This window comes from Pezoporus wallicus, unplaced genomic scaffold (assembly GCF_028554395.1).
Source record: "Pezoporus wallicus isolate ANWC-B61680 ecotype Strahan unplaced genomic scaffold, APGP_CSIRO_Pwel_v1 contig_6732, whole genome shotgun sequence".
Taxonomy (NCBI): domain Eukaryota; kingdom Metazoa; phylum Chordata; class Aves; order Psittaciformes; family Psittacidae; genus Pezoporus; species Pezoporus wallicus.
Window position 1 is genome coordinate 1,715,147 of NW_026638638.1, and position 142,598 is coordinate 1,857,744.

The 142,598-nt window shown below is 40.4% G+C and overlaps 4 protein-coding genes across 10 annotated transcripts; 2 read left to right on the forward strand and 2 right to left on the reverse strand.

Moving 5' to 3' along the window:
* Positions 1-1,431: 1,431 nt before the first annotated feature.
* On the forward strand, positions 1,432-10,107 carry LOC130600411 (shugoshin 2-like). Its single transcript, XM_057411703.1, has 9 exons — positions 1,432-1,481; positions 1,749-1,889; positions 2,763-2,938; positions 3,209-3,271; positions 3,890-3,984; positions 4,790-5,046; positions 5,692-7,620; positions 8,847-8,973; positions 9,869-10,107. The coding sequence occupies exons 2-9, from the start codon at positions 1,751-1,753 to the stop codon at positions 9,993-9,995; spliced, it is 2,913 nt and encodes a 970-aa protein (XP_057267686.1). The 5' UTR covers positions 1,432-1,481; positions 1,749-1,750; the 3' UTR covers positions 9,996-10,107.
* A 1,208-nt stretch (positions 10,108-11,315) lies between these two features.
* IDH1 (isocitrate dehydrogenase (NADP(+)) 1) lies at positions 11,316-22,129 on the reverse strand. The gene is made up of 8 exons (XM_057411681.1): positions 21,972-22,129; positions 20,026-20,317; positions 18,230-18,335; positions 15,555-15,732; positions 14,920-15,071; positions 13,749-13,889; positions 12,814-12,976; positions 11,316-12,309 (listed from the first exon to the last, which is right to left on the reverse strand). The coding sequence occupies exons 1-8, from the start codon at positions 22,091-22,093 to the stop codon at positions 12,216-12,218; spliced, it is 1,248 nt and encodes a 415-aa protein (XP_057267664.1). The 5' UTR covers positions 22,094-22,129; the 3' UTR covers positions 11,316-12,215.
* A 2,849-nt stretch (positions 22,130-24,978) lies between these two features.
* On the forward strand, positions 24,979-87,936 carry PIKFYVE (phosphoinositide kinase, FYVE-type zinc finger containing). 7 transcript variants are annotated; one of them, XM_057411794.1, is made up of 42 exons: positions 24,979-25,122; positions 28,517-28,698; positions 30,725-30,901; positions 35,239-35,357; positions 37,996-38,167; positions 38,878-39,085; positions 40,517-40,606; positions 43,846-43,984; positions 46,596-46,753; positions 47,560-47,671; positions 49,439-49,586; positions 50,080-50,247; positions 55,416-55,478; positions 57,536-57,665; positions 58,008-58,188; positions 59,508-59,582; positions 60,232-60,339; positions 62,123-62,263; positions 62,873-62,999; positions 63,999-65,185; positions 66,601-66,701; positions 67,835-67,906; positions 69,521-69,692; positions 71,039-71,217; positions 71,693-71,806; positions 72,189-72,297; positions 72,409-72,563; positions 73,175-73,265; positions 74,274-74,334; positions 74,928-75,071; positions 75,242-75,362; positions 76,477-76,572; positions 77,337-77,420; positions 77,896-77,987; positions 78,596-78,760; positions 79,336-79,395; positions 79,784-79,960; positions 80,678-80,781; positions 80,963-81,091; positions 82,370-82,631; positions 83,315-83,389; positions 84,318-87,936. In XM_057411794.1, the coding sequence occupies exons 2-42, from the start codon at positions 28,527-28,529 to the stop codon at positions 84,431-84,433; spliced, it is 6,354 nt and encodes a 2,117-aa protein (XP_057267777.1). In that variant the 5' UTR covers positions 24,979-25,122; positions 28,517-28,526; the 3' UTR covers positions 84,434-87,936. The 7 variants fall into 7 exon arrangements, with proteins under 7 accessions (XP_057267777.1, XP_057267780.1, XP_057267784.1 ...); XM_057411796.1 differs by lacking the exon at positions 24,979-25,122 and adding an exon at positions 25,716-25,837; XM_057411799.1 differs by lacking the exon at positions 24,979-25,122 and adding an exon at positions 25,853-25,961.
* Positions 87,937-94,783: 6,847 nt separating this feature from the next.
* DNAJC10 (DnaJ heat shock protein family (Hsp40) member C10) lies at positions 94,784-118,137 on the reverse strand. Its single transcript, XM_057411666.1, has 23 exons — positions 117,888-118,137; positions 117,245-117,605; positions 115,439-115,604; positions 113,620-113,670; positions 112,159-112,241; positions 111,837-111,968; positions 110,925-111,018; positions 110,627-110,704; positions 109,229-109,272; positions 108,720-108,857; positions 107,261-107,350; positions 106,383-106,496; positions 105,564-105,678; positions 103,694-103,821; positions 103,312-103,428; positions 102,009-102,110; positions 100,840-100,995; positions 99,643-99,776; positions 98,089-98,142; positions 97,578-97,725; positions 97,034-97,153; positions 95,848-95,964; positions 94,784-95,344 (listed from the first exon to the last, which is right to left on the reverse strand). The coding sequence occupies exons 2-23, from the start codon at positions 117,443-117,445 to the stop codon at positions 95,333-95,335; spliced, it is 2,394 nt and encodes a 797-aa protein (XP_057267649.1). The 5' UTR covers positions 117,446-117,605; positions 117,888-118,137; the 3' UTR covers positions 94,784-95,332.
* Positions 118,138-142,598: the final 24,461 nt, after the last annotated feature.

Consider the following 142,598-nt stretch of genomic DNA (forward strand, 5'->3'; position numbering starts at 1 on the left):
TAAGCAAAAAGTATTGTCTCAGTAGTCAATGGCCCTTCATTGTTTTTTACTTCCACAAACCTGCCCAATCACTTTTTAAAACCCAAGTAATTGACATCTGTAAAGATCTCCAGTGTTAAATAGGGCTGTGTGGGAAAGTCCCTGGTTTTAAGCAGTTCAACTGTCAATTTAATTTGCTGACCAGTGTGTTTCATATACTTAGTAAAATTAGCAAGTTTAGGCCCCTCAAACTGTGGAATTTGTCATTCACAGAGCACAGAATACATATTAGAGAAGGATACTTAAGTCTTCCCCCACACCATAGCACATTTAAGGAGTCACAGGTTCCCCAGAGCAAGAAATAAAGCAACACACAGGTCTACATGTCCACTGCATTGTTATCCACTGCAGGCCCAATCTTCAGGGCTGGTACGGGGAGTGTTTTGTCAATCTGCTATTAAATTGGAAGGAATACATTTAATTATTTGCATTATTTAATGCTCATCACCAAATGTATTAATAAATACCACATAAAATAGGATTATAACTTAAGACTCTTGAAAAGGGCTACCATCCACATGCCTGTGGCAGAAGTTAGAAGTGCTTTTACCACCCTTATTCGTACTGCAAAATCCCACTGCACCTCTATTGTAAATTACTGTTCTCCAAACTATTGGGCTTTTTCCTCACATGTAATTTCCTTAACATGGTTAACATCATCCCATCTGCACATGCAATGTCAACTTCCTGAGGACAAATTCAAAGATGTCTGGAAAGCAAAGCATTAACTTGGGCTGAAAGGTAAATTACTTAAGAAAAAATAATCCTTTTAATAGACTGTAAAATACCACCTTCCCACAGGTGAAAGCTGCAAGCCAGCTGAATTCTGCGGGCGAACAAACTCTAACTTTTGAGTGAGATTTGTCCATCTCAACAACTCTAGGGCTTTTCAGAGGAGTTTCAGCTCTGCGCGCTTGGGCTAAGGCGGCGGCAGCAGCGCCTCACGAGTACGGCATCGAAGTCAGGCGCTTTCTGCCAGCCCGGAGCTGGGCGTAGGCAGCGCAGGCGGCATTTCACAGCCCTCTCTGTCAGGGCGGAGCGCTCCCCCATCGGCGGCCGCGGCCCGGCCCAAAATGGCGGCAGGGCCTTACCCGGAAGCGCGAGCTTCACGGGCTCTCTGCACACGCCGGCCAGCCCGCGCCCCGAGGGAGGGGGTTTAGCATCTTTCCCCGCTCCGCCGCAACCGACTCTAGGGACGGAGAGCGTGTGCACAGCAGATCCCATCCCTCCCTTCCCCGGCGGGACAGCCGGCACACACAAACACCAACCACCCCGCCGCCATGCCGCAGGGCGGGGCGAAGCGCGGGGCGGGCCGCCGGCCATAGCGGTTGCATTCAAAAGTCGCCTGGCGGGCAGATCGGTTTCTTCCCTCTTTCCGCTGCTCCGGCTGCGAGAGGGGCAGCCGCCCGCCGCCCGGCGGGGCTCGCCGCGGCAGCCCGCAGGTGAGTCGGGGAGTCCGCTCGTCCCGTTTCGCTCCCAGCCGGTGCTGAGGGGCCTCTGGGCGAAGGGAGCGGCTGCCGTGCCCGGGAACGGCTGGTTTGGGGCGAGGTGCGGCACGGTGCCGTGTGGCTTTGGCCTTGGTCCGCCCTGCAGCGGAACGAGGGGCGAGGCCGTAGGTGCTTCTCGGGGACAGTGTGAGTCGCGGCCGGTAAGTGCTTGCTGAAGAGGAGAATGCGGGTGCTAACCTTGCTCGGTGTCGCTCTCTGCAGCTATGGCATCGCGGGAGGCTTCCGAAACGTTCTTCAGCCTGAGTGGTGTAAGAGGGCGCATGCGGGAGAAGAAAAAGGGTGCCTTGAAGACGGCGAAGTTGAACGCCTCTATTGCATCAAAAATCAAAACCAAAATCATTAGTGAGTGTATTTTACCTTGCTGGCAGCTATGTCAGCTTATAACTATGTCTTTGGCTGTGGCTTTTATCCAGAGTTTAACAGCTGCTTCTCTGCCTGTGGGTTTCTAGTGAATTGGGTACCCTACAAATGAGTGTCAGGTACTACTTGAAGTGCCCAAAGGTGTCTGAAATATTTCTGACTGGTATGTTTAACACAAAATCTTCGGAGCAGCTGCTGGGGCCATTACAGGCTGCTCAGCAGCATCTCAGATGGCACTGGGCAGCTGTGCTTGGGTAACAGTTCTCAGGATCCAAACAGCAAAAATAAGAAGTGTGGAAGGTATTTTAGAATATCTGCAATCCTGTATAGAGCCCAGCCCAACTTTGATTTAGTTTTAGGGGGAAACGATGCAATGACAGTGAAGGAGATAATTTGGACTACCTCGAAGAAGCTAGGCATTTCTGTTACTTATTTTGAAATTAGGAAGCATGGATCTAAACCTGCTTACGGGCTGCTGTGAAGGAAAGTGGTTTTTTTTTATCCCTCTTTTTGGATGGAGATGAGGACTCAGAACTACAGGGACTTGTTCAAAGTCAAAAGCACATGAACCACACCGTCTTTTATTAAGAATTGAAGCAGTAGCTTGCTGAGCATGGCCCACTCAAAATGGAGTGCCTGTCTGAAGTGTTGCAGGTTATTATTAAGCTTTTCCTGCTGTTATCTGGGGGCTTCTGTTGCTGGAAGGAATTATATTGCTGACTTCCATGTGCAGTTGAGTTGTAGGGATCTGAGCCTGACAAGCTCTTCTCGGAAGAGGAAGAAGTGTGGTAACAGATGAGGCAGGGATGAGACCTTGGATGCTGATTTTGTGTGATGTTTCTCTGTCTCTCACAGACAACTCCTCCACTATTAAAGTCTCCTTAAAGCACAACAATAAAGCACTGGCCCTAGCCCTCAATGGGATGAAAGCCAATGTACAACAGCTCACCCAGGAGAAGACCATCTTACAGAAGGAGGTAGAGGAGTGCCACTTCCAGAATGCCGTGCTGCGGCACAAGCTCTCCTTCATGGTATGGCACTAACAGTGTGGCTGGCATTGGGAGGGGTGGTAGGCAAAGTATGCAGTACTGTCATCTCAACCTTGGGAGGAGTGAGCTGTCACTGGTTGTTCATGCTCTGCATATGAAAAATGTCGCCATTTATTTGCTTACTTTTTCTTCTAAGCTGTGTCCTCTCTCCAGAACATGGCTTGCTCTGGTTGCCAGCATCCTTGTTGTAATAGATTTTTTGATTTAATGTCTTTATGTTTTTTTTTTTCACTCTTTATTACCTCAACATAGGATAATGCCATGAAAGAACTTGAAAACATTATGGCTGCAGTTAAGACAGCCCAGCTATCCGAGGTAAACCATGGGACATGTGAGCACTCTGCTCTGGGAAGGGATCTGGGTTTGTCTCTGGCTTTTGCTTTATCTTGCCTGCTTACTTCAGTGTTTGATGCTTCAGCTGTTTTTTTTGCTTGCTTGAATTGTGCTGGTTACATCCTTGCTTTTAGCTTGGTGTTAATGATTTCCAGAGTAACTTTTGTAGGAAAGACTACAGCACATTCCTATCCCAAGTTGCCTTCCTTGAGGTCATTGGCTGTATTTGGCTAGTAGGCTCTTCTGCTATGACAGATTGTGACTTCTGTTTTATTTTTTAAGTGTTGCCATGGCAACTCAGGATAGGGAATAGGACACTTTCCATATGTCCTGTCTCATGGGTGGGTGGGAGGGAACATATTCCTGCTTCCTAGTCTTGGATTATCTGAACTAGTTTAACTTCATCCTTAAGCCTGCAGAGACAGAATCTGACTCTGCTGCAATTTATTCTGTAATTTGTGTCATTTTAGATGGGAGAGGGTCGCCAGCAATATTTGACATACATTCCAGGGTGAAACTGAGCTCCTGCTGGCTCTGTGGTAGAGCTTGCATGGGGAATTGCAAGAGCTTTAAACCATTTTTCTGTTTCTCATTTTTCAGTTCCACACAAGTTCTGCACCCTTGTGGAATGGCCAGAAGAGCAGCATAACTGAAGATAGCTGGGCCAATGATATTGCAGATGTTCATCTTGTGAGGTGGGCCTTAAAATGATATCACCAAATTTGTCTTGAATTTCAAAATGCTAAACTTCCCGTTGTGTTTTACGTGCCCAGTTGTGTGTTTTACGTGCCCAGTTCTCTGTTTTACATGAGAGGTCTTCTCTACCACCATTGCTTGATCTTTTCCCTTACTTTGTGCCTTTCTGTTGTCACTCCTTGTCTTATTTGTCCTAATGCCAGGTCTGGGCATAAACTGGTCCTTTTTCACTCCTTTTTTTGAAAGCACATTGCCTTAGATGGTTTTTCCTTTGTAGCTGGTGAGCACTGCAAGATCTCCTCGAGTGAGTGCTGGCTGCTTTGGTCTTTGTTACATACAAAAGATTAATAGTCTTCTGCTTGTATGATATAAACTTGTGTTTTGGAAAGGATGTCAGAGCAGGATGTCTTAAAATATATTTGAAATTCCATTGCTCCTCTGTCTTGTCCCCCTTCTGAACACCGGGGAGCCCTTGGAGCTGCCCACATACACATATCTCCAAGCAGCCTTGTTGATGTCCCGCAGTGAGCTGAACCTGTGGTTGCAACCTGTGCACTGAAAGGCCTTCCTTGTTGCCTCAGTGTACTTTTCTCCTGCTTCTGGGTCTGCAGCAGTGTGCCTTCCTTATGAGCTGTGTGTACACAAAAATGGGAAATCTGTCCTGGCTGGGCAGTGCGTGTTCTGCGGCACTTGAAGCTTTCAGAAATGTATTTCAGTAACTCTTGAAAGCTGTAGCTATGCTGCTGGATTCTGGGGCGTCATGGGTATGGAACATCTCTGTTTACTGTTCTTCCTTCTTATCAGGGCTACAGGGATGCCAATGAGGGTGCCCATTTCCAAGCCGTGTGATGGTTGCACTTCCACAGCAGCACAGACATGCTCACTAGATTTTCTGAGTCATGCTTCTAATGAGCCCCTGGAAGTTGTGCCTATTGCCTCCAAAAACACTTTGCCACCACAGGCTGCTGAGAAGCCTCAGTTCCCCCAGGAAAAGAATGAGAAGAAGATCACTAAAGCAATGGAAGCACAAGAGGTTTTTCTTGGCTCTTGCATCTTTGGAGGTAAACCTTCATCTTCTGCTGTTCTTCTGATATGACTTTGTGTGTTTGTGTTTAGAAATGAACATGGTGCCATAGCTCCAGTTAACTCCTATCACTCCAGCAGCTCCTAATGACTGTTATGAATGACATACTTCAGTGATGGTGCTATCACTATAATTACATGTATCCCAGAATAGGATGTCTTGCTTGGTGGGGATATTTTGCCATATTTGCAGTTGCTCGAGATCGCTCATAGCATAGCATCAGCCAGGTTGGAAAAGACCTTCAGGCCTATTTCTGAGTAATAGGCACTGAGCTTACATAAGATTTTCAGAAATCTCTGAAGGTACAGTCTTAACTAGATGCACATCTTCTGTTCCTTGTGGATTTGCCATATAAATAACTGTTGTACAGATGACAAGCATTCCTAAATATTAGGGCTGGTTCAGGGGTCTTGCTTACAGCTGCCTTTCTGTTCTGAGGGGAGCCAGCTGAGCAATTCTGTTACACAGTAAGTTTGGGAAGTCCCTGTAGACACAAAATCATGCTTTTTCTATGCTCTGGGTTTGTGGCAAGGTATGGGGCATGGCATTTAGTGGTATGGGAAAGATGGTATTTGCCTGCTGCATTACTTAGTTTTAGCAATGAATTTTGTCTTTCCAACAGAGGCCTTTTGCACCACCAAAAAAAATCCCAACAGTTTGCCAGCACTTCCCTTGGAAAGTCATTCTCTTTCACATGAGGGCGATGAGATAGCAAGACATTTGTTGGATCGTCTCTCACAAGGATACGTTACTCAGAGAAGGAAGAATCACAGCCTGATTGCAAGCAGCACTCCATCTTCTGGTGTGGATGTCTTCTCACCTGTCAGTTCCACTCAGGCAACTGAATGCTGTATCACAAAGGACAGCAGCAGCTCCAGGAAGAGTGACACACAGCCACAGCTGAAATCTCTCAGCTCTGTGGTTTCACCTGCTCAAACCACTGTTACTCCTGATAGAAAGTCTTCGGGCAAAGAGATTTTTTGTGATCAGCCACAGGATAAAGAAACTGGGTGTGGTGTTGAAATGGACCCCACATATAGCAGAGTCCTTGAGTTTGTTCCTGTGAAGGCAAAAAGCAAAGGTAATTGTAAAACTGGTGAGAAAAAACCTGGAAACAAAGCAAGTATGGGAAAAAAGAAAACAAATGTAATTAAAAAGAATGGAGAAAGTAGTCCTGATAGACCTCAAGGCGAAGGGAGTACTCAAAATACTAAGAAGCTTCTTCAGCCAGAAGTTGCAACATGTCCTAGTGAGTCTGAAGTTTCTGAGATGAGGCAAAAGGGTTGCATGGAGGCTTTTGACAGGAACAACACAGGCTGTGGTACAGAGCAACATTCCTGTTTTCCTGCTGAAGGCTTCCCTTCCAGAAGAACATATGTGGTGAATCCAGCACAGCTGCACAGTCCTGAAAGTAGTGACTTACTCAAACAGGTTAAGGACACTACCTTTGAAATCCAGCATATGGAGAGCTTGCCAGGAAGCCCAGTTTGTACCTTCTCAAGTCTTGAAGTTCTCCCAGATGATTCCAGTCTACAAAATTCACTTTTCTTGAGGAAGGAGACCTCAAGGACCTGTGCTTTGCAAGAGGATTCAAGTGTGAGCACAAAGAGCATCAGACAGAAAACCAACCGAAAAACTAGAATTATTAGGCAAAGAGGTGACTCTGAGGAAGAGAATCTGCCAAACTGTGTGAAAACAGCAGGGGCCAAAGCTGAAGAACAGCCTAAAAGAAGCCAGACAAGCAGGAGGAAGACTGTCAGGAAAGGCAGTTGTCATGATCAGAGAAATGAAGTTGATGTTTTTGGCCTGTGTATAGATGTTCAAGGAGTAACTGAGGAGAGCGAAAAGGATTTACAAGGTAATCTTAAATGTAGCAGGAAAACTTACATTGTCAGTCCTTTGGATCTTGCAGAAAACTTGGGTTGTGTCCAGACAAATTTTGAAGACAGTGACATTGTACCTCCCAGGTCTGTTCCTGGGAGCAAAGCTAGCAAAATCCCCAGAGCTCAGAGGATGGTAGCTGCTCAGAAGAAGACAAAGGGCCTTCAAGAAAAGGGGCAGGCTAAAGTTGACAACAACATGAACACTTCAGAAAAAGAGTCCTGTCCCAGACCAAAGCTTCAGAAGGAGAACACCACCTCTAGATCTCCAGAGGGTGATTCCCTGGCCAGACAAAGTGATGGTGCCCAAGGGCTCATTGGAAGTTCAGCAGAACTTGCATCCAAGCAAACTGTCCTGACAGGGATGATTTCCTGCATTGCAGATCTGCCTGATCCAGATATCTATCTGGAGGAGCAGGTGGCAAATACAGACCTTTCACAGAGTCTTAAATCGTCCCATGTGACCTATTCTGCAGCTTTGTCTGTCAGCTCCTGGCTTACAGATGCACCAGTTTCCACGAGCTTAAGTACTGAGGGCAACAGAATGCCAGAGAAATCCCCTGTTTGGCTGGAAAGCTTCCCGATACCTAAAGAAAAGACTGCAGAGGAAATACCTGAGGAAAAAAGCCAGGTGAAGCCAAGTTCTCAGAACTCGCCTTCACAAGAACTTGGTAGGTATCAGGCTTGGGAGGGGACCTGTGTTTGAGATGAGTGCCAAAAATCCATGCAGCAAGTGCTTGTATTTTTCTTCCCCTCCACTTTTTTGAGAGTTAAGGATCCATGACCAATATATTCCCACTTGTGCTGATGAGTCATTTCTGTGGCTGCATTTGCCTTTAGTTTATCAGCATTCCCATAAGAATTTCTGGTCATTTATTCATGTGTGGATATTGGGGAAAAAACTAGGAGCACATGCTGCAAGTTGTTTCACCGCTCTTGTTATTTACAGGGCATGCCTGTCAAGTTAGAAAATCAGTTACTCAAGCAGTTGAAAAGTATAATTTGATAACTGTCCCTGCCTGACTGTGTTACTGTGGCACGGAACATGATGAATATGGCAGGTTTTCCATCCAGAATGGTTAGTGCTGCAAAGTTTCAGTCTGTATACCTCTGGGTGGTATTTTTAAATAGAAATTCATTATCAGAAGTTACCTAAATTCTCTTGGTGTTGGGTTTTTTTTTTTGTGTGTTGGTTTGGAGATTGTTTTTTTGTTTTTCCCTTGTTGTTTTGGTTTTGTGTTGTGTGGCTTGGTGCTTCTTTATTTAAAAAGAAAGGATTTGGAAGGTGTCCCCCTTGGCTGGTAATACAGCAGTTAAGCTGAGCCTTTCTGGGAGATTGCTGTTATTGGGTACTCTGTATAGAGTTGCTCTGTGGGGTTTTTCCTTCATGTAACTGTTGACAAACAGGCCTAGCTATAGCTAGAGTGAGCTGCACTTTGTAGTGAGGGAGGAAGTTTATTCTCCTGCCCTCCCCTTTTGCAAACTTCACTTTGAAAGTTGCAGGAAACACTGGTATGGCCCTGTGTCTTGATGGAAGTCTCACTGTTTGGGTGCCATAAGCTTGCTTTCTCCTCCAGGTTGTAAACTTCTGTGCATTAGAACTATCATTTCTGTATATTTTTAAGACTATGCCAGGACACAATGACACTAACAGTATTAGTGACCTGTATTTTTACAGTGAGGAACCTAATCTGACTTTTGAGGAGCAGGTCTGGGATTTCTAGACAAAAATGGTCTCCCGGGTTTAGAGGGAACATGACCAGATTCAGGATTGCATAGTGTTCAGAGAAGTGTTGTAATGCACCACTTCTCTGTGTGACAGCTGTATGTCTTAGGATATCTGGAGATTATTTGGAAACATTTTGATCCACACCTGTGTGAATGTCTTCCCTTGCAGTGACCAGGCCACTGCAGGACTTGACCAATGCCAGCGCTTTGTCTTCCTCTAGCTCGGAAGGAGTGACAGGGCGCTTATCCAAGCGGAAATGGGAACCAGGCTGCTACAAAGAGCCAAAACTGAACAGGTTGGGCTTTAAAGTATTCCTTCCCATGACTGTTCCCATACTACAACGCCTGCTCTGCTGTCATGTGCTTGCTGTCTAGGGCTGGACCATCTATCTCTTTAGGTTCTTCTTCCCTTCATTTTCTGTGATCCTCCTCTTCTAGCACAGTGTGGTTAAGCCAAAATTCAACACTAGCACACATGCATGTGCAGGCTTCTGGTATCAAGCTATCAAAGATGCTGTTTCCTTCACTGAAATAAGCATGTGTTTTGGCATACTGCATCTGTGATATTCCAGTAGTAATGAGGGGTAAGCATGAGGATAAAATAAATAAAGACAAAATAAATAAAGCCTAAATAAAGACAGCTAAACAAAAGCCCTGTTTCACTTGCTATTCTATGATATCTAATGTTTTATACAACTAAGTAATATTTATATTTTAATGTTTGGATTGCTTTTCAGTGAAGGAAATGCTAGGCTTTGAGGAGGGTTTTCCCCTGTGAGCAGGCTGTATCTCTGCTTTTTCTGGCAGATACAAGTACCTAAACAAGCAGCTACATCTCTTCCTTAAGAAACTGTGGATTCAGTACATCCAATGGCTACTGTACAGAATCATTTAACTCCTAAAATGCTGATGTTAAATTGCATTGATGCAACAATGCAAATATTGGGTAACACCATGTTTTTTCACTGAAAAGTGGCACAGTTTGAACTTGCTATGAGGAGCTGGTTATACTGGGTGAGAAGATACTCTATACTGGTACAACTGTTCCTGTACATGACAGTGAACAAACTGTACTGCTCAGTCATCTTGTAGTGGAAGCATTTTGTTAAAATTGGGAGCTTTAGAGACCAAAATCATACACTTGTTCAAGAAATATGGTGATGGTTCATTCTAACTCTTTTGGTTCTGCAGCAAACTGAGGCAGGGTGACCCCTTTACAAACACAGAGTTCCTCAACAACCTTCCCAGCAAAACCAAAAAGAAAAGAACTGGAAAAGCTAAGGAAATTATCAAGAAGATCAAAAAAGAAAAAGAATAGTTTCTTGAAGGAATGCCAAGGCAGCCAAGCTAATAACAATGGGAGGATACATGGAGCCAGAAGTAAAAGTTTTGGTTGGACAGGCAGCCCCCAAGCTCCTAGGTGTGCTGCATGTCTTTGCTATTGTATATTGTTTTTTATTCTAATTAATACTACTAATAAAGTATAAATAAAGTGTCCTGTCTTATCTGGGTAGTATAAAAACTTTGTGATGTTTATTCCCCATCCTCCACCTTTAAATGCTTGGATGCTTGTCAGCAAAGTCTTTGTGTGCAAGTGCTTGTGCCACCACAGCCAGCTACCATGCTCTGCACAAGCCTGTGGCAAGTACATCTTGAAGGGCTGATCTTCCAGCACTGTGGGTACCTACAAGGGCTTCTTAAAGGGTATGAAAGGGTTGCAGCAGCCCAGGCTTGGATGGCCTAGGTTCCAGGTAGAGCAGTCCACTGGAAAGTCAGGTTTAGGGTTGACTACTGAAGCCCTGGACAGCCCTGTATTAGTAGTAAAGAGAAAGGGAACGTGCCTCCTTGGAAGCAGGAAAGGTGTTCCTTCTTTTTCCATGGAAGAGCAGAGAGAGGGGTGCTCTGTTCTTATGACTAACTACTTCTCCCAGTATAGAGACAAGTGTTCCTTTCCTCAGCACTTCAGAAACATCCATCAGGATAAATTGGGTCTTGCTGTGCACTGTAGGTAGAGTCCTCCAGAAAATGGAAACTTTGTTAGTACAGAAGGAGAATAGTGGCATCTGCAGTCAGGTAAATGCTACTACATTGTTTACACTTCAGCTGTCTTGTTAAGTCATTAAAACAAACAAGAAGTATAAATGTAAAAATGCCCTCCTTTGTTAATTACTGAAATGTACTAAGCTTTCTCTAGTATTCCTGGTAAATAGATTTACTTTTGGTAAATAACAGAATTTGTCAGTATGACAGAATTTGTTCTAGTATGACCTGTCTGAGTATGGCACAAAAAGTAATAGCTCAGACCTTTGAACTACTGCTGTCAGAAGCCAGACATGGAAACATAGATCTCCACCTATTCCTGCTGCTTGTTTCCATTGCTGTTATGAGTCAGCAATGGGACTTTTTTCACCTGCGCTTCTTATACTCTTTTGTTAAGAACAGAACAGCAAAGTACTGTGCTCATTCATACTGAAGGCACAGTGACAGCTGCTACTCTAAGAAGGGAAAAATGATTTTGTATTGATATTGCATCCCAACCCTCTGTCCCAGCATGTGCTGAACTGTGCTGAAAGGTACTGGAATCTCTGAGGCAGAATTTTCCCGTATCTGCTAATTGCACAAAGGAAGAAGAGACACAGAGTGTTAGCTGGCTTTTATTTTAGTCTCAACTAAAATAATCTTAAAAAAAAACCCAAAACAAAACAAACCCCAAATAAAACCATGGATGGAATAGTTTTTCACAGTCATAATCTGACATGCTGTATCACAACAGAAAGGACAAGTAGTAGCTGGAGAAAAGTTTTGCACCTTTATGAGTTGTGGGGTGGGGGAAGGGGTAAAAATTCCTATGCTTCACGTCCAGTCAGTTGGAGTATAACTAAATGCATGGCCTGCATTTAGACACTGCAGCATGGAGTTATTAGGCCTTTAGCCTACAGGGCTCTTTTCCAGCATGTTTAAGTGCTTCTTTCTCAAATGTTACAGTCCTGGCTGTAGCAATAGGATGAAATCCCTTAGTATCAGGATACAATGTTCTGATTGGCACAAAAAAATAAGTAAAAGAGGGGCTGCAGTAGGCCTTGCAGAGCCCTGTGAACTCACTTCATACTCAGCAGACAGGACTGGAGAGATCAGGATAGTTCTGATTTCTGAGGTCTGTTGGACAGTAAGCCACCACTGGTTTGACCAGAGCTGTGACACAGACTGGCTTTCAGTCTGAGAGACGAGGGAAAAGAAACACAGATCAGTAACGTCACGGAGAGAAACCTCAGGTCTGCTATAAATGACACTAGGAATCCAGACCCACACTGAGCTTGAATACTATCACATTTAGCTGCTTAGCAAAAGTAAGGCCTAGCCCAGCAGCTCCTCAAGGGGTTTAAGAAAACATGAGCTTTTAAACATTTAAAAAATTGTACATTTTTTTTCATCTAGTATTTGAAATGTTACAGAACAGAGTGTGATACACTGCCACTTACTTACACTCTGGTATAAATGGGAGATGCTTTGTTAGAAGAGCTTGAATAGAACCTGTGCCTTAAAGTTTAGGCAGAGAGGCCAGCTTTCCCTTCAGGTTTTCAGCAAGCTTGTCCATGAACTCAAAGGTGTTCAGGTAATCAGAGCGTGTGACACTGAGGGGGAGAAACAAAACAAAACCAGGCAGACATTAGTTGTAAAGCCACTCAAATGCTCCAAGCACAAGTCTTGCCTCTAAAAACAAGAGCTCTACTCAACAGGCTGATGGATGGTTGTTGGTGGGGTTGTCCCCCAGAAGGCTCCAGAGAGAGGTAGCCAGGTGGTATTTTACAGTTAAGGAGGTCTCCATCCTAATAAATAGACAGGGCAGGATCTGGCAAATATAACCATCCTGTCATAAGAGAAGTCTTCACAGTTCCTTTATTTCCTCTTCCCCCCATGCATTTGGTACAATAGCAAGGACAGAGCAACCAACACTGAGCTGCTTGGGGCAGGGAGTGTCTCGTTTTCTGTTTGTACAGCACTGGTCACAGACAAGCCCTGTTCTGTGCCAGACTTCAGCAATTCTTCACCATATTAAAATAATGTTCCAGTAAATGCTGTTCAGAAACACTAAGTAAAACATCCTCTATGCACAGCCGATTACTTCATACACTTACTTAGGGAGACCTTTGATACAGGCAGCAAGGTCCTTTGTCATGAAGCCAGATTCAATGGTCTCAATGCAGACTTCTTCCAAGGCAACTGCAAAGTTCTTGAGGCTAGTGTTGTTGTCCAGCTTAGCCCTGTGAGCGAGTCCTCTTGTCCATGCAAAGATGGAGGCTGGGAGAGAACACAATAGATTACTTTGTCTGTCTAGAACTCCCTGGACATTGTTCTAAGTTGTCATGTAGAATGGTAGTAATTTTTTAATAATAAAACTGAAAACTGATATAAAATCTGGTATGGGAAGAAGAACACTTACCTTCCTCCAGGCATCCTTTGTATTGTGCAGCAATAAAGGAAACCCCCAAACCTACATACTGCCTCAGCAATCTGTGTGTGTGTGTGTGCCATTTTACCTTATTTTGTTCCTGCCCAAATCAGAAAGAATGACTGGTGGTAGGACTCCAGTTACACATAAAGTTGCCCATATGAAAGGAGGGTGTAGTGTTCTTCCTGGTACTACAATTACACTCTGGTCCCTGTGCAATTGTACAAGATTCTTTTCCTCATGTCCCATTTGAGGTGCACTTACACTTCAAATATATACATGGTTTTGGAGGTGGCTGGGTCTTTTGAAGAATCAGAAAGGGGAGTAAAATAAAAAATGACCAACCTAAACCTTAAGGCTGTTGTGGCTACAAACCCATCATTTGCTGAAAAGTGAGAGTATGTCTCAAAGGCTAGGTTAGGTGTAGCTTATTGCTCACACTCCATTCCAGCCTGGTTTTGCTCCAGGCTGCAGATGTCTTCATGGAAGAGAAGCGCGTTATGAACTACCAGTTTCACCACTCAGTGGTGCAATTCTCTGCAGAAAAGATACAGATGCGCATGCTCCAGACCTGTTCTTTCAGGTGTGGAGATTGCTGAGGGGCAGTGAAAAGCAGCTCACCAATAGGGTTAGTGGAGGTTTCCTGGCCTTTCTGGTGCATGCGGTAGTGACGAGTAACCGTGCCATGAGCAGCTTCTGCTTCAACAGTCTTGCCATCAGGGCAGATCAGCACACTGGTCATCATCCCCAGAGAGCCATAGCCTACAGAATACAAGTTTAAAAAGTTCAGTGTCTCCTTTGGATAGCCCCCTTAAATCTCCCTTAATTCTCCCATCCGATAATCTTTTTACATCCTCCCAACCTTGATGCGAGTATTCCCGAAAAAACAGTGATGCTGCTGCTGCAACTAACTGGCTAGTCCTGACGTCAAAATAGCATCTCGTTGGAACAGAAAGTGCTGCTGAACCATGAAATACAGACACTTTGCACTATTTCAAGAAAGTTAGTATTCTCACCTAACTTGCTGGACATATTTTTACTGTAAAGATGTACGAGAACAAAAAAATCCTAAATAACTAGTGTTGGGCTGCAAATCAATATCTTGCACATAGAATGATAGGGAACAAACCTACTTCATATCCAGAGCTTCTGCTCTAGTGAAAGGAACCATAAGCTGGAAAAACTGGACCTTCATATAAATTCTAACCCTGTATGTTTCAGAGATCTATGTCTTTGAAAGCTTCTTTGTTCAGCAGTCCAACACACATCCTTGTTCTGTGGGAGGCACTGATTTAGAAAGAGCACATTACATAAAGTCATACTTCTTGTCCTGAATCCATATTTGTTTCGGCACCATGCAGCGTGGTTAGGATTTTGATCAAGCACTACAAGTCTGTAAAGTTACCCGTATCAATCTCTCTCTTTGCATCTGATAGGTAGCTTTAGGTCCTGGAGGTTTCCTTACTTAGCTACAGGGCACCTGCCAGTATGCTCACCACTAGTCAACTTAAACTGTCTACATAGGCTTTCCATTTTCATGGAAGATATCAGCTATGACACTGGTAGGAGCTGCCATCTGTTAAAGAACTACACAGTTTACATTCAATGGATTTATTGAAAAAGTGAAATCAGAAATTCTTTGCCTGCCTGATATCTCCATGACTGGCCACAGGTTTAAAAATGTATGTTCTGAACCCTCCTGGGCCATTACATCAGATATGATATGTGGTCACAAGAGACTGCTACTGAGCCTAGCAGTAGCGATCGGTATACAACAGGGAACATCTCATACCTTGTGCAACAGAGTCAGACTGCACGTCCCCATCGTAGTTCTTGCAGGCCCAGACAAAGCCTCCTTCAGATTTCAGGGCCTGAGCAACCATGTCATCAATGAGCCTGTGCTCATACCAGATCTTTTTGGCTTCAAACTGGGACTTGTATTCTCTGGAAAACAAAAACCAGAACACCTTGTCATATAAACAGGGATTGCACAATTTGTGCAAGTAGTTCTGCACAGTGAGATGCAGAATTCTGCATAGAGATAAGAGTAAAAAGGAAATAAAAAACACAACCCAGATAACTCCAAACAAAAGCCTTAAAAGAAATGTACTCATTTGTTTTTCCTTGCTTGCTTTGCTAGGCCACTCCAAGTCTGCTTCAAAAACACAGAGGAGGCACATAGAGAATCTGTGGCTCTTTGTTAGGAGAGATACACACCACAGACACATTTAGCTGAGCTTTAAACATCGAGTATACTGTGTCCTGCAGGACAAGGGAGACTGTGACACAGAAGGTGCACAGCCTATCCAAAGTGCTGCTGAGTGCCTGAAAATGCTGAATTAACTGTAGCAGCTCACAAAGCTGGGGAGGATGTTCCTGCTGCAGACTTGTGCACTGCAGCAGGAAGTACAGAACTACCCTAGATACCTGTCATAGATCTCTTGGAAGATGTCTTTAAAGCGGCCATCGTATCTCTTCAAGATGGTGTTCTTGGTGCTCATGTAGAGGGGCCAGCCTTTAGACAGTGCCATTTGGAAGGAACTGTGAGCAAAATCCTTGATAGACTGGTCAAGATTGTACATTCCCATGGCTACACCACCACAGCCTGTTAGTGGAGAAAGAAGATAGGAATCAACTAATTTGGTTTTGGTTAAGGATTTGACAGTCTCCCCATAGCATATTCTGGCAGGCAGGCAGGCTTGAGTTATCCCCAGGTGTCTTGATACAGTTCTCAGTTTAAGGCTGGTTCTTTCAGCTGATTCATTTTGCACTATCTGCTCAAAGCTCCAGCAGTCCTGTGGCACATGGACAGGAGGGTGGATTTTTTTCACACCTAGGTACATCTTAATACTGTGATCTACTACCCATAAGTAGCTTCTTCCTAACCCAGCTGTCAAAACTAGCACACCAGACTAAGCAGCAAAGCTATGATGAGAGTCAGTGTGCTTGAGCCCTTACCAGCCATAGGTAATAGAGAGTATTTTCTATCAAATCAGCAGGCAGCAGTTTGGATCAGGAGTTTCAGTCAAGCTAGAAATGGGTTTGCTTCCACATTAAAGTAGCTTGTATCTTCAGGCTTTGACTGCACCGCAGAACTAACTCCAGCAGGCAGAGGCTGCTTTGCCTAGCTCAGATAAAGAAGTTGCCACATGCATTCCTGCATTTTCTCAGCACATCTGGCCTACCCTGCAGCATTGTTTCACCTGCTCAGGCTAACTTCCAGCAAGCTGTCAAAAGAATAGGCCAGTCATCTGGGTGCAATGGAAAGTCCTAAGGCAGCTCTGAGAAACTAACAACACTCACATGACTTGGACTGTGTAATGCAGGTGTGTCAGCAGCCTGAATGGAAGTGCCTTAAAATTACAGCCCAGCTCACAAAGAGCTTTGTTATCTTTAAAGCCCAGCTTCTTGGGTTTTGTGTGAAAAGTAGATACCGTGTACTTAATTTTAAGCACCTCATTACCACCACCTCCTCTCTCTAGTTTGTTGTACAGTGCCTTTATCATGGACCTGTGTTCTACCCCAGATTTTTTAATTATTGTTATTTTCATTTTTCCTGACCTACAGATGTTGGTTGCATGGACGTACATGTAGAATGAAGTGGACAAGCCACAGGAGGTTTATCTGCTTGTCAAGATAGCAAGGTCATTTAAAGTTAACATTGGCAGGGAATGAAATTCCTGTTGTTACCAGTGAAAATACGTGTTGTCCCCTCTGCCTCCATTATGAGTCAAGGACAGAACAGGTTCTAATCAGCTGACTGTGCCATCTGAAGCCATGATTTTGTTGTTACTGGATGACAACTGTTACATTTCATTCAAATACTTATTTGCATATAGGTAAAAAAACCCCAAAACAATCCTCATGGCAATCATATAATCCTACTGCCTACTCTCTTGATTCAGTGTCAAGACTGAATATATTAGTACAGCAATAGGACAAGCTTCCCTTATGCATGGTGGAGAAAACTGTTGTGCCAGTATATCTATGGGGAGGGGAGTTCCCCCAGAACAGCAGCAGTAATCTGCCATCTTTGCACTTCCGTGCTTTCTTCTTGCTGATGCAATGCAGAGCAGTGAATCAGACAGGCAGCTGGAACTGCCAGACATCTCCACTACAGGTTCACCAGTCCCCTATCAAATGAAAACAGATTAAGACTGGCAGTGAAGCAGGTAAACTCCAGATGAAAGGCTGTGCAACAAGAGACAGAGATTTATTAGGCTTCTGTGAGCAAGAGTGCCAGTGAAATATAAGTATTACAGAAGAGAGGGTCATATGACAGTCTCTGTACTTGTTTGCCAAGCCAACTGCATTCAAACAAGGATTCTGTGGTTTACATGGTTTTATAACCAGAAACAAAACATTGCACACTCACATACATAGGTTACCAGACATGTTCAAATCCTGAACCCTTTTGACCAAGGGAGAGGACTTGTATGATGTTTTCCTGAATCCTGCCCTTAGAGAAATACCCTGGCTTCTAGCAATGTGTGTGTAATTGTTTCCACACAACAAAGCCCAGCAATGTCAGGACTCTTCCTCCTGGGCCTAGCAATATCTACAACCAGCACAGCAGTATTGCTAGGACGGACACCAATACCTTTGGGACTGCACCTGTTTAAAAAGCTCGAGCCTACAAAGTCAGGAGCATCCTTGTCGTAGCTCCTTTCCAACTTGCAGAGTAAGTGTCAGTTCTCATTTCTATTGAAAGAAAAAACTGTTTAATAAAGAAGGCTACAAGCCTACATAAGACAAACTAAAACCTGCAAGTTTCAAGTCTATCTCCCCTTAGGTCAAGCCCTGTATACATAGCCAGTCCCCCTCTGATCAGAGAGAAAAACTTACATACCTCCACCAGAGTCATCATACAAGAAGCATGACAGGCGGCCAGTTTAGTACAATTGTGTGGTTGATATGCCTCTTCAATCCCAGGGAGATCTCAAGTAACTTTCAGTACTTCCCAGATCAATGAAGAAGTCCCAGACCTTCTCTCCACTCTACCTCAAAGTCATATTTTACCATCAAACAGATCTGACCAATACTTCAAGGTTGAATTAAACCAAAAATCCCAGTTTTAATCACAACTTAGAGATAATACCTACTTTCAAAGTTATGGACAAGATATGTGACCGGTTTGCCTCCACCTTCTGGAGTGTAGATCATCTCTACTTTTCCAGGCCCAGGTACCACAAAATCAGTTGCTCTGTACTGTTAAAAACAAAAGTAGCCATGATGATTTTATCTATCAGAAAGACAGAAGCCTAAAAAACAACCCGCATTTGGAAGGGCATAAACAATTGTACCAAATATCCCCACACTGAACAGGCTCCCTTTACTCAGCCGTGTGGTCATCAGATTATTTTATCTGATATTAGAAGGACAAGTCTGCCTGCTTCAGAAACAATCTTCCTCTTTAAGGGAAAAAGCTTACAGATTCTTGGGACCCATCAATTGGCAGGGTGTATGTGCCCTACCAGGTGTACAAGTTTTAAAGTGCAAGTATCCAGTGTTGTGTGGTCTGTGAGTAGAATGGATTCCCTCCCTGCCTCAAAAAAAGCCATTCATATCACAACTACTGATCTTACGAATACAGTGGCATCATATAGCACCTTAATAAATGCCATTATTTCTATCCATCGTATGATATTTGACAGGCCAGTATGTAGTAAGAGGTCTTTGAATTCTTTAAATGACACACATTTTGCTCTTCTGAGCTACAGACTCAGAAGAACCAACATGTACTTTTGTTTTTTTAAATGGTGTTTTTTAAAGTTTAAATGTTGCCTCATCTTCACAGCTGTTTGAACAGTACTATTTAAGGTTACATTTCCTTTAAATTCATCATCTTTCTTCACAGTTTCCCTCCTATTGATGGAATTGCTTCCCTGAGCTGTTCTGAAGTTACAGAAGCATCTTGCTCATATGTCCTTTGCATGCTCTTATATTACTCCTTTCACTTTAATCTCATGCTTTGGCAGGGTTTCAATCCTGCCTCCTTAATCCACTGTTTCCTAGAATGATTTTGACCTTCTTGATTATTCAGTACTGTTAAGGATGTTGAACCCCATTCTCTTCTACCATCAGGGCACTTCAATTATTTACTCTTGGTAATTATTTTACCTTCCCATCCTGGCCAGTCTTGTGACTTATCTTCAGTTTGTGTGCTTACCTGTCTACTTAAGCACTTTGCTTCTCTAGAAGACTTTTGTCATGTCTGGCTGCTTTACAGTATGTCATTACCCATGGAGAACATTACGGTTGATTCTTGTCCTCTGGGCTGCTCAAAGACCACTACACTAAGACCCATGCTAAGGTTTGCCATGGTCTTGTACTACTTCTCTCAGGAAAGCTCTGATAAAAGATGTTTCCTTACTTTGGATGTGCCCAGTATGAATACCAATCCTGCAGGAGTGCTGTGCAAGTTTAAGCCTATCACATTTAAAAAACGAAGCCAAGAAAAGAATACAGCCAACCAAAAAACCACAATGGCAACTCTTGACCACTTCTAAAAATCACTCAGATCCAGTTTTGCTGTGAGCAATATTTGCCACCAGAAAGTCCCTCTGAGAAGTAAGATGGACAGTGTAAAGGATATTTTCTAAAGACATCAATATATAGGGAGGAGGGTTCTGCAGAGGCAAAGGATAACTTAGAGGAGTTATATCCTGTGTATACAGCAACGCTGCCCAAGGAAAATATAAGAATCGGGCTCTCCCACACTTCACCAGGTGCTCACACTTCACCAGGTGCTGTACAAAGTGCTAGCAATGACCCACTCCTGAGCAGAGTGCAAGGGATAAAGCAGCAGCACAGGGATGTCTAAGTCTTTGTAACTCTACATCAGTCAGGACTAAGCCTGACTTATGTAAAATAAGGGGTAAGCACTGAAGTGACTCACTTGATCCCCATAAGCATGACGGCCAATGACAATGGGTTTCACCCATCCAGACACCAGCCGGGGAATGTTCTTGCAGATAATAGCTTCCCTGAAGACAGTGCCACCTAAGATGTTTCTAATTGTCCCATTGGGAGACTTCCACATCTGCTTCAAATTGAACTCTTCCACTCTCTTCTCATCAGGAGTGATGGTTGCACACTTTATGCCAACATTGTATTTCTTTATGGCTTCAGCAGCTTCCACAGTTACTTTATCATTTGTAGCATCACGATGCTCAATGCCCAAATCATAGCTGTAATAAACCCACAAAGATGGTCAGAACTGCACAGGCCATTTATCCATACCTAAGAGGAAAGAAACCAGACTGTTTATGTGCCTTTGGGTGTAGTTCCAGCACTGCCATAACTGAAGTTATCTCTCTTCCAGTGTAAATGCTGCTGGACTGGAAGAAAACATAGGCTCATATACTGACACTTCTGCAGTTAGTGGAAGGTTGGAAAAAGGGCAGCTTCAATTTACGGCTGAGGCTCTTTGCCAGCATGGGACATAGCCAGTATCTCCTTTGCTTTTCCTTCTAAGCTTCCTGCAATAGAAGCTTTTGGTCTGGGATTCTAACTGTAGGGAGCAGCACAATCCTCAGATGATCATGGGCCTTTATTTCAAGCCTCTTGTGCTGAAGAGTTCTGACTTCCTTCATGTACTGAGCATATCAAGCTAGGCTTAAAAATTGCTTTGACAATGGACCCACAATCCTGCTCTGGCAGCAAAACTGCCAATATTGCCCTCAACCAGTCAGAGGAAGCACATTTCCCACATTTACTGTTTTAATAGTTTTGAAGAACAATAGCTACCCAGTGTGGGATAGCCCTGAAGCACAGCCAACTGTACATGAATCTAGCTATTGTGCTGCCCCAGCCAGGGGTCTGCTCTACCTCCTCCCACCCCCCTTTGAAAAGGGATGTTCTCCAGACTCCATGCATGTATTATGCTGCTGGGTTCCTGTTCAATTCGTTCTCGACACCAGCAAGAACCAAGCCTGATGTAGGTGGCATACAAATGACTCCACAAGCAGGGGAAGAGGTCAGACTTGTGGATTTAGCAGCGGCAAATATCACTGAAAGCCTCTGTCTACATGGCTAGGAGCAATGCAACTGGATACTTCTCTAATAATTATAGGTCAGTGGCTAGCAACAGAAGAGATTTGCTCTCTTTGACCAGATGCAGTAGATAGCATGTCCCTTTTGCCTTACCAGCTGGCAGTATTGGTTTTGGGTTTTCTTTTTTTTTTTCCCCCAGAAGTGAGTATAGGAGCACAGCCTAGGCTCAGGGAATAATTGCAACACTTAGCTTTCACCATCAGCAGCAAAGCTCAAGCCTACAAACATGAGGGCAGACTCTGTGCCCTATTGCCACCCTTTTGCCCTCTGGGCAGATCTTCAAATAGATATGGCAAGAAGCCATAAATCTGCTCTGAGTCCACACAGGCTAGGCTTTAAGTCAGGGAGTAGCTAAACCACCCCATGTTTCTAATTGTTTAGGCTGCAGAAAGCCATGAAGGCTGCTCAGGTGCAGGAAAGCTAAGACATTGGAGATAAAAAACACAGTCCCTGTCTGTGAGAGACCTTCTTAGAGGCACAGTACAGAGAAAAAGCTAACTCGCAATTAAACATTCACTGCTTACTACTGTGAGGAACTCCAAAGGGGCTGCCAGACTGACAAAATAGTTTCACCATGCTTTCCAGAGTACTTACTGAGGCTGGCCCTTAGTTAAGTTAACCAGAGAACTCTGCTGGGAACTTCACCAGTATCAAAAGGGCTACTTAGTCTCTCTGCACTTATGCAGGAGGAGCTTTTTTGGCTCTCAGTGCTAAGCGAAACACAATCAATGCCTAATGACACATGCAAATTGCAGTACAAAGTGGCTGTGTGTCATTAAAAGCCATTACCTGTGCAAATCCAGATCTACATAAGGAAAAATCAGCTTTTCTTTAATCAGTTCCCAGATGACCCGTGTCATTTCATCTCCTTGCATCTCCACAACAGAGCCTCCATGGATTTTTTTAGACATCTTGAGCTGTAATAGACAAAGAAAACCAACTTAAGTTAAAAACTGACAACACTCATGAGTGATACACATATTCTGCATTTTTACAACACAACTAGGAGAGGTACCAACATAGCATACAGGATCCCTCCTGGAAGTCTTGAAAATAACTACAGTTTATCCCTAGTTTCATGCTAAGTGGTATTTTTCTGAAAGCCCCAGCTCCTAGGGAGATCTATCTGAAGGTAAAAATAAAGATTAATATCTGAAATTTACGGGTATGTGTTCAAAGGGCATGAGCTTTAATTATGGTTGTACAAAAGAACTTGAAAGCATGACTAAACTCTTTCTCCAAATTCCACAGAATTAACAAGCACTGTTCATTTTTAGAGTTCCTCAGTTTAAGTTCAGTTGCCTGTTTCTGCCCCTTTTTCTGAAAAAGATGCATTAACAGACACAATTTTAATGAAGGCTCATATTGCTGGCACTATTAAGATTAACACATTGTCATCTTCTTCATTAGCTTCCTTCCCCAGGAAATCCAAGGGCCACATCAAGAGTACTTTCTAATAGCAAAGCTTTATTTCTGCTGTTAAAATAAATACTGGACAAGCTTGTTTTCTGTATGGAAAAGAGATTTCCCCAAGGTATTTGTTCACAAAGCCTCAAAAAATAAACCTGAACTCTGCCTGTGTATTTGTACTTTGTTCCTTGACAAAACCCAACCCCACAAACCACTGAACTGCCGTAACACAGTGCCCTGCTTTCTAACAGCCACTGTTCCTCACTTCTCAGCTCTGATTACGCAAGAGCTATGACTTGGCAAGTTCTTCCTCTAAGACAGTCCATTCTTGCATGCAGCTGTTGAGGATACTACAGTGAAATACCAAGTCTTTGTGCCTGAGGTTACAGACTCACAGATACCAAAGTCCATGAATGGCTTTATCCAAAATCAGGAGTCCTACTGTACAATCTATTCATTGAGATGAAGTTATTCAAAGGTGTGAGGTTTGCAATGCAAAGCCCTGAGGTCACCAGCATATGTAGAGATTGCTTCTGGTTCATTTAAAAACCCCTGACTTGTGCTGTGTTTCCAAAATCCAATCCATTAAACATTTTTAGTCTGCGAAGAGAGCAAACTTTCCAAGCTATGTTCTAGCTACTGCATCAAACTTTTCCAAAGCTTTTAAAGTGAAAAATTAAAACCAAAACAAAATAAAAAAAGGCAAAATGAGATTGTAACTGGTCCTCTATTTACTATGAGCACATAAATTTGAAAAAAATACCCACTCCAAGACATTCCTATCCCAAAGAAAGACAATATCTTGGCTCATGTTAGACTTCTCTAGTCCTCATGGAAAACTTTAACTTCACACAACCATACTCTGTCTGATGTCAGTTTATTTATGCAAGTATTTTGGGCCAATTTTCAATTGACTATCTAAACAAGACTGTATCACATTCCCATGGCCTAGGCACAGGATTACTACTCAGGAGACTTCAGGGTTGCTTTTGGCACTTACACAGTCTGAGAAACAAATGATTCATTTAAGCCAAAATGTACACAGACACCCACCCACTATCCCTTGTTTTGTTGATTGGCCCCTATTTAAATAAGTAAAATCAGACTGCCAGTCATGGCAATAGGTTTCGAAAAGCTGTTTCAGATTTGTACAGTGCTGCTATCACAAGGAAAACACAGAGGTACACAAGACACACCTCCACTGACATACATCTCCACCAATATGTGGAAACTGCAGCTTCTTAAACAACTTTGACAATCCTACATGTTTACCCAATCAAGGCCCCTGTGCATTCCCCCTTAAAACATCGATATCCCCAGTTTCTTTATGTACAAGAGCAGCACTGCAGCAGCACCCCTCTTCTGCAGAGTGCACACATTCCCTAGAGTTCAACTCTTCCTGTTGATTTTATACTCTCCAGAACTGCCAAATGTCAGCAAGATCTTTCTCTCACAGCAGCCCTTCTTCAAGTACACTTAACCCAGGCATTTAGCCAAGGCAGCTTAGCAGAAAACTCGTGAATTTCCAAATACTCCTCGGTCCTCAGGAAGGACTCAGGGCCTAGGCAATAATTAACTATTGCAACAACTCATTAGTTCAGGTTTACAAACTATCTCTTCAGATCAGGCATGCTCGCAGGTAGCAGTGCAGATCCTTGCTGCTCACCGGGATTTTGCCCACGTTAGTTTTACAGCCGCACTGCCCTCCATCTACCGCGGGCAGGCTGGCTCGCTCTTCGGGCACTGCTCGACCAGGCCGCGGGCGGCAGCTTGTGTTACAAGCGACACGGAAACTCAGGCACCAGCACCACCAGAACAAGGTGCTGCCAGGCCCAGCCAACGCGGCAGTGACCGGGGACGCTCCCCTAGGATACGCGCGGAGCGCTGAACACAACCGGCAGTAGGTGACACCACCCACCATTGAGAGATATCAGGACTGAGAAGCGAGAAAGCCCAGCCCCGAGCTGGGGAGGCCAAGCACCCCCTCAGAGCCCAGGGCGCCTCTCAGCGACGCCCGCCGCGGGAAGGGGCGTTTGGAATACAGCCCGCCGCGGAGCTCCCACCAGAAATCCCCCCTTGAAACACAGCACCACTGCTGCGGCCTCTCTGGAGGGCGGTAAGCGCTGAACCCAGCAGAAAGAGAAGGACAAAGGGTGCTGTACGGGGCGCCCAGACCCACTACCTGCCCTCCACGCCCGCCTGTCCGTCCCGCAAAAGCGATGCAGAACCCAGCCCCGCTCGGGGCCTTTTATGGGGCCGAGCCCCCGCCCCCGTCCGGCCCCTCCGCCGCGGCGCCCCCTGCCGGCCCCGCCCCTCCTCCTGGCGGTGGGGCTCAGTGGCGGCTGCTTGGTTCCAGCTTACGGGCCCGGTCGTGCCGTGCCCCGCTGGGTTTTTCCCGCCGATGTCTCCTCCTGAGGAGGCCGCGGCAGCACGTAACGCGCCGTGGCGCTTTCGCTGGGCCAGGTACCCCGTAGCGCGGCGGCCTGCCAGCCGAGCCGGGCCTTTTCCGCCCTCTCCCGAGACAGCCGCAGTAAGTGGCCTGCGTCTCCACAGGGAAGCTGAAGGCACTGGCGGGCACGGAGGCCTGGGCGCCGAGGGGCCGCGGGCGTGCCCGGGCTGCTGGAGCGGGCCCCTGGGAGAGCGCGGGAAGCCAAGCTGCCCTTAGCGCTGTACTGGCCGGCCTCGGCGGAACCGCCCCGCAGTGCAGCCCGGGGGATACGCGTACACACAGGCGGGCACGGACACGTTTATCAGCCCGGAGGTGGTCCTGTCGGCAGTATAGCCCCCCTGAGCAGTGGATCGAGGCGGGGAGTGCGAACCGGTAGGAAGCCCAGCGCGAAACACCCGCGTCCCCGCGGCTCCCGCTGTGGCAGCCCGGAGCTGCCGCCCCCGGGAGGAGCCTGCCCCCACCACCGAGCAGGAGCAGCGCCCCAGAGCGCTGGGGCGGAGCTCAGTGATGGGGCGATGCGGCCGCAGGGCGGGCTGTGCGGGGGACACCGCCCCAGCGGCACCACCCCAACGGCTGCCGCCGGCGGGTGGATTGGCGCGGAGCCTCGATTGGCCGTGTCTCGGCAAGGACCGGCGCCGTCGGCGGGCGATTAGGCAGGGCTGGCGGCAGCGCGGCGCGTTGCTAGGGGCGGGGCGGGGCAGCGGGCAGGCCCGGAGGTGCGCGGGAGGGGGTGAAAAGAGGCGGTGCTGCGCTGGGCCTAAGCGCCGGCAGCCTGCACCGGCACCCGTGGGAGCAGGTGAGCACAGCCTCCGGGTTCCGGAGGTCCTGCCTGGGCTCGCGGTGGTGGTTGTTGCGGTGTGTGAGCTCTCTGTGTGGGGCCCGGCCTTGTCCCTGGTAGTGGTGGGTGGCAGCGCTCCTAGGTTGGTGTGGGAGTCTCTGTGCGGTAGCTGGCTGTGGGCAGTGGTCTGCCGCTTCCTTCCCTCCCCGTCGCAGGTGATCTTCCGGTCTGCCATCCCTGGTGGGTGGCACCGCGTGTGCGTGGCGGGAGGTGTGTCCCCTTTGCATGGTGGGAAGCGATGCAGTCAGCGTGGCTCCGGCGCGGAGGTTGGAAGTAAAGTGTGTGTGTGTGTGTGTGTGTGTGTGTGTGTGTGTGTGTGTGTGTGTGTGTGTGTGTGTGTACGTGTACACAACGTAGTTATGTTTAAGTTACGGTCGTTTAGCTTTTATTCCCAGGGTGCGTTAAGCAGGTGCCTGGGGATTAGATCCAGGTAACAAGGAGTGCATGGACCCTTCTGGCTCTGAGCAGCTGTGGTCAGTTTTGTGGAGTGCAGGATGTCACGGAGCCATTCTGGATGTAGCCGAGGAAGATGTAATCTAGTTTTGTGTCTTGATTGTTATGTGCACTTTATTTTCTGATTTCCAATAATATATAAAGAAGTGAGTCTTTCCCTGTTTTCTGGAGGGGGGAGGGAAGAAGTGTTTTCCTTTCAGTGGGAGAACTAAAGCACTTTAAGAAAGGATGGTACACATCATACCTGATGTGTTGTGTGGCACAGAAAATCTAGGTATTTTTGAAGCTAATACCAAGTACAGTGTTTTTTTTTTTCAGTCTGTTTTAATTAGACTAGTATTGCTGTCACAGAAGCAATTACTGTGTGTTTTTTTCCCTTGAAGCCCAACTTTATTTTTCCAGAATCCTATGTCTGATATATGCAAGTTCAGAGACTTCCTTGGTTCTTGTTATCTTGCCAGGCTATAGCTGGTTGCTGAGAGATGAACACAATTTCCTACAAGACTTCTGATAGACTTCATAAGGGCATTTTAAATGTGGTAGTGTGTGTGTGAGAGCATAACCCCGTTGTACATTAAACATTAAAAAAAAAAGTTATCATTGCATCAAGTCTTAAGGAAACAAGTCCAAATTTACCTGAAGATAAGATTTGAAGGCATTTTCCATGCACTCTGGTGCCCAAACATGTTCAAATCGGCTGTTGTTTGAATAATACAGCTGAAATGACCAACAGCAAAAAATACTATGACTTACAGGGGAAAGGGATGCGGAAACATTTCGGACTAAGACTCAAGAACCTGACTGAAGTTCCTCTTGAAATGATTGATGTCTTTTTGCTTTTTTTCTTAAAGATATGTGAATGTCTGGAGAAACTCAGAGCTGAAGGTGCTTACTATATAGAGCAACAAGCAGAAGTCCACTGACAAGTCATATGATAGACTTGCAAATACCATCTTTTGTGCATTTGTCATGGGAGTGGTCAAACGTTGCTGTATGCAGCTTGTTAGCACTTCCAGTGTCACTTGTCAACCATGTGGATTTTCTCTGGACTTCATAGATTTTTAGCATGGCTTCTTAAGACTTGGAAGAAAGTGTTCTAGTCAGTAAAATATTCCTGTAGGTTCCAGGGAGTTGTGAAAACTGGGAACTAGTATTTCATGAAGGAGCATGTATTAGCTACTAAGCAGGAAGTAGATTTCATACAGGATTCTGATGCTTGGTATGGGTAAGCCATTTGTCAGTCAGGTTCCATCGCTCCCGGTGTTGCAGCTCTGTCAAACATTTCACTAAGTCTTGCTTAAGCAAAGGTGATGGTAGTAAGCACCTTAGCAGGCTAGAAGTGCAGACTTAGTGAGGTGGAGTGAAAGAAATCAGGTGCATATTGAGGTTAAAGAATATGGGCTGTAGGGATATATGACTGTTGGCCATATGAAAGCTTTGGTACACAGCAAATAAGGCTTAACAAGTATGGCTTCCTCTAATGTAGAATGTGGTTTGACTTTGTTTTTCTTTATGTAGCTACTCTTGAAAACAAGGAAGTTTGCAGGTATAAGATATGACAACAAATAAACCACAGTTTAGGTTGCTTCCCTGCTAACTTACACAAAGCCCTGTATTGTAGTGCAGAGGGAAAGGAAGGGGAAGGAAACAGTGTGCCATGAAACTTAATCTTTAAGTCCTGCTTTTGTTTGCAATTCATTCTTTCTCATTCTGGAGTTAACCTGGCCAAACAGTGAGTGTGTCTTGTGCTTGCTCAGGCCTGTCTTCAGTTGTCTTATTAAAAGGGCTGCAGAAGTCACACCATTGACAGATCTATTAAAGTTAAAACTTCTTTGTGATAGGGGTGCAGAGTCTCCATTTGAAAACTTCAAGTATCCATAAAACAGCAACCAGAGTGTGTTGTCAGACAGTGTAGTAGCTGTTTACTTTGATTGGTCTGGATGTTTAAGTAGGAGCTCTGAATTGCTTGCTGCAGAGATGCTGATCTCTTGACAGTGAGTAAGGCGGGGGACATGGGCTTCTAACTCTGGCACTCTTGGCATGTGCTAATAACAGATATCTGCGGTAGGTGGGATGAATACTCCCCCTTCCCCTTGCATCTAATGAGACACCTTCTCTTCAGTTGACTGAAGATGTTCCATTTCACCGCTCTGTGTATAATGGATGTTGCTGAATTCTTTCCAGGGCACGTGAAATGGCCGCAGATGACAAACGGTCTCCAACATTGGACTCTTCCAGTGATCTACCTCACACTCCTAGTAGTCCATCTCAGCTCACTCACTTCAAACCCCTGACTCCTGACCAGGATGAGCCTCCTTTTAAATCAGCTTACAGCTCTTTTGTAAATCTCTTCCGTTTCAGCAAAGGTAAGTTGGGAATATATGTGCGTGGCTTGTGTGTGCTGTTTTATTGATGCCCTCTGCTGCCACGTAAACTTGTAAAAATGCCTCTGAATATTAGAGCATAATGTCAGATGGCTGGCCAGATGGATTGTGAGTCAGTCCTTTTTGTGAAGGGTGTTGCATCTTGCTTTTGGGTAACAGTAGTAGAGATTTGCTGTGGGAGAAGAAAGCCAGCATGTTGCAGCTAGAAATCTGCGTCTGCCCATAAAGGTCACAGACAAGCCAGTTAACAGTTAGTATTGTATAGCTTCTTAGCTGGGCATCTGCATTTCCTTTGCCTGTATGAAGTTTTTGAGGCTAAAAGCAGGATTAACCTTCTGCCAGCCTATATGAGCAAAATGCATGCTTGTCCTTCCAATGTAAGTTCTTACTGCAGTCTTCTTCCATTCCTCACCTTCCTGTGCATCTTGTACCTTCAGGTGGGTGGCAGCTGAGCTGCAATGAAGCAGTGCATGTACAGTAAATCTACCCTTAATTTGCATGGCTTAAGTATCAAGAGGCCTGAAGTGTGTGTATTAAAAGTACTACTTGATTTTTGCCTTTGTGCTACATGTATTACAAAGCACTAAAAGTCTCAGTAGGCAAGCTCTTAGACAGCTGTGAATTTTTTGTTTCAAAGGAATATACTGCAAAGAGTGGTGAATGTGTGCACCTTGGTTGTGTACAAAAACTGTATCTCTTTGCTGGAGATGGCAAACTGTTCAGCCGCTTTTGTTTAGTCTGTTCATTATCCAGCTCTGCTAAGCATGCTTCTGCCATGTTTTGCCTAGGGAAAAAGGGTCAAGGTAGCTTTTTGTTTAAGTAAACTGATCTGTGTAGCTTCTTGTGCAGAATGAAAAATAATTACTTGGTATGACTGCTGTTAGTTTGCATAGTACAATATCACCTGTCATTATTAATTCATTGAAAGCATCATAAGATACTGTCGATATTGGCTTCACTTTTTTGTTTCTGAAAAATGTAGCTGGAGTCAGCAAAGTATTGTGTTGAAAGAATGGGAAAATAACTTTGAAACAGCCGTCAAATGGGGATGTTATTGGAATCAATGATAACCTGTCCATGCTTGATCCTCTGATGGAAAAGCATGGTGTATGAAGGCTGCGGTAACTTTAACGACCTCAGTGCTGTCTTTTAACAAACCTGAAAAGCTTTTCAGGGCAGAAGCTGATAATCAAGCATAGCTATTCGATATAGCAAGAATAATTCGTGCTTACCCATTTGTTTCTTATACACTTTTCATGTTAGGGGTATTTCTGAAATAGCCTGAGCCTTGACAGACAAGTTTTAATGTATAAACATGATGCAAATAAGCTATTTATTGGGGTTGTTTACCCATAGTTTCCCTCAGCATCTCCTCTCTCCTTCTCTTTCTTGGAGCAGGAAGGCTGAGCAGGAAGCACTCTTCCATTCTCCAAAAAGAATTGGAGGAGAGAAAAGGAAGCCGAGCAGCACACAGAAATATTTTTATAGTTATTGTATTTTTGCAGCTAATGTGGTTGCACATATTGGCTTCACATCATGTATGCTCAGTTTACTGGCTGTTACAATTAATGAGATGGAGAAGGGTCACCAGAGAACACCATCAGTATCAGTCAAAAACTAGGAACTCCCACACAAGCTAAAAAGAAGGAGAAAGGGGGGTTAGGGGCAGAGTGGCATTAAGGAATCACAGAATCACACAGTATCACTGAAACACTGAGGCTGGAAGGGACCTCTGGAGGTCATCTGGTCCAACCTCCCTGCTCAAACAGGGTCACCTAGAACCAATTGCCAAGGTTCATGTCCAGTCAAGTTTTGAATATCTCCAGCGATGGAGACTCCATAACCTGTGACAGTGTTCAGTCACCTCACCATAAACAAAGAGGAATCTGAGACCATCTCTCTTTTCCTATGCCTTGGGGAAATCAAAGTGCCATGGCCCATAGTTTTGCATGCACTACTGGTTTTATCATGTCTAAGCAGTTGGTTTCTTTCTTTTTGTCAACTCCAGATGATGGCAGACCTTCATCCACAGCAGAGAGAGCAGAGGCAGGACAGAGTGATCCACAAGCATTGAGTGGTGGCTGGTCCAGACCTCAGCATCCCAGGACTCAGTCTCAGAGCTCACCGGTTCCTTACAAAAAACAGCTGACTGGTGAGCTACAGAGAAGATCTTCTACAACTCTGGGTAATTTCAGATCTTTATTCTACAAGGAAATGTTGGACTAGCCAGTCTAAGATGCTTCAGAGTGAGTTGGAAGGAGATGAAGAAAGGTTTGTCCTAGGTTGAAAGCAGAATTTGATATCAGGCTGCACTGCTTCTGTTGGTGAGGCTGCACTTTGACCTCAGAAGTATGTTCCCTTCACCCTTCTAGTGTTCTAGCAAGACACTGTTGCTGGGGCTCTGCTATTTCAATTACAAAACAGTCTGGAACAAAAGAGGCTGCCAAAACACGGCCAGTGTCTTAAAGTTACTTGAACCTTGATCCTGAAAATTTCTGCTTTGTCTTGAGAGACTTCAGTTTCTTAACTTCAGTTTCTTAACAGCCACATACAAGCTATAACTTCAGGCTCAGTTTGAATGGGGTTGATGTGTGTGTTTTCAAGGCAGTTATAAATGCAGGTTTTTTGCTTGTAGCTGTTTTGAGGAGAATTGAATAGAAACTTGTGTCTAAACCTTTTTTATTCTTAACCTTGGAGCTATTGCCAGATGCCATACTGAATCCCTCTTAGCTGGAATGAGAACTGAATGTGATTTCAAAGCTGCCACTGTGTAATGGCTTTATGAAGATGTGGAAGAGCTAGTAAGTAGGTTGCAGGGGTTCCTCTTGAGAGCTGTCTGGTTAGCATTGGCTGCTTGTGATAGCCTTGAGAAAACTGCTCAGCTGGGTAAAAATCCTATTCAAGATAGTATTTCCAAGAGTATGGTATCTAGTGTAAACAAATTGGATCTTAAATGTTGTTAATGTGTATGGGAGTTTTAGAAAGATGCCTAGTTTTGGTGACTAGGCAAAAGTACAGAGATAACTAGCATTTTCATCTCTGTGAGTCATTTGCATGCTGCTTTAGTGGAACAAATTCACTGTCTTCCTTTTGCTCTCTAGTACTGTTTGTGCTCTTCAGTTGTACTTGTCACAACAAATCAGTTAAGTTTTGTTTTGCTTTTTAAAGGTTTTTCTCGAATGCCCCAAGTACAGCAGTGTGCTCTTGGCTGACTTGTCAATTTACTTCATTCTTGGTTACCACTTGGAAATTATCTGGGGATTACAGGTTAGAAACCTTTAAGTAAGGTAGGTTGACTGGTGCTCAGAATGCAGAAGTAATCTTGCTGTTTGACTTCCACTGGGATTAGGCAGCCAGAGAAATGAGACTTGGTGTACTGAGTAGGTAATCACAGCTGGAATAGTATTACAGGTTCCTCCTCAGTGATCAGAGTTCAGGTGGGGAGAAGAGGAAAAAGAGGAGAAAAACATGTAGTATTTCAGAGGATGTACAGGTTTTTCCAAGGATCAGCAGCCATAAATACATATAGGAAGGATGAGGGTTACCGTTGAAAGTGAGAACTTTTTTCTTTAGCTGCAGGAGTTAATTTTTAGCGTAAGAAGGATAAATAGGTTAAACTGGAAATCTAGATGGGGCTCCTTTGGTATATTGAGGTTTTGTTTAGTGAACATGTAGATTGGAAAGTAATGCATAGGAAAACCACAGTTACTGTATAAACTGGTAGTCCTGAAAAGATAAAGGGCTGAGATCTAGTTGGCTTTTGATTGTTAAATGCGAGATGGTATCAAGTAAAAAATGACTGTGTTGTATGAGTGTTTGGCTAGGGAAGAAGAGTAAATGGATGAAGATATAGTGAAGCTGTGGACTGAGGAAGTGTAAGGACTCTATAGAGGAAGCTGTCTTCACTTCCTGCAGGTGTTTTTGTGCTGGGTAGAGAATGTCAAAAGTTTGTGGAGCTAATCTGGTTGCCAAACAGATGAAATAACACTTAAATAAAATTTAATTTTATTTTAAAAACCTAATTTATTGTGTGAAATTTTAATTGTCTGGTGGTGTGGGAGTTGTGGGGTGTTTTGGGGGGTGTGTGAATTTGTGTGCTTTTTGTTTTGGGTTGGTTTGTTTTGGTAGTATATACTGAGTCTGATGCTTCAGGAACACTGAAAAAATGTGACCACTCCTTAGATGTGTAAGTGTGGTCAAATCAAAAGAAGATATGAAAACTCTTCAGAAGTGCAACTGATAGCAATTGGGATGATACTGTGGCAAACAAAGCAAGAAGGTTCTGTGTTTGTGGAAAGGAACATGAGTTTTGCAGGTTTAATGGTGAAATAAATATAGTACAATGCTGAAAGCATACTTCTGTAAATCATGTGTGCATTGATTGAGAAAATGATCAGTATTTATAGTAACAGAATTTGGACCGAGAGTAAGAGTTAACCAGAGATTGATACATATGAATTCTTTTATAGGGATGGTGTGTTAGACACAGTGTGCCCTGTACTGCAGGAATGATAACTTCTTGCATTCTTGCTATACAATGTAAAGGGAGAATCACATGATTGCAAAGGAAAAAAGCCAATTGAATCAGTCAGCTTCTCTAGCATAAGTAGGTTAGCCATGTGCTCCAACTGCTGATGGCATGCTTTTCCTAATGTAGATCACATCCTTTTGACTTTTTTTTCTTATGTAACACACAAAAGGCCATTTAACTAGCAAGAGAACCAGTGTGGAGTTATCTATGGCATTTCCTCAGTGCTATGTATGTTCATACTTTGGGAATCACTTGCCTCAGATTTGTAGCTAGTTAGTCAGGAGGCCTGGTAGTGGCTTTTTTTGTTTGTGTGTGGTTTGGTTTTTTTGTTTGTTTTTTTCAATTGGAAGCAACATTCCTGGAAAGAAGATATTCTAGAATTCTAAAGTTACAGCAGGAAAGTCCAGGCAGTAAGCGCAACATAAATCTTTTGATAGAAGTAAGGAGGAGCCATAGTTTTCTGTGGTATTAGCAATGTTTTCTTGAGATGTTACGCTGAAAGGATACATCTGTAAATCATGTTGGGGGTTGGAACTAGATGATCTTAAGATCCTTGCCAACCCTAATTATTCTATGATTCTTTGTGTGCATTGACTGAGAAAAATGACTCTGATATTTATAGTAATGGAATTTGGATTAGGAAGAGTTAGCCTAAGACTGATAAATGTGATTTTTATTTTTTTTTATTTATTTTTTTTTCTTTTTAGTAGGGGTGGTGTCTTTAATCACCCTAAAATACTCAGCCTGGTGCTGTCCAAGAGTATTTTTGTTGCTGTTTTTTGTTCTGTTTTAATAAATAAATTCCGAGTGGCTGGCCACTTAAGTGGGTTTAAGCACCCCAGAATCTCTTTAAAAAGATCTGTTGTGGCTTCTTTGTTGTACACAGGTTATTAAGCAGATCTATGTGGGCTGATTAAAAATATCTACAAAGGTATCTACTGAAGAAGAGACATGGAATCCCACAGTTTTAATCCCATTAATCTAAGGATTTTGATCTCCACACAAAGGAATAGCCTAGCTATTACTGCACGGCAATAGTTAACATGCTTGTGCTGGTGCTGTCAGCATTCCCACTGACATCAGTGGTATCTAAAGCAGTAAACAGAAAGCAGCCATGACTGTTCTTCTTGTACTAGGGAGAATCAAAATAAAATGCTAGTCAGATGGAGAGCAACGAAGCTGGTAAGAAACTTTTAACTATTCAGAAAACTTTTTTATGTAGAAAAGTGACTCTGAAAATGTTTAAATATTCAGGTAAATAAAGCGCTGGGTTTGCAGATCCTTCTGGAGAGAAAGATCAGCAATGCTTCAAAGTAATCTAGCCTTTTATAGGAAAGAAATTAACTACATTACATTTTTATAGAGGAGTGTCTTTGCTATAGTTAATCAAGAATGACTGTACATGTTCTCAACAGCTTGGCTTTTAACTTAAAAAAAAAATTGCAAATCAAAAACCAAAATGTGAACTTCTGGATGTATTTTATTCTGAATTACTGTTTTTAATAGAAACTGAGGATTTAAGTCCTGAGACTCGCTGTAGCAATTTATAAATAAGTTTGGGTTAAAGCATTGGCTTATACTAGTCCTAGAAGGAGCGTAAATATTGTTGTAATTATTTTGTACATAGTAATATCCTAGAGGGCATTCTAAAATGAGAGTTCAGCGCTTTCTAAAAGACTATTATTACAAGGTTTATGTGGTAAGTTGAAAATAGCTGTACTTCTTTAAAAGATGCCTTCATTCTCAGACAATTAAATCTGTTCTTATAAAGGCAGGGGATGGTATTTAAAATGTTAGTCAAAATAGGCCATCTGGCATCAGAAGCTCCTTTTGGGGGAGAAAAGTCCAAGGGCAAGAAGTGATACAAGCTGTAACTTTGTAAAGTGTATAATACGTATGTGAACATTTTCCCCTCTAGTGGGGTTTTGTGTAGTTATGTGAATGTTGTTGTATCACGGAAGAAATGAATACTACTCTCCCTTGCCTTCCAGACAATCGAAGGAAAGTAGAGCCACCTCTTGGAGGTCATGATCCTCGAACAGCAGTTCAGTTAAGAAGCCTCAGCACTGTTTTAAAGCGCCTCAAAGAAATCATGGAGGGGAAGAGCCAGGTACTACTTCTTAGGGATTTGTAGGTCAAACTAACTAGAAAACTGAATTTTTTACTGGGCTTCTCTGAGCTTCATTTTTTAGCCACATCACAGGGATTTTTCAGAAGTTTGAAGGATGAGTGAATAAACTAAAAATTGTGAGTGTAGAGGAAACGGTGATGTTTACTTGTGACATGTCAAACATCTGTCATATTGTAGAAGTGAAATATTGCACTTGGCTTTCTGAACTTGGACCAGATGCTTTCATTTTAAGCTCCTTCCCACTTCTGTATTACCTAATCTGGTATTACCTGATGGTTTTTATACTTGAAGGTTAACTATGGGCAGGTGAAACACATTGACTGTCACAAATAGCAATGATAATTCTGAGGATGATTAAATCTACTGTTTTTTATGGTAATGATTGTTCAGCAATATCTGCTTGAAAGGCTTGTCCTGGTAATCTGTTTTGATTCAGCTGGTTAAGGCTCTGGTGGTTGCTACTGACTTGCTGATTTCACCTCCTTCTGCTGTGTTGGGCCATGCCTTTAAGAGGAGTATCCAGCTGAGAAAAGCCACAACTATTTATAAGTGACAATATAAATAGCTGTGTCTGGGAGCAAGGCATGAACAGGCAGAAGTACATTTAATTAAATTGAGTGAAGAGAAGAAAGAGTTTGGCTTGATAGCTTTTACAGGTAGACTTTGAGTAAACTCAGTTTCCAATGCTATTCTGCTTGTAAGAGTAATTTTGCTTTGGTCGAAAGGATTATATTTTTGATGTTAAAGCAAAAACCTTTCATTGCAGTAAGCAGGGCACTGAGTGTGGCTCCTACTAATGTTTCAGTTTGTGGTAGCGTCTGAAGGCCCTGGAGACTTCAAGGCATCTTTGAAGCTATTTGAGAAGTGCTCAGTCAGGATGCAGCAGTAAATGTGTATGTCTAGATCTTTCTCTGAAACTGGTATGTTAGTTGTCAGCATGCTGACCTCCGTAGAGGTAGCAATGCATCACTGCCCTTGACTGCAACAATGTCTTGCTTGAGTCACTCCAGGCAGCAATTTCTTCCTACTATCTGACTCTACCACCAGACCACTTTACTGTTGTAGAAAGCATGTCAGATCCTGGTAGGTGCCCCTCTAATCAACCTCTACTGCTAACAGGGGCCAGGCTTCTCTTCTAAACCTTTCCTTGCAGTCTGTTCTTGTCATGCGTGTCAGCTCTGACTTGAGAAAGGAAGAGATCCGGAAGGTGCCAGCAGCAGTGGTTAGGTTTCTAAACATCCAGTTACATGCAAGTGGTGCAGAGGTGAAGAGGGAGTGATGGTGGACAGAGGCACTGCTGCTTGGAACAGCCACTCGTGTGACAGAACCAGAGACTTGGCTTATCCTGCAGAGCTGCAGCAAAACCTCTTATTTGGCATCCCCTGCAGCTTTTCAACAGTTTCTTGGAAAGCTCTTCATTGTATCTTTCCCTGCTTGAAGCTTAGTGTCCATCTTAAGGATTTCTAGGCTCTTTTGAACACTGGACTGACCTTGAGCGGTCTTTGACCTCTTTCTGTACAAGCTTTCTTGGGTGAGTACAGCATGAATTTGCTGTCTTGTTGATCATAGCTCATTTGGTCTCAAAATTGGTCTAGCAACTATGTCAAACTTCACTTTGTTAACATTCAAAAAAAAAACAACTCCAATTCAGCTATGCTTTTCTTGTATTTTTAATGTGAATGTTGGAGTATGGATCACTTTTCTCTGCAGTTACTCTCTTCCTGGGTTGCTTTGAGAAAATTCTTGCAGCACTTTCTCTTCCAAAGAAAATCCCAGAGTATTCAGTCCTTCTGAAAAGGCTTATTGCTAGAACTGAACTCTAGCAAAGAGTGTTTTCACAGTCAGAACTGTCATGTGGCTGTTACTGGTCGTCCCCATCCACTGTAATTGTAGCTTGTGTGCTCAGAATCATAATTGAGATTTGTCTTCCTCTGTTTATAGCTACAACACCAAACAGAAGATTTAACTCTTTGTTGTCAGGTCTTAAGACACAAATTCCTGTGGCTGCACCCATGCTCTAAATCAGTATATGTTGTTGTCTGCTGAGTGTGTACTCCACAGTTGTCTTCATGTAGCAGTTAACCTGGAGTTTTGGAGCAATGTCAATCTGGGCCACAGGCTTTTACAACTGTTTATTGAGGTTTTGAAGAATTTGATCACATAACAAAATTTTTACATGCATCTATAATCCTTTCAAAATACATCCCAGTATTAACTCTTAAAATGATTTTTGAAATAGGTTTGTTTTTTAAACTGTGCTAGTTGAGGGCCTGTCACGTGCTAGGGGTAAATGAGAGGAAACTGCAAACAGTACTTCATGTTTGTTTCTTCTTGACCTTTATCTACAGCTCATGATAACTTTTATCTGCTTTCCCTCCATCTTGCATCAAGAAGGCAAAGGCTTGCTAGATTTATTCTCACAGTTAAGAACTCTCTCAGTCTTCTGACTCGCTACAAAACCACGTGAAAAATCTTTTCTGTGCTTATACACAAGAGTGTGCACACACATGAATATATGACATTGCCATTTTCTTGTGCACAGTCTACAAAGCAATCATAGATCCGAACATGCTTTTTTGTTTACATAAAAAACTTTCTCTGCTGCCTTTCCTTGTAGGACAGTGACTTGAAGCAGTACTGGATGCCTGACAGCCAGTGCAAGGAATGCTATGACTGTAGTGAGAAATTCACCACTTTCCGACGGAGGCATCACTGTCGACTCTGTGGGCAGATCTTCTGTAGTCGATGCTGCAATCAGGAAATCCCTGGAAAATTCATGGGCTATACAGGTAGGGCTTATCTGTTGAAAAGCAGAACATTCTCTGTGTGCTCAGCTCATGACTACTGTGTTTTAGATTCTGGCATCTGCTAGAGAATTCTGTACAGGTCTCTAGTGGGCTTAGAAATATGCAAAAAGAATCACAGGACTTAATTCTACCAGTTTCTTCATGCACAATGTTGGATTACGCCTGCTTATTTTTACCATTACTGTGTCCATGATGACAAAACAAATATAGCCGCTATTTAACAAGGGTGTTCCTTACAAAAAGTGTGCTCAAGTAATGCTCTTTGTAATGGTAATTTTAAAATATAATGAGCCATGTGGTCTAATTGAGGGTGAGGGAAACTCTTTCAAATACCACTTACCAAACTGAAGGCATCTGATGGAGGTGATGATTCCCAGACATCAGCTGATGTCTCATATCGGACTAGCTATTGCTGTACCATGATTCCAGTGTGCACATGTGCTATCTCCCTCTCCCCACAACTGGTTTCTCTCTTACTGATAATGTTATGCATCATTTGACTTGGAGAAATTCACTGAGTGTATAATTATCTGGCGTTCTCCTTTTTAAGGAAATAGGAGAACTAGACTTAAACACACAAAGAGGATTTGAAACAGGAAATCCTTTTTCCACCACTGTACACCTCTGATCCTGTAGAAACAGAGTAGTATTTGTTCCTGTTCACTTACACTCTCTGGTTCCCCTTTCCATAGGGGATCTCCGAGCCTGCACTTACTGCCGCAAAATAGCCTTAAGCTATGCACACTCCACAGACAGCAATTCCATTGGAGAAGACTTAAATGCTCTGTCGGATTCTGCATGTTCTGTATCAGTGCTGGATCCTGGTGAGCCACGCACACCAGTTGGGAGCCGTAAAGCTAGCCGCAACATCTTCCTGGAGGAGGATCTAACCTGGCAAAGGTAAAGTGAGTGGTTTTGTGCTGAGATGCAGAATCTTAATTGTATTTTCAGGCTCACTCCTGCCTAGACAAAAGCTGGTGGTTTCCATCTAGGAAACTTAAAAGTATGTCTCATGTAAAAAGAATCTAATCCTGTGCTTGCTTCTTATGTTCTTCTCTTTAAGTTGAAATTTGGAAATGTTGCTGTTGGAGCTTTAAATTATTTGCAGGCCTTCCTTTAACCTATTGAATCAGTGATTCTATGCCAGTGGCAGAGCAGGTCTTTAGACAAATCAAAAAAAAAACCATCCCTTTTAACCACCAATGTATCAAGAAACAAATCTGGTGCTTTACTTGTCAGGTTTTGGGTTGGGCAAGAGAATGTAAGAGATGCTGTCTGTGCAAATAGGAGAGAAATGGTGAAAGTAACCATCTGTTTTAATGGAAGTGGGATTGAAAGGACAGCTATAAATGTTCTCTTATACTTTTTTCAAAATATATTTCTTCCACTGCCCTTCAGTAAGGGGGTCTTTGTTTTTGAAAGATGAGTAAAAGAACACTGTACTCCTTCTCAAGTGGTATGCAAGTTAATTTCTGAGGACTATGATTTAACTCAATGTGGGGAAAGGAAAAAAAAAAAAAGATGGAGTGCTTCTTTTCCTAAAAACAGAAGTACAGGCAGGTATGAAACTACCAAGGAATTCTTGAGTCAGAGCCTGTCTTTTCGGTATGTCCTTTAAAAATAAAGGAGTAGGGTACTCTGTGCAAGTACAGCTACTCAGACAAGGTTGTACTGTGTACATCTTCTCACAAAGAGCATCTATCATGCTAGTAAGAAGTCTGTATCCCAGAGCACAGACAGTACAGCTGTATCAGTTAGGGTGCAGTGGCTTATCTCTCATGTTTTATCCAGTAGGGATTTATACTGGTGGTGTATGAACATTTACTGTCTGTCCTTCCTTCTGGACTGGAAGGAAAAGGAGTGCAAAGGTGATAGTGATCAGGTTAAACAATTACAGAAGGTTATCTGGCTATCTGGGTAAAAGCTGTCTAACAATATCAATAGATATCATTTTTGCTATCGAAGCAATGCTATGTTTGAGATACAGGGGCAACGCCTTCACCTCCAAAGCATGGAATAGCAGCCTGTAAGGAAGATGTGTAAACAAAAAGGGATAGAGGGAAAGTGGGCAGGAAGGCAGGATAATGCAAGAAGTGGCAAGAGGCTGTATTACTTAAGACTTGAGTCTGAAGTGAGAAGACTTGAGCACTATCCTCCAGCTATCATTTATCTACATGTGGGGAAAGATTTCTCTGTTCCCTTGTTGATTTAATAATCGTGGGTGTGAATGAGAGGTAACATTGGAATTAACTGTATTTTAATTCCAGCTGTTTTGACACTGCTGCATGAGGCAAATCTCAGACATCTGTAATGTGCTCCTTTTTCTTGCAGCTTGATTCATCCAGACTCTTCAACTCCCACGCTGTCTGCACGCCTCGGGACTGTCCAGGAGGATGCAGGGAAGTCACCAGCTAGGAATAGGTAAACTAATCACATCTGAGTACTTTCTGTTCTGGATGCACTCCTAGCATACCTTTCACTGTAAAGTCTGTATTTTAGGGCTTGTTTTTAAAGAGCATGCTGTTTCATGTTCAAAATGGGACACCCTGTTACCCATATCCCATATGTAGTGGTAAGGAAAGGCCATTTATGTATATCTTCTAATTAGTACATATACTACTTTTGAGGAGCCTGTAGTTTGCTGTTGGATCAGTCAAAGGTGGTGATGAAAAGGACAGAAAGGGAAAGAAGTGTCTAAGAAAGGTAGAGTTCTGAGGAAGCCAAGAAAAAGGACTAACAGATGCTTGTTAATGAGAGGTAAAGACTGAGTTAATGGAGGAGCTTTTGTTTAGTTTTGTTTAGTGTAGTTTTTGTTGGTTTTGTGTGTTGTTCCTCCCTTTTTCTCCCCCTTCCCCCTCCCCAGTCTGCTCCTTCTGCTCTTTCATTAAATATAATCTTGTTTAAGGTAGTCAGGCTTCCTTAGGCTAAAATCCTATCATAGGCCTTTATGCAAGAGTGCTGGAATGAACTTGGAAATGTTCATTGGAGCTTTAGTACAAGTTGTGAATACTTGAACCTAATCCCACTAAATAGGATGGTATTAGAAGAAGAAGTAGTTTCCACTTCACAGTGCTTCTGCTATGGTTCTGGTTACATACTTTCATTATGGTTAAATTGGGAAATAAAGTTGAGGCAAGGGTGTAAAGAACAGATTGAAGATAATCCAGATTTCAGTGTTGGAGTCAGGAAACATTCAAAGAATTCTTTGCATTGGTATTACAGGCATGCAGAATGTTTAGCAATTTGGTGGGATCTGGCAGGACCAGCAAAGACAAGGGAACTTCTGTTGAGAAGGATGTTGGGTGTGCCTTTCAGGGAGCGCACGCTTGGGGTCTTTATCTTCTGTGTGATGGTAACGGTTAAGAGGAGATCCATACTGACTGTACAAGCTGAGAACCAAAGATCTTGCCTAGGGGGAGTAAAACACTGGTGAATAAACTAGAACCAAAAATCAATTCTGGGCAAATATGGCAAGGAGTCCAGAGTTGAAAGTTCAATGCTAAATAACTGCAATGACGTCAGGAAATGCCTGAAACCTTGAGGATGCTCTCCTCCTTCCGTTTGAATGGATGTTTTCTATTTTAAAAGACCTTTGCTGTTTGCTGACGCATGCAGTAGTAGAAAGGTTCTAAGCTGGACCTGGCAAACCCAAACTGCTCATTCAAGTTAGAATTTGTGGCCTCACTATAGTAACTTACCTGTCTGGACTCATGTTTGAGAAGCAGTGATGAGAAATAATCAAATTCTGAACCTGTGAAAACAACTATTTGTTTTGGGTTAAGTGATGCTACCATTTAGATTGTCTCAAAGCCACTGTAGATGTTTCTTTGAGAGAAGCTAGACCATGCCTCTTTCTAGGTGAGATGAAGCAAAAAAAGATGAAAGATTGAGTGCATTTAGTTGCAGGTAGCAGAAGTTACTTAGTAGTATTTGTTTTTCCTGTGCATGGGGTATCTGTGTTGAGTTTGTCTTGATTTTTCTCAGACCATTTAAGGGGAAAAAACCCCAGCACAACAGTCAAATATTGCAAGTGCAGGCATTTGAATTCCTCCTTTGCAGGTCCTTCTAAAGGATAAGGACTTTTTTTCATTGCAAAACCTCCCCTCTGCTTTTAGAAAAGATAAATACTATGAAGTAATGGATGTAACTGGTGATGATAAAGACACAGACATGAAATCTGACTGTTCTGAGTCTTGCTTAATGTCCTTTTACACAAATATCCCTGCTGCTTACAGGTAGGGGCCATAGTTAAAGTGGCTGTTGTGAAACAACTGGGAGGAGTGCTTAATGATGGACTTTGATGTCAGTCTCATGTTCTGCATCAATAATGCTTTTTGTTAAGCTGCAAAACTCTGCCCATTCTAACTTTATCTTGAGAGGATCTGAACAGCAGAAAATTGTCAGAGTTTCAGCCTGCCCTGAATGCCTGACTAGGACAGAAAGTGTTTGCTTATCACCCCTAGATGTATATGGATGTAGTACCAATAGAGTTTCCTTTGATTCTGCATAAATTACTAAAAAGGACCTAACTAAACCCCTTTATCAGTCCTGTATTCTTGTTAAGAGACAGAGGAGGAAAAAGCAGTGATTTTGAGACTATTGTAGTATTAGTGCCTACTTCCTTGCAGAAAAAAAAGTTGAAAGAGGGTGGCATTGCTTTTTCATGCCTGACTCATCCACAGCATCTGTTGTGAATTCTTTGGAATAACTAGTGTCTGTTTGCCAGTAACCAAGTTCTGTGAAGTTATCCAAGTTTCATTAAGAGACTAGAGACTGGCAACAGGTCTCGTCACTCAAACTGCTGCAAGCTTCTGGAGGCAGTTCAGCACTGGCATTTTAAGCTTCCGTCTTGCTGTTTGCAGAAGTGTTTTCTGTCCTCACTCCTCAGGGTGCTGTTAGCATTAATAGCTTGCACTGCATGGTTTTTGCTGCTGGATTGCAGAAGTTGCACTCTTTCTTGAGAGGCTTAGTCTAATTGTGGGATATTGGAGCAGAGGGTGTCTGGAACTTCATTTGCATTTTTAGCTTTGCAATGATAATTGCAAAATGGTGTGTTTGTATTGGAGTGCATAGCCAAGATTTCCCAGCAGCTGTACTGATATGAGGTGGATGATCCGTATTGCAGTACAAGGAAGATTGCCAGGTGGAGTGACTTCCAACTTCAGCAGACAGTTTAGGCACCCTAGAGAGCAGATGCTTAAATTCCTGGACTCTGTAAGCTATCAGCTATTTCAGAGGGAGGAAGCAACTTTAAATGGGTTAAGGAGAGGGGGAATCTCATTGCCCTGTTACAGGTATCCTGGGTGTTGGCTGCCCTTGCTGGTATCTGTCTTGCCTCCAAGCTGCTGGAGTTTCTAATTACCCAGCATCCCATCCCTTCCCCAGTCTAGTCAAATGTAGACATATATGAATTGCTATGGCTAAACTTAGTTCTAACTCCTTCCTACAAAAAGCTTTACAAAAGTTTGGGTTTAACTTTGATGTTCCAAAGCACTACACTTGCATCCTAGGAATTCTTTTTCCTGTTTTGATGGGGGACAAAGCTTTAACCAGTAAGTCTGTTCTTAGCTTTAAGTTCCTTTTTAGCATGATACGAGATCAATGCCTGTTCTGCTGGAGCACTGCACAATGAACTTTAATCCTTCTCTCTTCCACTACAGGTCGGCCAGCATCACTAACCTGTCACTGGATCGATCAGGTTCACCAATGGTTCCTGCCTATGAGACATCTGTCAGCCCCCAGGCCAGCCGCACACATGCGAAGGCAGAGACCACTGAGGATGAGCGCAAGATCCTTCTGGTACCTTAACCAGTCTTCTGTTTGTCCCGCTCTGTGAAGGCGATGAAGTTTGCATTTCTTGCATCTTGCTACCTTTAAAGGCTCTTGTCTGAGCAGTCTTACCTGTACTGATCCTCCAGGTAGTGTAGGGATGGAGAATATTGGTGCTGCTTTGGGCAGTTCCATCTTCCTGAAACAAATCATAGTTTCATACGGTGTTTGCATAAAAGTGTTTACAGTTTTTGTTAGTAAAGTGTGTTATGTGGTGTGGAGTTGGTGTATGGTGGCTCCTTCTGGGTTAAACCTGTAGCACAATGACCTGATTTTGTATTTCTTCAGGTTTAGATTTTCCCTTTCATAAGCCACATGATTGAAAACTTTAAATGGCTGCGTCAAAATGGTTACACCACAATGAATAAGTTAAAGCTGTTACAGCTTATTGGGGCAAAACCTAACTTGGTCCCTCCCTCTGTTTGCAGAATAAATACCACAATTTGTGGAAGGTTGCAGTGACGTACTTGGTAAAAAAAAAACAAAACAATGTTCAACAGTGTTCTGCGTAATCCTGTTACCCCTCCCCACAGAGGCAGTGTTGTAGGTGACAGTTACTGTACAATCTTCAGTAGAAAACAGTGTTTCTTTTCTTTGAGGGAGGGGAAGTGTTTCCAACAGATGGGGCAAAAAAGATACAGGGAAGGGAAGGGAGTGTCTTTCGCGCATTAAGAGATTCAAGATTGCTCATGTTGCCATTTTGAGATCAGGAAGGCTCATTTGTGTGTTGTCAGGTATTTGCCTACTGTCCGCAGAATGCATACAAGCATTCCTGAGGGTGTAGAAAAACTAGCTCCTGTTCAGTTGCATAACTCTTTTTGTGGGTGCTCTGTAAATAGATAATCACGTGAGGGAGGAACATTAAGACACGTCTGTACACTGTCCTGCCTGTGCATGTATGTTAATGCAGGAAAAATGAAATATAAAGTGCTATGAACACAACTTGGACCAAGATGATCAAGTCCCAGTGCACTTCAGCTTCACATTGTTTAATTTTTGTCTCTTTGCTTCCTTGGGGGAGAAGAGGATTGGTAGTATTGCTTCTGTTCATGTAAGATCAGAAGATGCAGTGTCAAGTAATGTAAGATTTTCTGGGAATTCTTGTTTAATGCACTTAGCACATGGAGCTCACTCTATATCAGAAGGTAATTTAAAGCTTAATGTAGTCCATTCAGAAGACTCATGAACTTTGCTCATTAAATAAAAGCTAGAGGATGGTGTAAATGCACTGGGATAAGCAAATTTTATGTGACGCAGAGGTCAAAATCCTGGATTTGAAAGGGTTCTGCCAGTTTGTGCAGTTTAATGAGCTCAGCATGTGAGTTAAGGGTAAACTATAAGGCAGCTGAACCATGGAAACGCTGATTGCATCAAATTTTGTGATCCTATGAGGTGTTTCATTACTGATCCGTTTGACTCTATACCTGGTATGGAAGGAGAGCTGATGACATAGATTTTAGAATAACAACCAGGACAGCCATTGCTGGAAATAAAAGCAGAAAGCCAGTCCAGTAACGGAAGTGAAGGAAAACTCTTGGATTTCAGGGCACTCTTGGGAAAGTGCAGTAATGTGGGTGTAGCAGTTAACTGGAAAGCTGAAACCAGTTAAAACTTAAGCTTTCCCCTCTCCTCTCCCTACCCTTACACAAAACACCTGAGCCATTTGAGAAAGTGAGGTGCAGTGTCTCTTTTCCACCTCTTGGGGTGCTCTGTTGCTCTCAGAATAATCCCAAGTCCCAGTTTCCTCTCTGCAACAATGGGACTGTGCTGTGCCAAGATAGGGCGTATTGTGGAAAGCAAAAGGGCCCAGGTACAAAGAGACTGAGCAGTTTGGATGGAGCATAGCCTAAGCAAGAGTTGGTGTACGTGCTTAACAGGCCTGAAAATGAGTTTGAGGCTGATGTGTACCAAGTGCTGGAGGGTACTGATCCACAGAGTCAAAAATGGTTAATTGAATTGGGAGGTATAAACACCTCTTTTGCTTAGTGGCCATGCCAACAGTGTCTAAAAGAAGACTTGTTACTGAACAATACAATAAAGGGATCCCCAATAAGAAATGGTGTCCTAGAACTTGAACGTAGCAGTGTGCGTTGCTGTGTCAATTGCTCTGTATCTGGGGCTTGCTAATGGACTCGTATGCTTCACAAAGCCTAGGTTAAGAATAGATTATATAGAAAAACCCTCTTCTGGATGATGTTTTTGTTGTCTCACACTTCATTTACACACACCACCTGAGTCTGAGAATAGGGTGCAAAAGGGGAGTAGTAAGAACATAAGTATCTTCTAGGTAGTACAAAATCTTGCCACGTTAAAAAAAAACCCAAAAAAACTTAACTCTGAGGGTACCGTCTTTATTTCTTCCTTGTTCTCACCTTTACATAAGAGTAAGAATACAAGGAGCTGATCTCATGTATGTTTGCTGTTTCCGTTTGTACCTTCACATGCAGAAGTGTGGAGAACGGCTTAGATTTTGTCTGTGGAGGGCCCTTGATCTAGAAGCTGATCTGAGAGCCTAGGTTGATGTCCTTGAAACCAGTGATAAGCTCAGACTAGTAAGTAATTTGCACATCCTCTTGTCCAGGACTCAGTCCAACTGAAAGATCTGTGGAAGAAAATCTGCCATCACAACAGCGGGATGGAGTTTCAAGACCATCGCTACTGGCTGCGGACACATCCCAACTGCATTGTGGGAAAAGAGCTGGTCAACTGGCTCATCAGAAATGGGCACATAACCACAAGGTAACCCTGATGCTTTAAGACAGCAGATGTCATCTATCTCTGTCATGGGAGGTTCCAAGTTTTAGCTGAGAATAGTGTGCCTTAGACTGCAGAGATAGACCCCTTTGCAGGGACATGAGAAAGAAAGAAAATGTGGATATTTTCTTTGCTACCTACCAAAGCAGGTAGGGTTGTCACTCTGTGTGGTCCAAACCAACAGGGTTCAGGAGGCTGTCTGGTTTGGGAGTTGGTGGAGGAGGTAGCTTATTGGACAAGTATCACTCAGACAGTTGGAGAACAGTTAATGTGTTACAAAGACTATCCAAAAATGTTCGCTTATTCTCAAAAGGGCAAGTCTGCCCATAGGTTCAGAGATCACTAATAGTGTTTGATAGCTAAATTTTTGCTGGGGCTGGCAGGCTCTTAACCTTGTGAGTATAAAGAATCTGGTGTATTTAGCTGTGCGAGAGGGGGATAAAACAGAGATGGTACTTAAGCATAGAGCAAGTCCTCACTCAGTAGAGATGCTTAGTGTATATGTAACTCAAGCTGCCAATACTGGAGGAGCACAAACAATATGTCTTAAACATCTTTTGGACACCTTAGCTGAGTTGAGAGTACTAGCAGTCTCCTCATCCAGGTCCATACTTGAATCAGTACATTCCACTCCCTTTCCACTGTATTTTAAATAGCGTCTGGTTAATGACATACTGATGAGTCAAATAGTGCATAGCAAATGACTCTTCCCTTTTGTAGCATGCCTGTAGTATAAACTGTGTGTGTTTAGAACTAGACTTGGAAAACCATCTCTATTTTCATACTTCCAGGGTCCAAGCCATCGCAATAGGACAAGCGCTGGTTGATGGACGCTGGCTAGAATGCGTCAGTCATCATGATCAGCTCTTCAGAGATGAGTATGCTCTCTACAGACCATTGCAGGTAAAAGGAGTAGGAAAACTATGTTTTTTTCTGGGTTTGGCTGTTGACTAGAATCTTTTCTAATCCTGTTCTCAACAGGCATATCTATGAATCAGCTCTCTGGGGAACTGGCCTTTTTTCTTAGTGATTTAAAGCCTGAGGAAGCTGCATTTGCCAAGAAAACTTTGGGACTGTCCTCTATAGAGGATGTGTTATTACAGACAGTGCACTACAAAAAGTGGACGAAAGGGTCTCCTTTCCAGGCCAGTGCCTCTCATTGCAGATGTTTTCCATGGAGGCCTTGAAGTAGCATAGTCTGTGCTTGTGGCATCTTTGCCATCATGCAGAATCTAGAATCTGTGTGCAATTACTGGTGATGGAGACAATGGTGGTTGTGTTCTTCTGTTTCAAAATTGCTTCTTTAAAAACTTTCAAAGAATAGATTTTTTAGATATGCAGTATTGGATCTTCTTATATATTGTATTGGTAACCTTTTCCTGATCTCCAGTTATGGCAGTAATAAAGAATTTGGTACCACACCATGGTACAAGACTGGGAGGGGGTATTTTTCATCCCTCCCAAATAAGACTAGCTATCTGAGGGGAAGGCAGGCAACCAGTGACCAGGGATGCTATCCTACCATATTTCATTGCAATCAAACTTACTAAGGGGTAAGAGCAGTCACTGGCCTGAGCGACTGGATTATTTTTTTAACTGGAACAGGGTATCTCTGTAGTCTCTCTGTTACCTGAAAGCATTCATTTGAGACTTTCACATGTTCTGCAGCTTCTTACAATAAAGAATGGCTCAGCTGTCTGTCGCAGCTCAGTCAGAAAGCTTGCAGCCATTAGCATCTTGTCTTCCTCATGAATTTCAGCTCTTGGCCACAGTCATGTGGTGTTCCTTTGAGATTGCCTTGGGCTTCATCTGGCATCTCCGCTAGTCAACTGCACTGTCCCAGCTTGCTGGTAAAAGCTTGCCCTTAACTAGCAAGTGCTTGTGGATCCCTGTTTCTAACTGTTTGTAAGGGGCTTATGTTATTAATAGTTCAAAGCCAATCCTTGTTCTCACCAGCTGAAAGCACTGTCTGATCTCATTTCTCCTGGACAAGAGTCAGGAGACTCTTGTTGACTCGCTTGCTTGCTGATTCAGTTGGTTGTCGCACTAACTGTATCCAAAGGAATGATAGTGAGGTCTTGAGATCACAGTGGCTGATAGAAATCACTTAAATGTTCTCCAGGTTCTCTGGCACTCTAGGCAGGCTTTGCTTGGACACAGTAGCCCCTGCTGGAGTCTGAGTTGTGAGTGAAACTCTTAGAGCTACTTTGGTCAGTCACAGAATTGATTCAGTAACTTAGAATTAGCCTCCCTTAAAAGCTGCGTGTGCTGGTTTCTGGGCAAAGGATACAGTCATCACCCAAATTAGCTGGGGGGATAGCAAGCATTCAAAACTGGTTAGCTGGATGTGGCGACAGAAAATGTGCAGTAGAAGAAACTTGTCCTTTAGTGCCACTTAGTTGCAGCTTGTGTGGAAGTGGGAAGGAGGCAGAGAAAGAGCACGTGGGAAGTGTAAAGAAGTACTTGGTTTCTGTTCCAGAGAGCTCCTAATTCATGCTAAGTGGGGTGGCTGTATGACTAACTTGGCTCAGCCCACTAAGAGTACCCTCTGACTTTAAAAATGATCTGCATTTGTAGCAGGCTGTTTTTTTTTTTTTTAAGCGGCTTAATAGTTCAGCAGAGCTGCACTTTTAACACCTTTTTTTTGGAATTTTCTTCCTTGTCTTCTAGAGCACGGAGTTCTCGGAAACCCCATCTCCAGACAGTGACTCTGTGAACTCTGTAGAGGGGCACTCTGAGCCATCCTGGTTCAAAGACATCAAGTTTGATGACAGTGACACAGAACAGATTGCTGATGAAGGAGAAGATAACTTAGCCAGTGAGTTTCAGCTGAGTCTTGTGCTCACTCTGCCTTCTCCCCTGTTATCCCCAGTCCTCAGAACATAGTAGTTTAACCATGTCTTGCTTTATGTGTGTGTGTGTTCGTGTGTGCATGCATGGGGCTGTAAGGATTAAAGCAAACTGTAACCTAACTAGTTTTCCTGTTTCTTATGACGGATACAGTATTTTATATTTAGTTGCAACTGGCAAAACTTTATACTTTTAATGGAGGAGAAGCATGTAAATTGCTGCCTTCTGTTTCTCAAGCAGACTTCTGCTTGATTTGGGCCTATAGCAATGCACTAAAGAATGCCCAATATATTAGCATGCACACCTGAAGATAAGATTAGAACTATAAAAATACTGTATTCCTGTAGTATTGCACACTGGCCTTTATGTAGTAAAGACAATTTTTCTCCTCTCCGATACCCTCATGATTCCCATTTGAACCCTTCTCCTCCCTGTATCTTCCCCTTACCCAACACTAAAAGACTCCGCCAGCCCTAGCAAGCGCACTTCAGTCAGCAGCTTCCAGTCCACAATGGATAGTGATTCAGCCGCCTCCATCAGCCTGAACGTGGAGCTGGACAACGTGAACTTCCATATCAAGAAGCACTCCAAGTACCCACATGTGCCCCCTCACCCTGCTGACCAAAAAGGTATGAGGTAGTCACCAGCTGGAGTTGCACATGATGGAGAGCTGGGCCCTAATAATACTGACCTATTTGGACACTACTTTTGTAGCTGTCTTACAGAGGGGGAAATACGGTTAGTTGGCACTTGCTTGCAGTTTTGATGTGCTCACCTCTGAGGAGGCTCAGTAGACCTCTTGAAACACCTTCTCTTCAGAGTGTGTAACTTCCCCTGGGACTTTCTCTTTGCAGTTGAAACAAAGTCTTCTGTCTGTACATACAATAAGGCAGGTCCACATACACCGTTTCTGACTAACAGGGGTTGAAAAATAGTCCGTGCATAAACGAGTTTGCTATGTGTTAACTTGCTTGAGATTAAACTGGAGAAGCAAGCAAGAAATGAAACTCCAAACAAAACCCGGACAAAATTAACTTGGAAGAGGTCTGTGCTGACTTCTAATTGTAGAACACTTGTTCAAAAGAGAACATCCACTTAAGTGAAGTAGGAAGAAATCAGGTACTCGGTGTTCAAAACTTCTTTGGAAAGAAATAAGTACCAAATTGAAAGACTAAGCAAAATCCTTATGGAAAAAATAATATACTTCCCTGTTGACAACTGCATTCTCTAAACTGGACAAGGGCTGACTGAAACTAGGGCTTGTCTCTGGCTTGGGTCTGGTATATTCTAGTTGCTTTACATGCTGGGGAGCAATTGATGTCTTTGCTCTGCTTCCTCACTTAAGGTTACATCAGCTTTGCAGATTTCTATCTTTAGCTGCTCTTAAGGAGTCTCTTATTCTTAATTATTCTTTCACCCTTACCTCTTCACTATTTCCAAGGGGATCCAAAAGATGATCCAGTGTTAAATAAGGAATTGGTCACAGCTGACTTTGAAAGCATTTTAGACGTGGGTGAGAGAGGCAAATTAGAGGGGGCATTTATTAGTGCCTGTCATAGTCACCTCTTGTTATTTACTGAAATATGGGTAGAAGAAGGGAAATCTAATTGCTTATTTCCTCCCCGCCTCCTCCTGAGAAAGGAGCAGAGTAGGGTAAAAATCTAAGTTGATGTCAAGTGTCTCAGCATTACTGACGCCAACTCATTGTTGGTTCCATTCAACTTGTTTCTAGTTCATGCCCTAATCAGACGAAAAGCTAATGCCTGTGCAGGGAAGGAAAGATTGGAGAAGGTGAATATACTGATGAATTCCTTTTAGGAGGCAGGGGTGCTGGATTAAATGAGTTAGAAATAGGCCCAGGTGTGCTGCAGTATCCTATGAATTCACAACTGTGGCAGGTTTCTTTTTATCTGTGTGTTGGGAGTAAAGTGGGTAGTAGTTAGTTTGGCTTGGCCAGTGTTAAAGGACTGGCAGAATGCTAGTCCTGGTTTCAGACATATCTCAGTCTTTATCTCCATATATGAAAAGCAGAACATGATGAAGGGGAAATGTAAGAGAACCTAATTCTCTTGGAAAATGATGACCAAATCAAGGTTTCTCATAACCACAGCTGAAGCTTTTCTGAGAAAGACTTTGATGGAGAGCTTGGAGAAAATCAGTGGAAAAGGCAAGTGGTAAGGGGACTGAGAGGAGAGAGATTTCTATCTTTGAATTACGATTAAAGGTAGCACTCTGCTATCTTTGCTGAATCTCTGCTGACTGGTGTTTGTTATCTGTTCTTGAAGTGTGTGGTCTTTTAACTAGGTTATGCTGTAGTAGTGTAATTGGTAGTGAAAACTGGGAACAATTTATTTTAAGAGAATGGATTTCCCTTGAACAGGAAGTATCGGTAATATGCCCGGAATTGGCATAGGGTAGAGGTGTGAGTCACTAAAATGCACTGTGAAGAGGTAGGTATTATCCTGCAGCTTTGGAAAAATCTGTACCCTCTACAAGTACAGGGAGTCTCTACAGGAATGGCCTAACAAGGAAGCAACAAGTTAAAATGAATTGATAGTATCTTGAATAACAAGAAACACTTGGCAATAGGGAGACTGTAATTTCACAGGTACTTAGATATTTATTATTCAAGGCCTTCAGAATTAGGCGGGACAATATCCTACAGTGTATACTGCAGAGCCTAGAGTAGTGGAATGTATGACTGTTAAAACTTTATTCTGGAAATATTAAAGTCTGGGTGCAAAGTCTTCCATGTTGTTTTCCTGATTTATCCTGGCTATATTTGACAAAAGATGCCATCCAGGATGTTGGAGAGTATCACAATGATTAGACAGTCAAGACTAGATAGTTATGTTTCTATGTAAAATAGGACATGGTTATTTTAAAAAAAGGGTACTGTAGTTAATCAGTGACATGGTGTGTTTGCTGCTGTCAGGGATCAGTAACTTCCCTATGACTGTTATGGACTTGTGTATCTGGCTTGATTTTATTTAAGTAGTCTTTTGTCATTAGACTGGGTGGCAGTGACTTGATTTCTTTTGAAATAACGCAGTAAAATTGAAGATCACATCCACCTTCTGAGGCGAGTAACTCAATTTCTTCACAACTGGTAAATTACAGTCACTGGGGGAGGACTCATAGGGCAAAACACCAGTGCTAGAAGTGCAGGTCAACTTTGATCTAAGTGGTTAGTGGGTTTCTTCAAATGATTAAGGGATATGCAATTTCCACCAGTCACAGAAGTCAGCTGCTTTGAAGCAATTGCCTGTGATGTACCAGCTGTGTTTTACAACAATGTGGTTTGTATATAGTCTGAGTCTAATGGCAGGGCTTCCTGTGATGTTACAGACTGACTAATGTCTGGTGTGTTTTCATGGAATTCTAGTGACTCCAAGTTAGTTGCCTTGTAGTATCTTACAAGTGAGTATAGACTCATTTATAGTATCACTGTCTAAAGACAATGGTACTTTATAGTGTCTATCAAAAGAGGAAACAAAGTTTGATTGCTTTCTGCATTTGAATTTGGGAAAGAGATAAGTGATTTATTTTAAAGTTGCTGTTTTTAAAAAGTTAACAGTATTGGAAGCTTTGTTTTCTAAATGTCTTTGCAGTCAGATATCCTTGAGGTATTTTTGGTAGCTAGTTTTTGATGCCTGCATCTAGTCAGGAGGGGGAAAGAGAAGAACATCTGAATAGCTATGACACAGTTCCTTACCACCATCGCTTGCCAGGCCTTAGCGTGCTGTTATCAGGAGCCCTCCTGGTGCACTTTTTGGGAAGGTGCACCTTGGTTTTTAGTGGGTACTTGTGGATACATGAATGCTTGTTTGTGTACCTAGGAAAAAAGCTGAGGTTTCAGACCAGTCCATTTTGATGTTTAACCAGAGCAATCTGTAAGGTGTATAAAAAATGTGCTTGCTGGTTTCCATTGGAGACCTGTGAATTTCTGTGTGCATTTTAGTATTTGCTTTCAGTGGTGCCCTTGGGTCAGACCTTGGAATTCATGTTCTGGGGTGGGTTGTTTTGGTGGACCTCTTCAGGGGAGCTTGTAAGACAGTCACTTGTTAGCTCACTGCTTACAGACAACGCTACAAAAACCACTACAGGAACTTCCTCCTCCCCCCTGCTGCTTCTTCTTTGGCGCATGATGCATCTAGGGATGATGTGTAAGAAATGCGCATTAACCACTCTCACCATCTGAAACTCACACCTGTGAGTGTGTTATCTGTCCAGTCTATGAGGGGGTATGGTATCTTACCTTGTCAGGAATTTCTCGGGGCACAATTGGAACCAAAGTTATAGGAGGTGAAGCTGTATTGAAGTGTGGCTGGTTTAGAGGTGCCACCTGTGTCTTTGACTAGAGCATAACTAAGGTTATGTTTCAGCTAGGGATAACTCCTGCCTTTGCTGTGTCAGTCAGATGTATATGTCAGACCTAATATGAGTGTGTTCACAGTAGAGGCTGCTGCCCTAAGGCTGTTGCAAGGTGGAGAGGGATGGATGTGCTAGTATACATACTCATGTGAAGGTACAGCATGACGTGACTTTCTCTAGGTAGTCTGTGGGGTTGTGGGTGAATAAATGCTGAGGGTGAGCCAGCTTTCATCAAGCAGTAGATTACTGGTAATGTTAGACTCTTAATCTAAGCACGAGGTGAAAGGAACCTGCAAATAACTATTTTACTGCAGGGGGAGCGTGCAGCTTCTCTTTGGCACATTGATCATGTATTGAGTATATATGTTTTCAAACTGGGCAACTGTGGACAAGCTCAGGTTTTGAAAATGGTGGCATGTGAAGGGTCTATGAGTGCTGCTGTTCAGAGACTTGTGATTGTTTGGGTCCTGTCAGCTCTCTGTTGCTTTCTGTTGGTGTGTGAAAGCTGTGTGTCTTGCATTCTGTTTGTGGCAGTAGATCTGGACCATTCTCAGGGAATGTGATATAGAGCTTCAGACTCTGGATTATTGCACTGTATAAGTGCTTGGGCTATTGCAGTTGTTTTCTCACTGTACAATCCCTTTGTACAGCAAAGGAACTAACTAAAGGCACAACGGTCTAATGGCCTGTAGAGAAAACAAGCTTTTTGTAGCCAGCCAGCCTGCATGAAAGATCAAGATCTAGCAAGCTAAACAGGGATGGTAGATGGAGCTTCATCGTCTTTCCCATATGTAAAGTGATATATCTCTTATTTTCCTTTGTTGCTGGGAGTACACCTCTGTCAGCATTGATTCCTCAAAACACTTTAAACTGTTCTAGACTTCAGACTTCTAGGTTTTGAAAGGCAGGCTCTTTCGTTTCCTTCACCAAGTAAGATAAATCTTATGGCTGAGAACTTCAGTCTAAGAACTTCATTGGAGTGTGAGAGCAAGATGGCTTTTGAAACTGTGATTTTAGACCAAAGTGAGGAGGCCATTCCCTCTCTGGACATTCCTATGGTGTCTGCTTGCAGCTTAGCACATTTGTATTCAGATTGAGAGAAGTGTGGTCTGGGTCAGTGGGGAAAGCAAACTTTTAGTTCAATCTTTCCTTGTGTCTCCTTTGTTTGTTTTGTTTCTTCACAGTAATAAGTACAATTTTCTTGTCGTCTATAGAACTTTTTGATAGAACAAGAATGAGAGGATATTCTTGTCTTTACCACCCATCAAGCTGTTGCTAAATTGGTGACTAAATGCTTAGATGAGTAATGCTGCTGCTTCTGGTGTGGGCGTGTACATCCTATGCATCCTAATTATATGGGCACACCAGTGTAACCTGTCATTTTCTTTGTCTCCGCCTATCTCCCTCTTCTCTCTTCTTTCAGAGTATTTGAATCCTGAGAACGGAGGGCAGCAGATGTTCTCCATAAGTGATGCTTTTATTAAAGGTAAGGAGAAGCTTAAAATGTTGCTATTGTGCAGTTTCAATATAATGATGGAAGCTCCTCAATATTCCTTTACTAGGGTGTTAACCCTTCAGAAATATTTATTTGACAGTAAATCTGAATTTATTTGTGGCAAAATTGGTAGATAAGCTATACTGTAACTTTTTGGAATGCACTTTCAAGCTTAAGGTTCTTCTTGGTTTTCTCTATTCAAAAACACTTAAAGAAAAGCTTTTACTTGTTTGGGGTTTTTGTTTTTTTTTTTTAAGTCTAAGTGCCAGGTCTGTTCACAACTTTTCCACCCACAGACTTATGTAACTGATCTTTAACTTTCTGTGCAAGCAAATGAAGATGTGATTATGATTAGTTGCTGTGCTTCCACGGAATAGCTTAAAGCTTCATCTCTTAAATCTGTCTAGGTTTTTTGTCATCAGTACCACCACCAACATTTCTACTTCTGAAATTGCCATTAGATGCAGTTGCGAGTTTTAAAACCCATGTGCCCTCTAGTATTTGTGACCAGGTGAACTTTGGGATTTTTTGTCCTAGTTAATGGTATTGATTTTGGTGAGCTTGTAAGAGGAGGAAATAAGGGGAAAACCCCAGTGGCTGTGCAGCCAGCAAACAAAGTCTTTGATGCTTAGGTTTTAACTGGGCTTTTGCAGGAGAAAGAAAAGGGATGTAGTTTCTGTTAATCTTCTGCATAGCTAATTTGGGGTATGGAACATCTGGAAGAAGTTAACTGTTGTTTTTTAAGTCCTTTTTTTTTTTTTTCCCATTCATCCTTCTCAGATTGCTATTGTATGAGAACTTTGTGGTTGGATCATGCACTCTGGGAAGTTTTAAGCTTGAACTCTGAAGGCTTACTACTTACTGATGGAAAATTTTTACACTACTAGTGTATGTGACTTACAATCGGCCATTATGAGAATGGGGAAGCTTATAACTTCCCTCTGTAATATCATAATACCTGTATGGGAAACAATCTAGTAATTCTTTCAAAGCACATAAATCTCTCCTGAAAGAACCTCTACTCTTGGTACTGCAAACCAGAGAAGTTTTAAGGAGTTGCTACAGAAGATAGTGATTGAAAGTGGAAAGCCTACTCTTAAGTGAGGACTGTTTTATGCTGTTGAAACCCACTGGCTGTTTCTAAAGTAGAAATGGCTATAGTTCATGCCGACATTTAAGATTTAGAAATGAATATATTCAGTGGATATAGCCTTCATTGGCATCCTGTTTGTTGTAGCAGAGCTACACCTATGTATATGATGGTTATGTGGATGGACGTGAGAAAATGTGCTGAGGTCTTTTGATAAGTTTGTGCCACTTCCTTGACAGAAGATCCTTGATAATTCTGTAATATTAAATACTGTGACATAGCTGCCAGCAGACTTGTTCATCTAGGCTCTGTCTGCACCTGAGCAGCAAGGAGGTGGTGTGTGGGGTCAGGGCTGCAAGTCATCTAAAGGTTCAGAAGTGTGACATATGAATTAGTAGCTTAGCACTTCTTTAAAATCTGTCAGGGAGGTGTGTTAAACAGGGCCTCTACAAAGATATTTTTGATACCTGTGCTGCAGCCTAAATGAAATAACTAGATCTTTTAATGCCGCTTATGTGTAGATGTCTTCAAATCAGCTGCTTTTTGTCAATCAAATCGGTGCCTTGGACCAATGCTATAAGTCTGAAAGGTATTATGGTTATGTATTACGAATGTACATAATATTTTGAATTTGTTGCTTATTTATAGGCAAAACTGGGATATAAGATTCAGTTTTTTAAATTTTGTCTTAAACTTGGTAACAGCTCAATTCTGGAAAACTGGTCTATACTGGCAGTACAAGAATTTTAGTAGCTCACTTTGCCTTTGTACACTCACCACTTTTATACTCAATACTGTTTACATCATCATATTACCATGACATCTAGCTCAAACTCAGTTATTCAAGAGGATTAGGCTTATGTCTTAGTAAAGTTTTCCCATTTCAAACTAGCCTTTCAGAAATATACAGACATTCAGTTGTGACCTTATATTAATAAGGTTTGTTTGTCTCTTTCAGAGTCGTTGTTCAACAGGAGGGTGGAGGAGAAGTCCAAAGAACTCTTTTTCACACCCCTAGGCTGGCATCACAGCAATCTTGATCTGCTGAGGGAAGAGAATGGGGAGAAACAAGCTATGGAAAGGCTGCTGTAAGAAATATGTAGAAAAAGGAATTTGCATATATTGACTAACAATTCCTGAAGCCACTCTGTTCCACCACCTTTCAGTGGGACTTAATTTACAGTGGGCAAAACAAGGACTTAATTTGAATTGTGAAAACCACATTTTTTTATAGTATATTTTGATTGCTTATTTCCCTGTGATTTCTATATATTGAAGTGCAGGACCAGAGCTGACTGTAGAACATTCTAGGCAGCTCTTCCTTTGGAGACTTTCTGCACTCTGAATGTTAAGAAATTTACTTCTGAAATGCAACTTCAGCTAATCACTGTTTCATGTAGTTTTCTCATGAGACATGTATTTGTTTTCAGGTCTGCTAATCACAACCACATGATGGCACTGCTTCAGCAGCTTCTGTACAATGAGTCCCTGTCACTGTCCTGGAGGGATATCATTGTACCTGTGGTCTGCCAGGTAGTTCAAACTGTACGGCCTGATGTCAAGAACAGAGATGATGACATGGATATCCGCCAGTTTGTTCATATCAAAAAAGTAAGTATCAAACAGTAGATGTAGGGAAATGAAAGGGTGGAGCTGCTGGGAGCACCCCTTGTTTGAAGAGTTCCTTTTGTACTACCCCCAGCATGTTTAGTAGTGTAATTGTCCAATGTAGCCTTTCAGTAAGGTGGCATTCTAGAAGAAGTTGCATAGAAGGAGCTTTGCATACTGGGAAAGGCACTTCAGTGCCCTGGAGCTGATCTCTTCTTTTAGGCTGCAGAAGGTAGCAAAGAGCAACATGTTTTTAATGACTTACTTCCTTTTCTGGTTTCTGCTTGTTTCGTGCTTGGATTGGAGATGTACTGAGTGCTGGATAAGTAGCTTGCAGAACTCTGTGTAGCAATCTTGTTACTCTATAACTATCCATTATGGAAGACTGAGCTCCTCCCATGTGAAGTACAGTGACTTTCCTCAAGAGGAAAACTTAATTGCTGTGGGATAGTGCATCCGGTTCTGCCAGATGTCGCACCGTTGACATTGGTGAACTGTAAAGCTGGAGTTGTGGCGAGCAGAGTTTCTTCTGAGAGGCTGATGTGAAACTGACATTCAAGGAGCTAGTATGACTGGGGATCAAAGGCTCAGCCCTGTTTTTCTTTGACAAAATTCACCTTGGGAGGCCTTTTGTATTTGGAAGCCATGTAAGATATAAGGAGAACCTCATAGTTGTGGTGGCATCTCTTCAGGCAGCATCAGTAGTTGCTTTCTCTCCTGAATCTCCAGTCCAAAGAGCAGATGTTCAGAGGTGAAAGCTCTTTGTAGCTGTCTGCTGTTTTCTCATGCTGATAACAGAAATGTACTCTGAAACATGTTATTCAGAAACCTGTTTCATGTTGTTCATTACTCCTGTGATTGTTTGTAACTGTAGGCACAGTAGTCAAGTGTTCAATGTGTTCAGCTAGTAGGTAGAAGTTTGGTTTTTCTCTCCTTTCTGTTTTCCTTTCCTTCTTTCCTTTGCTTACAACTTGTTTGATGTCAGTGGAAATGGCATGTGCTAAGGGGTATGCTTCTGATGGCCTATAGAAGTTAGGTTCGCTTATCTTCCAGAATGTACCCTGTTTAACAAATATGCATTTGTTGGGAGGGACATAGAGATCCTGGAACTTCATACATGTTTTCGTGTTGTCCTTAGTTTGCCAGACTTTTAAATAAAAGATTTGTGTGTCCAGCATGACTGTATATGATGTTTCATCTGGTAGCTAAGGGTGTAGCTAAAGTTTGTACATCAGCTAGAATAGGTATTCTGTGTATTAGGTTTACTGCATTAGAAGTTATGGGAGTGTATGACACTTGTAAAATGTTCTTTGCTTTATTAGATTCCTGGTGGAAAGAAATTTGACTCCATGGTGGTAAATGGATTTGTTTGCACTAAAAATGTTGCACACAAAAAGGTAATGTATGCTTGGCTAATCAAGTGCTGGCTAATAGTTCATGCTGAGGAAGCAAATGTGCTGTGACTTTCTTTTTGTGTCGTGTTTTTTTCTGTCACCAGTCAGGAGGATTGCAAGCTTTCTCTAGTTTGAGTCCCTAAACCAGAATAGCTTTTAAAGCATCTCTTTTCCAAGCTGTTTTCTTTTAGCCCAGAGATTTGGGGTGGGGGGAAGATTTTCTCATACACATATAGAAAAACATCCTTTCTACCCTGACAGCCTCAGAAGGTGTCTAATAATTGCCCTAAGTTTTAGCCAGAAAAAGGCTTTTGTAGTTCTAGCTTATGACAATATAGTAAAACGAGCCTTTAGATAAAGCAGGAGGTCAAGGTAGAAGTGATCTGGATGGAGGCTCCAAAGTGTATCAAAACTTTGGGTTTCTTGGAGGTGACTGTAGAAACCTCTAATACTGCACTCTTACTGGACAGTAGCTGTGAAATATCAAAACCGGGTGTAATATCTTCATAAGAAGGAAGAATGTATAGTTGGGAGGCTAGCTGAGACATTTTTGGGAGATAGACTTCCCATGATAAACCCAATCTTCTTGTGTACACTTTATCTTCCAGATGATTGTATTTTTTTTGTAACAATTTTTGTGTCTTCTTGTCAGATGAACTCTTGCTTAAAAAATCCCAAAATTCTTCTGCTGAAGTGCTCAATTGAGTACCTGTATCGGGAAGAAACAAAGTTTACCTGCATAGACCCTATAGTACTTCAGGTGAGAGCATGCTTTTGTTCTTGGTTAAAACAAAATAAGATGATCAGTGCACATCTGATTGGTTTTTTTTTCAGTGTGTAAGGTGGAGTTGAGTGAGATTGCATAGGAAAGAGAAAAATCTCATCTAGCAGCTAGCTAAGAAAACTGCTGCAGTAAATACAGTACAAGCTGGTGGTCTTGTAACTTGACAACAAAAACCATCAACACATGTACTGAGAATGATCTTCTGATCCTCACAATTAAATGCAGTATTTTAAAAAAACGTGTGTTTTTTTTTAATGATACCCTCTATAAGGAACATACAGTTCCTTATTACAGAAGGTCAGAGCTAGGTATGGCTTAGTGTGTGAAGAAATACTAGAAAAGTTAGTGTAGCTGAGGGTTAAGTTGCACCCATATTATTTCTTGTCAGGCTTGAAAAAATGGAACAACCACCAACCTAAAAAAGTGACGAACTACAAAGAGTCACTTTAAAACAGGTGCCCTGCCCCTGTGAGCAGGGAGGTGCTTCAAATATGAAAACACTGAAATGGATAGACCTTTTCTTTAACATACTGCATTCTTGTCTGAGAATTGATCTTCAAGTGTTTGTCAGGATACTCATAACAAGTGTGTTGGGTGCCCTACTGGGCTTGAGCCATGAGGTTTGTTTCTGTATTTGATTGTTTCTTTAGCATGCATTTAAACCCACTTCTGTTTGTTGATTAATGGAGAGGATTACAGGTATGAAAGCTTTAGTGATAGAACTTGTCTCTGTTCTCTGCCTAGTGAGCTGGTTTTCTAGTAAAAGCTTCAGCTGAGACCTGTCCTTTGTCTGGATGGGGAAGAAGTAGCTTCTAAATGCCTTCTAAATATTGGTCTCTGATTATTTCAGCATCTGCTTTAGAATGTGATCTGCATTAAAGTCTTACAGGACAGAAAATACTACAGAAATACCAGCTAAATTGAAAATATTAGCTTCTAGCAAAAGCTGTGTCTTTTCAACATTAACATGAATATTTGTGTTCTGAGGAGCTGACAAACTGCTTTTGTGGTATCTCTTGCACAGACCTTCTAAAACCTGACTGACGTGAGCTGCGTTAACACAATAGAGGCTTGGGAAATTGCATCCTCCTTAGTATAAGCTTTTAATCCAGATGGAGTTAAAGCTCTGCTTTCTCTTTTTGTGCACAGAAATAGAAGTATGGAGGGGATAGTGAGATGAAGCCAGAAGGTGGGCACGATTAGAAGAGCAATTTTTCAGTGCACAGTATTTTGGATCCCACTCCAGGAGCACTCTCTCCAAATACAGATTTTAGGGACTGAAGGTCTGTGTATAGAGTAGTAGCGGTGTAGAACACTGGCATACTCTTGGTGAATGGTAGTGGCAGAGTGCCAGCACTCAACATTAGCATGTATCTAAAGATGGAAAGCGTAATACTGCAAAAGCTTTGGTTTAGAATGCTCTAATTCTAGAAGCTTTGAAACACAAAGACTTCTTCCGTGTAAGGATATAAGGTTCGTGTATCTATGTTTGGATTCTGCTGCAAGTCTCTTACTTCAGACTGTCATCAGACTACATCCTTATGTGCAGTTAGTGCATGTAACAAATTATTGATAAACTTGAGTATTGTGCTGTGGGGTTGATGAAATGTGCACAATGGGCAACTGATGGTGGTTTCTGGATAGCCGGTTTCCCTCCTTTTATAGGAAAGGTCAGTGTATAAATGAGAGAGAAAGTAATATTAAGATGGATTTGTTGTAGTTAATTGTTGTTCTTAACGTACTTTATTCCTGTCTGCAGGAAAGGGAGTTCTTGAAGAACTATGTACAGCGGATAGTTGATGTCAGGCCTAATCTGGTTCTTGTTGAGAAGACTGTGTCCCGAATTGCTCAGGACATGCTCTTAGAGCATGGTATCACTCTGGTCATCAATGTCAAGCCGGTGAGTGTTTCCTGTCAAAGTTAGACTGGGTCTTGTGGTAGATCTCTTTGCTTTCCCCAGGGAGTTGCTACAAGGAGAAGTTAAGGGTTATCTTTTTTTTGACTCTAACCAAATCTGAGCTCTCTTTTAGTGGTGCTTCTCTCGTGAAAAGACAGGACAGGCAAACTCTGTCTTGGTTCTAGGTAACTCTAGCACCTATTTGTAGCAAAACCTGCATGGGTCCACAGTGATTGCCAGAGAGCCTCTCTGTCCTTGTGGGACAGGGTACAGATAGCCAAACAGAGCAGCTGTGGGAGTTGGCTGAGCTTCTGGTAGCCAGCACTGTGGTGACTACTCTATACCTCCTGGAACTCTTTTCACTTGAATAGATCCAGATACCTCCAAGGAAGAGCACAGTCTTACCTCTCACCAGAAATATTTCCTGCTTTTCTAAGATTCTTGTATATTGTAGGTGTGTGTTTGTGTCATGGGTTTAACCCAGAGTTTGCATTTCAGTGAGAGGTTTCCTTGGTCACACTGGCTTGCTTGTTTGTTTTTTTAAGAGCAACCTAAAGGTGCCATTGCCCTCTTTGCACTGCAGATTCTTACTGTTCTTTCAATTTTTTACAGCAAGTGTTAGACCGGGTGAGTCGAATGACCCAGGGAGACTTAGTGATGTCAATGGATCAACTGTTGACCAAACCACGTTTGGGAACCTGTCATAAATTTTATATGCAAGTTTTCCAGTTGCCCAATGGTGAGTAAACTTGACGTGTCTTAGCTTGTGTTTGTGAAAGGGTAAATGTTTTGCTTCCCTTAACAGGATCTAAAGTGTTGGGTGCCTTTTGCGATCAAGTGTTATCCTTCCTACTCATCTTTCTTTACATTGTTACATCTTGAAACTACAGTGAACTGGCTGTTGAAATGAAAGAATGATCTAAGGAAGATGAGACACACTAGGTTTTAATTAGGCTGAAAATACTGCAGAATAGAGAATTCAGTCTGTCTGGGCACCTGTTTGGTTGCTTAACTGTCCTCACCATAAGGAATTTTTCCACATAGAAACAGAGCCAGTACAGCCTGGGTTGGAAGGGACCTCAAAAGATCACCTGATCTTACTTTAACATATCCAATCAAAGTTTTCCTCATTGCAATTTGTACATGCTGCCCCAAGTCCAGGCATTGTGCACCTTTGAGAAATCGTGTTCTTTTTCCTCTGTAACTTCTTTTTGGCAGTGGAAGTTTGTGAAGGAAGAAATGCTGCTTGACAGGTTCCCAGTGATGCTAGCACACGTAGATGCTGTTCATGCAAGTCTTTGTGGAGGTGCAGTCTTTGCATCTCTTCTCCTTCCACTTTCACGTGCCACCTTCCAGCCTTTAAATTGCACTCAAAATCATGTAGGCTTTTGACTTGTAACGATGAGCAAATGTGCCTGGGAAGATAGTGGTTTTTTGCTTCACTGCTGCAGAGTCTACAGTGATCTTAGAATAGGTTGTTTAGGCCAACATGTTTCACGTGGCCTTCACTTGGACTTTTTGATGATTTATTTTACAAAACAGGAGTTCTATAGCAAATGTTTGTTTTGCTGGCAAAAAATGTTATTTTAGTGCAGAGATGTGAATTTCTGCAGCTGGATTGTGCTACCAACATTACTTGCTCTTTTATTATTTTATTCTTTTCAGTGTATGAGATAGCTAAGAGCAGGTTAACTGTAGTTCTCATCTTAACTCCTATGTTGGTTTTGTTTTCTTCTAGATCAGACAAAAACCCTGATGTTCTTTGAAGGGTGTCCCCAGCACCTGGGTTGCACTATCAAGTTGTGTGGTGCTGCAGAGTATGAGCTGGCCCGTGTGAAGGAGATTCTGATTTTCATGGTCTGTGTGGCTTATCATTCCCAGCTGGAAATCTCTTTCCTTATGGATGAGTTTGCCATGCCCCCTACTCTGACCAGAAACACCTCCTTTCACTCCCTTATTGAGGAGCCAGGAGACGAAGATGAACAGCAGAACCTCTTCAATGGTGAGGATTTCAGCAAAGCAGTCAGAGACATTGAACTATCCTCTGAAAAACTGCCTATAATCTCTGGGTCTGTGTCCTCTGATGAGGTCAGCTTGCTTGAACAAAGAGGTTTATTTGAGAGAGACGACCAAGAGAACAGTCAACTGGAAATGGTGTCTTCAAAACAGCAAGAGCACCACAAATTGGAGTCACAATTTCCAGTGTTCAACTCTGTACCTCCTGCAATACCTGAAACATCCCTGTTGCCCCTCCATGGCATGGACCAGCACTTGGTCACTCTGGATAGCCAGACACTAGAGTCTTTTCAACAGGCAGATGACCTGCAGGAGTCAAAGAGTCAGATGAGAGTCTTCAGAGATCCTCTCCAGGATGATACTGGTTTATATGTCACAGAGGAAGTAACTTCTTCTGAAGATCGTCTCAAGACTTACTCTGCAGCATTTAAGCAGGAGTTGAAAGATGTAATTCTCTGTATTTCTCCTGTACTGATGTTCCGTGAACCGTTTCTTTTGACTGAAAAAGGCATGAGATGCCCTGCCCGGGATTACTTCCCTGAGCAAGTTTATTGGTCTCCACTTCTTAATAAGGAATACAAAGAGCTGGAGAGCAGAAGGAAGAGACAGTTGTTGCGGGATTTCTCTGGACTACAAGGGATGAATGGGAGTATTCAAGCCAAGGCTGTCGAAGTCTTACCTTCTCATGAGTTGGTCAGTACTAGAATAGCAGAACATCTGGGTGATAGCCAGAGCTTGGCCAGAATGCTGGCTGACTATCGGGCCAGAGGAGGGAGGATACTACAGAAAAATGGAGATCCCTTTGCCCAAAGTAGGGAGATGTCTAGTGTCCCTACTGGAAAAACTGGCTGCAGGAATGAAGAGGATGAAAAGGGACTGGCTCAGGGTGAATCCTCATGGTCTCATAAGGTAAGATTCAAAGCTATGCTACTGAAAAACCCAGGTTACATCAGTTTTGCATATTAAATCAGGTTTGGGGTTGGTGATTAGGGTTTTTTTTTTCATTTGTGTGGGTGTTTTTGGCTTTGTTTTTGTTTGTGTGTTGCTTTTTTTTTGACTGGGTTGAAAATGCATTTTAGCTTGTAGCACTCTGGGCACTTAAACAAGCCTGTATGACCAGGGATTGTAGGGGTATAAGAAAGCAGAACAAGAGACTGACTGCAGAATTTCTCTGAAAAGGGAAGAAGAGGTTGTGAGACTGTGCTTCCTGAGAAAGGCACAAAGTCAGCCCAGAATCAATGTATGACATGGCCTGTTCAGCTCAGCTGTACATGAAAATGAGTTCATGAAGGGGGGTCAAACATCAAGTAGTTTCTGAAACTGAGCTTTGTTGCTGCTTGTATTGGTGATTTCTAAAAGCATAATATTTCCATCTTCAGAGGGCTTAATGTCATGGAAAATGCAGTAAGCTGTAATTGCAGTGAAGTATTTGATTGTAAAAAGTTTGAGTGATCTGAGGAAATGGGAGAATCTCGTAATGGAGGGGAGGAAACTTCTTTGAATGTTCAAAGGAAGGGAATATGTGATTGTAATCAAAATATTTAAAGTTTTGGGGAAACTGCTATTGCAAGTAACCAGCTTGTATGTGAAGAAAAGGATCTTGGGACTTTCCTGAACTGGAAGCTGTTAAGGAAAATAGTCTATGAACAACAGTAGCAGAACTGATATCTTGAAATAGTCAAACATCTGCTCCCTGAGCCAGTCAGCCCTCAAGCTCATGAGTGGAAGTCACTGTTTAGTGGTGCTTAAATGTAAATCTGTGTAGCTTCACAGGCTACAACCGTAAGACTAGCCCTTGCTCTGAATCAGACTGGTTGATGCAGTTTTAAATTTATTCAGTGATCAAAGAAAAGTATTTGGTAACTTCATAGTTCTGTAGGGTGTGGAAAGGGGAACAGCTGCATTCCAGCAGCAGTGGTAAATCTCTTCACAGAGGACAGTAAGTTAAAAGTCTTTCTATAGCCTGAATGAGGCAGAGTTTTGACTGCAAGGTGTCCTAAACCATACAGTGCTTCGGAGACTCTGGATGTTTGTCTTGGGGCTTTTGTTGTTTTACATTTCTCTTGGCTTCCTTTCCACAGAAACACATATGTGCATTGCTTTTATTAGGCATATTAGTTATGCTGTTTTAAAACTGCAGTTAGCAATTATACATGGTACAAGTCTGCCTAAAGCTCAGAGATAATGCAAGGTTAATCAGTACAAAAGGAGCAAGCAGAGATTAATCTTTAAATAAATTTGCTGGAATAGAATTTTGTCATGAGGAGTTGTGTGTAGATGGAGGTGTCTGTAACCAGTAAATGAGTTTTTCCTCTCTCTACCAGGTGGATTGCCTGAGTCCAGTAAACCATCAGAGGCTCTGTGTTCTCTTCAGTAGCTCTTCTTCTCAGTCCAGCAATGCTCCAAGTGCCTGTGTTAGCCCCTGGTATGAAAACTACTTCTCTACAGCCTGTATGGTTGCTATCTTTTTTTATCTAAGTCAAGGTCAATGCTTGCTTCATAGCAGTATTTCTTTGAGGACTTCTTGGTAGATTGTGCCCATCCTGCAACAGGAACTGTTGCCAGAAGAATTTGGTCTTACTTAGCCAAGTGGATCCAGAGCATGTAATCCCTAAGGCATGAATGATAAAGCCAAGCCTAAAACCTAATAGTTTAGTTGATCCTTTCACTGCAGAGTAATGTATGTGTGGGGAGGGCACTGCATGCAGTTTTGTGGGGAAATGGTGTATATAAACACAGAAGAATATCCAAGCCCAAAAGCCCTAAGAGAATCTCCGAATACTTCTAGGTTGTATTATTTGAGAGTGCCATTTGAATATATTGCTATATTTCTCATTTTATTGTCATCAGAATGAGGAACTTTAACTGTTTCTAGCTTAGGGGGCTGTAATTTCTTAATTGTGTGCAACTTATGACACGCTTCTAGCTCTACTAGACAGGACAAGTCTTAAGTGTTTCATCATCTAGCTCACCTGGAAATATAGAGATGGTGCTTTCACAGGGAAAGGTCTAGAGTTACTGTAAAAGCTTAGGAATTAACCAAAGAATGTGGTGATAAGCTCACTAAACAGCAACAATAAGAGGATTTAAATTACTGTTATTAGAGATGTCTGAATTGTGACATCTAAACTGATAGACATTTTAAGTGACTTGGTCACCTCAGGTTCTAAGAAAACAGAAGTTGCTTATTACATCTTCTAGAAAAATAAGGCTTTCTTAAGGCTGTTTTTGTCTTCTTGTAGTGTTAAAGGCTTCAAGCTGTCTAGGTTTTTGTGCCTAGATATTCTTAAGCATGATCTTAAAAAGTGCAGTTGAATTCTATTTGACTTTTAAGTATCAAGTTGAAAGTTGTTCTAGTAGCACTCCTGATTTCCTTATTAGCAAACCTAACAGCAGGGATCTAGGAAGCGTAGTCAGGAGGGGGGAAAAAAACAGTCCCTAAACGTATACAGGGGTGAAAACAAGCCAGCAGCGGGTATTGATCTGTGCGCCTTATGGCTGTTGTGCAGCTAACAGTATCAGCATCCATCCTCTAAAGCATTCTGTTCTCTGCTTCAGGATTGTGACCATGGAGTTCTATGGGAAAAATGACCTGACACTAGGGATTTTTTTGGAGCGCTACTGTTTCAGGTGAGGAGGAACTTACTCTAAATCTCATTTTAAACAAACAAACAAAAAAAGCTTTTGGTAGCTCTGTATAACTGACCTGCCACCCTTTTCATAGATTGTACCTCCTGTGCACTTAGGATCATAGCAGAGCTGGTTATGTCCTAGTAAAGCTTCCCACTTAAATCTGTTGTTCCCTTTGCTTTATTATCATGCTGAAGTGAAATAGGAACTGTATTTAAGAATTCAGTTACTTGTGCTCACTACTTAAAAGCAGTTACATCTGCTGCTTTCCCACTTGGGCTCTGTCTCTTTTATTTACTCTAATGAGAAGTGGAACAGATTATGAAACAAGACTTAAAAGTTCATAAAGACAGATTTGTTCATTTAACACATTCTTGTAGCTATCAGGACTCTTAAGGGCATAGTTAAGAGTCTGAGTGTGTATTCCAAACAGCTGTTTATCAAGACAAGCAACTGTACTGATGACTGTCTTCTGAGGGTTCCTATTTGAGCTTTCGTACGAGTTCTGGAAAAGACCCTACTCCTCTAGAGTTATCTGAACATCTCGGAGTAAGGCTTTGTTGTATCTGGAAGGTGGCTAGTGTAAATGCTTCAGAACACTTTTAGCCCTGGCAAAGTACTGTGTAATTTAGTTCATCTGACAGAGGTGCAAGTTGTTACGTTTCAGTAATAATCAGTACTGCCAGAACCCTCTACAGAGTCTCAGCAGGCTGTGAAGCTGGATAGGCAGCCTGTGGCTTCTCAGAAGACAAGGTTACTCTCTTCTCTCCGTTGGCCACTTGCTGTTGCAAAATACTCTTAATGTTCAGCGTTCTCTGGAGGAACAAGTATTTCTCCTTGTGCTGATCAGTGAGGAGGAGCAGCTCAGCTGCCACTTTTAAATTCTTATTTGCTGCTGCTGACTAGCAGTGTGCTAACATGAATGCTTCTCAATTGCCATAGTTTTGGTAATTAAATTTTATTTATTTATTTATTTCCTATGAGCAAGGAGGCTCTAGGTTTTTTTTTCAGGCTTTTTCTGTTTTTGAAGAATTCCCTGTTTCACTTTGGTACCTGAACAATTAAGCTTTTATTTTTCTGTTTTAACACTCTCTTCCCTGACTTAAAAGAAACCCATCCAAAGAAAGGTCACAAGTTTTTGCTGTTGAAAGAGGTTATATGGCATTATTTTTCTCACCTCTTCCTTCAGGAAGCTGAAGCATTACTAGCTTGAAGGCTTTTTGGCACATCTTTGACCTCAGTAGCCTTTGCTGTGGTACACTGCCAAAGTTATCTCCTAATTTAGTGCCAGGCCCTTCCAGGTTATTGATCCATACTTTGTGGACTACAGGAAGTATGTTGGTAGAAAGCAATTCATTATAAAAAGATGGTGATAGCAACTAGTATCCAGTCACTTCTTTTTAGACCTATATGGTGGTTGTTGGCAAGGGACTTTCCCTGCATGCTGTTTCTAAATGAGCACAATTCACCGTAGAAACAGCCCTCACTAAGGCTTAGCTAACTTCTACACTAAAGGTAAACAGTACTGTGATACTGAAAGGCACATTGGGTATGTTGAATCTGTTCTATAGCAACACCTAGCATGTGATTATTCTTTCTGTTTACCTCTATCAGGCCTTCCTACCAATGCCCCAGCATGTTCTGTGAAACACCAATGGTGCACCACATTCGGCGCTTTGTTCACGGGCAAGGCTGTGTGCAAATTGTGTTAAAGGAGCTGGACTCCCCAGTCCCTGGGTACCAGCACACCATTCTTACTTACTCCTGGTGTAGACTGTGTAAACAGGTAAGGATGTGGACTTAAGAATCATTCCAGTTTAGTATTCTTGTTGCGTCTGGCTTTGTATGTAAAGGCAGTATTTTTAAGAAAGTGCTCATCCCTGGACCTATTGCTAAACTAGCATAAAGCCTGTTGCTGATACAGGTATTCTCATGTATCTAAAAGTTCCTCTTGTAGAGAGGGCTGTTGAGGGTGAAACTTCTTGTGAGGTAATCGTGTGGGAAAGTGTCAAACCTGGCTCTAAGAGGATAGGTTTAAATGGAGCTGATGTATTACTAGAAACCAGTTTCTGACAAATGTGGAAAATGGAGTTGTACTCTTAGAGGTGGCGAGTGTGGTCCCTTTCCCTGCAGTGAATCAATGTGAGCATCAAAAGAATGGGGAAGGGCAAACACTGAAGACCTACTGGCTTAGTAATTGGCTAAACCCACTTGGTATTCTTTGGTCTGGTATGGACTGGGCAGTCTTGTGTTGCGTCAATGTGATGTCTAGACTTCCTTTAGTAGTCATTAGAAAGTAAGTAAAATCTTCATTAGAGGAATGAAGTTGCTTTAAAAAACCACAAGATAGTAAGACTGTGTATTATCTGAAACTTGTTCTATAATTTAGCTAAGAAAACATTGCTAACTGGATACTCATCTCTAGCCAAACATTCTAAAACTTAAAAGCCTTCAAAGAGAGAAGAATAAGACTTAATGAAAAAAGATTCATGCAGTGCTTGAAATGCAAAACATCTCAATTACCCATGGGGATGACTCAATTCACCTACTTATGCTGTCTTAAACATAGGTGTTGGATTTAAAGATACCTGGAGGAAGTTAATGTAATTACTGAAGGCAAGCCCTATGCTGCTGTGTATACACCTGTTCTATAACCTTTTATTTCTGTGTGCTCATGTAAACACTAATATGTTTGCGGCTATTAAGTATGTATAAAGTAGTGGCTACTCTAAGCTTGCAAGCACTGCTGAATTTGAAATAAACTGCAGATGTTTGTAGCTGAAGAATCACCAAGGAAAAAGCATATGTTGAAACCACTGCTGCTGACTGGATTGCTGGAAATTGTCCCTATGCAGAGAAACAGCTTATCGGATATAAGCTGTCAAGGATATGTTTGAACTCCCCCCAACTTAATGCCTGTCCTCATCTCAATCAGCAGGTGGTGTTTATCTGATTTGTTTTAACTATGTATTTGCCTTAGCTTTGCATACATGCTCTCTTTTGTTGTTGTTTAGTATGTTTCAGGGTTCCAGGTGCTTCTTTTAGTAGGAATACTAGATTGCTGCCTATGTTAGCTTGTCCTTAATCTTGGTTGAAGGATGAAATTAAGACACTTGGCTTTCAATTTTTCAGGTGACACCAGTTGTTCCCCTTTCCAATGATTCTTGGTCTATGTCATTTGCAAAATACCTTGAGCTGAGATTCTATGGGCACCAGTACACTCGAAGGGCCAATGCAGAGCCTTGTGGTCATTCCATTCACCATGACTATCACCAGTATTTTTCCTATAATCAGATGGTGGCATCTTTCAGGTGAGGTTCACTGCTAAAAAATTCCTTCTCTCTCTCTCTAGTACTATGTGAAGCATGTAGCTCTATTAAGGATTCATTAAGTCTGTCCTTCACTTTGAGTATGGCATGGGAGAGCATAACTGCAGTATAGCCACAAGTGCAGGGTCGGGTGCTGGCTTCCAGAGGGCATTCTGGGTCCATCACTGTTCTGGATGGGGTGGGCAGTGTTCCTAACTTCATGATGCAGAAAGAAAACACGTTTTCTGTGTCTAATCTCAAACTTTCAGAATTCTGTTTTTTTTTATTTTTTTTATTTGATCTGTTATAATTTTTGCCTAGGAGATAAATGAACAGGGTGTTACTGCTCCTAAAAGTAACGAAAACTCTGGCCATTGACAGTGCCCCCCTTTATATAAGGGCCAGAAACTGCAGTATGGTATAGAATTAGTATTATGTGGGGAGTGTCTTGTTAATAGGCGTTGTATTGTCTTCTCAGCTACTCTGCAATCCGGTTGCTTGAAGTGTGTGTCCCACTCCCCAAAATCTACATCAAACGGCAGGCTCCGTTAAAGGTTACTATTTTGCAGGATCTCAAAGATTTCTCTCAAAAGTAAGCTTTGTTTTTAATGCCTTCCTCAGCTTGTATTTTGGGCATTTTATAAGTAGAACATAAAGCTATTTTTGATAGTATAGAAATGACTTGCTAAATAGTCATTATTTAATGGACAAGTGATGGTTTAAAACACATTTACATGTTTATACTTCTAAGGGAGGGTGGTATTGGAATCTTATTAATTACCTTTACCTGTTATACTAATGGACTTTTTTAGACTTTTTGTGTAAATTCAGGGTAACAACCTGCAGTGCAGACTGACGTATATTGTCTTTTTGCATTCTTAAATGCTAACCTTAAAAACATTTGGACTTTCATTAAAGAATGTTGAAGATATTTCAAGTAGTCACAGCTTAACTCTTTGCATCCCTGTTGACAGGGTGTCACAAGTATATCTTGCTGTTGATGATCGCCTTGCTTCTCTGAAAACAGATACTTTCAGCAAAACAAGGGAAGAGAAGATGGAAGACCTCTTTGCCCAAAAGGAGGTAATAAACTACTTCTGTATTGGCAGACCATAGGCTGCAAAGTGTGTGGAAAGCCTCTAGGATCTAGTGTTAACTCTGGGAACAGAACGCTGATAGTTTTTCTTATGGCAGATGGAAGAGGGTGAGTTTCGAAACTGGACTGAGAAAATCCAAGCAAGGCTGCTTTCATCATCATTAGACACACCTCAACAGCTGCAGTCTGTTTTTGAGTCTCTGATAGCTAAAAAACAAGGACTTTGTGAGATGCTGCAAGCCTGGAATAATAGGTAAGAGGGCATGGAATCATGAGCAACACTGATACTGTTTTGGTTATAGGAGGGAGGTTCTTTTGTACTTCCTTTCCCTGTAGTGCAGTTGCTGTCGTTACGCATTCTGCATAGCTTGTGCTGAATGTCCTCTGCTGGTTAATACTAGACAGCTGGTTGATTGGAATAGAAAATCATTTGAAACTAGATAAAAGTATTGTGTTGTAGAGCTCCATCTGGGAGGAGAAAATGTCCTTTGAATAAAGGAGGAAGAAGGGAGTGTGGGAAGGCAATTGATTGGGTGACATTATTCCTGAGGTGAAGAAAATATTCTGTCTTTGGCCATTTGATACATAGCTTTGGCATATGTTAACAACCATCTGAATTTGCAGTACAGACCCGTGAAGTCATGCTTGGCTGTATTCTAGTATGGGGAAACTTCATAACTTGTGCCTTTCACTGCTAATACCTGTAACCTGTCTTTTGATTACCTTTTTGGTTTGTCTTTTGTGTTGTTTTTTTTTGGTGTCTGTGTTTTGTGGTTTTTGGTTTTTGTTGTGGTTTTCTTTTTTAATTTTTTTTTTGGGTGTTTGGTTTTGTGTATTTTATTTTGTTTATTTTTTTAAATTTAGATTGCAGGATCTCTTCCAACAAGAGAAAGGCAGAAAGCGTCCATCAGTACCACCCAGCCCTGGGAGACTGAGGCAAGGTGAAGAAAGCAAGGTATGAGTAGCGGACTGGAAGCTACTTAAACATTTGTTTTTTGGGGCAATGGCATAGTGTCAAGACTGGCTTCAGTTCACTTTAATAGTTAGTAAGCTTGTTTTGGTACATCATGTAGTTTTCAGCTGTAAAAGCTTGAATTGTATGTTGGTATATCTAATCTCTTCCTGAAGATGTGAACCAAGAGCTATATTATAGAGAGGATGTCTAAGCACAAATAGGATTTGATAATTTTATATGGTGTTTGTGTAGTGTTAATATGAATACTGGCAGTGGAGAGCTGCACTCATTGTCAAGCGTATTCCTAGATAGCAATGAAGTCACCTCTAGAGACCCTAGCAGTTACCCATCAGGCTTATCCTTTGTGAAAAAGAAAAGGCATAAATAACCAGGTGAGGCAGAGCAAAGAACACAGGAAGGACTGATAATTAATCTGCAGGTTCTTACCTGTTCTGTGATGTGTCCCATGGGAATTGGCTGTGGTGATGTATAAATTATTTTGGACTGCTGCCTCAGGAGCTCTGTCTAAGGGTACAGCTGCCAACATGCTGAGTGTTCACCCTTTGAGGTGCTGCTCTTCTGAGGAAAATGTCCAGAATGCAAGGCAGTAAAATATAAGCATCAGAAAGACTGAACTTCAATAGTTCTAATGTTAGCAAGGTGCACTAGGAAACCCCCTGAGGCCCTGGACTTGCTCTGCTGCATGCATATGTGTCCTTTCCGCTTAATACATATTTGTTAGATGCTAAAACACATTTAACATTGATCTCGCAAGAGGTAGATTTATATAGAGGAGGAGTGTAATCTTGCAGTGGTAGCAGTGATAAGCATCTTGGTGTGCTGTTGCCATTTTATGTGGTGGCTGACATAGTGATAGTGCAGTGGCTGAGAAAAGTGGGTGGGAGTGCTCTGTTGTGGTATATCTACTTTTGCAAGTGTTCCACAGAGAAGGGGATGCCAGCTGTAAAGAGCTTGGCATCAACTCTGCTATTTTGTCGCTCTGCCTAGATCAGTAGCATGGATGCTTCTCCACGCAATGCTTCTCCATCACTGCAAAATGGAGAGAAAGGTATGTTGTTTGTTTGTTTATTTGTGTGTTAAGCTACCAGAAGAAGTTTGGTGTAACCCTTTCTCTGACATAACATGGGAGGCTTTATCAAATTTGATAATTTATCGAGATACAGTGAATCCCCATTGTCTCAGATGGGAATAAGCCAATTTCTATCTTACTGTTATGAACAGTGAAGTCTGCTTCTAATATGAAGTTGAATGACTAATGAAACTGAACCAACCAGCAAGGGTTTTCCTTTGAACTTGAGTTTAATAACTTTCAGAGGCTTTCTAAATAACTCAATATCTACATGGAATTTGGGAAATGCCTCTTGCCACTTCTATGAAGTGGTTATGGATGCTGAGATCTCTTACCTGTGAGGCATACCGAAAGTTTGTGGGAGCTGAAGGTGGCATGTATAAGCATATGTGTCTTCTGGAGGTTATGTATGACATTAATCAGCTTGCCCACCCCTTTGCTCTGGGTGGCCTTACTCGCTTTCTAAATAAAAACTTCCTAAAACTAGACACTGGTGATGTTTTGGCCTGGGAGCAAGAAATAAAACTTCTGACAGCCATGTAAAATGCTTTTTTCTGTCCTTATACTCTCAGAGGATCGTTTCCTGACTACTTTATCAAGTCAGAGCTCCACAGGCTCCACCCATCTTCAGCTGCCCACCTCTCCAGAGGTTGTATCAGAGCATGTGACTGGTTCCAGTGCACTGTCTGAACAGGATACAACAAGCAGCTCAGAAGGTATAGTTCAGTTGTGGTCTTGTATTCTTTCTCTTGCTTTTCTGCTGCAAGTGTATGCAATCTGTTTAAGAAATGTTGAATCTGGAAACTCTCTAGTCTGCAGCCTTCCTCCTGAGTTTACAGCTGGGAGTTTAATATTGTAATGCAGACTTAACTTATCTCTGTTCCAGATGTGTTTGATGGATACTCACTGGGATCTACAGACAGCCAAGTGAAGGAGAAGTCTACTATGAAAGCTATTTTGGCTAACTTTTTGCCTGGAAACAGCTATAACCCCATTCCATTTCCCTTGTAAGTACTGCATAATATAAAGGATGTATGAAATTAGCAGTCTGGTCAAATTGCAGACAGAGCTGTGCATGCTTCCTTTGCTCAGTATGTAATTTAAGTCATTATACTTCGGTTTGCCTCTGAAATAAGCTATAGAGCTTCTTGAAGGTAAGAGGTTTTCTGTGTCCCTTCTTGTGTCCCTCGGTGTTTGTAGGTTACTTGCTTTTCTTATTAATGATCCACCTTTGTGCATATACGTTATCAGTTTCTCTTCCTCCTAGAAGGCATGCCTTCTCAGAACTCTTATGGAAGGGGAAGGGTGGAGAAGGGTGCCTTCTAACTTCATTGCTGCAGAGAGGGAGCAGAAATGTCCTTCCTTAGCAAACACTTAGTAAAGCCACATGTCTGCCTCTTGTTTTTGCTTCCAGACCTCTTCCAAGATGCCTATTGGCATTTCCTGTGTGTAGGTCAGGTTCAATAGCTACTATGTTTGCCCTCAAGTCTCCCTCCTATATGAAAATGACAGGCTGGAAAATCTTTCAGCTACTTGGTCTGCATGCTTTGGAGTGTTTCTTGTTTGACACGAGCCCAACATTTGGCACCCTGAATTTAACTTCTGAATCTTAGCCCCAGGGTATTGGTGGAGGTCACAGGCTAATGAGGTAAAAGTTTAATGACTGGACCCTACACATAAGTAAAAGCAAATCTAACAGAAACCCGGGCAGCTTTGGGGAATTTTCTGTGCTAAACTGCTTCTTTAGAAAAGAGTCCAGGTTTGTCCCCTAACTTCAGTCTGCAGGCGATGCTGCAGGCAGTCAGAATAAACTTGGGCAGGATTTGGTGCCATTGGAAACAATGGCCACTAAACAGAAATCTAACTTGGAGCTAGACTTCCAGTATAAGCAGCTTGCTTGAAGTGCTTACTGCCCTGACACACTACCATTTAGATTTAACCACATAGCTATGGATGTGTCGTGGGAAAGCTGATGTGTGGGGAGCCTTGGTTCTGTGCTGACACCTGCAGCTTGGGCCTGGGAGTGCAGTTATGAGACCTGTTTTTTGACCAAAACTTAACCTTTTCTTTCCACAAACTTCTGTGATCTACTGACAGTCTGCCTATGTCATTTTCATTTAGTGACCCAGACAAGCACTACCTAATGTATGAACATGAACGTGTACCTATTGCAGTCTGCGAGAAAGAGCCAAGCTCCATCATAGCTTTTGCTCTCAGGTACTGATGTGATTTTTCTCTTCATCTGAGACATGTGGTACTTTTGCACAGAAAAGGCATATTTAAATCCTACTGCTAGGAAATAGGCATGACAGAATTTCTTCACTCAGCTGTATTGAGAATTTTGCCCAGAGCTGGAGTTCTCTCCTGTTACTACTTAGATATGGAAAGTAGGTTTTCCAACTTGCAACTGGATTTTAGGCTTTTCTTGCCAAACTCTAGTACACAAAAGTGAATTAGTTGTGTAGTGTTCCCTGTAATGTGGTATTGTTAGAGAACAAGGTGCAACTCAATTTTGCGTGGCTTTTCTGCCTGCAGTAAGTGCAGTTAAGCTAGGAAACAACAGTTAGGTATTCATACTGCAGTCTATACCTTGTCTGTCTTTGGTCATAGCAGCTCTTACTACTACTGCTCAGTTCTCTGAACCAGCTACTTCAGTAAACCTTAGGTTTTGTGTGCCACAAGGCAGCAGAACTGTAAAAAAGCACATTCTTAAATTGTGGGAGAGGGAGAAAGAAAGGGGATTTTTTTGTGCAGTATGATCTAAAGCAGCTTCTGTTCTAAGGGAGCAAAGTTCCAATTGTAAGAAAAGATTGAGAGGCTTTTTCTACTATGTTTTTTTTTTGTTTCCTGTGGTTGACTCTGAATCTTTGAGCTAGTGTTAGAGTCTTCCAGAAAACAGCTGAGGGAGGTGGTGGTATTATTTATTGCTATTAATTATTATTTGTTTTTATTATTAATTTTTATTTTCCTTTCCCCTTCAGTTGCAAGGAGTACAGAAATGCCCTGGATGAGTTGTCCAAAGCATCTCTGAAGAACAGTACTGAAGAAGGACTACAATCAAACAGGTTTCATGCAGGAATTACAGTACCTAGGGAAAAGGCACAGTGATTGTAGTGAATAAGCCAAAACTAGGATGGGGAAGGACCCTTAAAATATGCCTCTGTTAGGATCTCTGCTTTCTGATGGAATCTGATGCATTCCATGTAACGAGCATGTACTTGCAGTCTCTGGGTTTCCATGTCATGTCAGGGGCTGTGTTGGCTCCATCACCTGATCTCTTGACTGTGTGCATGGTAGGGATTACCTGACCTGCTTACCTTTCCTTTGGTGATGGGTGCTGTTGCTAGGGAGCCATGAGAGGCTTTTCCTCAGGGAGGTGGAGGAGGACAACTTTGAGAGTTGGAGTTACAACTTTAAATTCTTTTAGCAGTGTTTAGTGTTAGGTATGGAGGAGAAATAAATGTACAGGAGTAAAGCAATAGTGTCTCAGTTGGCAGTATTTGTTGGGCTGATGACTTGTTATTTTCTTTCTCCTTTCAGCATGTCAGACAGCAAACCAAAGAGCAGTAGCCCTGTCCGCCTGCCTGAGGCTAACATGGGTCCTTCAAATCGCAGTGCAGAACCAGAACAGCGTAAGACCATTTTGCCAAAATCACATCTATGACACTAATATCAGCTTAGACTTGAGTCTGCCTAACCTGGGTTCTAGCTCTTAGAACCCAGAAAGTTGTTAAAACAAACAAGATGCATTCCGAGTTGAAATTGTGACTAGCGTTAGAGTTGACTTGATGTAGAACATGTGTGTGTGTGTGTTTTTTTTTTAAGCCTGTGCCCATAATGGCTTTCTCTGATTCTTATGAGATCTAGCTATCGTTCCGTGATTTGATATGTTATGACCATGTTTTGTTCTTGAGTCTGGACTGTTCAGTGGGATTGATACCCATTATATGTTCTGACCTCTTTTGGCACTGACTTGTTTAAAAAGATGGCAGTTAAAATGTTTTGAAATGGAGAGGTGAGGTTCTTACTATGTTAAAGCCACTCACACTTGGTCTGTGTTTTCAAATGACTCAGTGTTCTAGCTGGTGAACCTTGACTGCATGAAGACTAGCAAATGAGTTATAGTGGAATGGCATCATTTCTCCAGTTGGAACAATGAATGGAGAATGCTTGTATGAGTTGTGCTTTATTAAACTGTGGAAATGCCAAAGTCAACTTCTTTTGTTCTTTTTCACTGTAGCAAAGAAACAATCTAGTGTTTTATCTTTCTTCCGTGGCACGGGAGGGAAAAGCCCAGATCTGTCTTCACAGAAGAAAGAGACCTTACGTGGTGCTGACAGTGCCTACTACCAGGTTGGACAGATGGGCAAAGAGGGAGCAGAAAACCAAGGAGCAGAGCCTCAAGGTATAAGACTGAGTCCATTACCGGTCTTTGGTTGTTACTTCTTCCAGACCTCATTCATATTTGTAAGGCCCAGAATGGACTCCTGCTCATACTTTTTTAACAGTCCAAGGTTATTCAACTTTCATTGGAAATGAATGATTTGAGCATGAAATGTAGGTTTCTTCCAAAGACATTGCTTTGCTTTATGAGAAGGGAAATAGGGTCTCTCAAATCCCAGTAACTATAGGGATGTTGAGTAGTCTGGACTTGAATGCCTTTGGATTGAGATGATTCTAGTTAAGTAGCTCAGTCTCTCTTCCTTACTTCCTATTTGACTTTCATTGTTTCAGTTCATGGAAAATGAGTCAAGAGAGAGAAAGTTTGTACTGATGTGTCCCATGAACAGCAATGCCCTTCTAGCATACATGTTGTATCATAAAGTTATAGCTGTATCTCTTGTTCCCAATGTACTATTCCTTCTGTATTGAAAAACAATTTTTTTTTCTTATAATACAAGTTTACAAGTAGTTTCTTACATGGCTTTCTCAGTAATATTAATGAACAACCCTGACTGAATGGTCCCTTTATGCCTTCAGATGATGTAGATGGAGGAGATGGACAGAAGAAACAGCTAGTAAATCCCCATGTGGAACTCCGTGAGTAGCTGTAAATAATAACTGAAGTCTTAGCTGACAAACTCCCTTTTTTTTTTTTGTGCAAATGTAGTGGAAATCTTGAAGTTTAATAATTATTTTTTTCCTTTTTATTGGGCACAAATATAAAACAAATCAAGAGCAGAGCAATGCAGTTTTTACTTATTGTAATCAGTCTGTCTCTTGACACTTTCCTGTAGCATACACTGTGAGCTAACCTGAAGGGGGTTGACTTTCCTGTAATTTTCCATTTAAACTTCCAAAGTGCAATTAGACGCAAGAGGGGTGTTTAGCACAGCAGTATTATTCTAGATATAAGTAAAATCTCAAGTGTGATCTCATATAGTCAGTGAGTATTGCATCCTGTTGTTGAGGAAGGCCTTTTTTTCAGAGTTTTCAGATGCGAATGCCAAGTTCTACTGCCGGATTTATTATGCTGGCGAGTTTCACAAGATGCGTGAAGTGATACTGGGGAGCAGTGAAGAGGACTTCATCCGATCCCTCTCTCACTCTATGCCCTGGCAGGCACGAGGTGGCAAATCTGGGGCTGCGTTCTATGTCACTGAGGGTAAATGCAGCTTCTTCCCCCTTTGTAATTAGAGGGGAATGGGAATGTAATTGGGGATGGTGGTGCTTAGTGTGTTGTTTAATCCCCTATTATTTCTAGCCAGAAGGTTGCTGACTATGAAGTTGCCATTCAAAATGGAAAGTTCAGTGGATTGTTCTGGGGTCTTTAATACCAGATTATTTGTTTCTTTGTATGGGCAGGAGAGCAAAAGGTAGTTCTGTTTTTAAGTAGTAGTAGCTAGGGTCACCATTTGAGCAGAAGGGTTGTACTCTTAGGCAGACTTCAAAAAAACAAAAACTTGAGTATAATTCAAGAAAAACTGGTTATTAAAGGCAGTGTTTCTCATAATCCAATATGTTATAGTTGGTTTATAGGATTTTATCTTTTTTTTAACTGTGGCTGATTGTAGGTCCTTACTTAAAGCAAGTCTTGAATGGATGGGTCTGTAAGCTATATCTGTTCTTGGTATAAGAAGTTCATATAGCCAAGTTAAAACTAATGTAGGAAGTCTTTTCTCCCTGATTTGCTAGAAGGCTGAAATTCAGGGTATATGAAGTAAAAAAGCTTCTAGAAAGGAGCTTCTGTAGCTAAGGGTTTAAGAGAATTGTAGTCTTAAATCTTCCAAAATGCTTCAGATGTATGACAGCCCTGAAGGGTTTGCAAATTTACATCACTTATTGTATGTAACGCTCTTGCCTCTGTCTTATGTTAAAACAGATGATAGATTCATCTTGAAGCAGATGCCTCGTCTGGAAGTCCAGTCATTCCTTGACTTTGCTCCACACTACTTCACTTACATCACTAATGCAGTTCAGCAGAAGGTACTTAAAAAATAAAAAGTGCCTTGTATTTTCAGCAGTGTTCTGTATTTTACAGACTAGTAACAGCTAGGAATTTTGCTAGAGCTTCTAAGCTGTAATACAGTCAGAACAGTAGTGCTCTAGGATTTAACTGCTGACTGCCTGTGCACAGAGGTATTACCCCATGTCTTCTCTTCATTAGAAGCCCACAGCACTGGCGAAAATCCTTGGGGTATATCGAATTGGATATAAGAACTCTCAAAACAACACTGAAAAGAAGCTGGATCTGCTTGTCATGGAAAACCTTTTCTATGGCAGGAAAATGGCTCAGGTAAGAGCCAAGTGTTCTGTTCCCTTGCAGTGCAGTTCCAACTGGGAGCAAAAGGAGGGTTACCAGTAGCCATGTAGGTAACTTCTAACTTCGCATGTGTTGTCTATAGCTAGCACTGCTCAAAGATGACTTTGAGTTTGTGCCTGTTGCCTTAGTAACTCGGTGCCTGTATTAGCTAGTTCAGACAGCTGTCTTGCAGGCTTCAGTTTTTAGAAGTCTTATCTGACCCTGCATCTCTGGTCTCAGAGAGAAAACATCACCAACCTAATTAGGAAAATGCAAAGCTTTTAGAAGAACTAATGGGGATTACAGACTAATTTGTTCAGCAGGAGAGCCTCACCAACAGATATGGTGAGCTACTAATAATGTTTTGAACCTACTGCTTTCTCTTTAAACCACTTCATGTGTGGGGCAAGATTTCGAGTTCAGTCTTGCACTAAGTAAAAGAAAAGTGATCTTTCTGGGGCAGCAGAATGGAGACCTTAAAACAACTTGAGAAAAATTCTTTTCAAATACAGTTGATGCTGAAAAGGAAGTTCAAACAATTGTCACTTCCAGAACTAGATCAACTAGATCATGTCGGTTCTTTCCACCTTTCCTCCAAGTGCCTTATCTCAAACAGGGGATGCTTGTGGGAGGAAGTGAACTGAGGGAATTGTAGATAGATGTAAAGGATGTTGTTGTTGTGGGTTTTCTTTTTGTTTCTGTGTTTTAAATCATGAGCATGATCAGGCGCTGAAACAGAGACCCAAAGAGAGCATGGAATCTAGCTCTAAAGTTAGTCAAATTGTGACCAGACAGAGCTTAAACAACCTTCTCTGACAGGACCTGTTTCAAGCAGGATATTTGACTGGAGATCTCCTGAGATCCTTTCCAACCTAATGATGCGTCTGTCTTTTGCCTTGCCAACAGATGTTAAATGGTGCTTCATGCAAGACCCACCTCCTTCTTTAGTGTCTTTACCTAAACCTAGTTTACCTGTAAAATATAAAAATAGGAACACCCTTTCCCCCTTAAATTAAGTTAAACATTAATGAAGTAACTTGACTGAAATTTGTAAATTGAGGCAGCAGAGCTTTCATGTGAGCTTACATGGTACTCTCCACTCGGGAATCTTTAATTTTCATAGTATAAAAATGGTTTTTGTTAACTGTCTTCCTTCTGCAGAGAAGGAGAGTTGCCCTGCCAGGCAACCTTTTCAAATGCTGCAGTGAAGTGTGTTGAAGTCTTGAACCTTGCAGAACAGTGGAACAAAGTAGTGCTCTTATCTATCTGCAGGTTTTTGACCTGAAGGGCTCCCTCAGGAATAGAAATGTTAAAACGGACACAGGCAAGGAAAGCTGTGATGTAGTCCTGCTGGATGAGAACCTTCTGAAGATGGTCCGGGACAATCCTTTGTACATCCGTTCCCATTGCAAGGCTGTGCTGAGAGCTTCCATACACAGTGACTCCCAGTTCCTCTCCAGCCATCTCATCATTGACTATTCCCTGCTGGTGGGTCGTGATGATACCAACAATGAGCTGGTTGTTGGCATCATTGGTAGGTTGTCTTTTGTATTTTCTTGCTTTCAGCTGGTGAAACTGCTTTCTTCTGGTTTTGGTGTTTATAGTACTCATAGGACTGTACTGCCATCAGAGGTGTGTGTCAGGAAAGCGTGTCTTTCTCCTGATGGAATACCACCCTCACCTCTCATGGGTATTCAAAGTGAAGGCAGGAAGCCTTCTCTCCAAGTCTTGTATAGGCTTGTGTTAGGATTTTCTTTACCAAGAGTGTATGCGGTAGGCCGCACAGGTAGTGAAAAAGCAGTCAAGTTGGTGTTTAACTTGTGCTTTGACTCTACTTGAAGTAAGGAAGGTTATTTGTGCGTTTCTGTGTTTAATCTTGCAAGTTAATTTCAGTAATGTTTACATAGCCATCTAAATTTTCACTGTGTTAAATATGTGCCTGGGGAGTCTGTTTTTTGTAGCTGCAGGAGGAGTTGATTTGTGACCTTGCTGGGCTTTTTGAGATGCTATATTTATCCTACCCAAATACAATGTACACTCTGGAAAGTGAGGCAACTGGTAGGGGAAATGCTGAGGTTCTGACTCTGGAAGCCTATTGCTTTCTAGCCCTTTCTGAGGGAAAAGAGATGCATTTTAGAATAATGTTACTTGGGTTATAGCAGATATGACATGTTTGTGTGTGGTTTTTTTATTTAATTTTATTTTTAATTACAACAGACTATATTCGCACTTTCACCTGGGACAAAAAACTTGAAATGGTGGTGAAGTCAACTGGCATCTTGGGAGGACAAGGTAGGTCCAGAATGAAAGTAAAGTTTTTGTTCATGTTTCCTTGTTACCTGGAAGGTTCCAGTAGCCGTGCTAATAAAGCCATAACTTCCCCCCCCCCATGCAGATTTGCAACACTAGGTTAAGGTGCCCAGGACAGGGGGAGGAATAACAAGTTTCAGCCAAATCAATACATTGATCTGCCTCTGTGAGTGACCCTTTAAGTACTATAAAACTTAACAGACTGTTCTTTTCTTAGTTACCAACTACTTTTTAGGTACCAACAACTTAGTTATCTATATATAGAGAGATACTAGCGAAAACCTTACTGCCTAGTTTCAGAAGGTGTTTTCCAAATCCAGAAAATCACATATACTCCGAGCTCTTTGTGTGAAGGAATCTTTATTGAATGAATGACTACTGCCCATATTTTGAGGAGCTGAGGGGTTCCCTTTGTGGAAGTGAGTAGAGTACCTTTCATTGCCTAGTGTTGGCCACATGTTGAAGGGCTAGAAAGAGAAGGGGAGGGGAACACTGAATATACCACTGCTCAGGTGTCTGAAGGAGGTATGAGCATGTCCACAGGGTGAAATTCTTCACGGGAGAAATTTACATCTCTGGAAACCTTGTAAGTCCTGTAAACAGGAGAAGAGAAAAAGGAAACTGATCTGGGCTGATGTAAAAAGCCTAAATGGTTCCTCCATCTTCAGGTATCTCAGTTCAGTGTTGGGGTCCAGACCTTGGTCTCTCTTCATTTCTAAAAGTTTAAAACAAAAAGAAGATAAAAGGAGTGGGGAGGGACAGCTGTTAATGCTTTTTGGTTCCAAGAGCCTTTCATATACAGTATGCCTTCATGATTATGCTGTCTGGTGGTGTAATCTGATGTGACATTTGTCTGTACTGCAGTATATTCTTTGGCCCATTTCTAACTGCTCTTGACTCTTGCACATAGGTAAGATGCCAACTGTGGTCTCTCCAGAACTTTACCGGACCAGGTTTTGTGAAGCTATGGACAAGTATTTCCTGATGGTGCCGGACCATTGGACAGGACTGGGTCTGAATTGCTGAGCTAAAGCCCAAATTGGGAAAGCACAAGAAGATGATGACATTATAGGCCACTCCTTTCCTGTGGTCTGTCCAGCAGTAAGCAAGAGGATTGTAGTTCCATGTCTACACTGACCATATGCATCACATTGAGAAGTGTGAAATCTGCTTGTTGCACTTTAATCCTCTCTTGGAGGCTGATAAGCGAACCAGCCTCACTAAGGATCTAACCTGTAAGGTACCACTGACCAGCATTGGTAAAAGACATTCCGTCTGCCAGGAGGGAAGATGGTGGTATCTCCATGTAAGAGTACTGAAATGGATACTATCCAGTTCATGACAGTGCAGAAGTACATGATCTTTGTAAGTCTTGTACTGCCTAAGTGGTGATGAATATGAGCAGCTCATGTTTCTGTAGTGGATGTGTGGTACTGGAAATGTGAAATAACCCCCACTCCATATGGGTGGGTGGGTGAGAAGAATGAAGTTAATTCCTGAGTTCTGCTATTGTTACAGTGGTTCATAGCTGACTTGTTTAGGATCCATGAACTTGTCCTGCTTATGCTCTGTAGCTTTGACTTATTTCCTGGGTTTTATAAACAGTATTTAAAAGGCAGCTCCATAGCTATAATGCCATATCATTATGTCTTTTAGGTTGTATTACTGCAGTACAGCTCTGTCCTTATCTGTCATAATTTCATATTAGCTGAATCCCATAAAAATGTCAGTCATCAGCATGCTGCAAAACCCAAAACATATCCCTTCAGTCCTAAACAGTACTCTGATCTGAATGTTGCCCAAATCCCTGGAAACAGGAAACTGAAAAATATACCCTTTAATTTAACAAAACTTTATTAATTATAGTTGAAGGTAATCCTTTCCTTAGTGGAAGGCACTAAGTTGCTAGACAAAATGAAGCATACTGCCTTAGAGTGACAGCTTTCTCCGTCATTCCTGGCAGATCACTTCAAATCCATTTCAGTTTCCCAGGACTTTCAAACAATCCATTTACCTCATTGTGAACCTTTGCCAGGAGAATGTTTTCTTGCATTCCTGACATGCTGATGAGAATGAGCATCCAGATCTCATCACACTGTGTAGTCCCAATGGAAGAACTTTCTCTTCAGCAGTATTAAGTGATTTTTTTTTTTTTTTTTCACCACTGAGATGAATGTAGTAATCTTCTGTAAAAAGAAAAGCCTGAACTAACAGGTATCTTGTCTGATGGATGAGATGTACAGAGATCTGTGAATCTGTTTATGACAATAAGCACTTCTTACTGTTTTTATTATTTTTTTACCTGGTTTTGTAGGTCATGAGTTTACTTTTTTAGCTTCATTATAATGTAGGCCAGTAAATAAGAGGGTTTTATGAGTTTGAGAGGCAAGAATACTGTCCTTTGGCTTCTGGTCTCTGATGGAAGGACTTCAAATCAACATGGAGTCTAGGACAGTATATTCTTTATGGCCACTTGCTCAGGCTGACCAGTTGCTTGGTAATGCCATCTTCACTGTAGCTATGGATTGACATACACATTTTGTTCACTCCTTGTGTGTTCAGTATTTTCTTCTGCGGCAGATGGTGGTGTCTCTGTTCAGGAGTGACAGCTGGGCAGCACTGAGAAGGCAAAATGCCAGCAGTGGAAATTGAACTGTTGGCTCCAAAACCCACCTGTAAGGGTCATTTGTGTTGGAAGAAGTCTTCCCCACCCTATTGCAAAGCCCTACTAGAAGATGAGCAAAGATGATGACCTTGAAGCAGCAGAAATGAAAGTATTCTCACTTCCTCTGTACAGTGTAATCGTTGTTTCTGGGTGTGCAGTGTCGAAGGCTGCAGTGATGTGTGCTGTGGGAAGATGACACAGTACTTCTTGATTCCTCTGTCCCAGAATCCTTTAGTCCAACACAGTGCATCAGGTACAGCTGACCACCTCCGAAACACATCTTGCCTCCTGTGTTAAAATGTGGCCTAGATGGCTAGCTATATATGGGCCCTTTTGTGGTAAGAATCAACCAGTCCATCAGTTCAATGTTACCTTCACTTCTGTGATTTCGACCTGCTGTCTTGGTCCATTGATGTGAAAGAGCATGCCATGCAGCCTGAATCTGTTCCAGTCTCAAAGTTTACATGTGTTCTCTCCCTCCTTCCCCCCCTAAAGTTTACAGAGGAAAAACTTGACCAGTTAGGGTGACCCAACAGCACCTGGTTATGTAACCTTCCACCTTTGTGGGTATGTGTGTTAGTTGATGAAGCATGAGTATGGGCAGTGCCATGGCATCTGCACTAAGCTAATGTAGAGCTGTGATGTGCTAGCCCTGTCCTGTCTTCAGTAACCCTTACTCCAGCGATGTGTGGCTGCTTTGTACTGCTTGTCTTCAAGTATCCCAAGCAGCTGGCTCTAAAACCACATGATCATGTGACTGTAGCTATTGTTCCCCTGTACATGACAGCTTAAGGCCCTCAGAACCGAGAAGAAGGTGAGAGAACCTTCCACTGGCCAGCTGTTGTGCAGCCTGTGGACACATAGCCCAGATGTGTGAATTGTGACCTTCTTGGGATGAGGTCATAGCAGTTGGAGAGATTTGCAGGGTGATCTTGAGCTGTCATCAACAGCTAACTTTGGGTCAGGATGTGGCTGGTGGACTAGTCCTGGCCAGGCTGGAGTAAATGGCAAACTGCTACTTGTAAGTAACATGGTAGCTACACTATCAACTGGAATTAGTTCATCTTTGGATGACGTGATATAAAGCTGTAAGCATTTCTAGTTTAAATCCCAGCAGTTGAACAGCTCTCCAATGTTCCCTTTTCAGAATAAGAGTTGTCCTGTCATTTCAATTGCTACAAGCTGACTTTCTCAAAAGGACAGCAATTACTTTGTTCAGAAGAGATCTTTGAGGGAGCTCCTTGTAAGGTTTAGGTCTGTGTCCCTGCAGCATGCCTGAGAAAGTTCTGGGGGAACAGCTTGGGTATTACATGATCCCTTTGATTAGAGTTTTTTATTCCTTTATAACACAGGTTTAGCATATAAGTGTGTAAGTGAATCCCAGTTACAAATGTGAAGACTGCATTTCTTCAGAGCTACACTAGCTCTTTTTCTTCTATTGTTTTGATCTGAGGCCTTGTGACAAATGTCTAAATCTTGACCCAATCAGAAGTGATGACTTGCTTTGAGTCATCATGCAGACAGCAGAATGCCTTGTAGTGGCCCAGCAATGCATTCTGTCCCCCAAAAGCACATGAGGGATGCTTGCTGGTTAAGTACCTCTGCTGGGCTCTGAGGAGTTGCCTGTGGAGTGGACTCTCCTCTGTGAGAATGACCAAAACCAAACAAACCACTCACTAGCAGGTGGCCAGAATAATCACTATTCAAAGCACTTAATGTACCATAATGTATGTATTTCTAATCTACTTTGGTTCAGCTGTATTTTATAAAATCGATGTACTAAACTATTTGAGAATAACTGCCTTGACTATTTGGAGAATCAAAATGTAATGTATGTAGATACAAATAAAGTGACTAAAATATACTTGTGTCTGTTCCATGTGGTGGGGCAGTTAGGTGTCACAGCATCCCATTTTCTTGATCAGCAGCTATGCCCTCTGTTTGCTTTGCAGTGATTGCACTGTTAGAGGTCACCAGCTTTGCATGTGACGTAAGCATGCTTGCTTCTCTCTGCCTTGCAACTCATCTCTCCTAATGGAGCAGGACCTCTGGACAGCTCTACAGGTCAGCAGCAGTAGAATGTGCAAATAATGCACTTTTCCCACAAATAACGCACTTCTCTTTCATGCACTTCTCCCACCTTCTCCCCAGCTGCTATACAGCACAGTGCTGTGTGAGACAGGAAGCCCATTTTGTCCAACAGATGGTGGTATTGCCATGGCCCAATTCTTCCAATAAGTAGAACACATTCCTCAGGAAAAATCTCCAGGTATTTCCATAGTCTATCTTAAGTAGACTAGATGAAGAAAAAAATCCAAGGAGGTCTGAAAATGAATGACATATCTTGATTGCTTCGTATTAACCTGGTATATAGTACCCTCCTATGTTAAAGCTGAAAAACATGTGATTAGTTCTGGGAAAGGGACTTGCTGGTTCCTAGAATATAAACCTCAAAACCTAAGTTTTAAGGATTTCTTTTTTTTTTTATGTGCCATTACCGCTTTTGCCGGGTGAGTTTTAGTTCTTTTATCTGCTGCAGTATGAAACTGTATCAGAAGCTGTCCCACCATGGGCGTGTGAGCAAGACAAAAAGTGAGATTCTCATTTCAGGGGTAGTGCTGCCTTATGCTGGTGTATGGTTTGGTGGTATAAAGCTTAAAGCACAAAAGCAGGGTCGGAGGTTAAACAAGTTCTGGAAACAAGAGCAACCTGTGAGGTATGCAGGAGCTGTGGTGTGAGAAGGCCTGAGGAGAAAGAGCTTTGGCAGTGAACGGTCCATTGTGGTCAATACTCTTACGATGACAAAAGCTTGTAAATGTGAATGAGGAGTTGTAGAACCTCATTGTCATTCTGAAGGAGAGAAGTAATTGTAGCCTCACCTTTGAAGTGCTAGAGATGACTTGTGGGGGGAAAATAGCGGGCATGTAAAAAAGCTTTCTCACAAGTGAGAGGTGAGCATAAAAGCTAATTTATGCCAATCATCATATTGGAAGGTTATTCTTAAGAAGGGTGTGCTTTGGCTGCCAGAAACAGAAGAATCCTGCCCTCAGCTCTGGGAATTTTGTGGTGCTTCATTTATGAAACTGTTGAAGAGAAGGTGGGAGAAAGGCACAAAACAACACTGCTGAAGTTAGGAAGAAACGAAAGAACTGCCCAAACCAGGTAAGACTGTGCTTGTAGCTGAAGTAGTGAATTACTGGGAAATACTCCCTACCAACTCCTGGGAACATTTAGCTTTTGGTCACCTGCACGTGATCCTGTAATTGGAATTTTGAGTGAAGTTTCCTGGACTTTATCTTCCAAGGGGAGCTTTGTGTAGTACAGGGTCTCGTACGCTGTTATTTCTTGTGGCACAGGGACGAAATACATTTGAAGTTTACCGTAGTAGAAGTTGTTTTCACTGACAAGGTCGGTGCGAAGCAAACCCAGCGCAGTTACAGCAGCAGATTCCGTTGCGGTGTTTTGCTTGTGAAACGTAAGCTGTATGAGGGCCTGCAGCAGACCTGCTCCGGCCTCATCACTGCCGCCTGCTGGCACAAGCCGGGCTTTCAGTTTAGCGGGGCGAGGGCTGGCTACTTAGAGCACGGGATGTAATACTTGCAGGAGAAAACATCATCTTAGTGGTGTCTAAACGTGCTGTGAACCTACCTCTGAAGAGGTGGAGGGCTGAAGCCGTGTCGTAGCTGCATATGTACTGCAGTGTGGGCAGATCCCTTTTCTGTTGGTGTCTATGGCCAGAGAAAACATGGCAGCTGCATCCTGCTGCTTGATGAAGAAAGGCTGTTTGTGCTGAGCGTCTGGAGCCGGTGAAATTTGCTTTCTGGTTTCTACCCAAGGTATCAGGAACAGAGCGGCGATCTCAGTGTGTCTGCACAAAAACGTTGTTCAACTTTTTGTGGTGTGAACAAAGTATTATTTTAAAAAGTTTTGTACAGAGAAAATAATTTTTAATTCCACATTATCAGCTAGTTAAATATAATGTGTTTTTATAGACTTATTCTATAACAAATAGTGTTTGAATATAGGGTAGTATTTGAATAGTGATTACTCTTAACATAGAAATGCCAGTATTTGTGAATACTATTACCTTTATGTATTAGTTCAGTTTTGAGGGAAACCCCCTACGTTCTTCCAGTACCTCTCATCTGTATTTGGCTAGAGGTGTCTTGTGTGCTTGAGGTTGCCTGTCAAAACAGTAGCCAGCTCTGTGTTCCTGTCTCTGGACTCCTGATTTCAGAATCAAACCTGCATTTCTCACTGGTCCAAAACTTTGAAGGCATTTTGTTAACTATTTACATGTATGTTGCTGTATTTATTTAGCCTTTAGCCTGTTAGATCCCTGCGCTCTACTGATTGTTCTGCAACAAGGTAACATTCTGAAGTGAAAGCACAGGGTGCCTAAGGTGAAGGCTCTTTCCTCCTGTTCAAGATTGTAACATAGGTACAAAGTCCTGCAGAGACCTGGTCTTTTTGGGGTAGTGCAAGTGCATACTGAGGTACTGCAGCTTAGCCCTCAAACACCTTGAGAGCAGAAAAGTGAATAGGTGACAGATTTGCTGCCTCAGCTGAACTGAGTGCAGCTGTGTGTGTCACACCATGTCCTACAAGAGCTACCACATCTTGTGTGATGCCTTAAGCACAAAGACCTATGTTACTACAGCTGTAATTCCACATATGGGCCGTATTCTGACAGCAGTGACTGTGGAACAGGGGAACCTTACAGCACAGGAGTGTGCTTATGCTAAAATAGAACAAAGCGGAATAGGAGGTACAGCCGGAACATCAACTGGTGCTTCCTGACTCTACAGGCTGGCCAGGCATACAGGTACTTCTTGCATGCTGCTCCGGCCTCAAGCCTCAGCAGGAAAATTGTGCAACATCAACACAGTTTACTCACTTTAGTATATAATTAGAATAATGAAGTTGTTCAAGACATAATGATCCGGTGATCAAAAGTAGGATAATAAAGAGAACATCATCAAAAGAGAGCGCTGAATTACTGTTGTAGGGATGGGATGGGAATATAGTAACTTTTCCCCATTGTTTACATAGGATCTTCTTCTAATATAGCCTCAGCAAAAATGAAACACAGTATCCTGGGTGTGCGCTTCTGTTACTGAGAATCTTCTGACACAATGAAAGTAAACTAGTTACCTGATGAAAAAGCTGTATATCTAGGACAGCGCAACTGAGATTGCTTAATGTACACAGGAGGAAGAAAATGTTTTTCTACCAGGAAAATGATTTTCTGGAAACTCCAGGTCAGCCAAATAAATTTCTAATGGTTGAAAGGATCTGTAATCAGTTCTGGTTCAAGTATGTTCTTGTTAATGGATCTGGTACTCCATGAGGATGGAAAAGAGAGGAATAAGGTCATTCTTTATATGGCTCCGCAGTAGCCTATAAAATGCAGAAATTACACCTACTTCTTCATGTAAGTTTTAGCTGCCTTATGGAAAAACAATATATTGTGCTATATTTTGCTGTGTGTCCCTTAAGCCCTAGAAAGCAGAAACCATCTCTCAGGCAGTATTTTCCATTCCAGCTCAGTTGTACAGCAAGAATTTACCAGAACGAAATTGATTTTTACTGTGTATTGCATTCTGAAAAAAAAAACCCAACAATCCCAACCCTTACTTAATTCAGCTCCTGAATGTTTTTTCAAACACTGACATTTAAGTGAGGTAGATGTTTCCTTACAAGATGTGTGCACTTGTGAAGAATACGTGCCAAGAGTTAACAGACATGACTCCTGTAGCCTTAGCCAAGAAAAAGGCTGCAGAATACACTGACTATATACATTCGTTTAGGAAACATTCTTCTTTACGCCCAACTAACTGTAATTAACTTCTGTTATCATCTGGTAACATACAGAGAAGTCTATTAGACCATAGAAAATAAGAAGTAGAAAAAGAAGTCTGTTTAATGTTGGGGGCAAGTACTTTATATGCCAATGATTTCCCTTTAGTTGTTTGTTATACAAAGTGTGGTGGCTTACATACAGATGGAAGTAAAACTTGGTGTTGAATTTTAGCATAGCGAGAAAACCAAGTTTGAAAGTATTTGGACTTGAAATGTTACTCTTTTCAGATGCAAAGCTTCAGTAAATGAAATATCTTTCTTTTGTGCAGTTCAGTTGAAGACTTTAAAAACACTTCAAGTTTTTTATAAGCTGATAAAAATACATGGAACAACTAATGAAACATGAGACATGCCCATGAATGGAAAAACTGAAACTTGCCAGGTTTGATCACAACATGGTGTTTCCAACTGCAGACCATATAAACCCAGTAGGTTGCTTGAAAGCTTTGTTGTATTCTCTTGATTCTATTTTTATGCCTTTTCGCAAGAGCAGAAACTAAAGAAGCCAAATGTGTCTTGGAAGCTTGTTGGCTTAGTATAAGGCATGATAGCTGATCAGTTCAGTGACACTAAGCAGCCGTAGCCATCCTTAATTAAAGCAAAATAGGATGGTAGAGATGAACTTAAAAGCCATTAGGCTTCCATATGTTCTATGCCAACTATTGTACAGCATACATGTATTTTGTGTTTTATGTGTTTCCCTTTGTGCATGTGTAGTTACATGAGAAGGAAAAGGTACGAAGTCGGGCTCGCAGTCTGCTGCCTGTGATTTGAGAGATTTGGTAAAGCTGCCAGTGTTTACTTAATAGTGCAGGAAGTCCTAAGTAACAGCAACCCTTGGAGAGTGGTTGTGCCCTGCTTTGACTTGAGAAGTTTCGTCAAAACCTGCATGTCATCATGCTTGCCCTCCCACTTGAGCAGCACCTCTAGAGTGGTTCTAGGAAAAGACCGAAGGGGTAATAAGCACTATCTGCAGGTAGCTAAAGGGAGAAATGGCATGATCTTGGTGATACAACGAGAGTAAAATTGACATTTACTCTCAGGAGGAAAGAGGGACCTATGGAATGGTGCAACGTTATTTAAAATTGGAGTACTCGCATACTGGTTCAGATTTATCATCTACTTGGTTTGTAGCTTGGATATGTGAATTTGAAGGTTTTCCTTTTAAAATATGGAATGCACCTTAATTTATCAACAGTTACTAGAATAGGACTGATTTATTTCTATTTGGCATTGGAGGTGGGGGAGTATATTCAAAAAGTATTTGTTAACCAATCCAGTTTTTAGTAGATTTTAATAACTCTGGGTGGTTCTTGTGGTATGGTGGTGGTGGTGGTGGTGGTTTCCTTTCTTTTTAATGACTGCTGAAGAATGAGGCAATGCTGACGCCTCCAAGATTCTACAGAATAAAACTGAGGCACTTGGCTACTTGAACATATTCTTATCTAAAAAATAGTACTGCTCCAGATGTGTCATGAACAACCCATTTAAACTCTTGATCAGCAAGAACTGCATGATTACATTCCTTAGAGAAGGCTGGAATAAAACTACATACAAAAGGGTTTTTTTTTATTTGTACAGCTAGGAATAAAGGCAAGATCTGATCACTCGCTGCATCTCCCTCAAGCTGCTTAGTGAAAGATGACAGAAGGGGCAGCTGGCAAAGAAACCCATGAAACGTTGGAAAAAACCATTTGTACTTCAGCTTTTTGATGTAGTTTTCTAACAGAGGGACAGTAAAGCCAGTTACCATCATCTTAAGAGAAGAGCCTGCTGTGAAGCAATTTGGGTTTTTTGGTCTATTTTTCATCTTGCTTGTTTGTTCCTGTTAACAGGAATAAAGAAGAAACTGTTCAAATACCCATATTCTGTTTTATTAGATTAACAGTAAGATCCTAGAGTATGTAACTATGACCCTATTCTCCAGGAAGGATGGGGGAACTGAAGTTAAACATACAAGCAAAACCTGACCAAAATAATTTGTACGACAGTCACAAAATACCAAAATTGTCTTTTTTGACTGTGATAGAGATTGATGTTTGATTTGGGGGGGGGGGTGTTGGGGTGTCTGTTTTATTAAAAATTAGATGCAACAGATTCTCTTTTTTCCCAGATTAATATACTGCAAAACTGCAAAGGAGTAGAGGCAACCCTGAATATAAGGGAAGAAGTATTTGAGTATCTGCCTTTTACTTCTTGCTGCTTTCTTGATAAATTATTTGCAGACAACCTATTTACAAATGTATAATACACTACAGTGTCACCATGCCAAATCTAAACCCAGGGAGAGCAGGGACTAAAGTCCATCTGACAAGTTCTCAGCATCATTTTATTGAAAACATGAAACATTTCCATCTTGAACTCATAAATGCAGCAGACATTGTGTTGTCTTCGGTATTTTTTCTTGTCTATGGAAAGTACTACACTAAAGAGTGGGAATTCTATTAGGATGGAGGAGGAGATATTGTAATGTACAGTGTTCATTATTAAATTAAAAAAAGGCACTTGCTATGCTGCTTGCCTAAATTTATATAAAAAAATTCCAACAAAACAACAAACCCAAAATATGCCTCCAGAAAAGAGCGGTAATACCAAAAGACGTTAAACATGTCCACAGAATACATTCATATGTAAAAAGACAGTAATAAAGTTACCACCTAATAACTTAAGCAGATAGTTTTACGGCATAACTTTAACAGTTGAAAGTCAATGAAACAGAGTTTGGAGTCCTTCGTAATTTTTCTTCCTTACTGAAAAAAACAAGCAAACAAAGACAAACTCACACTCCTAAATCAAACAGCTAAAGATGCTCTTCAAGGTTCCATTCATCCATTGCCACAACACAGTAATCCGCTCAAGGGCAGGAAACCAATCCTGCTACCAGTTTTTGATTTTATTTCTTAACAATTGATTAGACAACAATGCAACCCCAAAGCAGAATAATCACCAGGTAAAACTATTTGTCTTTCAAATAGACAACCCCTCATTGTGGTTCTGCATTGCAGAGTGGTTTGAGTGCATATTCAGCCACAGGCTGAATGCCACATTCAAAAAGCATTTGGAAAGAGACAAAAAAACATAAGGAACTACTAAACAGGTAGGCAGAAGTCCACATTTCTGGTCAACCCTAATGTTTGACAAGGAAGAAGGTAGTTGGTACATCAGAAGAGGGACATGCAGAATTCATTTGCAGAAACACTGAATGCCTCCACCAAAATCAAAATGCTTTCATCTCCCCACAGTTTAACAGAAGTCATAGTCATGTACATCCATGAACTCAAGCTAGCTTTCATCTCTTTAGTCTTGTCATGAACGTAATCAGCCTTCTATTTTCCTCATGGCGTCTTCTATATTCACAGCTTCAGCATATTTTGAATCATATCTACATCCAGTACCACTCAGAGTTCATCCTAGTGACAAGAAAACAAACAAGTTAACCTGAATGTACAAATAAAATCAAGATTTTTTTCCTATGATTTTATATTTCTCTGTGTTTCTTAAATAGAATTCAGGATACTTCTTAACTGCTGTGTATTTATTACCTTCTGAGTTAAAATGTCAATCCCAATCTTACACTAATCAGCCTTTGTAGTTTAGTGCCTGCTTATGAAATCTAAAGATTATGTTCAAGATACAGTGCAGCTCAACCATATATCGGTAAGGCAGCTGACCCACGGACATCTATAAATTCTGATAAATCTTGCCATAACTGATGCTGCAACTGCAGCATTCTCTGCTACATATGTGGACATGGAAAACGGAGTTTAAAACAGATAATGAACCAAAACAAGACTAAAAGCAAAATATACCTGGTACTATTTGAAGATACGGAATTTAATATTTCCCAGACAAAGAGCAAACACAGAACTTTAAATGAGTGTTTTGCAAAAGACCCCACAGTAAGTATTCTTACCTTATTTCTAGACTTTTTTCTTTTTCCTTTATCTTGAATTGCTTTCAGTTTTTCATTCAAGAGGTCAGCGATACCTTTTGCATCCCTGCTGTCTATGTATTCTCCAAGAACACTTTTCTTAAAAAAGGAAGAGAAATAATTGTGAAACACATTATGCATACTCTACACTGAATAGAAATTCTGCTTACGTTCAGACAGAATTCAAGAGGAACACAGGGAGGAAGCCAACGGCTCTGGTAGGTTGATTTATGAGTCACAGTTATATTTTTGTCTCTGTTTAAACAACGTGAATTGTCTTTCTAGTAAGAACAACTACAAAACTATAGAAATTTTGTCTTGCGCCTTAAAGAAACCTGAAATACTTATGAGTTTTCTCAAATTTATTCAGCTAAATATTTAATGTAGACAGCCATTACAAAGTCTGTAATTGTTAGTTCCAATCCCCTGCCATGGGCAGGGAGACCTCACACTAGACGATGTCATTCAAAGCCCTGTCCACCCTGGCCTCGAGCACTGCCAGGGATGGAGCATTTATCGCTTCTTTGGGCAACCTGTTCCAGTGCCTCACCACCCTCACAGTAAACAACTTCTTCCTTATATCTAACCTGAACTTCCCCTGCTTCAGTTTTAACCCATTAGCCCTTGTGCCTCACACTAGACCATGTTGTCCTGATACTGAAGTGGTTTGATAAGGTTTTTGAGCCAGAACACAACTCAATATTTTAAATCTTCTTTTCTATCTTAAAATGCATTATTTAAGTCAAAACTATAATTAAATGTTGTGATTATATTGAAAGAATATTTCTTCTTAGCCAAAATGAAGGTGTCCACATTTCAAGAGACGCTTTGCCTGCTTTTGAGTAGCAGGAGGTAGAACTGATAAAAGTTGAAAAATATTTTGTTACATGAGACCCCTGCAAAATTAAACCCTGGTTCTAGTTAAGCCCACATTTTAGATACTGTTCTATTAACTTATAGTTCCTTATTTTCAGTAACGCATCATTACTGTATCACTGTCCTACTATTTTAAGTGTTACCAATATTGATTATTAATGAATCTCCAGAATATCTAAATAATGCACTTCAATATGTTACAGATATAGCCTCTTCAATCAAATGTGAAATGAAATACATCTACTAAAAGAACTCACTCACCAGCATACACAAAGGAGACACTTCACTTTACCTTTGTTCCTTGGTAGGGGTAAAACTTGACACTAGGGTAGGCTCTGATATCAGCAGTTTGACAGGTCTGACCATATGCCTGACAGTCAACTTTTCCAGCTTTTACTTTTCCTTTTACAGCCTAAAAAGAAATGTTTATTAGAATCAAACTTCAAGTTTCAGTGGGTGACTGTACGCAAATAACTTGAATAAGCCAGGAGTGCAGCTAAATATCTCAGAGTAGTTGTTTATTTGCTTCTCAGGCTGTTAACCTTGTATTAGAAGTCACGACATGCTCAGTGGAACACTTCTATTTCAATTTGGGGCAAAGCACATGACAGTTCCAAAGCCCATCCAATCTTAAGCTGGGATCTGTCTCAAAAGAGGGCCTGTGTGTATGTCTCTGCAAGAGACAACACCCGCTGGCAAGTGGGAGGTAGAAGTGTGGACTTTCAATTAGAAAGGGGCTCATTAGCGATATGCAGTTTTTGGATGATCGGTAAGAAAAAGGTGCTGATGAACTGTATTTTATCCATTATAAAAATCTAATACAGTTAAAAACCTACCCTTGCAAGGATCTCAAATTCAGGAGCAAAATTTTGGCATGGTCCACACCAAGGAGCATAAAAATCAATGACCCAGTGATCTTTTCCATTCAGAACTTTTTCTGTGAAACTCTGAGGAGTCAGGTCTACAGACACTTGTGGTAAGTATCTGTGGAAAGGAAGAACAACAGTCCTAAACCATTCTAAACTTTGAGCATATCCAAGTTCCATTTAAGTACAAGAAAAAATTCTGAAATTAAGAATAGTAGGAGTCCACAAATCCCTACGGTACACTTTGTACTGCAAGAGAGTCACTTTCTAAAAGTGGTAGGCAGGATAATAACATGGTCTTCAGGAAATGGGTGGGCAGTAGGGAGTATGCCATTTCTTGAGATAAAGGATATGGAAATCTTAATAATACATGTACCTAAGTGCTTCTAATTCTTGATTCACACAGCATTTAAATATTCATTTCTCCTAGCAAGCAAATTATGTAAGTGGTTTGTGAACAAAGTTTAATGCAGCAACTTACCCCAATGCCCAGCCTCTCAGTGAATATGAGTCCCTGTGCCATCCATTGTAGCTACTGTAAAATGATTGAAAAGAAAATAAAATTCCAGTTGCACAGTGGTTTGAATTATGTTGGGAAACCAAACAAACCAACCCCTAAAAAACCCAAACGCAACAACATCTCTGTAGAGTGGAGACAATAAAATAATGAACTTAAATGCATACGGTTTAGGATATATTTCTATGTTGCTTTTGAATCTGAGTAAATAAAAATTACAATTCAAAGATGTGGAATTAAGGACTAGAAGATAAAGAGAAGAAAATTCTGTCAGGAGAGTAAAACTTGGTTTTGAGCATGTAAGCTTGAGAGCTAGAGCTATTTTTAATTAAGAATCTTTGTTAACAAGTCCAGATACAACTGCAAACTTTAAGAAACATGAGAATTAAACTGAAATATCTTAGTACATTTTCTATTTGATTTTCAAGCATTACAATAAAACAATTATTTGATAGCAGAAAAGCAAGGCAAACTGGTTACTTGGACAAGGATTTACTACTTGGAATTCCAGGGCATTGCTTAGTTTTGGAATTCCAGTGACAGGTTAGAAAAAGGATTAATTCTGGATTCATATCCACTAATTTACAACTTTATAATGAAGACAAAGTATTTAGCAGTAAAGTTACCTGGTCAAAATCTGACCTGATAGGTATTGGTGATTTGAGAGACAAATTTCCTTATTTTCACAGGAAATAGCTCACTCATGATTAGGAATTTGGCACTTAACGGTCACATTCACCAACTTTGTTGATTTCAATAAGAAAGAGATTTCTGCTTTTAAGAGAAACTTTGTCTAGAACTGAATAAAAGGAAGCAGCTCCATGATGAAAGCTACTGAAGTTTGCTATTACGCACTATGATGAAGAGGCATTACAATTCATTATCTGCCAGCATTTAATAGAACTTTCCAATTTGAAAAACAATGAAGCAGCACATCTGCTATTTCAGATGTTATCTATCTTGAAATATGTAAATTTCCTGAAATCCCTGGATCTTCAAACAGTACTGTGAAATGGAGGAGACAGGCTGTTTGGCTTAGCCAGATTTTGTTACCTACTGAATCATGTTAATGATTAATGTTTCCACACTAGTGATACAATGAATGGGATGACTAGATAAACAGTGGACAATTTTTGCAATGGTGCTAACACACTGTTAGCAGGAGGGATGATCAGATGGCTACATCCCTCTGTTCCCTAAAGATAAGGCTGCAAGCAATTAGGCCTAATATTTTTATAACATATAATTTAACAGGCAATAAAGTTAGAAAAGTGGCAATAGCTAAAGAACAAGAAATAAAAATTAAGATTCCTGAGGCAGTCTCAGTTCAAATTACTGAAATGAAATGTCAAAATAAAATGACACTGGTTTCAAGTAACAAAGAGTGTAACATCTAGGACAGTAATATCATAACAGCGTATTTTACAGCTGTGATGAGTCTTTTCTATACAGCCGATGATGTATATCCATATTGTTTCTTATCACCTAACGTTTCTCAAATCAAAATAGGCTACTCACTAATATTGATGAGCTGTGTTTGATTTTTGAGGAAAGAGTCTTATTTCAGGATATCCTCGAACGCTTTCTTGGTGACAGAAAGAATAGTATTTTTGGCAATCCACACTGCCTACACTGATTAATCCATTTAACATCTGAAAATAAAGAAGAAAACCTACAATCAAATGTGCTAATCAATTCTACTATAAGACTTCAGAATTAAAGCCTCAATCACTTAGCTGGGGAAAAAAAACAACAAAACAAACCAAGATTATCACAAGGTTTATTTCTCTCCTATAAATGAGTCACTGGTAGCTAATTAGAGCCAGCAATCCAGGTGCATTCTCATCATGCACATACCTATTTTAGTATAAGCTTGCACATGGCTCATGAGATACCCTGCCTTGAAGGTACGTGAGTGTCCTTATTTAGAATAAGGACTAACATATTACCATGTTTCACATCACAGGCTCAAGAATTATGACAGAATCTCATGCAGTGCAGATGTGCTATCAGCTGCACAGCTGGCCTGTGTCTTAAACACACTGTATTTGTTGCAAAGGCACAAACCACCCGCCATAGGCAGTGAAGCTTATGATTACTAAACATGTGCTATAGAGCTGGCTACTAAAACTTCACAGACAGGTGACCAGAATAGAGAACCCTACCTAGAACTCCTAGCCTAGGTGAGCTCTAAACGCCTCAAAGTCATGGACTTGTTTCCAAAGCCCTATTCCCTCACACCCCAGAGTTTCAAGTTCATATTCCTGGAAACACATCCAGGAAAACCTAGATGCTTGTCCATAAAGTAATTACTTTTGCAAATGAGAGAACGCTGTAATGATCTTGCAAACCAATTCTTATCTAATTTATGGATAAATCTTTTTTTCTACTTTGTTTTAAACAGATGCAGAGCTCTTTATCTGAAGCACTAAGCATTAAGAAAAGTTAGTTACTCTAAAGTTTCTTAGATCTTGGAAAACACACTTGTATCAACAACAAAAACTGGAGTACACTATATACACTGTACTGAACCTTAAAACAGACAAACAAAAACTTTGTATTTGAAACAATGTAAAACTATCAGTTAGGAATTCCCTGGTTTGTCAGCAATATTAGTCACTGGACTTTGACAAACTCCTAAGACAGCAGTTGTACTGCCTCAATGATTCCACAGAAAAGGACACAAAACAAGAAAAATGTTTGAATGTCATTTACCCTGGCCATTTTTTTCCATTCTGGCATTAAAGCCTGACAAGGTCCACACCACGGAGCATAGAAGTCAACCACCCAGATTTCCTCTCGTTTTCTTCTCTGAACTAATTCAACAAATGTCTCTGGCGTTAGGGACACCACTGATGGATTCCGAAGATCCTAAAGCAAAGACAGCTTGTAGACATACACTTTGCAACAATAAGTTGCACCATATCTAGCACCATCACATATGAACAGAATGTGCAAATTCTGAGAATGTCCCTCTTTTAGTGAGCTGTGCTTGCTGGTATGATTGGGAAGACTCCACACCACTGAAAGGCATGGAGGCACCAGAAGTCAGCCCTTCAACCTAACAATCAAATGCCTGATTTGCTGAGAAAAGTTATCCAAAAAATACAGTTGGGTTGCAAAAGGGAGGTTTTCGGTCTCTCTTCCATCAAGAGAGGCAAAAGGGAAGAAATTCAGCTTACCTGGCAAGCGCAGGCATTATGAGACTCAGCCATGCTATTTAGGCTGGGATGTAGAATGGTGCACTAGGGGCCCCTGAATAGCATCTGAAAAAGATTGATCTCTACCTGGTCCTGCACAGGTGCTCTTAAACCTGCTTTTTCTGGGCTACCTGGAGAGAATTAATAGCGTCTTGAAAGAGTGGAAAACAACCTCTGGATCTAGCAGTGAGAGAACCTGAATGCTAGAGGAAAAGATGGGCGCCAGAACTCTGGCAGCAACAATGATGAGTAGCAACGATTTGCAGTTCTGCAAGTTAAGAAAGTTAAAGCCAAGAAGCATGGAGGGTAGCAAGCTCATTTACAAAAAAGTGAACCTCCTCTTATTTCAAGCTGTGCACCTGTTCACTTTCATATTACAGCATTCCATACTTCTAATTCATTTGTCCTCTCTATGAGATAGAAATCGTTACTATTACTTTGCAGATTGGAAGGGACCTTAAATTATTGGCTATGATCTCAAAGAAACTACTTGTCAGGGAAGGAAAATTACGTGTTAAGTCTGTGACTGACAGCTGCTGGATCACTCTTCTTGCCCAAGTTTTTTTTCGCTCTTTATCTTACTAGTCTAATTAATAATAAAACCCCACTAAATCTTAGAATCTTCCAAATAAAGAACATGTTTGTGGGTGAGCATGACTGCAACAAGGATTATAATTTACATACCTCTATAAACTCCAAGATCTGCTCAGCAGAGTGATGTCCTTCATATTCATGAACATCAGACTGATTGAACACAACTGTTGTTGGATAAGCTCGAATGTTGTGCTAACGAAACAGACAATAAGAAATGGTAAGGAATGATTAGGTTTCTTGTACTTTAACTGCCATTGGTATTTGTGGCTTGCTCTTACGGATCTGTTGCAGTTTGTACAGTGTAACTGCTCAAACTTATGTGCAGATGGGAATTTGAAACCATTACAAATCAGTACGGAGAAGATACGACATATATTCAGAGATGGCATAGTTTGTTCTCAATTTAAAAAGCAGTCAGTAGCAATTTTGCCATTCTGCACAAATACAGGAATTAATCCATGGGTATACTTAGCCTTAACTTTAAAGCTCTTACCAGTCCTTACGTGGAAACACTTGTACTGTATGAATAACTGTACTGTTTACTATCAAACACAGATGCTTCCATGATTTGAATTCTTCAGAGTGTAAACACACATAAGACTTTAAAAAGCTTGTCCTTTTTTTGCTTGTTTTTATGTATTTCAAGGGATTCACATTTTAAAGATAAGTACAAACTTTTTAACATAAAAAGTTGCAGGGAAACTGTCACAATGCAGTATATTCTGGACTTTAGGATAAGCATCAATAATTCCTACCATAATAAATTAACTGAAGAAAAAGTTAAGCAAATTTAAACATGGTAAATTGGTCAAGATTTAAAAAAAAAAAAAAAAAAAAAGATTTCATTCCACTACTGTATCTTTAAACACGTGTAAACTGATAAATATAAACTTTCCTTAATTTGAAATTGATCCTGGACTACTTAAGGCACTACAAAACCAAAAGCCAAGGCAGTTAGGGTGAAGTGAATTAAAGCTGTTTTACAGATATTGTCAAAAAGCATTATTTCAATTAAAAACTTGCATTTTTAAATGTTTTACTGTTTTCAATCCTCCTAAGTGAAGAACAAAAAGAATGCATGTATGTATGTAGAAATACATTAAAAGACTTTCCGGGCCTGCTTTAGGAATTACTAGATTTTGACACTTCCAGAGTCTTCCAATAACATTATGAAATAAGAGCAAAACTGACTTGTATTTTGCATTTACTTTTATCTGCAGTGGTCACATAGTTTGTTCCTTTGAAACTAAAAAAGGATACAGGTGTCCTGTTTTGCTTACTACCCTTTAAGAAAGTAACATTAAATAAGCAAACATTGTCCACCCCCACGCTCCAACTAGAAGAAAATAATACTCTTTAAAAGGATTGTATTTCCTTATTTTATGCAGCTTACCATGTTGCAAAGCCCTTCATGGACAGTACAGTCCAGTGTTCCAAATTTAAGCTGACCATAAAGATGTTTGGATGCTTTTCTCAGCTCTGGTAACAAAGCCCGACAAGGAGGACACCACTGGAAAACAAAATGCAAGTGGGCGCAGTTGATTTCCCTGCAGCTGACTCTCAGGAGAATGTTTGAGATGAATAATACCCTGCTTTGACAACAGACTCCACTAAACACAAACCCCACACAGTCTAGGAACACTAGTGCTGCCAAGGCATGAGGAATTACAATACCATCTCATGATGCGGAAGGAAACTTCCAAGATACTGCTAATGTTGGGTTACATAGTTATACAACAGATGCTAGAGGGGAAACTAGATATGAAATAACTTACCGGTGCAAAGAAATCCACAAGCCAGGGTTCCTTCTCTTTGTCAGGAAAGTTCTGAGGTCCCAGAGTGATAACATGAGAGTTGACACTTTCCTTGGCAAATGCCACGATGTCATATAAGATCTTCTTTCCTTCAAAGGTCAATGTAGAAAGGAAACTTCATTTTTCCATATGACAGATCTCATTAAAAAACCTCAGTGATAGTGACAGAAACCCTTCAGTTGCCTTGACTGATCTTTAAATATGGCCTGCTAAAATAGATTAAAGAGGTAGTGACTTGCTTTTTCTCAGGAAAACAATGTTAAACTGTCCAACCCTACACAGGTAAGAAAACTCTAGGTGATATTTGGCTAAATATTAACCTGGATATTTACCCAATATTAGCCAAATAAATGTTTTATCCAAGACAAAACCATGTTTTTATTAAATAAAATGACTGTTTTTTTTTTTTTACTGGAATATTGGCTGTTTTACCATTTTCCTGGCATTTGTTGGAATTAAAAAGTTACTATTGTAGATACACCTGCCTTGGCAAAGATATTGAGACATTGAAGACTTGAAGCAAAATAAATGATACTGGCAAGTCACCCTATTTTTGCTCCAGTGGGCAAAGATCAAGTCTTTTCATACCCTTGTCAACTGAAATGAGTTTCTGTCTTGAAATGAACAAAGGATAAGAACCTCAGGGTAATTAAATCTCAGGTCACTACACAATGACTTACTAAGATTTATTACTGTTGTTAGATTTTAAACTACTGAAGCCTTTCAAGATAGCATATAAAAAAGTCTGATTCGTTCGAGTATCACACCATTATAAATACTGAAGTAAGACTGCTGTTAATAAATATTCTAGGTGCTATCAATTTTGTAAATAGTAAAATCATTCAGAACATATATACTGCAGTTCGATGCATTTCTCATACCCTATTTGTAAATATTCTGTTTGGTTTCACCATTATAAAAATATTTAAAAATGCTGTATATATATGACCCTTTCTTGTCTTCCCTGTGCTGGACTGAAAATTGCAAAGTGTACAAAGCTTTACCCTTCTATCATTAGATGTATGGGATTATCTTTCGCCCTCAGACATGACTAATCTTTTCTAAGTGGTCAAAAGCTCGTCTCCTCTCTTTATTACGGTACTGAGGCTCTGACTCCATTCTAGCAAGCTGCTGCTAATAGTTCAGAGGCTGAAAAATTAGAACTTCATCTCACATAATTGCATTGTGCCACATTCTGGATGAAGCTACGCCTATTGCTGCAACCTACAGTTTTGCTTCAGGCTTTATTCTTCTTCAACTAACATTTTTGAATCCTTTCAGCAGTACACAGTAACATAGTTCCAACCTTTCCTGAAAGGAAATCACTACATTGGAAATGAGGTGGTAAAAGTCTCCGTGTAGGTTTTCTTGGATGAAAGACAACAAAGCATGGAATTAGTTTTAGTGCAGCGACACATGAAGTCTAATCCAAGTTTCTCAAGTTGGAAACACTGTATAACTAACATGTTCAGCCTCTATGAAGGGTGTGCATTCTTTGGTTATCCCACCCAAAGTAGAAGCTGTCCTGTCAGCTTCAAGAGATTTCATTTGTAGCTAAGTACGTAAATTACATTGAAACAGACAGGATAGTAAAGACAAAATACATCTCTTGGCATCTGATGACTGCTTATCCAGGAAAAAAAGAAAAAACAAACCCAAAATAAAACACCCCCAAAGGAAATGATAAGTTTGTACAAAGCTACAGTAAGGTCAGAGGAAAAATAGCAAACATGAAAACTACAAAACTGTTCTTTGGAAAAAAAGTTTGCCAAAGACAGTGTCATCTCAGAGTGCTTATGTAATGATTTAAACTTGCCAAAGTTTCCCTTACCATGGTGAATTTCATAATCTCCAGTTCCTTTTCCTTTGAAGACTGCTAAACAAGGCTGATGGACATACAGTTTGTTGCAGATGGTTGGTGAGGAAAGACAGTCAAACTTGCCAACCTATTTAACAGAAACTGCTACTTTAATTAAGGCATCCTAATCTATATGAATTAACATATTTTGAAAGGCAGTAGGAGTTGGGGAAAAAAAGGTAAAAATATGGAAAAGTGGTGCCTTTTTGGTCTTAAACTATGATGTTTGAGGAAAACTATCAGCACAGCTACATTAAGTTACTTTTTTAAATTAAAAGCCAAAATGGAGAATAAAACCTTCAGAAATCCTCCTTTTTTTCTCCTCCAGATAAAGCAGCAAGGAAGCAAAAAAACAGCTAAAATAAATGTGACATTAAAATTCTTCTAGTCAATGCAACAAGTTTTTGTGAAAATACATACTTTATAGAATTAACACAATCCATATGTCTTGAATTTTCAAGATAATTATAGGGTTTTCTGAGTGGTTAAAATAGAGTTTCACATACATCAATTTGATGCTGAAGTGTTAACTTTTAATTGTTAACTGAGTGGGATCTGCAGCACCACGAGAGAGCAGATTTAAAAGATAATCTTTCCTAACTACTTTTAAATTACTCAAACCATATGGGAAACTTCATTGCTTGCTTTAAATTAAAAGCTTTCCTACAGATCTACGACATGTATCTCAGTACCAGAAGTGGCAAGTGGTAGTAACAGGTAAAAATAATGAAAAACATACTGACTTGTTCTCTGAACATATGTATTCAGAGCTAGATGAGTGAGAAATCTTACCTGAATGTGTTCACCTTTAAGTAAAAATTTAAGTTTCTTAAATTCCTGTGTATTTGATTTATCATTCTCTCCAAATTGGAAGAAAAGCAGCCATCGGTGATGAGCCAGATGGTCCTTTAAACGAAGAAAAAGGACCCCTCAAAACACAATAAACACACAGATAAAAACACCCCAACAAACCCCAACTTATACCAACCTGTAAATTTCCTTTATGTTTTATAAAGGCAAAAGCCTAATTATTCATCTGATCTCCAAGTGACCTCCTCCACCCAACGAATTCTTTCATGTAGTCCTTCCACTAAACTTCATTTTAATACATTATAAGCAGGAAAGAGGAAAAACTCTGAACCATGCTACCCTCTATACCTTTTGTTTCTATGTGCATTGCAGATCAAGCTACTAAGGGCTACTACAAGTGTGAAGAGAGGTTTCCTCTCCTTTTTTCCTCCAAGAAATGAGTAACTTTTGTGACTTCTAATTTCAGTTCATACATAATTTATCACCGACTAACAAGTATTTTGCTTTTCTTTCTTACATTACTGACAAAATACATTTAAGGCAAGATTCTCTATAATGCAGTTAACGTAAAAATAACCAGAAAGTCATGGCTGCATAGTGAGTTACAATGGCAATTTCTGCGTTTTTCTGTTTTCCTGTTAAATACACACACCCCCCCTTACTTTTGTTGTTTTGCTAAACAACAGAAGTAAACGCAGACAAACAATGTTAAATAATTTTGGCTACAGAGGAAGAAAGGCCACTTTCAGTTAAATAAATACTGGTTTGTGCCAACAGGATTTGAAAAATGCAAAAAAACCCAATAAAAATCCCAAACAATGATTATTTAAAGAAATCTTAACATATTTTTTAAAATTTACCTCTAATGATACTGCAGGGATCATTTCAAAGTCTGGCAGATGCTTCATTACTTCCTGATATATTTCTCTGGCATCCAAGGAGCTAAGAAACTAGGAAGGAAAGGTAACTGTGGTTTTTATAAGGAATTACAACTTGATTGTTGATGATTAGTACTCAAAAGTATCAGGGAAATTATTCTGATTTGTTTCTTTCCATCAACTGAAGGGTACAGTTAATAGCATGTTATTTGATCACCTTTTTCATATATATAATTTCACAAACATCACTCTTAGAATACTGCTTTTTAGCTTGTTTTCCTACAATATTAAACTTACAATACTGTATTTTGCCAGATGGGGGCTAAAAGTCTCAAATCCAAATTTCAGGCCAAATTTGACAATCAAGTTTACCAGATTTCTGATCTAGTCTTACAGCCCTCCTACAGGCACTGAAGTTTCAGTAATCTTTAACATTTCGGCAGCAATATGAATCAGTAACTCAGAGGTGGCAAGGTACAGAGTTGAAAGCAGGCAGGTTTAATTTAATTTCCTCCTTTTAAAGATATAGATAACAGTAGTGACAATAAAGGAACAAGCCATTCTTCAAACTGTGACATGTCTCCATCAATTAAGGAAGTTAAAACTACCATACAAACGTAGGAGGAGGTTGCAATATTAGAATAGAGTCTAACAGCATAAACTGTTGCGACAGACGTCGTAGGAGTGCTTTTATCACACATGTCAGTACTCAGTTCAACTGAGTAACATTCCTCAAACCTGTGATATTCCTTTTGGAATAAAAATTGTGGGCACATGGCAAATCATAGAATGATAGAATTATTCAGGTTCGAAAAGACCTTTAAGAGCATAGAGATCAACCCTTAACTGCCAAGTACACCACTGAACCATGTCCTAAGTGCCATGTCTACATGTCTTTTAAATTCCTCCAGGGATGGTGATTTCACCACTTCCCTGAGCAGCCTGTTCCAATGCTTTACCCTTTTGGTAAAGAAGCTTTTCTTGATATCCAATCTAAACCTCCCATGGCACAACTTGAGGCCATTTTCTCTTGTCCTGTTACCTGAGAAAAGAGACTGACAAGCTTGCCCAGGATAGCTGGATAGCAGCTTTAGAACTAGCTCTTGGGCCTGTCACAGAGCAACATCCCACCCCTGGATTCCCACAGCTGCCCAGGGAGACTCCTGAGGAGCTGGATAAGCAGAGCTACAGGCTGCTGCTACTGCAGCATACTCCTGTTCATTCTCCCAGCATAGCAACAAACTGGGGACCACCTCCAGGGATCACAGTTTTAGAACCAAAGAGATATATAAACCCATATCACAGAGTACAAGCTTAGAAGAGAAAAAAAAAGCATCTTTTCTGTTGTATGTAATCAATGTAGAAATTATTTATACATGCCTTTGTCATTGCCATCCCCTTATTTTATCTAAATACAGAATGGTTGAGAAACAACTCATACCAAAACACCTCCTTTCTCTTTGTTATTTATGGTGGCTCCAGGTGGAAAGTATGCTGTAGTACTAGATGAGATATCTAAATTATCACAAAGCTCACCCTGGGTGCCACAGTCCATCCAGCCTACATTAACAAGACCTTCCTGTAAGAAAAAAACAAAACCAAACACAAAACGAAGAGTACTTTTTAATTTAAAGTTCTGAAATGTTTTTGAAAAATCCCCGCACAAGCAATTATATACATTTAGGAAATGGAAGAAAACCACATTATAATTAATTAGTTAATAATAATTCATATTTTATAAAATTCCTTAAAATTTTAAGGTTATTCCAACAGCTACTAAGTCACTCTTCTGAAAGTTAATGGGTGAAATCTTTGTTCTGCTGAACTCAGCGAAACAAACCTACAACTCTCAGCTTTCACTTGTTGTTTCAGCTACAAGTTGATGCTTTCACTTCTGTTATCTTGCTTTAAATATAACAGTAATGCTTTCAAAAGTGAAATGTTGCTTACCAACATGCCAGCTAGCTTAAGGCGTGTTTGGTAACTCAAGCAATCTGCAAAATAAAAATAATTTATTTATAAACATGAAACTTCAAATTGTTAATGCACTAAATGTGCTCTTTAGAATTACCCTTTTCCTCCCTACAAAGGTGACCATTTCTAAAGGCATGCTCCCTGGCTATTCATCCAGCATTTCAGTGACTTGAAGTTCTAACACCTAGAAATCAGCACTCAGTGGCTGTCTACTCGAAGTTAAATAAACATGAATAACACTATCTTGTTTCATCAACATAAAATTCTCATTGTAAAGATTTTAGTATTTGATTTGCTATACTAAGACTGACCTTTAAAATGTCTTCTTACCGTTTATAAAAAGCAACTAAGAGGTATCTACATACTGTCTTGGAATGAAATTTCAATGGAAATCTCAGTTTCCTGCGATTCATGTAATACCTCACTACAATAAATACATCATATGCTCTAATTGTGTCTAATTATGTCATCATATGCTCTATTAAAAAGTCCAATCCAGATTTCTAATAGTTACCTTTTGATGCAAAAGTTTTTATGAAACTAGATGCATCAACCTCACTTTAATTGGACCAAAGTTGAAAACTTACTAACAAAAGAACTGCAACTTGAAATCATGCTATTTACAGATGTAAAATCAAGATTGCAGCTCTGGTTACTCGGTTCACAGAACAAAGGTCTCTTCATAAGACCTAGAAATCTTTATTTGTCAAAGGCGTAGTGCATTTGCTTAGCAATACCAGCCAACCAAGGCAGCTTTCTCATATACTGCATCCGCTACTGATACCAAGAACATCAGTAACAAACAGCTACAAAAAATAACTCAAATCTAAACTGTCGTAGCATGAGTGCTAAGTGCCAGTTACTATGTCCAAACATAAGGCACCTATCTAGGTGTTCCTGCTCCAGCAGGGGGATTGGACTAGATGATCTTTCAAGGTCCCTTCCAATCTCTAGCATACTGTGATAAGAGAAAATAGCTTATTTTTGTGCATTAGGGGTTTAAAGTGGAGATACATCCTTTCTTCCACCCAGCCGTCACGACAAACTGGCTTGCAGCTATGCAGTATCTGCCAATTTGAGCTTCAGCTGGAAAGTGTCAGAGGCCTTTTCTGCCACTCCCTTTGAGGGTTTACATTAGAGTGCTGCGTTAATAACTTACATGACATTACAGATGCACAATAGCATAATCTTGCTGTTAATATCCCTTTTGTCAAGCTGCCTCTAAAATGGAGCTTAAGTGGCCTACAGTCCAAATACGGTGATCATCTAAGACGTTTTGTAACTTCTTATTAGAAGCAAAAGGGATTATGCCACTGTGAACAGAAGTACTTTATTTCCTGTTTGCCTTATTTGAAAGGTATTTAATATACCTACCCCCACGTTCAGCACAGAAGGTGATCAGCCAACCAACACCAGAAGCAAATGAAGTTTCAATGGCATTAACAAAGTTTCCTAAGAGCAAAACAATTCGCATCAGTTTGTGACTAGTTAAATGCGACTGTGAAACAAGACAGATTTATATTAGCAAGTTACAGTAAAATATTTTTAGCCTCAGAAATAAGCAAGAAGCTATGTAATACAACTAAATTGCTGTATACATAGTTTCTGCCATATTGTATATTCTACAAGCAATTTTAAGACCACCACCCCAAACAAAACATGTGAACATTACCTGACCATAACTCAGTGACTGCGCTTGTAACATATTGCATGGCAAAGTTCTTTAAGCTCTCCTTTGACCTATCTCCATAATATTTCACTGGTTGCTACAGAAGAAAAAGAATACAAAATTAACCAAACCTACTTTTTTGAATAACAGTACTTATGTAACTGCAGGACACTCCTACACCCCCCAGCCTTGGCTCTAACTGTCTTCTCCCTTCTGTACTGGAATGTTTGGAATTTAGCTTTTCTTTCTAAATCCAGCCACACAAGGATAATTCAGTCTTAGAAATACCAACTCCCAATGATTATTTCTATTTAAATAAAAAATTGCTTGTATCAGTCCATTTTGTGCATGCACAATCTCTGCATTCAGCCTCTCAAATCTTACCATTGTCAAAATGTACCTAACTACTCAAGTGCAATTTTTACATCAGCCCTGGCACCACTACTTAACAAGCAACTATAAAGCGTGATGACCATAATGCAGCTGGCATGGAGAAAATCTTGTGGACGGAATTTCCAAGTTTCTCTGGGTACAACATCATATTCTTTAGACTCAAAGCCACAGACTATTCTTTGTATTTGAAAAGTCCATTACAATACTGTAAGAGAAACTGTTCAAGTAGACTTCTTGCTTTGCTACAGCATAAATGCTGAGAGTATTTTCCTAAATCAGGAGTGATATATTGCATGGTAAAATGATTAGAAAAATCCCACTGTGTAAACAAGATACCTATTTTTGAAGTAAACTTTCCAAATTAATTTAACTGAGGTGAAGGAAGAGAAAAAATATTTATTAAAAGGAAGTAATTTATTAAAAGGAAGATCTTTATATAAAGAACTATGATTGAACAAATATTAAAGAACTACCCTTGCAGATTTCTGTCTTTCAGAAAAATGCTGAGGTTTTATCACTCACCATTCCAGTTTTGAAAACATACAGACTGGGATAACTATTAATCCCTTTAATTCGGCAAAGCATTCTATTATCTCCACAGTTGACAGCTCCAATGCGTATTACTCCATCCATCTCCTTAGCAAACTCCCTCCACTAGGAAAAAGGGGGGAGAAAAGCGTATTTTCTTATAAACATATAACGAAACATCAGCATGTTTTATTCCTATTCCTGGTATTTTGAATTGCTGAATTTGGTTTCAGCTTCAGTGTAAAATCCACTTCTGAAAGTTTCTATGCTGTTAAAACCAATGGATTTTCAGAGTTAATTTGCTTGTTATACGTACCGTAGGTGCTAAGTCATGGCAGTGGGAGCATCGAGGAGAATAAAAATTCACAAACCACAATTCTCCTGAGTTAACAGCAGCATCTAGATGGAGAGCAGAAAACTGTATGTAAGTAATGCATATCTACAATGTAGTTGTAACTAGAAGGTACATGTTTACTATATTGTTTTCCCCAAAACTGAATTAAGTATTTATATATCAGACACAGTTAGTAGCAGTAACTGATGGGATAAACATTGCACCTTACTTGCACATACCTACTGTTGTAAGCCAGTGCACAAAAACTGTATTTCAGAGGATATCAGCACCCTGACTTTCAACATGTTAATTAATATTAATTAAGAATAAATGTACTCTCTAAAAATTAATGTGGCTGAAATGTGTGATACTGTGAGTCTTGCTACCTTAAAAACAAAATACAAGTTCTAAAAGATATTTTACCCACTAGAACTTTCAATTTCCTTATATCACTTTAAGTATTTTCTGGGTTCCACCAGGCAAATTTTTTTTATGTTGAAACCCTAGTAGGTGAAAATGCAATCTGAAAATACGGTTAGTTTAATTACTAGAAAAGTCAAGGGAAACATTGCTTGTAACAGAAAACAACAGCAAGGAAATATACACATGCAGAGATTATCAGCTTGAATTACAGTTTTCAATCTATTTTTGGATGTAATTTTTATAGTGAATTTCCCAACTGACATTTGCCTATGTTAAAATACCCTCATAAACAAGACAGCTAAGGAGTGTATAGATTATGCAAATTAATTAACCAAAGCAAGACCATGTTGTCATGAGGAGCATCATGAGGTTCTGCTATTCCAAAACTGGCTCAGCATGAAGGTCCAGCCCATACAAAGGAAACAGCACTCAAAATGCTGACAAAAAAATTAAAACTACAACAAAATCAGTATTTTTTTCTCTATAGTCTCTTAGTTGTAAGCATTTTAGCTACAAAAAAAAACCAAACCAAGAACAACTGGATGATATCCTCACTGAAAGAGTTATCTTTCCAGACTTTGTTTTATTTAGCTGTGGTTTTAGCATCTGGTATCACCTTCTAGACTTGAACCTGTCATGCAAGGCAAAACTGACTGGATTTCACAGAAAAAAAAATAATTGAACTATAATAAAAAAGTCCTGCAAAGTGCATTTTTAGACAAGAGACCAAAAAATAGTAATGATAAATTAGGAGAAACAAAATTTTAATTCAAATTCTTCTTGCAGGTCTCACAAAATATCCTTCATACTTAAATTAAACCGTATATTGATACTTATATATTTGCTAACTACTATTTACCATGAAGCATTTAGGGTTTGGGTTTTTTTGTTGTTTTCTCTTCTAACAATGATTTTTTATAGGTATGTAGGAGACGTCTATAGAGATACACCTCAGAATGTAAAAATTCTTACTTTGGGTTGCCACATTGTCAAATAGATAGCTATTTATTTCAAACTTACCAAATTCTCCCCTATCCAGTGTTATAATTTCAGGATCATCATCATAAATACCTATTAAGAAAATGAGCAATTGCTTTTTATTTTTGTCATCTTTAAAATGAAGATACAAACTATCACCTTATTCACAAAACAGAAAAGAGTACACTTAAATTGAAATAGTAAGCTGGCAAAGATAGTTTTTATAACAAAGCTATATTTGTTTAGTAATATGTAAACTTAGTTTAATCTCTTCCTAACTCCCACACCATCATGATACAAAGGCTACCATCAGAACAACAATTATTTTGGTGTTTAGTTGACAAGTCAGCAAATGAGCAGAGAACTTGAACTACCACTCTTACAGCAAGAGTATTAGAAATAACAACCAGTTGTCAGATCAAAATGTCTGGAAGCTTTCACTTCTCTCAGCCTCTGGTTATCTAAGCTATTTAGATCACAAAGGCATTTCAGCCACAAGTTTTTCCACTAACTGAATGTGTGAATGCAGTGGAATAAAGTGGACAGAATAAAGGTAAGGAAGATAGCTTTCCTAAAAAGCTAACCAATCCTACCTAAAACATGGCTACAAAACAGTCTACTACTTCAAGTATGCAAGAAAGTGCAGAGGTACCAAAAATACTATTGGACAGCATTATATTATGCTACTATGGCTACAGATCTTTTACAGTACCTAACACAGTGAGCGAGATGCCATTTCACCTGAGGTACACCAGGATTAAATGCAAATAGGTAACGAGAGAAATTAATTTCTACAGGTGACAAGGTAGTTCTTATATTACTATCCATTTACATATCATGTAATATAACACATACAGCCATCCACGCATACAAAATATCTGTATTTTCACATGTATATACACACACACAGAGTATGAAAATTAGATACAGATACTCTCCAAACTGGTTAATAGACATTCAAGGATATTGTTTCTCAATCAAGCATTGCAACTTCAGGCAGATGGTTATCTGAAGAACATTTAGGATAATTTCCGTATTTTCCTGTGATAGATGCACATCTGGCTTATTCAACTTCAATTTGCAGACATTAATTTTGTAGAGATTGGGTCATATTAAAATCAAACTACACCAGAAAATAAAAGTTTTCCCAAGGTGGAGGTTTATTTCAGCTTTTTCTTTCATATCAATCAAACCATGTTCCTCAGCTCTCTATTTCAGCTCACTCCTGTTACAGCAGCCTTGAGAGTGGCTCATCCCAACCTTTCCCTACAGCTACCTAAAATTTGTTGAGACAAACATTAACTTGTCTCAGGATCATTTCAGGTATGATTCTGTTGTTATTTTTTCATTTTCTACTACCTCTCTCTGATCTTTAAGTGATAATTGCATATAAAATAGGCTTGACAGTGCAAAAATCTCTCAAAATCCATTTAAGAATACCTTGCCTAGACAAAAAAAACGTCTTCCTACATTAAAGAATTAAAAAGAATACTAATGAAACATTAACACTGGAATTTATGTGAGAAAAAGGGAAAAAAGAAAGAAAAATAGCTTTGCATTAAAAAAAAAAAAAAACAAACAACAAACAAATAAACCAAGACAAAACCCAAGAAATTAGATGACCAATTGAAAGGTAACCAGCAGGAACAAGAGGCTAGGTAAATAGATTATAACATTTACCAGTAAACATTAACAGGGTAAATAAAAGATTGGGTCAACAGAAAATGACAGCTGCAGGAAGACAGAGAAGGCAGAAATCTGAAGAGGACAGATCTGTATCAGATCTTTTTATGCATTTCTGATGTAAGCACTGTATTTACTTGTGACTTCAAGCAAATCACAAACATACACCGTAACTTACCAAAATCATAGCGATAATAGTGCCAGCTTTCATAACGACCTCCTTGCTGCTGATCTTCAAGACCCTTCTCTCCGTATTTATCATACTTCTTCCGTAGATCTTCATCTTTAAGTACTTCATATGCTCTATTTATTTTCAAAAAATTTTCATGTGCATTTGGATCGTTCTATGCAAGGCAAAGTATAATTAGTAAGCAATTAATAAACCATCTTGCACACATAATTCTGAGAAAGTAATCTGGAAATGTTTTTATATCCCTACTAAAGATGCCAGCTGTGATGGCAGCAGACTTTACATGGTGATCTCCAAACAAACTACAGTAAAGTTTTCCCTTCCTGAAGCCATATACGTCTTCTCATCTCTTCATCCTCACTAAAGTACCAACTGAAATACAAAGGGAACAGGCAGGAGGCTATAACATTCTCCAGTGATGCCTCTTCTTTCAACTCTCTCTCTTCAATAGAAATAAAAGAAACCCTCTCAAGAATGATGACTTACCATTTACTCTATAATCTTTTCTACTTCCCTAGAATCCCCATTTGTCCAGTTTGAAAATCTCTGCTATAAACTCATCCCTTCTCATCTTCTGGTATAGACAGAGGCCCCCTTTTTATTTAAAAACCATTCTGGTACTAGGTACCTTAGAATTAGAACACTGAAAAATCTGCAGACATATTTTGAATGTCAGTTTGGGTTCTCAGCTGGTGCAATATAAAGGTGGTGAGCAGTACCTGCAGCTCTCTCCCACCCTTTTAACTTCTGCTTACGCGTTTCGTTCAAGAGACACTTTCTCTTAAAGAATCATGACTTGTTTATGTAGACACACAGGAAATTAATTAACATTACGGAATTTGTGTAATGACTTCATCTTCTATAGATCATCTTTAATGTTGAAAATAACCATTGAAAAATCTTTAGTAGTATTCTCATACTTGGGAACTACAGAACCTGACCCAAAATGTTATTATTTTAAAGGTATTAACATAGGTAAAACAAAATTTGCAGTCAATAGCTACAAGTTGGCATTTCTAGCTTTCCTGAGATTTGGCTTTCTCTTTGAGCTTTCCATTGTAAAACATTAGCACCTCAGGGGCTTCAACATACTCTGTGCAGGCAGTCCCTGAACTCATAAGGAACATCACTGTCTTCTTGGGCTCTTGCAGATGTGGTTGCACATATGAGGATCCAAACCCTCACATTTCCTGTGAATTTCTGATTATTTCAGGAAATCTTGAGGAAAAATGTTTAAATTTTAAAGTGATTTCTTTGCACTTCAGAAAATATTGTAGCACAGACTGACCCATTCCCTGTCTTCTCTCTCTAAGTTATTCTAGAACTCCTTATTACCCTCCCTCGTTATGCCTTGGCAGTCCCAGAATTTCTGCGGCTTCCTATCCGATACTTGGAGATTGATGTCCCAGTACAGGCTGGTGGTGTTTGCTGTTTAGATGATGCTTCATGCTAGGGAAATAGTAAGTTCACCTAAGCTAAACAGAAACAGACAAACTCATCAGTTTATCAACAAGGTAATATGGTACAGAAGTAAGTTTTCCTCTATTTGCAAAATAGAATTGAGAATTAAGTTATCTTGACTCTTTTCTTTACTATAGCAATTTTATATTCAACACAATCATGTATGACCAGTCCTGTTTGGTAAATCTCTGCAGGAAATCCGAACATGTTATCAGGTGGTTACACTACTTCACAGGAACAGAGAAACATTTTAGATAAATTGAAATCACTTTTTGTTTAAACATTAAGACCCATTAACCCAGCAGCTTTAACCTATTAAAAGATGTAACTTACCTGATTTTTATCAGGGTGCAACTTCAGTGCCAGTTTTTTAAATGCTTGTCGTATTTCTCTACTACTTGCTTCTTTGGACACTCCAAGTAAACTATAGTAGTCCTGATCAGTGCACACAAGAACTATTACACATACTAAAAGTAGCAATAAAGATTTTTTGGAACATCTAACACAGTCTCCTTTGGATACCAAGAACTCCATTATGAAGGTTTTGGGAAGTCTCCGGGTTCTGATTTGAGCAAGCTTTGGGAAGATTCTCCAACAAATGTGTGGACTTTCAGAGATACAGCTGTACTTATGACAGAGCTCTTCAAATGCTGGCTGCCCTACTTCATGTCACAAGCCTTGCAAAAGTTACAGCCTATAAGAAGAAGGTAGAAAAAACAATTAAGTACATTTACCTACTTATTCAAAAAATATATCTTAGTAAAGAACGCTATTGCCAGCGTGTGCAGCCTACACACGAACATTGTTGATGCCTAATTTCCTGCTTTCTGAAGACCACACAAGTGACAGATAACCTCTTTATTAGGTAGACTGTGAATGAGGTAATCACGCAGAGCTTTACTGAATGACACCGAATGCTGGCACACTACCTTAGTAAAAGCGCGTTAAGCATAGCTCGCTTTTCCTTCTAACTTACTTTTAGTGCCGCGGGGGGACATTTCTCCGAAAGGCCCCGGCAGCTCTGCGCCAGCACCCTCCCGGGGCGGAAGGCTGCTCCTCAAGGAGGCGGCGGACACTCCCGGCAGTTGAAGCCGGTCAGACCGCAGGGGCCTCCCGCCCTCGACCCGTCTGGAGATGCGCCGCCGGGTATCGCTCACCACGGCGAGGCCGAAGGTAAGAGCCCTGCGAGGCCGGGGGGCGCCCGGGCTGCGTCGGGAGAAGTGGTGGGCGGCGAGGAACTGCCGCCAGGGCGGGATTGCCGTGCGGTCCCCTCCCCGCCGGCACGACCTCGGTGCCGGGCGAGCTGCGGGGAAGCGGCGCGGCCTATTACCGGGCTGCACGGCGAGCAGCGGCACCGGCCAGCGACTCAGAGCTGAGGGAGCGGGCCCGGCGCAGAGCAACATGGGACGGCGGCGCCTTCACCCCGGCGCCGGGCGGAAGGGCGGCCCGCGGCGGGATCCGGCTCTGGGCCGGAGGCAGGCGGGGCAGCTCCGGGGCTGACGTGGCCGCCGCGCCCGCTTCGGGCGGGGTCTCGGATCCTCCTAGCCGTTTCCTGCCGGGGTGTTTCGGCCGGGCATCGCTCCTTCCAGGGCTGGGCCCGTTTCGGCCTGGCGCTGGCATCCTGCGCAGTGCTGCTGCTCAGGAGAGCTGGCCTCAGGCACTGCAGTCTGTGCCCTGAGCTTGGAGCCTTACATGTCTGCAGATAAGACTGCGAAGACGTCAGTTTCCTCAGGGGCTTTTCCCTGCACCTGCCCTCGCCTCGGGTGGAGAGAGGACCCCAGGGCAGGAGGGACTGTGGTGGGCCCGCCGCGGGTGGTCACTTGTATGTCCTGACACAAGTCCCCATTGGCATAAGTCTCTGAAAACAAAGAGGTGTGGGATGTTGCCGCAGGTTTCCCGCTGGGCAGAGGACCGCAGAGCAAAGAACAAGGATCCTGACCGGAGGGCACTGGGGTGGGCCTCCTCACTGAGGTTAGGCTAACACCTAAGTCCAGTACGAGGGTTGTGAAGGGACTGGGAGGTGATAGGGTGTTTTGAGGTTGGGTGGACTTCTTTCAGAAGTTATGTATGGTCGAGAGCTATTGAGCTTGTTATCAGTTCTTACTTGTGGAGACAAAACATTTGGTTTTATGAATAGGGCTTGGAAAGCAGGATCTCAAGTACATATACATTGCAAGAAGTCTTTGCAAGAATTTTCTGTTTCAAAGATAATTCTGGAGTATCTATAACCCAGAATTTCCTGCAGTTTCCCCCACCATGCACTTGCTTTGTTTGAAATCATACCATGAAGTCTTAGGGTTCACTCTCTGAGCTTACTCTCACTTACGAAGGCAGAACCAAATGTGAATTAGATGCTTCAGCCGATGAAACTGACATAGAAGCACCTATGGCTCATTGTTGCAAGTGAAATTGATTCATGCTTTTTGGTGTTTGCTTCTCAGGCTTGGCTAGCTGAACAAATATTTCCATTGTGTAATGTTTTGGGGAAAAATCTATTTAGTCAAAGAAGACAAAAATATTGTGCTCCAGTAGAGTGTACCTGAGAAATTAGTTTATAATTTTCATGTTATTACAAACTTACAGAAATCAAAACATCTGTCAGACTAATGCTGGAAAATGTATCTGCTGAAACATTTACATTTCCTTCCTAATGGTTATGTGCCAAAGTACCTTAGTGGATGGTTACTTTAGTTTTAATTTTCAATTTTCAGAATTTAAATGAGACTTCTTATAGAAGGACTGGATATTTGAGGCAACATTAACTTCTTTATGTGTGTATTCAGTGACTTGGGATCTCTAAGATGGGGTTAGGATGTTGTCCTGCATTCATTAGAAGTTCATTTGGCACATGCTGATGCATGTGGTCACTCGGGTATTAAGGAAAGAATGCATGCTAAAACATGAAATGTATCTGTCTGAAGCTAGTTTAATGTAATTAACTGTCAAGTGTTTCTTTTTTTTTTCAGGCTAAGCTTCACTAAGAGGAATATAAACAACTGCTATGTAAGTGAAATGAGTTCTCTCTGAACGCATGAAGCTTAGAAGTCAGTGCGTGATGTATTCTGGAAAAGCTCTCTTGTTTAGCTAGAGGAATACAAGAGCAGGCATTTCTTGATCTTCAGTCATGATTAAAACTCTGCTTTACTTTCAAGTAAATTAATGTTATGTTTCTGAAAATGCTGCAAGTCTAAAAATATCACTAAAGTATTTGCTTTAATTCCTAATGATAGTGAGTTTGGTGAGTTATCTGCTGTTCTTTTTGCCAGGGTGTTGAATGCCTAATTTGAGTGTTAAAGGAGATGGAGAGCAGACATTAGTCTTAAGAATTCTGATTCCTTTAGCAGCTATCTATCTTAGTTCTATGGTATTTCTGCTTCTTTTTTTTTCAAGCTGTTATTCTGATTTACTCAATAAAATGCTTCAGTTTTTCTGTTTCATGGTGATTTCCTCATTTTTTTTAAACTGATAATTTAAATCAGAATTCATGTCTGCATGTCTAGATGGGAAAATAGGGTTATTTTTCTTTCTACACTGTACTGGTCATATAAGAGCTGTGCTGTGACGTAGCTGTATTTCATCAGTCAAGGAATATCTACCACTGTTTTGGTTTACTCCCCTGCTCATGGCTATGGGCTTGTGTTGGGTCAAGAGGAGTAAGTGAGGGCCCTGAACAAGTGCCCAGAAACGACCAGGAAAAGCTGCTATAGCTTGAAACATGCAACATCCCTAAATGCTAGTGCTTTTGATTGATATGGAGAGTGTAATGACTTGCGACCCTAATGACTTTACATGACTCACAAGTCACTTAAAAGCAACTTTATGCTTCACTTTGTGATAGGCATTTGTCATCTGCTTATGTGAAGATCATACTGAAGTATAAGTGAGCAGGGCTATTTATGCACACAGTGAGTGATGTTGCCTTTTCTTGCCAATTTGAACTACAAGCTGTGAGAACAGAATGAAGTTTTCTAATCTAAGGTTGTCTTCAGTAGTCATACAGTTAAATGGGCCCTTGGCTTAGTGATTATGTTGTTGTCTGTTTCTGCCTTATACTATGTTTGTTTTGAATCAGCTTTAAAAAATCAGTGCCAACAACTATAAATAATAATTGTGAAACCTTTCGTTTTGCTGGAATTACCACATCAAATCTGTACTTGGTAAAGATAGTATCAAAGCTTTACACACTATGCTGAGTCTTTTCTTTGCATCCCTCTTTTTCTTCTAAGTGTGTGATTGTGACCTGATTTTATTTTTGCCTGTGGAACTTGGGACAGCATACTTTGTATCAGTTGTCTTTCATGACATGAATTCTAAGCAATTTCTTTAAACCTTCATTATAATCTCTCTCAAATCTTTCACACTTATCAGTACTTGTACCCTAATATTATAGTAGCCTCCATACCTACATCTTGTTTGGAGGTCTTGGTTTTAAGGTCTTCATAAAATAAAATCCATCATATTTTTCCTGTTTCACTATTTCTGCTTTAGTAAAGGGGATAGGAAGGAGAAATCTACACCACTGGCTGTTAAATTAAGACTAATTAAAATAAAGGAAACCAGTAGAATTCTGAAAAAAAAATTAGTATTATAATGAAAAAGAAATCAGAGGAGCTGAACAGTTCAATTTTTCTCATGTATCAGAAAATAGACACTAGGTTGTTAAGTTAGTATTGGTATGAATATTTGAATTAATTTGCGGGTTATGGTGCATACATAAAATTACTTTGTAATTTAAATTTAGAAAGCCAATTGGAAAGAATGCCATCAGATATCATTTTATAGAATATATAAAATGTTTAATTAAGCACTAAAGCCATATAAACCATCTGCTTCTGTTTAAATAGTCAAGATGTTGCAGAGCCATTTCTTGTAATTTAAAACATCTATGCATTTTTGATTGCTTTAAAATTAGCATTCAGCTTTCCTAAGGACTTAGTTTTTTTTTCCCTGCAGTGAGATAGGCAGTCATTATTAATGATGAGGATTTTGAGCAGAAATTCTGTTCATTTTAGCACATTTTGAACTTACTGATTTTTGTCATTTAAGTTTTGTGTTCTTACTAGCAGTTTAAGGAAGATCAAAAGCTAACGTAGACTGCAGCAGTTCAAAGGTTTCTCTATGATGCATGGTGGTTAATTTAGGTGGAACTGGGCTTTATTTTTTTTTTTTTTTTCCATTTATCAGCTGTGCCTTTTCCTGCAAACTTTCATTGATGCTTAGTAGCTGAAAGGATACACCTCTTTCAGGCTGTGCTATCTTCAAACTAATTCCGTCTGCAGGCTGCTAAAGAATCAACATAAATATGTTATGTGGAGCTGGCAGAAGGGCTGTGAGCAGGAAGGGTATGGCTCTTTAGTCATTCCCAGTGGCAGAATTTCTGGGGACCCCTTGCACATTGAAAGCCACCTGCCAAATCCAAACTGAACTCTCAACATTCAAAGGAGCCAACCAGAAATCCCATGGCCTTGTTAGCAAACTTACTTACAAATTTTCTGTAACTGGAGTGTAGCCTTATAAGCAGGCAGAGCTTTATATGACTGTAACTTTCCAGTGTGTTTGGAGATTCTCTGATGCAATTGAAAAGCTGTTTGCAAGGTGCTTGTCAGAAGCACAGTTGCTGCCAGTTTAGAAAAGATGAGGAGATAAAACGAGGTATGACTGGGGGCAGAAGCTTCCTCTAACATATATTTCACAGTTTAAGGGTTTCTTCACAGATCTTGAATACAGAAATGTACTTTCTGTCTGACTTGGTCTGCCAGTGACTGATCTTTTGAATTCCTGATTGTGATGTTACTAAGTGCTTTTCCCTTGGAAATCCCTTTGGAATGCTTTATCTGGTTCCAGGGATTTACACCTCATTGTGTTTCCTAAAGGTATCCCAGAAATCTTTATACCTGTTTTAATGCAGAGTTTAGTATATATCCTTCTAAGAACAAAAAGTGTTAACATTGTTGTTTTTGTAAGTCTAAATAGGGTAAATTGCTTTGTAGAAATAAGCTTCGAGCTATAATATTTTATAGGATTTTCAGGCAGCTGATGTTCAGAGATGGCTTCACTATAGTGCGCTAAAAGGTTAAAATATTTGACAGATCTGATTCCAAAACTTCTGTCTTCCCCTACTCTGTGATAGCTTAACAGTTTTTTTTTAATTCAATAATAATTTGAGGACGAGTGTGACTAATTTGTAACCAATGCATCCCTAAATTCGACTGGTCCTTAAATTGCTCCTCATCTCCTGAAGTGAGAGGTGCATGGGAACCACCACAGTGTAGCAGATGGTGAAGGTGTCTGCGTACTTCACCATTTGATGTTTTAAATGTTGATGATTCAGTTCCTAGTATCCTGGAAGAAGTTTTTATAAAAAGAGAGCAGAAGAGTAACAGTGCAGCTTTTCAAAAAGTCTAAAACCAAAGCAGAAACTTTCAGAAATAACGATGGATATGTCACTTTGTAGGGAATAGCAGGGGCAGTCATCTGTCAATGTACAGGAAAAATAAAAAGATAGAGCAAACAAATGGAAGCTGTTCTTGATACTCAGAGTGTTTAATCAATGGGCAAAATGGGCTGGCTTTTCATTTATCATTTAAACGTTGGGGGTTTCAGATTTTTTAGTATTGTACTCTATTTCTGCTGACTTATTGCTGCTGTGCATGCTGCACTGACCCCTTTTCAGCAACTCTGAGCCAACTGGCACTCTTTGGAAACAAAACAAAGCGTTCTTACTGCAGTACTAAGATTTCCCATTTTCACAAACCACTTCCTATGGATATGGCCCATGAACAGCAAGTTAAATTGTTTGACTTTAAGCCAGTGATATGAATTAGGATGAAATGAGACAAGTCTGTATTTGTCTTACTTATTCCCTTCGCTGCTTAGCTTTTTGTTCCTCAGTGTTAAATCTGTTAGTGTGTGTTTATGAACCTATGTGTGTATGGGCTGCTAAATGATTTGCTCCAGGCTGAAGCCCAGGTTTTCTGCTCTCCATTTGTCGGTTTGTGCTTGGGTGTTGTACTCTTTAGAGAGTGCAGTTATTCTCTTTAGACCCTTTAGTCCAGATTTAGCTACTTGGACTAGAAAAACCTCAACTCGCAGGAAGTAGAGGCAAAAGTTAAAAAAGGAGAAAGAAGAGTCAGTGATTAGGCAAATCAGGTTGGAGGAGGCCGAGTTGGACATTTTTAGGCTAGAGATCATCAAATCATGCTTGTAAAAGGCAGTGAAAGGGACTTCTGGGGTCGTACTGGGTTATTTGAAGATTGGTATTTTTCACATTAATGGCTTAGGTTGCAATCTTTTACTCCTACAGATGAACATTTATTCACAGAAATAGTTAATTTGACTTAATGAACATTATTCTTGTAAATGCTCTTCAGAGCAAGGGGTTTATGATGGGGCTGTATGGTGCTATTTATGTAGGGCACCTCCCATTGTCAACATACAAGTCTGTCACAACCGCATTCAAGTTGTCTTTGTGCCTCAGTATTTCCTCATGGCTCTTGCATTTCTTCTAGCCTGAACCACAACATGCAGTGTGTAGTGGAAGTTGTATGTCTTCAACAAATCTGCATATTCTCATATACAGTAGGCGCAAACTGTGTGGCAGCTTGTTTGCAGACTAGAAACACAGCTGTTGTCGCTGAGATTTAAAATCATCCTCCCTTTGGGAACATTGGCCATTCCTTTGGTTTTATTTAGTATTTTACTACTGAAGGATGGAGGAGGGGTTTGACTGGTGTTGTCTTCAGTAATGATGCTGCTCCTTCCATTTTGCAAGTGGGTAAAGGTTTATTTATTATGGACATGCTCTAGAATAACTGGAACATCAAATTGCATACAAGTATGTGCTGTATTAACGTGTCCTCTTCCACCTCTGTTGTACCTGTCTTAACATACAATGCAGTTTCCATATAAGGTATTGTGCTTAGTTTGATTTCTGAAGGCAGCATTGTAAGAAAAAGGATTCTCTACTGGTATGACATAGATAATTTTTTATACATCTAGCTGTACAGGGTGCTCCAGTTTAAGCCTTTGAGATACTACAGAGAATTTAAAACTGATTTGCATTGTTGATTTATTTAGTTTGTATTTATGATTTCTGATGAAAAGAAAATGTTTAAAAAGCCTGATGGATAAAAACAATATATTATTTTAAATTTCTTGTGATTCCTATTGAGATATCCATAATGAGCCTAAAGAATGATAGCCAACCAAACTTGGCTTATTAATGTAAAACTGATGTTAATGGCATTATTTTTATTTATAGTCCTTTAAAATTTTTCCCTGTGCTGCTGTTAAAATTAATGATCCATAAACAGATTCCTAATTCGTGCTCTGAATCATCATGTAGTTTTAACTTCTATGCTGAAATAGTAATAAAGCAAAGATTTCTAATAAACACTAGCTTTTGATAGCATCTATCAATTCAGTCAGTTTGCTCTTGAGACTCTTGCAATAAATGTATGTGCTAAAGTCAAAATACAGTATGTTGTAACTGCCCAGTCTGGTAGCTGGGCTGGATCCTACCAGAGGACTGCTTTCCCTGTGGTGTGGACTAGTGTAGTTTTATTGAACTCACCGGGAATGGTCACAACATCCTCTTCACAACTCTGGAAATCTCAGCTTATTTCAACTTCTTTACTAAGTGGTATTTGAATTAAGAAAAAAAAGAATGCTTATGTTTGATTTTAACTCTGGCCTTGATTTATGTTTAACATGAAAGGTTGTAATAATACGTGATTTCTTATCAGCAAATTATAAGGATATTTCTTATCAGCAAATTATAAGGATATTGAAAGGAGTATTTTTCGAAGTAAGAGGAAGCTGCTTAGCACACATGGTCTCAGTTCTGTAGGTACTTTGCATTTATGTGTGTTTGTTTAAAAAAAGACCATGACTTCACTGATGTGCTTTATAAGAAAAAAAAAAAAGAAAGAAAAAAGAGGATGTTTTGTGTGTGTGAATGGTGCAGAACTCAATGGTGTACAATCAAGGTAATAAACAGCTGTAGAAATGCCATAATATATTAACATATTTCAAGGCCAGGTTGAATGGGGCCTTGAGCAACCTGGTCTAGTGGAAAGTGTCCCTTCCCGTGGCAGGGGTTTTGAAACTAGGTGATCTTTAAGGTCCCTTCCAACCCAAGCCATTCTATGGTATATGATCCAAGAATTTATCAGACTGTGGCAGAAGCCAAAGTTACTGTGACTCAGTTTTTGTTATGTAAACTAACATTCATACATGGATTGCAAATCAATATGCTTCTTCCCTGACTGTCTTTGATATTTATTGTAAACATGTAAGCAATTTTTATCTGCTTGGCATCCATTCAAACCTGTGATATTTACAAAGAGCTTTGTACTTGCTTTTAGAGTAAACTTTAGCATCAGTATTCAGCCACTGTTGTAGCTGAAGCTGAGCCATGTGCCTGTGCTGGAGGGTGGCAGGAGTGGGCAGCCACGGACCCGCACTCAAGTGCTCAGTCCTGCCCTGGAACAGTGTCAGAGCTGAGATGTGGGCAGATCCCAGTTCTTTTTGAGAAGGGTATTGCCAGGGTGCCTGGCCTTGCAGTGGAACCTGGACCTGCAGGTGGGAGATCTAGGTCCTACATAGGTCCTACTCTACTACATACTACATAGTCCATACCTCTACTACAGTCTGGGCTACCATTGGTGAAGTCAGGGGTGCTTGGCTGCAGGCACTTGTCTGAAATGGGCTGCAGCACAGAGAAGCTGTGCTCATGTAATTGTGCTGAACTCAGCAGCAGGATGGATTAGCAGTAGTAGTGTTAGGAAGACCTCTGGAACAGAAGGTACCAGGTTCAACCAAAAGGGGTGTTTTAGCTGTTGCCTCCTAGGAAGGGATTAAAAATGTGGTGCTCAGTCTCAGCTAGGATGCAGAAATTTGATGCTCAGATTCCTCTGCTTTGGTTGCATCCTGTCTGCCTTACAAATCAGAGCTCTCAGAACTGTGCTGTCTTGGTTTTGGGTTAGGAATGTTGAAAGCCCAGCCTCAGCTTAACACCAGGCTAAACAGTCTGCTGGACTAGCTGCAGTAAGCTTGGAGCTCAAAGTTACCCTGCTGGAGGCAGGGTGGTTGGTTGGCTGCTGTGCCTGCTGATTCCCTAACTAAATTAGTAGACAAGTGGTTTAGAGTAACTACTGAATTCATTTTTGAACATATTTTTGAGGATGTTTTCATAAAATTATTTTAATCACAGACCAAGTGTTACTGTGCTTTCGCATGCTGTGTTGTGGGATGCAGTATATTCAGGTTTGGGGATAAATATTGACTGAAACCCTTTTAAATAAAATATGGAGTGACCAAAAGGGGTTCTCCATGAACAAACTTACCTCGATAGTGATGCATTACTTTGATTATGTTTCAAAAACTTACATTGCTAGCATACTATCCCCCACCTCTCCAGCATCTTTTACCCAGCTTGAGGGGATCTATGAAAGAAGAAAGGAAGCTAATATGAATTCAGTGCAGAGTGAAGGTCCTGAATTAATTTTATGTTTGAAAACTTATGTGATGTTGTGTGGAATATTTGCCAATCCTTTCCAACCCATGGTAACAGATGCTAGCTTGTTTTATTATTGTGTAAAACTAGAAGGAAGTTTTAACTGCATTAGTAACAAAAATTTGTGTGATATAAGTACAATATGAAATTTTGCAGTGAGCATAAAGTAAAGAAATGTGACATAATGCATATATTTGTTTGTCTGGGTGCTTACTCAGTAGTATGAGGTGATTTAAAAAAATTACACGTTTCTAGAATATTGTTGCTCTCTAACACTGTAGTCCAGTCAGCTGACTGAGCTCTGGCATATAGGTATCAAGAGCCTAGGGGACTGCATGATGCCATGCAACATATTCTTCTTTTAAGCAGTGCTGTTTTTCAAGAGACTGTAGAGACAGTTCTGTGCTTAGACTAATATTTTAGGAAGGCTGAAATATTTAAAGCATCAGACTCTTACACCTTTTCTTTGCCAGGCTCTGCAGAGGATGACTATATCAGCCCTAGAAGTGCACCCAGGACGTTGCAAAGGGAAAACCATAGAATAGGTTGAAGAGACCTTCAAAGCTCATCTGGTCCAACCCCCCTGCAACGAGCAGGGACATCCTCAACTAGATCAGGTTGTCCAGAACCACATCCAGCCTGGCCTGGAATGTCTCCAGGAATGGCACATCAACGATATCTCTGGGCAACATGTACCAGGGTTTTAGCACCCTCATTGTAAAGCATTTCTCTTTGCTGGTGACAAGGACAATGGGTTTGTGTGCACCCTCAGCAAGTTTGCTAACGACACCAAGCTGTGGTGTGGTTGACACTTTGGTGGAAAGGGATACCATCCAGACAGACATTAGGAGACTTAAGAGGTGTACAAATACATGAACATATTAAACTGGGAATGTAAAGGTTTTTTTTTCTTCACTATTTGTATCTCAGAACTTTTTTTGGAAGAGAACTAAGTAGGATCTTGGCACATATAAATGACCTATGCAATCTTTTATAATTCAAAGTTTGTATCAAAGAGAAGACTCTAGAGGGAGCCCATCTCACAGTTTTCCGCACTGAGAGAAGCGGCTTTGCAAAGAAAATGAAACTATTTCTATAATTGAGTAATTTAAAATAAAATCTCATCTGGCTCTGAGATAAAAAGAAAATATCACAGTATTGTAGGACACTTATTTGCAAACAGCTTTAGAAATTTCTCAGTTCATGAAGTCAGTACTACCATACCAGTATCTGTATGTTTTGAATACTATGGAAGGTGTACAACAGAGGAATTTTCAATCTTGTGCTTAAATAACAGAAGGCAATTTACAATCTTGATCTTTCTCTTTCAAAGAACTCTTGGAACCCTATGGGTGCAGCAACACAGGGGAGATGTTTCAGCGCAGGCTTTTTGAGGCATTCTACTTAATGTGGGCAGTGTGGAAACAAAATTTTTGAAGGTCAGAATACAGGATTTTACAGCTGTTTATGAAAGCCTGCATATTGCATATAACTTTCTGCCACATGTCAGTGGACACATCAAGTATGGGTCATGCAGTAATAACTTTTTTGGCCATGATTTGTAACTAACTAGCTGTGTTTCAGTTGGCACTGGACAATAGACCTTACAGCAGTTTATTGTTCATGGCTATAGTGATTGTTTAATTTTAATCCTTAACCTGTTGATTCCTCACTAAGGAAAGAGGCTTTAGAATTTATCAAGGTTTTTGTCCAAGACAGATCGTTTAAGGCTGCACCTGTACTACCTGATGTTGTTTCCACCATGCGTGACTGGGTTTTCTGCCCGTGATACTTCCAGGTGACAATGTCCACCCAGCCTCCTCCAATTACTTAGAAGATGCATGCTGAAATCCGCAAGATAGGAAGTATTCCCAGTTTCAGTCTGGATGCAGCTGGACACACCAAAAGTGAGAGCGAAAGCCTGAATCAGAGTTAAAAGCATACTTCTGTTTCAACTGCCCAGCCTCATATTCACTGCGTTGGATATGTTCATTTCAAGGAACTGGAAGATGGAATGTTTACAAAGGTTGTATTAATAGAGGATAGTGGGGCAAAACCTGTTGCTTTTATAAAATACTGAAATGCAGTATTTATTAATTCTGCGTGACAGCTTCCGTATTTTGTGTAGCAATTCGCAATGGATTTGGTATTCAAGACATTCAGTATCCTAATTGTACTTTACATTTATTCTCTTGTTTTTTAAATGGCAGAGCTAAACCCATCAAAATCTCTTTCCAAAGACAGTGTTCAGTATTAACTGCCTTTTACTTGCATTTAAATTACTCTGTCATGTTTCTAGCTAACAGCAAGCATTTTTTTGAACGCTTCACATTAGCAGAAGGTTATGTGTGTACTGCGACTTATTCACAGGGTAACTTGTATCAACATGGTATTTACAATTCAAATAGGAACAGAAATGTATGCAATTTACCAGGACACACTCTCTCCATCCATCTGTTACAATGTGCTCTTAGAATGCTCTGTCAACTTAGAATATTCAGAAAATACTATTCCCAAACTTCTTTCCTCAGTGTATATACCATTTGTCTCCATGCACTATACTTACGGTTTATTCTGGATAGTTTTGTCCAGACTAGTGTGGTTTAGTTCAACATACCTCCTAATCATGAAGAACTTGGCTGAAGTAGCTTTGCTAATTAATAGGAATTTATTCCTAATTGTAAGAAATCATGGCTGCTTGTGCATTTTTTTAAAAATTAGTAGCAGTTATGGTTGTTTGTGTGCTTTAATATATCAAAATATGTTAATTAAAAGACTGCATACCTTTAATGCAAAGCTGTTTGTTTTAATGGTTTGAAGAGTAGTTAGTGCTATTTCTGCTCTCTGTCCATAGGAGAATGAACACAGAATTGTTAATTTTATAGGCTTTGCAGTGCTTAGCATGATGTACAGAAGGTTTGTAAATATCAACCAGCTGATTTTCACAACATTGCTCTGGAGCAAAGGAATATTTCTATTTTAAAACTGGCACTATGCCATTCAGATTAATACTGGAGTAGCACATAATTTTATGTGCATCTTTAAGGAAAAGAGAAAGCAAAAACAACATAGCTTTCTGAAAACTGGCATCGTCTAGTTCCACCTATATGGACAGAGGTTACCAACACTCCTGTTTTCGTGAAGATCAATGACATAAGCAATTTCTTACTTATTAGAGTAAGAATAAACTGGGTTAGTTTAAACAGCAGGAATATAGTTTTTCTGACACAAGTTTTCTTTCTTGCTAAGACAGGCCAGGATGTCATACAAGCAACTAGGCAGCAGATTTGGAAGGTGTGACACCCTATTTCAAGGACAACAATAAACTGCTAAAGACAGACTGAGTTATTAAAGTCTTCAGCTGACACAGTGACACTAAGAAAAGAATATAGTCCCAAATGAGCAGATTACTAGCAGTCTTAACAAACTGTCACTGCAGGAAATCTTTTGTAGCTACTACCAGTGACTAGGCTTTTCCATTTTCAAAATAATGTGTTAGTTTGCCTCACAAAGGCATGTGAACCCCAGTTTGTATTTTGCAGTTTCTTGCCCAGCCTTTTTTAGTCTTTGCTTACTGGTTGTCTTGGGGCATTTGGCTCTAATAGGCACCTGGTAGAACTGTTCAAGTAGCTCTTTCTGTTAGATATGGAGTATGAGCTCAAATGGGAGAAGGTCTTTCTGTGTCTGTGAAGGCCGGTTCCTGTGTTACATGGAGAAAGGAACTTCCTGTATTACAGCCAGCATGCTGCAGTCTTCTAAGTGTTCTTCAGATGACCTTGCTGGAATTGATGCACTAAATGGTATTCAGGTGTTGGTGAAAGGTTGTATTTGACATATTTCAGTGTCCGAAGTTCAAGTTCAGAGAGTCTGGAGAAATAGTCAGACTTGTGGACCTCAGAACTTTTCCATAGCTAGAGGTAAAGATTTCTGGACATGCGTGAGAGAAAGAACCTTTAACAGAAGTAATGACTCCCAAGTAGTAAGTGGCTATGAAAATCTTCTGAAAGTATGATTTGGAGGAAAAAAGCTATTTACTTGTTTGAATGATTGACAATTTCATCACTAACATTTTATACAGCCTAAAAGCTCTTTTCCATTAGACAAAGCAGAGATAAGTATATGCTAGTCCTGCATCATACTGATGCATGTAGAAAATAATTCTAGCTTTCTGTAATTGTTTACGTGAACAACAAGCTTGAAAGGAAATTATGTAGAATTAATTGGTGACTCTGCTTTCAGTCACGTATGCAATTGTGTTCTAAACTAAAAATCTTGAAGTGTCCTTCAAACAAAGTCATCTTACGTTTTTATAATAAAGTTGATTGCTAACTTGTGGAAGTAAATCATAGGAGTGTTTTTCCACTTGTGGGCTTGAATTTATTTGGCTGGACTCTGATGAGGGATTTTGGGTTTTTACTGCTGTGAGTAAACACCAACTTCTTGAGAATGGGCTCTGTTTAAAGAAGGGAAACATGCTGGCCAGCATGCATGAAGTATCAGGTAAACAGATGATGAGCCTTGCTCCAGTCCCTGTCTTATTCTAGGTGATTCATAAACTAGATAGAAAATTGCTGTGGGATTTTGTTTAATCTAAGTGATGGAATCGTGTTTCTACAATAGAACAACTAGGACTACATTTCAAAGGCTGTGTGATCAGAGGCTGATGTTTTCACTATATGTCTATAATCAAAGATTAATTCCGGAGTAGTATATTAGTTAATTATTTACTCTACGCCAGTTGTTTAATATCCCATTTGAGGCATTATTTTTGTGAGACTTATTGTTGTTGATACTGATGTCTATATCTCATGATATGATCATGAAGATACATGACAAAATAAATATGATTTAGAGGTATGCAAAGTAAATTTCAGTGAAATGTGGCTCATTTGAGGATTGCTTTTTGTTTTGTGAGAAGGAAGAATGCAAATACTTGTGATTTAGATGTGAATTACACATTTTCTGCATCCTAAGGAATTCATTAGATAGTTGTATTTTTCTTTTCTCTTGAATCCTTAGCCAGATGTGGGCTTTGTTATCTTTGGGCAGATGGCTTTTGCAGACTCTTGTATTCTACTGAACAGTAATTAATGTCTTACTGCATAAAGACAAAACTCTGTGGTCTAAGCTGAATGAAAAGGTATATCATCATCAGAACTTAAGTTACTTTAAGCTAGAGGGTGATGAATCTGTAGAAGATGGTTTTGGTAAAGCATGGCCACGAGGTTAGGAACTTGCAAGAGTACATTTTGAAGCGTATCCTCTGTGATGCTAACAAACTAGGAGCCCAAGGGGAACTGACAAGAGTCTTTTCTTGACCATTGTTGATCTTGCTGGTTTGCATCATATTCTTTGGTAAACCTGAGTTTCCTTCCCCTTGCCTGTCTCCAGCCCCAGTATAAGGAACCTGTCTTCTGTGGTTCTCCCCTTCCACTGGAACAATGAAGGTTCAGTGTGGAAGAGGGAGATAATGTACCTTATCAGAAAATACAAAGTTGTTGTTTCTTGCTGTGATACTAGCTGTCTTCAATTTCAGTGTTGGGATGACTTGCAGTATTTGGAATTCATACAGGAATTTCTGGTGATTGATTGAGCACATTTTGATTTTTTTTCTCTTTTTTTTTTTGTATAATTCTTATAACATGGTATGTTACGCACTTCAGAAGTCAGCTGGCAGTTTTATCTTCCAGTTCCCCCCTGTTCTACTGCATATTCAACTTAACAGTTTTTGTGATTGTCTTGAAAATTAGATTGTGTTTTGGTTACTTAAAATATTCACCTTCCTAATGCTGCTAAATGGTGAACAGCTTCCACTGTTATAATGACTTTTTGAGCCTCATAGTGTGAGGAATACTTGAATGAACCCTTTTTTAAGATAACTTTAGCTTTCTGTAAGCATGAGGTACTGCCGACTGCATAACAGTACTGGCAAGCTTAGTATTATTAGCAAATAATCTGATTCACTTTGAAGATCAGTATGATTAAGGGGTTTGAAGTGATTATTGATTTTTATTCCCTCATGTGGAATCTTAATTCCACTAAAGCAAGTCTCCTATTTACAGAATTTGACCAAAACCTGTCAAAATATGCTAAACTATAACGTTCTGTAATGTATTTTAGACCCTTCATCTTATGTTGCCAGATGAATTCTGGCATATGATGCAATTCTGGCTGGCAGATGAATTCTCCATTGTCAGTTGTACAAAATATCCTATTTTTACTTATGCAATCAAATATATATCAGATTTTTTTTCCAAATCTTTTTTTCTGTGTACATTTTATGTATCTGTTTTATTTCAATCATGTACTTGGGGAGCACTGCCAAAAATTTCTGATTAATTTTCTTAAAGTCTTCAAAAATTCCATCTCTTTGCATGATTTGAATGTTAGTTGTTCATTTTAGAAAAGGTCATGTTACATGTAAGTCTGATTTTAGAATTTTTTTCAGAATCTTGCATATCCAAAGATGAGTAAGAGCTATGTCTAGTATTACTTTTGACAGGTAATTGAAGTTTCTTCTTTATATAATTGTAATTCTATAAGCTAATTAATTGTTTTTGCAAATGAAACTAGAAACGGGGTCTGATATATTTCAGTACTGATTAACAGCATGGTCTAGGGTTACTTGATTATATGCATTACATATTTGTTTAGAAAGGACAGATAGAATGTGTCACTTGCAGCATGGGTAAATTGCTGTTGAGATCATCATTCTATTTTCAAAAAGCAACCATTAAAGGTAAAGGCTGATCTTTCAAACATGTTGCAGCTGAGATTAATGCACATACAGGAATGGAGAAAGTACTTTCTTTGGAGACTGAAGTGTTGTCTAGCAGCTATAGATTAATGAGAAGTACATGAATCCAACCTTAAACTATGGATGACTTATTAATGATTTGATCTCTTTGCCTTGTTTTTGTAATTCTAAAAGTTGGATTAATCTATTAAAAATGCTGAGGGCAAGAAAACTTTATCCTTCTATTAATCTATATAATATGTTAGAAAATCCCAGTTGAACTGGATATAACAAATTGTACTATTTAGTAATACATATATATATACAGTATATATATGTACATGTTTATAAACACGTATATATGTATGATGGACAACAGAATTTTCTATGTTCTCTGCTTTTTTTGAATCATTGATAATTTTTTCCAAGTAGATCCTATTTCTTAATCATAGCATCACTTGTCATATCATTTTGAACAGGCATTTCTTCCTAAATATTACCTGTTGCTAATAGGCATTGCAACACCCGTCACTTTATGGTGTGCAGGTTTGTTTAACAAGAGTAACCAGAGTGTGTGTTTCTGTAGATACAGAAATCACATGGAAGTTGATGTTCACAGAGTGGTGCAGGAGAGAACAGTAGAAGAGTACTTAAATTAGGAGAGAGGGGTGCTGCATTAGGTGTCAGGCATCATATATATATGTGTTTAATTTGCTTCTTTTAGTTTTGTGCTGCAATAATAAAGGCTGCTCTGTCATTTTAGAATTTTAAAAATACTTTTTTTTTTTTACCTGGGAAATGCATCTATTTTTCTGGCATGTGTTCATGAGCACTAAGATCTTGCCATTTCATTCTTTATAGGATAAGATCAGTCTGTTTCTGCCTCTTACAGAAGTTCAATTTTGTATACCATACATGATATTGTGAGTCAGAAGACAAAAAAAAATCAACAGGTATCACGAAACCATTCCACAAATAACTGCTCTTTTTGGTAAATATATAGGTTGTATGTAGTTTTGTAAAGCATTTTTAGGGGCCTTTTTACCCTTGTGGTCTGAGTTGAGTGGCTATACTATTATATTTCAAGTGTGTTGTCTAGTGAGACTACTAGAAACTTGCATTTATTAAAATGGGAACTGCCTTTGTACTGGGCTGGTCAAATTAAAGCTGTGAGATAAACCAAGCACACTCTTACGTTATTTGCTCTTCAGTCAGAATGAGTGGTGCAAAGACATGAAGAAAACCTGTGTAGTCTGTTAGCAGAAGGCAGAAACCATGCCCTTTTTGCCCTAAAGAAAGAAAAGCTAACTAAGTTTTATAATCTGGGAAGAATATGTAGATTGATGTATTGCCTTTAGCTGCCAATCCTTTTGGACTACTGAGTGCTGCAGGGATGCTCTGGTGTTGGAGATGCTGCTTTCTAGAGGAGAAAATTCCAGTTGCAAGTAAATGCTAATGGCAGAGAATGGAAGTATATAGCTATCTGATAGTTTCAGATTTCCTTAAAGGTGTTATCTTTAATTATATAAGTAGTGGCATTGCAGCAGTCCTGCTTGAGTGAATGTTGTAAACTCAATAATGTCTGTATATGTCTTTTGCATCCTTTTCAAAGGCAGGATGTTATAAAGCCATACACTTTTACTATAACTCTTCCTGTTTTCTTTCATGTCTACTACTGAATATGTAACTGAACTTCCATTCAAGACGTAGAGAGCTGAACTGTAAGAAATTTTGTGATCAAAATTCAGTGTTGTGAATATAATGTAAAGTATTGGAAGGATTTAATTAAATCCCTATGCACACTTGAATAAATCCTGAATTTCATTTCAGTTGCAGTCAGACATCTACAAATGGAGTTGGTGTAGTCGCAGGTTTTGTGACATTTGGTAAAGGATTTTTTTTTAACGGTCTAAATCAACTGCAATGTTTGAGAATACTTCTTCATTGTGGCTTTTTTAAGTCCAATAGTGAAGATGGGTTTTATTTCATGGGAGGTCTAGTTGGTAGGATACTTTAGGAAAGGAAGATGTTTAAGGAATAAAGATCCTACAATTGCCATTCAACAATAATCAAACAAAAAGTTAAAGTTTAATGCTTGAGGTTTTTTTGTGGCTTTATGCAACTGCATGAAATAGGACTCACATTTCCATTTCCTTGGGGAACTGGGGGCTTCATAGTACTTGTATCGTTTAAAGAAGCCACGTGTCTCCAAAAAGGCAAAAATGTCGTAGGAATGACATTTTAAAATATACCGTGTTTTTCCACATTAAAGTTTCTTGTTGAAAGGTGTAAGTTCCCTCACCCCCACCCTTTTAGGGTAGAAATAGACACAGTTTTGCATAACCATTTCTGCATGATAAATTCTCATGTTGGTTGTGAATACACATACAAATGTGACTACAGAAAAATAGAATGGAAGAAATTAGATTGTGCTTTTTGGTTAGTGATGAAATGGAAAAGCTTTGGTGACAGATATGTCCAAATTATGTGAAACTGAAACAGTTCAGATGTAGTTAGTTTCAGTGAAGACCCCTGAGGAATGGTGATACCTCTGAGAGATGTGAAAGATTGGCTGTACCACTGAAATATATTGAAAATACAATGAAATTAACAATTCAAAGTGCAGATCCTTTAGTTTCTCTGCTTTATGCACTGAGGTTTTTATACTGATTAATTCACTCCCCACCTATGATTCATTCAATAGCATACCCAGCCATTGCTTTCATGTTTTGGAGCACTGACTGCAGAGATACTATTTTGGTCTCCAAAGCAGGCTCTTGGTTTTATGAAGTGTGCAGCATTTATATCAAGTTCTTGTTCTAGAAAGACAAGAACAGTGTTACTTTTCACTGCAGTAAACTTATGTGCTTGAAAAAAATCATAAGCACTCCTCTGTAATCAAAGATGTGTTACTGAACCAAGTATCTCTGATTTTAATTACTAAGGAAATGTTGGCCTTTTTTTCAGTACATCTTAATTGAGGATAGAATTTCCATTCAGATTGTTTAACTAATAGCATGTCTCTGACATCAGTGTTTTTAAGCCAGCCTTTTATTTTAAAGAGAGATCTTGCCTTCACTTTTATCCTCTGCCATGCATTTTGCCCTGTCCTTTGGGTTGTTGCCAAGGGAGCACATAGTATGCTGAAACAAGAAACCATGCTGATTGAAAATGAATCAGTTTTTCTGTTTTTTTTTTTTATGGCATAGTTCCAGCTAAATCAGTTTTCTGATAAGCTCACCATGTGGCCACACAAATGCTTAACACTAATACAAGGGAAGCAGCACTTATATGCTACTTAGGGTAAGGGAAAAGAGCTTGCCCCTTTAGGTAGCAGTGCGGTATTAAATCAGGTGCGTGTGGTCCATTGAAGCACATTCTTTGTTGTCTGGCATTAAAAAATTAACCTAAAGTGGTTGCACTCGTGACTACTATCGCTTATGTTGAGGGTCCTTCACCTCAGGGTGGCGGTGTCTTTCACCTTTTCTAGTTTCATTGCTCTGCTTAGCTCATGAGGTCCATCGTAACAGGACTGTGCAGTTGATCCAGAATGAAGTATGGCAATTGAAAGCTCCTTCCTTTCCTAGAAGTCTGCTGTTTTTGCTGTGAAAGGGAAAAAGTGGTCTTCTGTGTCCAGGCATTTTGCGCTATGTCTGCAGCAATAGTTAGCCACTAATACAGTGATGCCGATGGAGCTTTAAGTGAGAAAAAGCAAGCTGGCTTTCAGGGGAGCACTGATATTAACAATGTTAGTGTTTCTAGTGTTGTTGGTACTATTTTTCATTTATATCAGTAGTTAAATAATTTGTTGCTGTTACCCAGAAGATCTTCTCTATTAGATATTTTTCGTGCTTGTTTAATTCTTGCTCTTTGCCATCTTTGTAAGCTTCTCTTCTAAAAGTATCCAGCTTTTAAAGGAAAAAATTTAATGTCTGTTTTTTAGGATGCAAATTATCTTCCATGGTTGCACATTGAAGTCAGGGCTCTCAGTCCATCAGCCAGTAGAGATTCTTGCTGCTGCTGCTTTGTTCAGAAGCATTTAATCGCAACTTCCTGATTTTCATAGTGTGATTTTAATTTCGTGTGGCCATAGCCATAGCCTTTAGGGGTAGCAAGGATAGATCCAAGCAAGATCTAGAGGTGGAGCCTCCTCATTTTTTAAAACAAACTGGTTCAGTAGCCAGTCTCAGCACTTAAGCTCATACCCTCCAGCCTCCTGAACCTTTCTTTATGGAGAAGTGCTGCATCTAGTTTGACTAACTTGTAGTCAGATGTGTGATGCAATGGAGCTGGCCTGGGAATGAAAAACTGCTGCCTTCTCTAGCAATGATATATTACTATGTTCCTGCTGGTCTGTAATAGCATCTACTTGCAGATGCTTACCTGTGGCAGGTGCAATGCCAGGCAGAGTTGCTTACATCTTGATTGGACTACTGATTTCCAAGGAGTAGGAAAACAAGCAGAAAGGTTCTGTTCTCACTCTATATTCAATAAGAAGTTACCAAGTTAACATTTGTCTTTCAGATCTTAAGTATGCTTTGTTTTGTTTTTATTTTAATGTGCAAAAGTTGGAATATTTTATGGAGATCTTCATCCCTGCATAACTGAATGTGGGGAGAACTGTTCCAAGAACAGGTAGAAAAGAAGAAAATCCTACAAAAAAGGAAATATTTATGGTCTTTGTTCTGTCAAAACATGTATGTGATGCAAGTATGTGACTAACTTTTTAAACCAGCAATTTATTGTTGTTTGGAAATCTCTAAGACTTCCTGATTCTTTGCCAAATTTATAATTACTTTGATTTAGTATTTATTCTTACAACGTGAGCTTGCTCAGGGATAAAATAATTCATTTTTTTTTAAAGGATGAGAGACTCCTGGTTATGTACTGATAACTAGAATAATAGGGCCTCCATTTAACCATAGGAGCAATAAAAAGCAGCCTTAGATATGCTTGTGTTCAGGTAGTATTTTTAATACAGAGCTCTGTGTAACTTTTGATAATTCTTTCAGGTAATAAGCCCTTAATCCCATATATGCAATAACATTTTTACACACTGATTCATGTGAAATACATGTTATCCATTAATACAGGTATTGCTAGATGATGTTTCTGTTATTGTCATTTTTCAAATATATGAAAGTTTAAACACAATCAAAGAAAAGATGCACAATGAAATACAAACATTCTGAGCTGCTTGGCAGTGAATCTTAGATTATGTTTCATATCAGGATGCTTTTCTCTTATTTTCTTTCTTTAAACTCTCTCCAACATTTAGATATGATCAGCTTTTTCAGTCTTGGGATTGATGTGAGCTTTGGATGTTTTTAAGGGGAGGGGGAAGGAAAAAAGATATTTTAGAAGATGAAGTTCTAAATTTTCTTGTTAGAATTGCAGAAATTCTGTAATAGGAACAGCAAACAATGAAGTAAGAGTACAACAGCAGAGAATGTGAGAGGCATCTTGATGATGATTAAATCCAAATACTTGAGAGACAGTCACTGCCAAAACTGCTATAGTTTAAGGGTCTTATATATCTTAATTACTTGGAAGAAAGATAAGGTCATTTGCATGTCATGCTCTCAGACTTCACAAACAGTACTCTGCAACATGAATTTCAAAGTACTGCTAAAAATGTATCCTTCCTGCTTGTTCATACCTTTGAAGAGATAAATGTAGGCACATTCCAATGAACTTTTTTTTTTTTTTTAATGTTTTGAGTGTGTGCGGGTGATGATATTAAAGAAAAAATAAATGTCAGGTAGTATTTTGAGGTCAAATGAACTGAAATGCGTGGATTATTCTCCTTTCTGTGGCCACTTGTTTGACTCTTATTTCTATTGGCTGTATGCTCTGAGGCATCAAGTTTGCATTTGCACATTTCCTTGCGAGCACATGAGCACAGGCTTTTTTAGCAGAAATTTTGCATCATAATACCTAAGCTATTGATAATGGCCTGTATGAAGTAGAATCATAGAATAGTTTGGGTTGGAAGGGACCTTCAAAGGTCACCTAGTTCGAACCCTCTGCCATGAGCAGGGAAATCTCCCACTAGATCAGGTTGCCCGGAACCACATCCAGCTTGGCCTTGAGTGTCCACAGTGATGGCGCATCCACGACCGCTGGGCAACCTGTTCCAATGTTTTACCATACTCATTGCAAAAAATTTCTTCCTCACATCCAGGGAATAAAGAACAAATGAAATAAATATAAAAGTTTAATCAAATTATGCACATCGCTATTTTCAATTTTTTAGCGTGGGACTGGCATCTGAAAAGGTTACAGTGACCTGTGAATGGGGTGGGTGGTGGCTTTGGGTGGCTTTGTTTGATTTTCTTTTTTTTTTTTCTGGGGGAGTATGATTGCTTTTTTGTTTCGCTTTTATTTATTTTTCTTTTTAATAAAAAACAAACCAGTTTTGACTTATTTAACCTGCCTCTGCCGATTTTGCAAACATTCAGATGCTACCTGATTTTTTTCATACTGGGGCTGTTGTAAACTTTAGAAGTTTCTGGAGGATTTTTGCTAAACGCTTCTTGACTTGTTACTGTTTCTCCTCAGTTGATTTTTTCCAGATGTGAAACTGTTGTGATGAGTCTTCAGTAGGATATGGGTATGTGTTAGGATTCCTAGGTGTTATGTAATAATTTTGGTTTACATCTCCAGAATAATCTGGCCAGAAGCAGAAGCAGTCCTGGCCCTCAGCAGAACGTCTCTGTCCTGTTCCTGCTCTTTGCCTAGTGTTTCTCTTGAGCTGAACATGCTTTGGCCAAACACATGAGTCAGAAAAAGTTTACTTTAAAGACATTACTCTGATTAATACCTGGCAGAAAAGTATCAGGTTGAGTCTCTGTGTGCCAGACTGCACATCTATTTGGAGCAAGAAACCTTAAAGTCTGAGCCTTGAAGTCCAAGCCACAGAAACTGCTTTATTGCTGCAATAAAGTTATTTATTATGTCAGAGAATGGCATTCTCTAAAGCATAGAACAGGTATTTCAGATATATCTCACAGAGTGCAGTGTTGTGCACTAATTAATTGGGATTCATTGTCTCATGTGTATGTGCTGTAACAATGATCCAGGAAATTTCGTAGTAGTTCAGAAGCATTTTGAATCCCAAGCTTTCTGTGGACCTCTGTGCTGGCAGTTTCAGCATATTTCCTCCAGGTCAGCAGTAGACTGTGCATCAGTTGTGGCAGTGTGCCAGTTTCTCTGCTAATGTACATGTAGCTCAGAGGAGTCATTTGCAAATTCAGTTTTGGAAAAATTAAACAGGATATCCCCCTGAGCAAACTGACCTCATAGCTGACCCTGCCTTGAGCAGCAATTTGGACTAAAGACCTCCAGAAATCCTTCCCTTTGTGACCATTCCACAGTCAAGAATCTTGCAGAGTACCAGAAAATGGAGTGGTTGTGTAGGGGGACCTGAGAACTGATTTCCACCTCCTCTGACAAGGTGGGTCACCTATACAGGTTGCCCAGGACCATGTCTAGTTGGGATCTGGATATCTGCATCAATAGGAACTCTGTAACCTGTCTGGGAAACCTGTGCCAGGTGTTTGGCTACCACTTTTATGACAGAAGTGTTTACTAAACTATCCATCCCTATTAAGACTTGATCATGTAAGTAATGCCAAAGTGAGAACACACATCATCTGTGATCATTCTGTGATTCTGTGAATGTTTCCTTGCAACAGGAGATCTGCAGTTCCTGTATTAGATTGTGTTTATACTGTCACTAATCCTGTCTTGAGTGATCTCAACATTTTTTTCACTATATACATCATCCCTGAGGCATTTACTCACGGCATAATATCCTGATATTGATTTTCATTCAAAATTCCTGTTGATTCCCAGGGAATGATGGCAGAATATGACTCTGGAGAGATCAATCAATATCATACTCAAGTCTCCTAACACCTAATTTTCCACATGCCTGAAGCTCAGCACTTGTAAAATTTACTGCCTGGTGATATTTTTAAAGGGCCGTTTTGACTTTATAAACCATTTCTTAGCAATCAGGGACTACTTTGATATTAATTACATTGTACAACTGGGAACTCTTGTTGTATGTGTAGTGAAATATGAACAGTGTTTAGCATCTGGATACAATAAATCAATCAAAAATTGTAACTGAAAAGCAAGGCATCTATTTGTGTGGGGAAAAGTCAGCACTTTTACCTAGAAATGTCTTTAAATATTTTTTATAGACTGCTGAGTTGGTTCACAACTGAAATTTGACAGCAATAACTATGGGTTTTATTTTAAGTTCCTGTAGCATAGTAATTCTGTAGTTGACTTTTTTCCCATTGTATAAAATATTTATAGGAAATAACCACCAGGTAGAAACACTTGGTGAAAGAATAAGGTGTAAAAACATGTTAGAAAATGTATAAAAATAGCACCAAGTGGTCTATAGGATGAGGAATAAGAAA

Bases quoted from the DNA above. Each gene is read 5' to 3' on its own strand.
- IDH1 (XM_057411681.1), bottom strand. From the start codon at position 22,093: ATGTCTAAAAAAATCCATGGAGGCTCTGTTGTGGAGATGCAAGGAGAT. The intron at 15,072-15,554 runs GTATCTAGGGTA...TTTGTTTTCCAG, and splicing joins TTCCAAGAGATCTATGACAG to AGAATACAAGTCCCAGTTTG. The intron at 13,890-14,919 runs GTATGAGATGTT...TGTATTCTGTAG, and splicing joins GTCTGACTCTGTTGCACAAG to GCTATGGCTCTCTGGGGATG.
- PIKFYVE (XM_057411794.1), top strand. From the start codon at position 28,527: ATGGCCGCAGATGACAAACGGTCTCCAACATTGGACTCTTCCAGTGAT. The intron at 39,086-40,516 runs GTAAAGTGAGTG...TTTTTCTTGCAG, and splicing joins GAGGATCTAACCTGGCAAAG to CTTGATTCATCCAGACTCTT. The intron at 71,807-72,188 runs GTAAGCTTTGTT...CCCTGTTGACAG, and splicing joins CTCAAAGATTTCTCTCAAAA to GGTGTCACAAGTATATCTTG.
- LOC130600411 (XM_057411703.1), top strand. From the start codon at position 1,751: ATGGCATCGCGGGAGGCTTCCGAAACGTTCTTCAGCCTGAGTGGTGTA. The intron at 1,890-2,762 runs GTGAGTGTATTT...TGTCTCTCACAG, and splicing joins AATCAAAACCAAAATCATTA to ACAACTCCTCCACTATTAAA. The intron at 8,974-9,868 runs GTTGGGCTTTAA...TTGGTTCTGCAG, and splicing joins AAAGAGCCAAAACTGAACAG to CAAACTGAGGCAGGGTGACC.
- DNAJC10 (XM_057411666.1), bottom strand. From the start codon at position 117,445: ATGGAGTTCTTGGTATCCAAAGGAGACTGTGTTAGATGTTCCAAAAAA. The intron at 100,996-102,008 runs GTATGTAAATTA...TCTTTGCTTTAG, and splicing joins AGATCTTGGAGTTTATAGAG to GATCTTCGGAATCCATCAGT. The intron at 98,143-99,642 runs GTGAGTAGCCTA...ATCATTTTACAG, and splicing joins AACACAGCTCATCAATATTA to TAGCTACAATGGATGGCACA.